This window comes from Chaetodon trifascialis, chromosome 11, assembly GCF_039877785.1.
Source record: "Chaetodon trifascialis isolate fChaTrf1 chromosome 11, fChaTrf1.hap1, whole genome shotgun sequence".
In the NCBI taxonomy this organism is placed as follows: Eukaryota; Metazoa; Chordata; class Actinopteri; order Chaetodontiformes; family Chaetodontidae; genus Chaetodon; species Chaetodon trifascialis.
Window position 1 is genome coordinate 26,663,433 of NC_092066.1, and position 144,179 is coordinate 26,807,611.

Consider the following 144,179-nt stretch of genomic DNA (forward strand, 5'->3'; position numbering starts at 1 on the left):
GCCTGGTCCCTAGCCATTTCCTCCCAACAACAAGAACTTATTCAGGACTATCACAAGTTCACTGAGGAAATGAGACAGGTTTTCGATCATCCTGTTAGGGGTAGACAGGCCGTGAGCCGCCTGCTCGACTTGCAGCAGGGTCGCCTCTCCGTGTCGCAATATGCGGTGAACTTCCGCATTCTGGCGGCTGAGAGTGGGTGGGACGATTTGGCTCTCCATGCCATTTTTCTTAAGGGGTTGGCAGGGGATGTTAAAGACGAGTTGTCGGTTCGGGAGGAGTGTAACTCACTAAACTCCGTGATTGATCTAGCCATTCGCCTTGACAATAGATTGAGAGAGAGATCTAGGGAACGACAGGAGGCGAAAAGAAGAAAACCTCTACCCAACATCCAACCCAGTTCTCGAGAATCCACCCCGGCGCTTCCTGACACCTCTGACTACGCTCACGAGTCTCGACCTCCACCTGCCGACGAACCCATGCAGCTGGGACGGGCCCGCCTCACCCCAGTGGAAAGACAGCGGCGCATGCGAGGCAAGTTGTGCCTCTACTGTGGCCAGGGGGGGCACTTTCTCTCCAGCTGTCCCGAGACGCCAAAAAGACCGGGCTCGCCAATAGGAGGGAGGACTTTGGTGAGCCGTATCTCCTCCGCCTCCGCCTCGAGAATACAGATTCCAGGTATGATTCATAGACTCGAACACTCGATTCCCGTCCAGGTCTTGGTGGACTCCGGGGCAGACGACAATTTCATTGACAATGATTTTGTGAAAAAACATAACATACCCATGTATGAATTGTCTTCACCAAAGGAAGTACTCGCCGTAGATGGGAAACTACTGGAACTGGTAACTCATAAGACTGAACCACAGAAACTAGTTCTTTCTAGCAACCATCACGAGTATCTTGAACTTTTTGTCATCTCTTCACCTCTTCATTCTGTCATTCTGGGAATCCCTTGGCTCAAGCTCCACAACCCCCACATCGATTGGTCTACAGCCACCATACGCAACTGCAGTCTCCACTGTCACGCCCACTGTCTCCACTCCACCCTGCCAGCCAGACCAGCTGACCAATCCCAAGAACCAGAGGTAATTGGTCTGTCCAATGTACCCACTGACTACCATGACCTGCAACAAGTTTTCAGCAAAACCTCCGCCTCTTCACTGCCCCCCCATAGACCTTATGATTGTGCCATAGATCTGCTACCCGGTGCCCCTCTCCCCACTAAAAGACTGTTCAATCTATCCAAACCGGAGCGAGAGGCCATGGAAAAGTACATTACAGAGTCGGTTGCTGCCGGCCTCATCCGCCCCTCCTCCTCTCCGGTGGGGGCTGGTTTCTTTTTCGTGGAAAAGAAAGACAAATCACTACGCCCCTGCATAGATTACACTGGACTAAATGAAATCACTGTAAAAAACAAGTATCCACTTCCCCTGATCAACTCTGCCTTCAGTCCCCTGCACACCGCCTGCATCTTCTCCAAACTCGATCTCAGAAATGCCTACCACCTCGTTAGGATTAGAGAAGGGGATGAATGGAAAACAGCATTTAACACCCATTTAGGTCATTTTGAATATCAGGTCATGCCTTTCGGACTCACGAACGCTCCGGCTGTTTTCCAGTGCCTAGTCAATGATGTATTACGGGATCTGCTCAACAAAACTGTGTTCGTTTACCTAGATGATATTTTGATCTTTTCTAGCTCTATGGAAGAACATGTGTCACATGTACATGATGTCCTGAAAAGATTATTAGAAAACAAGTTATTTGTCAAAGTGGAAAAATGTGAATTCCATGTATCATCTGTGAGTTTCCTGGGCTTTGTGATAGAGCGAGGGTAACTGCGGGCTGATCCTTCCAAGGTGGAGGCCATGAAGGACTGGCCGGCTCGCAAGCAACTGCAGCGCTTCTTGGGGTTTGCAAATTTTTATCGTAGATTTGTAAGGAATTACAGCCGCTTGGCAGCTCCCCTCACTTGCCTCACATCCACTAAGCTCAGTTTTGTCTGGTCTCCTGTAAAGCAGTCTGCGTTTGACAAGCCTAAAAACATGTTTGTTAACGCTCCTGTCCTTGTGCACCCAGATCCTGAGCAGCAGTTCGTGGTCGAGGTTGACGCCTCGGACTCCGGGCTCGGGGCCGTGCTCTCCCAGCGGCAGTCCTCAGATAACAAACTCCACCCCTGCGCTTTCTACTCACGTCGCCTCACCCCCGCTGAACCCAACTACGATGTGGGGAACTAGGAACTTCTGGCGGTGGTTCAGGCCCTGCAAGAGTGGAGACACTGCCTGGAGGGGGCGGCTCAACCATTCATCGTTTGGACGGACCACAAAAAATTGGCCTACCTCCGCTCCGCCCGCTGCATGAACTCACGGCAGGCCCGCTGGGCGCTGTTCTTGGGCCGATTCCAGTTCACCATCACTTACCGCCCCAGGTCTCTCAACATCAAGCCGGACGCGCTCTCCCGTCGCCTTGGAGGGGGGAGAGTCCTCTAATGGTACCATCTTGGACCCTGAGTGTGTCCTGGGAGCAGTCCACTGGCGAGTGGAGCGGGAGGTAGAGGAGGCTCTTCAAGGGGAAACCATTCCGGACGGATGTCCACCAGGCCGCTTGTTTGTTCCACAGTCCGCCAGATCATCAGTGTTGTCTTGGGGCCATGCGTCCAGAATAGCCTGCCATCCGGGGGTTCACCGCACTCTAGATCTCATCCGGCAGCGCTTCTGGTGGCCATCCATGTCTTCGGACGTCCGGACTTTCGTTGCAGCATGCACGGTGTGCGCACGCAGCAAATCCTCACACCGACCCCCGGCCGGTCTCCTACAGCCTTTGCCCATCCCGTCACACCCATGGTCACACATAGCGGTGGATTTTGTTACTGGTCTGCCCCCCTCTGAAGGTAATGATACCATACTGACTGTGGTTGATCACTTTTCCAACTGGAAACTGCTAACCTGTTAGTCACCCATGTTTTCAGGCTGCACGGAATTCCTCAAGACATTGTCTCAGATTGCGGACCCCAATTCACTTCACAAGTATGGAAGGCTTTCTGCCGAGCCCTCGGAACCTCCTCCAGCCTCTCGTCCGGATACCACCCACAGTCCAACGGGCAGACCGAGCGAGCCAAACAGAGCCTGGAGTCTTCCCTGCGCTGCGTGGCATCCCGCCTCCCGTGATCCTGGGCCACACACCTACCTTGGGTGGAATACGCCCACAACACGCTCATCAGCTCAGCCACTGGTTTGTCACCATTCATGATTAACAACGGTTTCCAGCCCCTTGTTCCCCAGTCAGGAGTCTGACGCTGCAGTTCCTTCCGTCCAAGCTCAGTTTCGCCGGGTCCAACAGGTGTGGCGGGAGACCAGAGCGGCGCTAGGGAGGACTGCGGAGCGGAACCGATGGCTTGCGGACCGACACTGGGTTCCCGCACCCAGTTACCGAGTGGGACAGCAGGTGTGGCTTTCCTCCCGGGACCTCCCCCTCCAGACGGAATCCCGAAAACTCTCCCTGAGGTACATTGGACCCTATCCAGTGGAAGAAATCATTAACCCCAGTGCGGTTCGCCTCCGTCTCTCAGCCTCCCTCAATGTCCACCCTGTTTTCCACGTCTCCCTCCTCAAGCCAGTCACAGAGAGCCCCCTCCAGTCTCCCGTACCACCTCCACCGCCCCCGCGTCTCATCAACGGCCACCCGGCTTACACGGTGAACCGGATTCTGGACATGCGCAGACGGGGTAGGGGTTACCAATATCTGGTCGACTGGGAGGGCTACGGTCCCGAGGAGCGCTCCTGGGTAGGACGTTCCCTCATCCTCGACCCGCAACTGCTGCGGGACTTTTATCACAGGTTCCCGGGTAAACCAGGTAGGACGCCAGGTGGCGTCCCTTGAGGGGGGGGTACTGTTGTGGTCCTGATTTTGTGTTTTCTGTTTTTGCTTCCTCTGACCTTCTCTCTCCCTCTCTGGTAGCGCGAGTGACGAGGGGCGGAGCGATCTCCTGGAGCGCTGCTCTCCCGGCACACCTGCAGCTCGTTCTGCCTAATTCACCTGGCTTCTTAAGCCGCCCTCTGGTAATCTCCAGTGCCGGAGAATTCTCTCAGATCCCCGCACGCGGAGCGTCTCCCGAGTTCTTCTGCCTCTCGTCACGAGTTGATCGCTTTCCAGTTCTCGAGTTCAAGTTTGATTAAGTATTATTTTTGTTGTACTTTGTATCTCGGCTTTTTCCCATTATTGGTGATTTTGTGTTGGAGTTTTAGTTGTTACTTTTCTAGTGAAAATCTTAGTTGTTACTTTGTTTTTGCAAATCGTTCTGCTGAACTGATTTTTTGTTGTTACTTTGTGAATAAACCGTTTCTTTTTTGACACTGCTCCTGGGTCCTGCTTCTCCATTGTCTGGCCGTAACAATTTTTTAATAAAAAAAGGGCAAAAACCTGCACAAAAACCAGACAGACAGACTGACAGTATTGTAACAAATAGTGAGGAAAAAGAGTCTGAGGAAGCAAATGACAATCAACATGAAGACACCGGAGAGGGGACGAGCTGGCAAACGTCGGGTGTACCCAGTAAAAAACGAAAGGTACGAAGCATACCAGATGAGCACAGGAAATTTCAAGAAAAGTGGACAGACAAATTCTTATTTATTCTTAATAGCATGAATCCTCTGTGCTTAATATGCAAACAAACCCGTGCCTGTTTCAAACGAAGCAACTTGGAGTGCCATTTCAAAACTGCGCATCCAAATTTCAATGAAAATTATCCGCCTGGCTAAGAACTAAGAACCTCCACTGTAGAGTGTTTAACAGAGGCATCTTTTGAGATAGCGTGGATTTTGGTGCGGGCCAAAAAAATGTTCTCAGACTCAGAGATAGTAAAAGACTGCTTTTTGGCTTCAGCAGAAATATTGTTCACAGACTTTGACAACAAGGACGCAATCCTTAAACAAATAAAAGGATTACAGTTGTCTGATTCAACAATCATGAGGCGGATGGAAGACATCGGAAAGGACATTCATGACCAGGTGTTGGCTGATCTTCACGCGGCACCTTGTTTCAGCATTGCAGTGGACGAAAACACAGACGTCACCGATGTTGCTCAGGTGTGCATTTGGCTGAGGTTTCCAAAAGAGGAACAGGAAATGTTGTGCTTACTACCACTTCATGGCCAAACAAGAGGTGAAGATATGCTGAATGCACTTTTGGTATTTTTTGAAGAAAATCATCTCAGCTGGTCCAAACGTGTAAGTGTGTGTATGAGGCAAAGAGAAGGGTCTTGTTGGCCTCATGAAAAAAAAAAAAGAAAAAAAAAAGATGAAATGCCCAATTGCAATGCATCATCCATCAGGAGGCACTGGTATCAGTGCTCAGAAACAATGAATTCCAAAATGTGATGCAAAGAGTTGTGCATGCGGTCAATTACATTGTTTCAAGAGCGTTAAACCACAGACAGTTCAGACAGTTAATTGGAGACTGTGACACAGACTACAGCGATTTAGTGTTACACGGTGAAGTGAGATGGTTGTCCCGTGGAAAGGTGCTGGAGCGGTTCCTGAGCCTCCTTCCTGAAATCAACATTTTCTTGGACAACAAGGGGAAACACCAGCCAGAGTTGAAAGATTCACACTGGATCATACAGCTGGCCCTCCTTACTGACGTTACCTGTCACCTGAATGCTTTCAACTTGCAACTCTAAGGGAGAGACAAGCTTCCAAATGACATGCTGAAGGCAGTCAGAGCATTCCAAAACAAAATAACTGCTCTGTGGATACCTGACAGAGAACTCATCCACTTCCCAAAACTCAGAGCAACAACCACAAGTGACCCATCTCTACAGCAGCACTTCAGCTACAGAGGATTTGTTTTGGAGGAGCTGAAGGGTGAGTTTGAATCCAGATTCAGTGATGTGACTGAACATAAGGAGATTTTCAATTTTACTGAAAACCCCTTCCATGTGGATGTATTCTCTCTCACTCCAACCATCACACAGCTCTGCCCAGGTAATCGTGCCACTCTGGAGAGTGAAATAATAGAGCGGCAAACAAATACCATTCTCCAAGTTGAACTCAGAGCAGGGGCCCGTTTCACAAAGCAGGTTTTGTGAAAACTCTGAGTTTGTTAAGCCTGAAATGAAGGAAACTCTGAGTTTTCCGTTTCACAAAGGGAGGTAACTCAAACCAGGGAAAGAGGGATAACTCTAGCCTGTTTCACAGAGAGAGGTAACTTAAACTCTCGGTCATTTACCATGGTAACAGACTCTATGAACCTAACCTGGTCGGGACCAGGTTTTTCTCAATGAACCTCGAGTTTCTCTCTGTCTCCGCCCTCTGTCAGCCACACACGTTTTTTGATTTCCTCATTCATTCAGGCAGCAGGCGAGTTTTGGTATAACATAGTTCTGCCGTCTGTTATTTAAAAAAAAAAATCAGCCAGTCGGTCTATATGAGAAGTCCACTTTTCCACTATGGCATGTCCTTTTGACAACGATCCCGTGGATGAAGGTGCAGCATTACTGCGCAGGGAATTAAATATTCGTTGGGAGATGGTTATCAGACCACGCATAGATGTTCTGGCATTTCCAGACAGTTATCTTTTTGAACGGTACCGTTTCACGTTGCAGTCCATCACCTACATCCACAACCTAATCCGTCCTTATATCTGCAACATTACCAGCCGTAGTCATGCTCTCACATCCCAGCAGATATTGTGTGTTGCGCTGCGTTTCTTCGCAAATGGGAGTTTTTTGTATAACATCGGAGATGCAGAGCACTTAAGCAAGGCAACTGTATGCAGGGCGGTCAGAAAAGTTTGCCTCGCCTTGAAACGGCTACTACCCGTCTTTGTGGTTTTCCCTGGACATAAACCTCAAGTCATCAAGGAGGAGTTCCACAGGATTGCAGGTGAATGATGTAGAGATCCAAATGAATTTTAAATTATATCCCATTAATGACATTGTGCTGCAACCTCAGACTGGGATTAGTAATTTTAATTTCTTTTAGGATTTCCCTGTGTGATTGGCTGCATAGATGGCACACACATCCCCATCACAGCTCCCTCGTATAATGAAGCAGATTATGTGAATAGGAAGTCCATTCACAGCATAAATGTGCAGGTACATGTAGATTGACTACTGTTTCAAAATGTTAAAGACTGCATCATAATTCAACATCTGTCATTCTCTGCACTGTCAAGATCGTATGTGATGCTGCATACTTAATTTCCAATGTGGAGTCCAAGTGGCCTGGGTCTGTTCATGACTCAAGGATTTATCGTGAGTCTAACCTGAGCAACAGACTCCAGTGTGGTAAGCAGCCTAAAGATTTGCACAATATAATTCACCTGTCTCCCTCCTTTAATATACTCTGATGTGTCCCCTACACATTACAGGAGAGTTTGATGGCCTTCTGCTGGGTGACAGAGGTTACCCATGCCAACCCAGGCTGTTGACTCCTTACCCTGACCCTGAACCAGGCCCCCAACAGAACTTCAACCGGGCTCACTGCAGGACAAGAGCCCGGGTGGAGATGACCATAGGCCTGCTGAAAGCTCGTTTCGAGTGCCTACGTCACCTCAGGGTGACCCCTGAGAGGGCCTGTGATATCATTGTGGCATGTGTTGTTCTTCATAATATTGCCACTATTAGAGGAGAGCGACACCCTGCCCTACAAACTGAAGACCCTGATGAAAACCCCATCCACCTGCCAGCTATGCAGGACGGCAGAGCAGTCAGAGACACCATATGCCATAGTCACTTCAGAGATTGAGTCACCACCACCACAACAGTCAAATAAAGACACAATACACACTTCATTTGGTCTTCTTTACTTCCTACAAATAAAAGAGCTAGATTAGTTAATGTTCCAATAGTTAACATAATTCACCTGTGACCATGCACTCACCTCTAATTTGTGCTCCAGTATTTCAATTTCTAGATCTGCCCTCCTAATCTGGCGCTCCAAGTATTGCATTTCTTTGTTGGTTTTTTGGATTTTTTTCAGCAGGTGAATTTTATAAATCTCTTTTACTGGTAACTGGGAATACATAAGGAGGACATTAAATTATACAGTTGCACATGAATTCCACAGAATGAACCTCTGGTGTTTACTGAACATCTTACTGTGTCAATCTGTGCTGTGGAAGTTGAGGGACTCTGCTGCTGCTGCCCAGCCATGCCCTGTTAAAGAGGATGAGAATGTGTTAATACTTCAGTGTAGGATAAATGTCACACTCTATATTCCACTAGAATGTTAAGAAATGTAAATGGGAAGAGAAGTAACATATCAAGATGTTACCTCTATAGGCCTTTCTGGATCCCCCTCTGTAAAGGCAGCAGACACAGTTTCTTTATGCTCTTCATCCTAGATGAGTGATATATTTCAGTATACTTAAATGACCATTTGGCAAAATCTTTGGGGGAATTGCCTACTTACAGTCACAAAGTCTGCTGTGGCATGAGAGGGCTCCACCAGGCAGATAGCACCATCAGAATCTGTTGGGACAAAAAAAGAAAAAAAAAAGAAAAAGGGAAATAAATATTTTTATGAATAGGCTTAAAAGAGATATATAGGGCCTAGGCATATTACATTTTATAAAGGCACTTGTGTCTTGGGGGGTGAGCTCTGAAGATGAGCTCCCTCCAGGAATTCCCTCAGCCACTGGCTTTCCTAAATTCTGGCTTAGGGCCGGGCTGCACGGTGGCGCAGCAGGTAGTGCGCGTGCCTCACAGCAAGAAGGTTGCCGGTTCGATCCCCGGGTCAGGCGGGGCCTTTCTGTGTGAAGTTTGCATGTTCTTCCCGTGCATGCGTGGGTTCTCTCCGGGTACTCCGGCTTCCTCCCACAGACCAAAAACATGCTCATTAGGTTAATTGATGACTCTAAAAAATTGTCCGTAGGTGTGAGTGTGAGTGTGAATGTTTGTCTGTCTTTGCATGTGGCCCTGCAATCGGCTGGCGACCGGTTCAGGGTGTACCCCGCCTCTCGCCCATTGTAGCTGGGATAGGCTCCAGCCCCCTGCAACCCCGAAAGGGATAGATAATGGATGGATGGATGGCTTAGGGCCAGCTCCTCTGCCTCTGTTAGAGGTGGCGGTGCTGGGCCGCCACCCGTTTTGCGGGCATCTGCCTTCTTTCTGTTGGCTGAGCAGAAGTCTGTGTTAGTTTAAATAGGCTTAATTATTTAACAGAATATGATATAGATGAGAAGACATTTATGTGTGTGAAAACAGCATTATGTTGGGGATAAAACAACAGACACTTAATATTTACTTTACAATGTAAAACATGATCAAAATGAGGTACCCCTATTTAATTATGCCGGGGTCTTATCTGTTTGAACGATGTTTTTATATTTCATCTTAAGCTGCTGCAAAGTGCGCTTCTCCCCCGCGGGATTGCACCTCCATGAAATGAATTAATGAGCTACCATTCAAGCAGTTTTCCCCTGTAATATTATTGCAGTTGCAAAGGACTACATTTAAACTTACGCATTGACCCGAGCAGCAATGTTCTCCCACACCGTCTCTCTCTCTTTTGCAGCGGTGTTGCACTTTTTTCTAAAAACGTGTTGAAACTCGCTGTATGAGCGCATTAAGATTTCTAGCTCCAGAGCGGTAAAAAACGCAGCCCTCCTCTTCCCCGTTGCCATGGTGACTCGTTGAATCGGGGCTCCATTGATGTTGGCTTTTTGTAGTCATGGTGCACGCGCGCAACTCTGAGTTGACTTACTCTGAGTTGATTGAACTAACCCAAATCACCTGTTCTGAAACGGGAAACTCTGAGTTTCCTATCTCAGGCTAGATCAACTCGAGGTTCAGGATTAGACTCGGAGTTTGTTGAACCTCCTTCGTGAAACGGGCCCCAGGTGTTGGCCACTTCTGGAGGTAAGGGCTATGTGTGACAACAAACAAACTACAGTCACAGAAGCAACCAGTGTGCGGCTAAAGTGGACCTTGGCCTGCTTTCCTCCCCCTGACTCAGCAAGTCAAGGATAGACATTCCCCCTCAAGACCATCAATCTGTTTTTTTAACTTAGGTGTAAATAAATTGTGCTTTTTAATCCATTTACTGTCGTGATTGCCTTTTTCTCTCCACAATTCTGGTGGTCAAGGTGCTAACCTGCAGACCCACTGCAAGTATTGCAGTGGGTTGTTATACGGTATTAAGGTAAATATGGTCTTTATTGAAAATGTATTGGCTGTGTTGTTTCTTTTTTTGTGGGATGTCCAATTTATATGGAGAAATGCACATCTGCAAAGGTGACTTGGTATGTTGTCGTAAAAGTGGCTCTCCCCTTGATTTTGCTCTGCTAACGTGGCTCCTGTGAAAAAAATAGTGAGTAGTTGGTGATCGAGTCCTAGTATGTAATGTGCATATCAAAGGTAAACACAAGCTCTCTGATAAATGGGAACAAGACATCTTTGTCAGTGGTGGCTGGTGAATTTTTGTCTTGGGGGGGCGCACTTAATTTACGAAACCAAAAAGCAGAGTCGGCAACGCCGGACCACAGGAATTAATGTATATTATGTTAACAATCATGCCCTGCAATCGGCTGGCGACCGGTTCAGGGTGTACCCCGCCTCTCGCCCATTGTAGCTGGGATAGGCTCCAGCCCCCCGCAACCCCGAAAGGGATAGGCGGTATAGATAATGGATGGATGGATGGATGTTAACAACCATTTGATGCGCTATTACTATGTATCACTACTAGGGTACACGTAAGCACTACTGCTCAGTCAAATAGACAGTTAAATGCAGGTGAATGTTACCAGTTAGTGAATTTGAATTTATCTCAGTGTTTGATATGTTTTGCTCCAGATAAGATATAATTGGTACACACAAACCCTTAAAATCTCATTTTCCATCATTAAACAAACCAAGAATGTATAAATATGTTTTTTTACATATTTATATTTCCATACTGAAATTAAAAAAAGAAAAAAAAAACAGCAAATACATACACATGAAACCAACAAACACTGGACATTTTGTTGAAAAAAAAACAACAACAATCAAACCATCAGGCTTAAAGGTCAAAGTGCTTCTGTTAGCAAACATTTATATTAACAACCTTAAATGACAATGAAAACACAGCAAATCCTCATATTTAAGACTATAAAAGCAACAAAAAATTGTCACTTTGTCTAAAGAAAATAACTGAAACCATTAGGCTTTAAGCCAAAAGTGCTTCTGTAAGCAAACATTAAATATTTTGATCATTTCCCTTGGTTTGGAAAAGCAGGCAAGGGAAGCAAAATAAAGCACCTGCCTCACTGCATCCAGTTAGCCAAGACGTTTTCTCATACCTGGGGGGTATTCCAGGTAGGAGGTTCAACAAACTCTGAGTTTATCTCTGAACTCTGAGTTGACTTACTCTGAGATGGGAAACTCTGAGTATCCGGTTCCAGAACGATCTGAGTTGCGCGCGTGCACAACTACTATAAAAAGCCATCATCAATAGAGCCCCGATACCACGAGTCACCATGACAACTGAAAAAAAGGAAAAGAAAAAAAGAAAAAAAAAAAGAAAAAGAAAAGAAAGATCAAGTTATTTTTACCCCGATGGAGTTGGAGGTCTTATTGCAGGCCTATGTGGAGTATGAGCACATACAGTATTTCGGCGTAAATATATCACCGCTGCAGCAGCGAAGGAGAGAGAAATGGCATTGGAGAAAACTGCTACCCGAGACAACGCGTAAGTTACTATTCCATTGACTTAACATCTAACCGTAGTTAAGATCGTAGCATACAGTTATGAATGTAAATAGGAATAAAATCTGATTTTCATTTAGGTGCAATCCAACAGCGGAGAAAGAAGCAGCGAAAAATGAAAAATAAAAACATCATTCAAAAAGGTAAGGCATATTTTGCTAGGCTATGATTGTACCTCACTTTGATTTTAATTTTATTTTTTAATTGACTTAGGCTATTAAACAAAGTGAATATTAACTCAGTGGCGACTTCAAGTAGTAATTTAAACCCCTAACAACATGTTGTTTTAACATGTCACTTAATACCCCACTTAGTAGATTAACGCTTGATACAATGTTTACACATTTTTATTTTATACGTATTGAGGTCATTTAAAATGTGACGATGTGTCCACGAACACTCAATAAAATACGAATTTAAAAAAGATTAACATTTGAGTTCTGCTCAGCCAACAGAGAGAAGGCAGAGGCCCGAAAAATGGGTGGAGGGCCACATCCACCACCAAGGTATTCTGAAACAGTATCTTTTCCTTCATCACAGGAGGATGATGATGATGATGGTGATGATGATGATGATGATGATGAAACACTGTCTGCTGCCACAGGGAGTGATCCAGAGAGGCCTACTGAAGTGTGTCTTAATATTATGTAGAGCTACTGGCAGTGCTCTGCTCATTCACATTCCTTTACATTCTGGAGTGGAATTTGGAGTTTGACATGTACACTGAAGTGATGAGCATAGATAATGGACAAACAACCAGCACATTCTTGTCCTTCAACAGAACGACTGGGCATCAGCAGGAGGAAGGTCAACTTCCACAGCGCAGCTTGACACAGTCAGATTTTTGGTCAATACCATGTTAAATCTGTATGTAGAACTGTAGGATTTAAATGTCGTCCATAAGTTTCCCAGTTACCAGTGAAGGAGTTTTATAGAGTCCACCTCATGAAGAGTATAGAGTGAAAAGGAAATGGTCTATCTGGATCGCCAGTTTAGAAAAACAGACTTTGAAATTCTATTACTGGGATGCCAGTTGAGGTGTTTGCACTTCACAGGTGAAATATGTTAATGGATGGAACTATATTACAAATCCTAACTGCTGCTTTTGTACTTTTAGGGAATAAAGACCAAAGCACATTTGAATTTGTCATTATTTGACTGTTTTAATCAGGTCCCTTACAGCCCTTCCATCCTGCCTGTCTGCAGGGTGGATGGGATGGTCATCCTCAGGGTCATTCATTTGTACAGCAGGGTGTTGCTCTCCTCTAATAGTTGCAATATTATGTAGAACAACCAGAGGTGGAAAGAGTACTGAAAATTTGTACTCAAGTACAAGTACTGTTACATTGCTTAAATTGTACTCAATTACAAGTAAAAGTACTGGTGTTAAAAAAAATACTTAAGTAAAAGTACAAAGTACTCTTCTCAAAAACTACTCAGAGTATTAATTACTTTTTAACCAATGAATGTTTTATTGCGTCGTCAATAGCAGGCATTCAATTCGATTCACCTGTATAAAATATCAGTGTTCAAAGCACATTTCTCAGACGAGCAATGTATAGAAAAATTAAACTAAAGCAATTTGTTTTGTAAACAAATGTAGATATAAAGCAGGCATTTTGTTTGTTAAAAGAAGGACAAAAATGTTTTTGAACCTGCATAGAACAGTTTAAACTTTTCCCAATACACTGTGAACAACAGGCAGGCAAGTGTCTTAAACTTAGACATACTAGCATTTCTGTCACATTTCACTTTCTGAATCTTTTGTTCAGTTTCAGCAGGAGCTGGTTTTCTAAGTTAACGGAGTCTATCCGGCTTCGTTTGGCTGTGAAGAGTAGACCAGCACAGCTAAAAAGTCGGTCACATGCAGCAGAGGCAGGCAGAGCTGTATTCAGCTTGAGAGAGAGCTTCTTAATGGCTGAGAAGGAGTGCAGCAGCTCCATGGTGTCTGTGGCACAAGCAAGATAACCTTCAAGCTCAACTGGACTTTGCAGCCTTCTGGAGATTGGTCTGGAGAAGAAATCATCTTCATCAGATGACTCTTTTTGCTGATGCTCACTCTCATGCTCCCTCGTTTCAAGATGTTGTTTGATGTATGTCAAGGCTGTCAGCCCAAAAAATCCAGTATCAATGTGGTCCTAAAAAAACAAATAGAGCAAAATATATGTATATATCAAAACTAAATTAAGGAAAGGGATCAAATATGCAAAAAATGCTACCCATAGAGCTAACATATAAACACAATCCAAATTATGTTCTGTTAATAGGCCAATAGATATACGAATATGTCAACTGGGAACCTGAAGATTAATTTGAGATGCAGCTCAGCACTGTGTGCCAGTTTTTTCATCAAAAACAGCTCTCCTTATACAGTGAAATTACTGCAATGAAATGAGTATTCTGAGTGTAAACACATGGCACACATGAATACATTTGGGCTCACTGACTCCACAAGAGTTGCAGCTTTCCAGTCAGCCCTAATTTATCCAACTGTAATACTGTTTAAGGACCCCAATATGCAGGAATAACAAAATAGAATAAGCGAGATTACATAAATACCGCACGCAAAATAACCGGGTGGGTTTTGCACAAAACGGATTAGAGTGAAGTGGGGGTGTGTGTAAAGGGGTAACACTTATAAGGTATCTTGAAGTAAGAAGACAAGGGAACCCTTGCTCGTGCCCTGTTTTCCATGCTAAAAGTTGGCCTAAATTTGGAGCACCCCCTTACTGACAAGCTAACATGACATGGTTAATTTTCAATGGATGCAATTTGTGCTCTAGTTTCATATAACACAGTGTCACTCTAGCACAAAATATAGGCCTGTTGAACGTAGGCCTGTAAGTATTAAATTACTACAGATTTAATTTATTGTAATGTTATTGTTGTCCAAATATCAAGCTAAGAATTGTACTGTAGCTCAATTTTGCATGCACGTACGCGCACACGTTAGCTAGCTCCGTCTTATTATAATATCAGGCTAACCCACGGCAGTGACAACATCTTTACAGACTTATCTTAGCCAAACTAATAACCTTAACACATGAAAAATAAGAAAGCAGTATTATACAAGAATAGTTGTAAATCCTCTTACCGCAATGTGTTTTTTGAGATTAGACGCTGAAGTCTTGTAAACTGATATCACCTGTTTCCTTTTCTCCCTCTGTACATGAACAATTCCTCCAGGTACGGCCACGGGCACTCGTCCTCCGTCTTGTCTTCATCATTTTCACTGTTGACAGTGTTGTCTTCTGTCTCCATTTTAGTTTCGTTGTCTCCAAATCCATAAATTAGTCTCCACTCCGCTGCGTAGGTACCTCCGGACACCTGTGCCTGCTGCAGCTGGGTTGTCCTCTCCTTACGTCATAGGTTAATTGGTGCGGTCGCGATCGGACAGCCTTATTGGCTGCAAAGATGAAAGGTTTGAATATTGTGGGCATATTCTGGGCGTACTCAGTAGCGACTCAGTCATGGTGACTCGTGGTATCGGGGCTCTATTGATGATGGCTATAGTGGTTGTGCACGCGCGCAACTCAAGGTTAACATACTCAGAGTTGATTGAACTAACTCAGATCAGCTGTTCTGGAACCGGATACTCAGAGTTTCCCATCTCAGAGTAAGTCAACTCGGAGTTCAGAGATAAACTCAGAGTTTGTTGAACCTACCTGGAATACCCCCCAGGTATATCTCCTCCCTCTGTCTTCGGACTGCTGTCTAATAAAGACGTCTGGCCGGTCAGGTCCAAGCTCCTTCACTCTCAGTTTCTCCTGCAGTGTTCTCCTCTTGAACGGTGTTGTTTTCAGTAACTTCACTGAATTTTCTCTCTCTATTTTCTCCTTTTTCGGCTCTCTCTGTGACTAGATAATGATCTTGTTTACTAACTACTCCGACACTCTGCGCTCAACGTCATTCGCTTGGCGGTTTTAATTACAGGCTTGCGGAGAGTGTGATCTGTTTGCTTTAAAAGAGAAGAATAATGACCAACTTGAAATCTGTGGGATTCCTATTAAAGATGTGGTTTCATATCTGGGTATCAAAATATGTAAAAATCAAAAGGAATGGGCTAATATGAACCTGGATCCTCTGGTAAAAAAAAGTGGAAAAGAAATTTGATTTTTGGTTGTTAGAGTGAAGGTCTTTCAGGACTAGTTTACCCAGCATTGGTCATGGATGTTCCGCAAGAATTTATTGGACAGATTGACAGAAAAATGTTTGACTTTACATGGAAAAACAAACCACATTATTTAAAAAAGAATGTACTATGTAATTCATACTCTGAAGGAGGTTTAAATGTGTTGGACTTTGGCACATCTAACACAGTCTTTAAGATCAATTGGTTTAAATGATATATAAAAGAAAAAGACAAATTATGGTTTATTATCCCAGAACTGTTACTTAGGAAGGTAGGTGGTATTGGGTTTTTGCTGCATTGTAATTTTGATGTGAATAAGATTCCTGTCAATCTGTCTAATTTCCATAAACAATCCTTAATGTCATGGTTAATGATATACAAGCACAGTTTCTCTCCACACAGATCTTTAATCTGGAACAATAAAGACATCAAATATAAAAATAAAACATTGTTTGGTTGGGTGGGAAACGTTATATTTGTCACACAATTATTAAATAGAAACAGACACCTGTACAGCTATACAGAATTCCTAACGAAATACAAAATCCCTGTCACTCCTAAAGAATATGCAATAGTATTTGACGCAATTCCTGCTGGACTGCTGACACTTCTGCAAGGGGGAGGGGAGGAGAACACACAATATTCATCAAAACTCTTTGTTGGTGGAGTCAATTAATAAGTAATAAATGTACCAATAAACATATTAGAAAATTGTACCACCAAACCTCAACCCCATCTGGAATTCAAAATTTGAAAATATTGAATGGAAATCTGTATGGACGTTCAATCAGAATTTTTTTTTAACAAATAAAATCAAGGAAGTAGCCTTTAAAATATTACATTTAATTTACCCAACGAATCATGTTGTTGTAAGATTTGGAGTCGGGGAGAGAAACTGTGTGTTTTGTAACTATGAGACAGAAACTATCTGCCATTTATTTTTTGAATGTGTTTGTTGTCAAATATTTTGGTCAAAAGTAGAACAGTTCTGCAATGTACAGACTGGTTCCAATATTCGACTGAGAGAAAAGGATGTTTTATTTTTTTATGAAAATAGTTCTAGCGAACATCAAAAGAGTTACATCTTGAATTTACTTTTATATTGTATGGCAAGTATTATATTCACAAGTGCAAGTGGAGTCAAAAACCACCAACAATACAGCAGTTTATAAAGGAAGTATAGTTTTATATGACCTCCTTACACAGTGTAAAAGACAAAAGAGCAATGAAGACTCTGGACATTTGCGAATCCTTCAACATGTTTAATTAATTTTGCAGGTACCCTAAATGTTTATGTATATATGTACATTTGTATATATTGTATATTTGTATATACACTGGTGTTTGTATACATTGTAATGTATATATTGTGTGGTGGACACTATCAATTAAAAAAAAAAGAAAAAAAAAGGCTTGCTCGCTCTCTGCTGCCACCCCATGGCCAGTGGTGTGTATAGCGATCAGAGGTCAGGCTGCGCCCCGCTGTCTCCTATCACTTGTATTGAAGAGGAACGAACTGCGCATGTCAAAGTTATAACAGTGGGGAAAGATGAGTGCGCCCGTGGCTGGATATATGTCAGCTATTACTAACTGTAGACAACGTAGGACATTTCTAATCTGACTATTTAGTGCAGATTTTATATTTTAGTAACTCACTTCAGACTGTATTATTCATTTTGCCTTTTTAAAACATAGAATATACATGTAAAAGTCATTTTAAAAAATGTTTTATTAATGGAAGGGCTGTGTGATTCTACATGATGTAAGACAGAGGGGGCGGTGCCCTAGCGGCCTCTATCTGTCAGCCGCCCCTGATCTTTGTTGTGATGAAGCAATCTGGAGACCTTCCAGTTTATGCTGTAAAGCCTGAGAACAAAGATGGCCCAATCCGCACTCTGCATAGGGATCTTCTCCTCCCATGTGGTTTTCTTCCTGTGGCAGAACCATCAGTTGAGGCCGTTCCTATGCCTGAACCATGGTTAATTCGTCAGCAATGTCAGACACAGCATGAATCAGCTCAGTGGCGCCACCAGGATTCAATTTCATGGTACGCACCCCCCCCACACACACACCAGATGGGCGGCCCGCCAGTACCAGCGCAATTCGCAAATAAGCAACAAGAACGCAGAGGCCGCGGCTCCACTCCAAGTAGTACTGTAACTGTCACCTGGTTCAGCACCCTGGAAAGCTGCCAGAGCATAACTGGATGTGGGAATTTGATGCATTTGAACCCGCGACATGTAGGTCAGGAAATTTTGTTTTTGATTAGCCTACCTGTTAATTTAAATTTAAAATTAAAATTAAACACATAGCGGCAGTGCGCACTGCAGACCAGCATTTGTTTTCATGCAAACTTTGCAAATGTGTTCGGGATTTGTAGAAGAGATATGTATGCTGCTCACTATAAAATGATGTTACTATAAATAAATAATAATAAAGTGATCCTTAAGTCTGCACTCCCCCCTACGCTAAGCAGAGGGAGAGAGAAATTACATGCCTACGCGAACCCTAATCACCACATAGGTGGTAGGCTACATAGTGTAGAAGAAGAATATAGCTAGCGCCAGAATTTAAAATCACTTTCAGTCAAATGACAATCATTGGCCTTTATGCTAGGCTTCAATTAATTGGCTTAAAAAAATAAGTGGACTCAGCATGTATAGCCTATTGCAAACCAGCATCTTTATTATCCCCTCCCCAAAAACAATAAAAAAAAACCCCTTTAAAATACTTATTTTTTTCACACCTTGAAAAAAAAATTGTATGCACAGTGTGTACAGGATTCCGGCTGGTGGTGCCACCGAGTCAGCTGATGAAACTGCTGGGGAAGAGCTGATGGTAAACCCTTCTGTTAACCACGTTCTGGATCCAGTGAAATTTAGGTTGGAGAAAATTCCAGCTCCAAGAGTGTTGAAAAAATCTTGAATGTATACCTGACTTACCTGATACAGAACCCGCTGTAAGACGTTCAACTCATCATACATCACCTCCCAAAAGATTGAAATACACTTCTTTGGCAAACCATTAATATCTGTTGTTCAGACCTTATTACTTGTCTGACGCTTTAGGTGTATCAACTGACTGGAATACCTCTGCTGTCCATGTTGTTTAATGCCAGCTTACAGCAGGACTTGCAAGGGTTAAAGGGGGGAGGATGTAACCAGGGTTAAAATTCTCAAATTCGGCCTAGTAGTGGTTTTTCCTACCCTTGTTGGTGCATACAGGTTTGACTTTTGATGTCAGGCTGTGCTAATATGTTAATGATTAGCATGCTAATGCTAACATGATAACATATGGTAAAATGATTCTTAAATGCATTATAATGGTGTTTGAGATCTTTTTAATGTGGTATTTGACATGCTAATGTTAACTTAGCATTAGCGTCTTCCCTTACATGGAGTGGATTGTTTGGTCCATGCAGGCCAGGTGCCCTGCTGTCAGATCAAATCCCTGATGGCAAGCTACAAAACAAGGCCAGGAGCCTGAGGACGACCTTCTCACAGCCAACTTTACCTGCAGATGGTCTAGGAGACTCTGCAGCCTATCTGTCTACTCTCCCACCTCCTTGAACTGAGCATTGCCACCACATCACATCCAAACCTCTTGACTGTGTGCGCTTCCCAACCATTACCCCTCAAACCCATAACTTATTGACTCCAAGCTCATTTATTCGATCATTCCTTCAACCGGGGGACTGGAGAGCCGGACCATTGTATTTGTTGGTGGAAGTTTGCCCAACTGACTTGTTGTCATGTCTCATTTATCTGAATTATTGCTGAATCTTAGCTGTGCACGTTGAATGATGTCAAACCGGTCATAACTGTAGTGCTGTAAATATTTTGGCCTTATTTTCTTATTTTACTGCACCTGCCCTCCAGTAGCTGCACCTAGTTTCTCATGATATTTACTTACTAGCCATTTCAACCCTCCTCCATAATAACACTGTAACTACCTTGTATTTACTCAGTACATGCTACAGACGCATACTCAGCTGTCAGCAATTCCTGTGATTGCTGGTGTATAAAAAGCGGTGTGATTTGACAGAATGACCAAAACAATGAACACAATGGATAAAAAGAGAACAAGAAGGCCAAACTAGACACAAGAGCAGTGCCTGCTGTTGGCACAGCTCATGGATGAAAATGAAACAGTATTAAGAGGGAAATTGGGTCCCAGGATCACAGCCCAAGGGAGGAGGCAGACTTGGGAGCACATTACCCAGCAGATCAATGTGTCGTTTCCTCTACTTTTACTCACTTTTTTAAGCGACGAATGTGAGAAGCGCTGGTATGTGCTGCAATCCCTGTCTGTTTAAGACACTCTTATGCTTCTTAAAAGTCCTCCTCCCTCCTCCTAACAGTTTTTCACCTTAGGAGCTCTCTTAAGGCCTGAGATGCTTTGTGAATAACTTTTATCTTGTACAACTGTCCCACCCTAAATGACTTTTTCCTAACATTTATTTTTAATGATTAAAATCAGCTTTCTAATAAAACCCTTAAAACTCAATTCAATTCAATTCAATTCAATTCAATTCAATTCAATTCAATTCAATTTTATTTGTATAGCGCCAAATCACAACAGAAGTTGTCTCAGGACACTTTCCATATAGAGCTGGTACAGACCAAGCTCTTTTATCTACAAAGAAACCAACAATTCCCCCATGAGCAAGCACTTGGCGACAGTGGCGAGGAAAAACTTCCTTTTAACAGGCAGAAACCTCGGGCAGAACCAGACTCTGGGTGGGCGGCCATCTGCCTCGACCGGTTGGGTGAGAGAGGGAGAGCAAGAGAGGGAGAGTGAGACAGACAGACAGACAGACAGACAGACAGACAGACAGACAGACAGACAGAAATGCAGTCAGAGAGAGAGAGAGAGAGAGACAGAGAGACAGAGAGACAGACATGCAATCACAGTAACAGTGACAGTGGATGTAATAATAGCAGTAGCAGTTGCAGTGGATGTCAGGCAGGGCCAAGGCAGGAGACGCAGCTGCAATCCACAATCCAGATTCAGCCACTGTGGAACCTGCAAGACGACAAAGCACAGAGACTCCGGGGAAGGAGTTAAGTTAGTAACACGCTGTGGTAGGACATGAAAGCGTGCAGACGGAGAGGGACAGAAGGACAGAGGAGCTCGGTTTATCTTTGGAGGTCCCCCGACAGTCTAATCCTATAGCAGCATAACTAGGGGCTGGTCCAGGACAAGCCTGAGCCAGCCCTAACTATAAGCTTTATCAAAAAGGAAAGTTTTAAGCCTACTCTTAAATGTAGAGACAGTGTCTGCCTCCTGGACGAAGATGGTTCCACAGGAGAGGAGCTTGATAGCTAAATGCTCTGACTCCTGTTCTGCTTTTTGAGACTTTAGGAACCATAAGTAGACCTGCATTCTGGGAACGCAGTGTTCGAGTGGGGCAATAAGGTACTATGAGCTCTTTAAGATAAGAAGGTGCCTGGCCATTTATGGCTTTGTAAGTAAGGAGGAGAATTTTAAACTCTATTCTAAACTTTACACGGAGCCAGTGCAGAGTGGCTAGTATTGGAGAAATATGATCTCTCTTCCTGGTTTTTGTCAGAACACGTGCTGCAGCGTTCTGGAGCAACTGAAGAATATTCAGCAACGAATTTGGGCAGCCTGATAGTAAAGAACTGCAATAATCCAGCCTGGAAGTTACGAATGCATGGACTAGTTTTTCTGCATCATTTTGAGACAAAATATGCCTGATTTTTGCGATATTACGTAGGTGAAAAAAGGCTGTCCTTGAAATTTGTTTTACATGGGAGTGAAAGGACATGTCTTGGTCAAAGATAACTCCCAAATTCTTTACAGTTCTTTACAGTGGTGCTGGAGGCCAGCGCAATGCCATCCATAACTGCTGTGTCATCAGAAAGTGACTTTCTAAGATGTTTAGGGCCTACTACTATAACTTCAGTTTTGACTGAGTTTAGCATCAGAAAATTGCAGGTCATCCAGGTCTTTATGTCATGAAGACATGCTTGTAGTCTAGTTAACTGACTGGTTTCTTCCGGCTTCATTGATAAATATAGCTGGGTATCATCTGCATAGCAATGAAAATTTATTGAGTGCTTCCTGATAATCTTACCTAAAGGAAGCATATATAAGGTGAATAGAATTGGTCCAAGCACAGAACCTTGCGGAACTCCATAGCTGACTTTAGTGAGCACAGAGGAGTCGTCATTAACGCGTACAAACTGAGAGCGATCTGACAAGTAGGATTTAAACCAGCTTAGCGCAGTTCCCTTAATGCCAATGAAGTGTTCCAGTGTCTGCAATAGGATGCCATGGTCAGTGGTGTCAAATGCAGCACTAAGATCCAATAAGACTAGTACAGAGACAAATCCTTTATCAGATGCAATTAGAAGGTCATTTGTAACTTAAACCAGTGCTGTCTCTGCGCTATGATGTACTCTAAATCCTGACTGGAAATCCTCAAATAAACTATTATTGTTTAGAAAGTCGCACAGCTAATTGGCAACTGCTTTCTCAAGAGTTTTTGATAGAAAGGGAAGGTTGGATATCAGTCTATAGTTGGCTAAAACCCCTGGATCAAGAGTAGGCTTTTTCAGTAGTGGTTTTATCACAGCTACTTTAAAGGACTGTGGTACGTAGCCTGTTGATAAAGACAGATTGATCATGTCTAATACTGAAGAGTCAATTAGAGGTAATACTTCTTTAAACAGCTTAGTCGGGATTGGATCTAAAATATAGGTTGATGATTTTGATGATGAAATTATTGAAATTAGTTGGTGAAGGTCGACAGGAGTAAAACGGTCTAAAACTGCGACAGACTGAGTAACAGTTTCTACGGTTTCTGTGTTTGAAGACAAAACAGTACCTGTTAACGGCAGGAGCCGATGAATTCTGTCTCTAATAGTTAGAATTTTATCATTAAAGAAGCTCATGAAGTCATTACTGTTCAGAGCTAAAGGAATACATGGTTCAACAGAATTATGGCCAGGCAAACCGAAATTCTTCCAAATTGGTAGAACGCCATTTCCTTTCTATTTTCCGTGAAGTTTGCTTTAATTTGCAGGTTTGAGGAGTATACCATGGAGCTAACCTCCTCTGTTTAATTATCTTCTTTTTTAGGGGAGCAACAGAGTCAAGTGTCATACGCAATGAACCTGTAGCACGATCAATCAGGTAGTCAATCTGGGAGGGACTAACGTTAGCATAGGAATCCTTTGTTGTATTTAAACATAGCATTGGATTAAATACTGATGGGATCACATCCTTAAATTTAGCTACAGCGCTATCAGACAGGAGTCTGGTATAAGAATTTTTGCCTACTGGATGGTAGTCTGGTAATATGAATTCAAAAGTTATTAAATGATGGTCCGATAAAAGAGGATTCTGTGAGGAGACTATTAAGTCTTTGATTTCAATGCCATATGTCAGGACAAGGTCGAGGGTGTGGTTAAAACAGTGAGTCGGTTCATGTACATTCTGATGGAAGCCGACTGAGTCTAATACTGAAATAAACGCAGTGCTAAGGCTGTCATTATCAACGTCGACATGTACATTAAAGTCACCGACAATAATTACTTTATCTGCTTTAATGACTAAGCCTGATAGAAACTCCGAGAACTCAGCTATAAATTTGGAGTAAGGACCAGGAGAGCAGTATACTATAACAAATAAAACTGGCTGCACTGTTTTCCATTTTTCATGAGAAAGAGTGAGAACAAGGCTTTCAAATGAGTTATAGTCGAGTTTAGGTTTAGGGTTGATCAAAAGGCTTGAGTCAAAAATGGCTGCAACTCCACCTCCTCTGCCACTGCCTCGAGGAATGTGAGTATTAATATGGCTCGGAGGAGTAGCTTCATTCAGGCTCACATACTCTTCAGGACACAGCCAGGTTTCAGTCAGACAAAATAAATCAATATTATGGTCTGATATTAACTCATTTACTAGAACAGCTTTAGAGGACAGAGATCTGATGTTAAGGAGTCCACATTTAATTCTCCTATCTTGTTGTACTATTGCAGAGGTTGTTTTAATTTTAATTAGATTCTTATGTTTAACTCCTCTTCTCAGTACTTTTGGTTTACTTAGTTTACGTGGTCGGGGGGCAGACACAGTCTCTATGGAGTATTGGGTGGGTAACTGCTCTAATAGAGGCGCAGAGAAGCTTGTAGGACTGCAGCTCTGCCTCTTGGTCTCAACTCGGAGTTGTCAGGGGTTAGGTTCATAAATAAAATCGGTCAGATTTCTAGAGATGAGAGCTGCTCCCTCCAAAGTGGGATGGATGCCGTCTCTCCTAATCAGACCAGGTCTTCCCCAGAAAGTCTGCCAATTATCAATGAAGCCCACACCGTTTGCTGGACACCACCTCGACAGCCAGCGATTGAATGATGACATGCGGCTAAACATATCATCACTGGTCAGATTTGGCAGGGGTCCAGAGAAAACTACGGAGTCCGACATCGTTTTAGCATATGTACACACCGATTCCACATTAATTTTAGTGACCTCCGATTGGCGTAACCGGGTTCGTTGCCTGCCAAGATACAAGAAGACGACAACGGCAGTCAGGTTCAATGGAGGAAGGAGCGGCTAAATCATCTTGAAGGTAAGTCATTCAGGGTTTTTCTTGTATATGTAACAGATCGCGGTAATTTGAATACTGTACCAGTAGTCCGATTCAGCGCATTTAGCGTTTATTAGCGGTCCAGCGCCAGTTGCGCGACGTGTCTATACGCCGGTGTTTGTGTGTGCGGGAGAGAGATAACAGGAGGAGGGGCTGCTAACCAGCTAACGTCTTTTTATATATCTGTTTTATATCTTTAGATATGAAGCCTCATTGTTCTCTATTCTGATTCCGTCAACACTGTTTAAATTTTGATTCTGTATCATTACAGCTGTCTCTCAATGACGTGTCCTCTCAGCAACTACAGTAAGCTGTGTCACAACCGAAGCCAACTGGCTATTCAGGTAAAAAAAACGTTGTGTAGTGCTTTGCACTTCATAAGTTGTAAGTGGTTTACCATCATCACAGAATATATATTTAGAATTTTGAAGTTATACGTTGCGCTGCATAAAATGTGATATATACAAAAGCTGAAAGGACAATCTGATGTTATATCTATTCTAGTGATAGGAACATAGCCCAAGAAATGCTGCTTCTCCATTATCCCTGGCATTTAAGTAACTTTGAGTATGATGCATTATTGATTGGATTTCTTTGTATTTTACAGCCTCCACCGGGAAAGTTCTCCTGCTCTTCAGGCTACCTATGCAAACAGTTCCTGAACTTATCCTTGTGCCTTTAACAAGCTACCCCAGACCCATTTTAGCCACCCTAAGGTGAAATTTCTGTCATCATCTACTTGTCGCAATACTGCTAGAAGGACTGAAGTTTTGTCAACATTCATGCTCTTCTGGGAGTTTGCCGTTTCTCACAGAACTGCAGTGAACGGCAACTGGGTTTCAAACGTCCAAAAAACACGTCATGAATCAAAAAAATGTCTCCATACTGCTCATCTGAAGTAATCCAGTGTCCTGCAGTTTACACATCCCTAGATGCTTTGATAAAAACATCTCAAAATTGTATTTCCTCTCTCACCCAACCGGTCGAGGCAGATGGCCGCCCACCCAGAGTCTGGTTCTGCTCGAGGTTTCTGCCTGTCAAAAGGAAGTTTTTCCTCGCCACTGTCGCCAAGTGCTTGCTCATGGGGGAATTGTTGGTTTCTTTGTAGATAAAAGAGCTTGGTCTGTACCAGCTCTATATGGAAAGTGTCCTGAGACAACTTCTGTTGTGATTTGGCGCTATACAAATAAAATTGAATTGAATTGAATTATTTTGGCTTTGTTTGCTGTATTTGATGTGAAGCTTGATTTGAAGCTAAGATACCGCTCACTGCAGGTGACTGGAAAAAACGTCTCTCAAACTCACAGAAGAACACGGATGTTAACAAAACTTCACCAATCCTATCGACAAAGGCGTGAGTAAATAATAACAAAAATTTCATCTATAGGGTGAACTATACCTTATTGTTGTTTTGTCATGCAAACTTGTTGGAAAATGTTTATTAACTCACTTAAGAAAAATAAAGGTGTTGTTAAATTAAACATTTGCCAAGTCATTCTTTCAATAAACAAAAACATTAAGAAGAAATTTAGGGAATCTAAACTGCAGAAAAATTATGTAAAATGTTGCTTAAATATAGTCCATAAATAAAAGTTAGAAAAAGTATTTAAAAATTATATTGAAAAGGCATTGATTTTAGGTGAGATTTCTAAGTAAAACTTACAAAGAAGGAGAGAGTAAAATTCAATGACCATATTAATAATCATCAGGAAATTATCTGAGGTTTGCTAGTAAAAGAAACTTATATCATCAAGTAAAATTTACTTGATGATTGCCCTTGTTGAATTTACTTACAATTTCTAAGTGCAAAAACTTTCCTAGGTTTTCTCAAGTAAATTTCACTCCAAATTTTTTTCAGTGTACTTTTAGCCTTAGGATGCTTTGTGAATACAGTTCCTGGACTTCCCTATCCTCTTTGCTTAATTTGGTGGCAAGTCTGAAACATGAAAATATGTGCTATCACTCTGACCATCTTCTGTAGGGTTAAACTTTAACATGTCATTGTGTTCTGGTTACTTGCGCCACTTCTGACACTGTGAAATGTCTGCTTGACATTTAACTAAGAAGGACACTCAGAAAACTTGGGATTATTAGCGTCGTTTAATACACTGAACTGCCATTGGCAACACAGGGAGACATACACAGTCCTTCCTGGTCTTTCCCACAGTAACTTCCTGTGCCAAAAAGTTTCTTGACATGTGTGCTGATGCCTTCAAGGTATCATTACAGTCAGAAACCATTCATCACAACGTTCACCTAAAAAAGAGGGTAAAATAAACTTATTTCATTTTACTTCATATTCATCCAGTTTTTAAAATGTCTAATATACAAATGTGTGTCTTAGAGCATCTGGGAAAAATATACTTTCATCTTTCAGATGGTGGTCTAAACAAAAATAAACAGGGAAAGGGAAAGTACAAAAACAACATATGCTTTCTAAACAAGAAAATCTAAATAACATCCCTCATTTATTTATTAACTTTAATCCATTTTCTGTTTTTAAGGGAGAAATATATTTTTTAAGAGCTTGAATTACAGCTTGAGTAATAAACTTATAAGCACAATAAGTAAGTTACAATAAGTAACTCAGTGAGAGAAATTTTTACAGTCAAAATAAGAGTAATACTATGAGAGAAGATAAAAATGAACATTTGCTTTCTCTTGATAAAGTATTACAAGAACCTTAAGTTGTCCTTCATATTCATCCTGTTTTTAATATTTCTAATGTACAAAGCATCTGGGAAGAAAAGACAAGTTAAACTAATACACTCAGTCCCAAGAGTAACTCAAAATGAATATGCTAACTTTAGATAAAGTTTGAGGGGATCCTCATTTTTATCCAGTTTTCAAAGTTTCTAATATATAAATATGTTTTTAAAAGCAGCTGGGAAGAAAGTATGCTTGCACCTAAAAAAGTGGCAAAAATAAGCGTATCTCAGGAAAAGGAGTGTAAAAAGAGTACATGCTGTCATTTACAAAATATTAATATAAAACTCAAATGAAACCATGTCGTACTTCATATTCATGAAGTTTTTAATGTTTCTAAGGTAAAAATATATGTTTCTGTATTCAAATGACAGTATAGTAGTCTGTTCATCTAGATTTTAATGTTTCTAATGTAGAAATATGTTCCTAAGAACATCTGGGACAGAACAAATTTGTCTAAGAAAAGTGAAGAAAACTATTTTAATGACATTTCTTTAAGTTGAAGAACATACAGTCAAATAAATACATAAATAATTCAAATAAAATTAGTGCTGTCAAAAATATCGCGTTAAGGCGTTAACACAATTCAATTTTAACGGTGTCATTTTTTTTATCGCGAGATTAACGCTCTTTGTGACCTAGTGAACTTGTAGTTTTTTTTATAAGCTGTGGCCACTGCTAGTAACGTAAGAAAAACCACAGGATGCGGTTGTAAACTGGAAACAAAACCATAGGCACGCCCCACGCACATGTTTGGTCAAGAGTAGGCTACCGGTTTGTGTGGATTTCAAGCGTGAAATGCTGAATTGGATATGAACAAGATTCTGGATGGAAAGTTTAGTTTAAAAAAGTTGCCGGATGGGTCGACTGACAAGACCAAAGTTATCTGTGTATATTGTTGGTGTGAACTGAATTATCACCGTAGCACATCCAGTCTGAAATACCACTTGATGGCCAAACACACGGCTAATGCAAATTCTCCGCCACCTCCTTGTCAAAACCAGGTGACAATGGATTGCTTTCGACAGAGGCATATGGATGCTATTATGTTCAAAGGAAACTTAAGAAAGGAAAGTTTAAGCCATGGTTTAACTGCACTCCAGCCTGAGTCCTAGTTTACAATGATGTGCACTTTGTAACTTTATTTTGTATCACCCTGTTTTGATCCCTTAGAAAGGGTTGTTGAAAGGGCTTTTTTGTAACCAAGTATTTATTTTTTTGGTCATCTGTTTATTGACAGTGTTTAATTGTGTGAGATTTGATTCAATCAAATGTGAATGACTGCTCAAATTGAGAATGTTAGTGTGAAATATAACACTACACATTGTTTTCAATTAAAAAACATTTGCACAAAGCAAGCCTATCCACTTTTCCATGTTGATAAGAGAATTAAAATAATAATTCAAGGGACATTTAGAATAGATAAAAATGTGCGATTAATTTGCGAGTTAACTACGACACTCATGAGATTAATTGCGATTAAATATTTTAATTGATGGACAGCACTAAATGAAATATTTAAATAAAGACATAAATAGTAATATAAAGTAGAATAATATGTTAGATACATGTTAATACTTTTCATGTTGGATTTTTCCATGTGGGAAGGGACAAAATTTTCTATGACAGAAAGAAAAACTAAAATAAATGATATTTAACTAATAATCAAACACACAATAAAATACATAAATACAATATCAATAGCTATTGATAACTTTGTCACAGGGGCTATCTCTGTTCTATCTCTGTTTCTAACTGTTCCTATCTCTGTTTCCGTCTCTAGCTCTGTTTCTATCTGTCTCTATCTGTTTTTATCTCTCGCTCTTTCTTTGTTTCTATCCATTTCTGTCTCTATCTCTGTTCCTATGTCTCTCTATCTGTTCCTATCTCTGTTTCTATCTGTCTCTATCTCTGTTCCTATCTGTCTATCTCTGTCTCTATCTCTGTTTCTATCTGTCTCTATCTCTGTTCCTATCTGTCTATCTCTGTCTCTATCTCTGTTTCTATCTGTCTCTATCTCTGTTCCTATCTGTCTATCTCTGTCTCTATCTCAGTTTCTATCTGTCTCTATCTCTGTTCCTATCTGTCTATCTCTGTCTCTATCTCTGTTCCTATCTGTCTATCTCTGTCTCTATCTCTGTTTCTATCTGTCTCTATCTCTGTTCCTATCTGTCTATCTCTGTCTCTATCTCTGTTTCTATCTGTCTCTATCTCTGTTCCTATCTGTCTATCTCTGTCTCTATCTCTGTTTCTATCTGTCTCTATCTCTGTTCCTATCTGTCTATCTCTGTCTCTATCTCTGTTCCTATCTGTCTATCTCTGTCTCTATCTCTGTTTCTATCTGTCTCTATCTCTGTTCCTATCTGTCTATCTCTGTCTCTATCTCTGTTTCTATCTGTCTCTATCTCTGTTCCTATCTGTCTATCTCTGTCTCTATCTCTGTTCCTATCTGTCTATCTCTACTCTATCTCTGTTTCTATCTCTGTTTCTATCTGTCTCTATCTCTGTTCCTATCTGTCTATCTCTACTCTATCTCTGTTTCTATCTCTGTTTCTATCTGTCTCTATCTCTGTTCCTATCTGTCTATCTCTGTCTCTATCTCTGTTTCTATCTGTCTCTATCTCTGTTCCTATCTGTCTATCTCTGTCTCTATCTCTGTTTCTATCTCTGTCTCTATCTCTGTCTCTATCTGTCTCTACCTCTGTTTGTATCTCTGTTCCTATCTGTTTCTATCTCTGTTCCTATCTCTGCTCTCTCTTTGTTTATTTCACCACATGGATAATACATGGTAATAAAATTACTTTTTATGATGTCATGATGATGTTGTTTAGCATTGGCTGCAGTTTTCACTGAACACTAACACTTAAGAGGAAAAGTTTCTCATTGTGGATGTTGCTCTGGACAAGACTAAATAGTAAATAGTATTTACAAGCCAACAGTGATATGGACAGGACACAGGTTATTTTACATGCTGCACAACATAATTGTAATGGTGAGTATGGTAAAATGTTTGCTGGAACAAAAGTCCAAACTGAAACTTCCAGCTTGCTGTGTGGTAAACCAGTGTTCAGTTATGAACAAAGGAAGTCACACTCCTTCATACGAGTATCCTTCAATGCTCAACAATGGTTTGTTTATAGTTCTGTATGCACATGTTGGAAGGAAAAACTGAGTGTTACAAGCACATTTAATCAATCATTAACTGCTGGATCCTAACTATTGTCTTCACGTAAAAGTACAAGAATACTTTAATCACCATAAGTTGGTGGTAAATGCTTTAAGAGCTTTAACTGATGACCTTAATACTTTAAAAAACCCTAATGCATTATGAATCTTTAATAAGAACAACTGATCTATAATAATAAAAAAAAAACTACTTATTTCTATTATTAAAGCCATTAGTTGCAACTTGTAAATCCTCTAGAAAGACAGCCTTTAAAAAATGGTAAGGGCAGCTGAACATCTTTTCTTATACTGGATTGAACAATGTGACTGATAAGGTAACTTTAACAGCAAGAAAGATTTCTACTTTATAAGTCAAACTACTGATATGAACACTTCTGTACAGTGGTGTCAAGGGTCAGGTTATAGCATTGCTCTGGGGCTGTAGAGTGTAGACTTACTGAATATGTACCAATAATCCAGTGCTTCATTAGCCTTACAGAATTGTGGGTACTAATATCACCACCACTGAGCAATGCCTTTAACCCCCAGGTGCTACAGTGGAGCTGCTCAGACAGGGGCTCTGCTGGGCAGCCCCTGCTGTGAAGGCGTCACTGTGTCTGTGAACATGAACCTCTTGAAAAAGATTGCTCTCAAAGAAACACTCCTGGTTAAATTAAGGTTAAAAATAGGAGCCTGGTATGAAGAATAATGTCACCCAGAGAAAATGTAAAGAGAAAATGGGAAATGCATTTTTTTCCCCCACTGCTACTGTCATAAAACTGCTAAATTTACAAAACAAACCATAAAGAAAGTTCAGCCAGGTTCTGAGGAACATTTTATCTTCTTGTCTTTTAGCTACTTAGTGCATTTGTATTAGCTGTTAGGCCTTTTTTTTTATCGGGAGTTGATGGATACCAAATAATGCTATAATGCTGCATAAACAAAAACCTAAAGAACTGGCAGTGTTTTTAAAATGTCTGTTTTATCCATGAACCTGTGTTTTTGTTTTATTGTGACCTGTATGTCATTATGTCAACAGGTGACAGTAAAGTCACTTCATCCTACAGAAGTATGTTTGCAAAATTCAGAGTTGACTCTGACTCTTTGCACAGTGTGGTGGCCTACCAATCCTCTTCACCATAGCTAACATCCTGGGTTTGGATCGTAGCGCTTACTCAGCTAGCTGCTGTTCATTAATGATGCTGGATCACCCGGCATCAGCAGACACAGCTGGCTCCCGTGCTGTTCTGATTGCCTAGATGCTGATTCTGTGTTGGATTTAGCAGGTGAAAGATTCATCAGGCCATCTTCGGATTGACTGATTCCACTCTGGAGGTGAAACTGACAGGGTCTGTCTTGTGGAGGCATTGGCTGAAGCAGGTCTCGGCTGTCAATGGAAGGACTGAGTTTGGAGGACTGGTCCTCCCTATCTGTGACCAGATTCTGCAAATGAGAGACATAAAGTATGGTAATAACAAAAACAATCAAAAAAACAAAACAAAACAAAAAAACCTGAGGAGTCTAAAGGAGTCTGTGTCTCTGTAGATGTAGTTTTGATTAAAAATATGGAACAACAGATTTTTTTTCCCAATCAAGAAATTTATAGAGAAATGAGACATCCCTCCTTCTGAACCATCATCTGAATCAAGTTTCTGTTTGCGCATATGCACTGTCCAACAATTGCCTCTGCTAGTACAAGAATGTCTCATTTTTTTGTTTCTCTTATACACATTACTGTGTCTCTTTGTTACTAAACAAGTCTGAAACTTAAGTAGTCTCTGGCACACGACTGCTCTGTGTACTGTGTGTGGTCCATACATCTGTGCATCCAAAACAAGAATACATAAAATACAGAGACTTCAGTGGTTCATCACTTTCTTGTCTACTGATCATTCAAAGCACTTTACAACATGTCAACAATCACTCATTCAAACACACATTCATAAACTGATAAAAGCCAAGATCCAGGAAGACTGGCCTAATATTAAATGGTGTAGACAACCAAAAACCAAGCACTTTTGGTTTTGGGGTGAAATTATATAAATTTATTCCCTGAGCATATAACAGACACATAATCAGTCTGAATTATATACCAGCCATGGGGGGCATTCTACAAAACACATATATCAAATCCTGAAAATACCATGGTCAAATTATATGAAGCCAGCTTAACCTCAGATCAAACAAACTGAATTAATTTCAATTAAGTAATCAGTACACAGTATATTAGAAATGCAGGCAAAAGGTTATGTGCATTATGTACATAAAGACTTGCAGTTGAAGCAACTAGTTACAGTGCCTTTGCAGCAAAAACGGAAATTCTGTGTACTTCCTGTCTTTGGGTAATAAATAAATGTATCAGCAATAATTTCTAAACGTTAAATGAGGACAAAATCCAACTAGTCACACCACTAGATCACTCATTCGCCATTGTCTGTCGATTAAAGTGGAGGGTGTGTGTTTGAGTTCATTAAAGTTTGGAGAAAAAAAAAAAACACCTTACAGTAATTTGAATCACCTTACTGGTTCACTTATTTGGAATTCTCAAACTAAGCTGAACATATTTTTCACTATCTCATTCTCCTTTTGAAACTTAAGAGACTAGCTTTCATTTGATATGCCATTCAAAGGTTTACAGTACCTGTGAGACACAGCCTAAGCTCCGTGTCCTGGCAGTAAGGGCTGGCTGTTTAAGCTTCTCTCGAAGCAGTGGAGTTAGGGGTAAGGGTAGGGACAATGAATGTAAGGGAGACACACACTGATTTCTTGTCTGAAGGACAGAGGAGGAGTACTGGGTGGAGGTTTGAAGCATGGGTGGAGAGGTGGAGGTGTTCTGGGGCAAGTTAGAAGAAAACAGTGACTTATATGAAGAAGTTTGAAGGGGTGAGGCATGGATGAGAGGGGGTGAGGTGGTAAAATGGAGGATAGATGAACCATAATCACAGGTGTTAGATTCTGGAAGTTGTTGAAGGACTTCATCTTGTATTTTGTTATACTCTTGCTTCTGGGGGTTGGTGGTTGGTAACTTGTCTGTTGGGGAAGCAGCAGTGGGGCACATGATGGGGGAGGAGGGGGTGTTAGATGTCGATGTCAAGTTACTGTAGGAAGGTGGGATCATTGGTATCTGCCTATGCAGCAACTGCATAATGACCCCAATGTCTGCTGACATGCGAGACTCCAACCTGGAAAACACCCACATTCAAATAAATAGCTTCATCAGTTTCTAGAAAGGTTTACACAGTTTATACAGTGTTAGAGATATGCCAGACTGAAGACTACCACAGTACAGTGACTGAGTGGGAAGAACAATTAGGTGTTAAGTCTGTTCTATAGCCAAGCTGCATTACTTGTCTGCTACAGTGAAAGTTTTCATTGATACACAAACAGAAGAGTTTAAGAAGTTCTTTACCCAAGAAAATGTTCTGTGTACAAACATGCATACTGTAATGATGAACTTTTACTTTCTTCTCTTTCTCTGCTGTATCATATGGTAACTGTGAATTAAAGGTTTAAGAAAATTAAGAAAGCAAACATCTTTTTGGTATGTCAGTGGTTCATTTTGGCTTTTGTGAAAAAGATGTTTCAGTTTACTACAATTCTCAGTCTTCTCAAATGTTTTCAGCAAGGTGACGTAATTAAGAGCAGTCATTTAAGGCATTTTAATGACCGTGTATAAAATCGGGACACTGCTTATTAAACTTCCACACATCTATAATTGCGTGTACTCTCAAAACCCTTAAATACATTGGCTGAAGGTCTGAGAAGCAAATCTTGTCATGAACCCATGAAAGATGACAAGAAACTTGAGTCACTTAAGAAAGCAACTTCTGTACTGAAGGAGCAGCAATCCTTCATTGTGGCAGAGTTTGCTAAGTGTGAAGACCAACTAGACACCATAAAAATAGAAGTAACAAAGAACTCAAATGGGATTTAAAAAAAGCTGTCAACAGATCACAAAGGGCTCTTGACCCACTTGACTATTATGGAAGAATCTTTCCAAAAGACATATTCCAAAAGCAAAGCAAGCATGGAGGGACCAGAGGACAGGTCCAACAGACACAATATTTGCATTATTAACCTACCAGAAAAAATAGTAGTAGGAGTAGTGATGCATCAGATTTTGTTTTGACCTCACTCCCTAAATGGTTCCAGAGTCTTGCCGATGCATGAATCTCAGATATGTGTCTCTTGATTAACTTAGCCAGAGTTAGGCCTATAAATTAATAAAATATATAATACTTATCTAGCTACAAGGTGGGCATGGTTGCTTATAAATGGTTAAACTTATTTATTTGGGCAAAGCACAAGTTGTAAAAAGTAGGGCAATCTACAAGAGGAAGTAGAATAAAATCATTATGACTGCCTTTAGCTGGGGCAGAACAATGTACACTGTATTTCAATGAAAATGAGAATAAGGATGTAAAAATTATTATTCCCTCTAATATTGCAATTTATATCATAATTGCAATACAAGTCAAAGTAATCACAGTTAGATTTTATTCAAAATCATTCAGGCATACTTGGTCTAAATGCAACAGATATTTTGCATGTGGAATGGGGATTTACCTGTTTATATTTATCCATGGATAAACTATGAAACAGAGACCAACCATAAGTAATTGACATTCTACCTTAATATAGTGTCAACTTGGCCGGCCCCATAGAAGCCAAACTCTTACAGGTACCACGATATACTATTATGAAAAGTAGGTCTTCAGAAGTCCTTGGTAAGCCAAAAGAATACAGTATGTAGTTTTGAATGACATCAGTATGTGGACTGACCTTCTCTGACACAGTCATAGTCTGATTGTGTTCTGTGCATTCTAAAAGTTTAAAAATGGATTTCTCAACTTGCACATAAAGCCTCGACCTTGTGCATGTAAGTGGTCTAATTCACTTTGCTATCTATGTTATTGGCTATGTCTATTCCAAGTGTTGTTTGAGTCTCAAACTGAGTATTTTTGTTCACTGGGATCCTGAAGAGGAATTTTTTTTGTTGAGATAAGGAACTCATTCATTGATTGCTGATCTGAGGGGTTTGTGTGGAGCACCCAGGTCTTTTCTAGTTCAGTACCTTGTTATCATCATCATTCCATGTATTTTAGGAGACTGTTCACACTGATATAGATTCCTAAAAATAAAAAGTGAAATTTGAAATAATAATTAGGCCTAAATATAACTTTTTTTTAAAGTCCAGCCCCCACAGACAAATTTGGGCTCTTATAAACAGGCTGCAATTGGTTATGAAGTATAACATTTTCTGCTTTGATACATATTTTCTATTGAAGAATAAATTGTTAGTGATGGTGAATATTCAGTGTAGCCTCAGCTCAATCACCCTGTCCCCAGAAGAATGTGCTTTTAATCCAGTTTATTTTCCTGTGTTGGCATTGCTGTCATGGTGATATTAACTGCTCTAGAGAGTGTTGTGTGTCTGAATATGTTAGAATCATGTCAGAAAAAAAGATGGATTAGCTCAGTCTGAGGTTTGTCTGCCATGTTTCTCTCTCTCTCTCTCTCTCTCTCTCTCTCTCTCTCTCTCTCTGCCAGATGTATTCCTTTGTAATAGACAGTCATGGCTTCTTTGTATATATTTGAGTGAACTGGGAGCCCAGTTTTCCTCCATTTTTTTCAGCTGCTCACAGATTCTCCTTAAAACTGCAGTTATTGTGTCTCATTTTCCATTAATTTCCTATCCCGGTTTTTATGTTCACTCTATGGCATTTTTATGCGAAGCACTTGGCGCATGGGATTTTTTGTTGTAAAGCACTTTAAGCTGCATTTAGGTGCTATACAATTGAAGTTTACTATTATTACTATTATTATCAATAATAATCAACAATAATAATGATAATAATAATAAACTTTATCCTGTGGATGAGACACACAGATGTCAGCCACGAATCCAAGCAAGGAGTCAGCTGAAACATTCCATTCCATTCCCCAAAGTTGGAATGGGACCTGATATGAATAAAACTTATTTCAAAATGTTGTATTTACTTGATTTTACACATTCTGACCTATGATGCCTTTATTTTCAGCCTTAATTTATTTTGTTTTTTATTAATCCACCTTTATCAAGTGGGTTTTCGTTTTTTTACATTAATTTTCTATTGCTGTTTATATGTTCATTCAGTCCTTCTATGATGTTTTTTCTTTTCTTTTCATGTGAAGCACTTGATGCATGTGATTTTTTGGTTGCAAAGAATTTTGAGCTGCAATTCTTGTTGGCAAGCTAATTGACCATCACTTTCATGACAGACTGTTTGGATGTAACTATAGATGTGAATGACCAAAGTTGCATCCACCTTTTGCTCATATTGTGCTGTTGATTTTTTGACCTTTGACGTGTGACGTCATCACCATTACTAACAAAGATTCTGATAAAGCCCTGAGACACACCTGTGTATTTGTTGCTGCAGTGCCTCCAGCCTGTTCTCTAATGTCACCTTCTGCCTCCAAGAGATTACAGGTGGAGGAGGAGGACAGACATGAGAAAGGCTGGAGGGAAGTTGGGAGGAGGAAGGCAGGTCAAGGAGCTGCTGGGAAGGAGGCTGAGGAAGAAGCAAGGGGAAGCTGTGGGAGCAGGGCACCTCCTGGTATCTCTGCTCTTCTCGACTCTCTGAGCCCAACAATGCAAAGATGTTGGACACTCCTGTGAATATGCATATGATCAACATTCAGATACACAGTGAAACACATACAGATCGGGTGAAGATGTCACTACCATACAAGTTATCACACTATTGTTTTTTTTGTTTTTTTGCTATTTCATTAATTTCATATGCCTTTAATACACCTTAACACTTGCCTGTGAAAAGGTTACATGTCGTCTCTCTCATGTCTGTCTCAGGACAGCTTGTAGTGTCCGTGGCAGCTGCATGGATGCTGGAGGTGTGAGCAGGGCCGGTCACTCCTGCATGCTCCTCTTCATTCTCACTGGATAACACAGGGCCATATCTATCAAAGCACTTAGTACATATAGACCAAGAATTGCTTAATGTATAATTTGTAGGAGAGGAGTAAAGCTCCGAGTCTTACAATGTATGCTTGTGGCTGTCTTTCTTGTGGTCGTCATGGTGCTCACGGTTACTGTGTCTCCTCACAGAGATGTCACCTAATAGATATAAACAATTACTAAACTGAAGAAATTAACAAAGTTCACACAATGAGTGCTTGGTGAAAATGGATGAAAACAGCAATGAACAATAAGCACAAAATAGACATTTAATGTCAAAGGTGAGTCAAAGAAATCTCTCAACTCCAGAGTGAGACGTAACGACTAGAAAAAAATGAATGAAATTTCTTCGTTAACAAGCATATTTGAAAAGTATTAACTGAACAGTTTGTACGGTGTATTATTGTTCTCTAAAAATACTTCATATGTATGTAAAATGTCAGACCACATGTGCCTATACTACGTGAAGCCATCACAGCTGAAATGTGTTTCACGTGTAATATTAGAAGTCAAATTGTTGTTTGAATATCTGGTGTCATACATGTGAAATATCTGGCAATCACACATGCCTATATGCTGCTCCATGTAGCAAATGTATGTCAAATGAAAACCTTGCATTTTTGTAAGATATTCTGCTTTGGAACAAGAAGAATTTCTTAAAAATTTGAATGCCAAATCATGTCTGTGATCTGATCCAGCCTGACTGCAGTGAATCTCTGCAGGTGCTATCTATCCTTACAAGATTTTTGTATTTGTGAAGTGCTACCTGTGTGTGTAGCAGAGACTTTGTGTTTCATCTGTGGTCCACTGCATCCCTCACAGTCAGAGTATTGTCCACTTAGAAAACCTACTGCTTCATTATTCACCTGCTGACAGAGGTAGAACAAGAAAAGAACAAGAATCATGCACCGTTACTATAGTTATACAGTTGCTTTTCATTCAATGCTTTGTTTGTGAAAGACAATGGCACACTATGGCTTTAAAGTGTGAAAGAAAATTTTTGATATTTCCATGCAAAATGTTCATAAAATCAAGCTTAAGGTGCCAATATACTCCATCAAAACTGCCTGGACGGTCTAAAAGCTAGACACCCTCTAAACCCCACACCTTTCTGACATCTGTGTGTGTGTGTGTGTGTGTGTGTGTGTGTGTGTGTGTGCGCGCGCGCACGTGTGCGTGTGTCATGCGGTCACTGATCTGGGGCCCGTTGCACAAAAGTAGGATTAAGACATCCAGGATAAGTGACTGAGCTGAGTTTTACCAATCCAAAACATGAGCGTCCAGGCTTAATTGGTTGCACAAAGACCAAGCCAGGCTGAGCAGACACGGATTCAACAAGCCAGGTGAAACCTATCCTGGATAAGTATGTGCACGCGGCTTCCTCAAATAGACCCCGCCATCGATCACAGATTCACCGATTCACCATGGCAGCTAGAGCGGCATACTTTCCCCTGTCGGAGGCAGAAGTCCTCATGGAGACTTATGAGGAGGTGAAGAACCAAATTAAAAAGAAAGGCAACACCGCCACAGTTATAAAACAATGAGAGAAAGTGTTGCAAAGTATTGCAGACTGCCTGAATGCGTAAGTAGCATACAAATACCCACTCACTGCTCCGCTGAAACATCACAATTACAATCCAAATAGTTGATTAACATCTCCGAAAACGTAGTTTTACTCTGATTATGAATCAGTTGAAATTGTAAGTGAAATTGTGTAAATGTAACTGCATCAGACTGTATAACTCCTTGTTATACTATGGTCTGGGTGAATACTCGATTCTGATTGGCTGCAGGGTGTCCGTTAAAAAGTGTTATAGGACACCTATAAAAAAGTTCTGGTCAAATATCCTGATTGTTCTAAATCATTGCGCTGGCTCAAACGCTAGTTGGTAATACAGAGTGAATGGTGGATAATATTTATAAAAATGATTTAGGATAGACTTACTTGCTTGACACACATTTAATGATCAGAGTCAATGGTGGATAATATTTCTTGCAATAAAAACGATTTAGGAAACTATCTGTGGACTTTGATTCTTTGAAGCAAAATTTCGCATCATCCTCTGGACACACACAAGCGGTAAGAGGTGCACTTGCCCTCTGAAATGATACTTCGTATCACGTAACATAATGTTAAGCAATCCTCTCACTTCCCTCCACTGATTAGGCCTAATATAACAGCTGCGGCTGACCGAGCTGCACGTTCTGTGGCCAGAGCCGGTTACCTCCCTTATCCTAGTTTTGTGCAACGGGCCCCAGGTGTCTGTAAGTGACAAAGCAAGGAGGAAATGAACTTCTTTGCTTTTTCATTCTTCAATTAATCACTCTTCATGTGACCAGCAAATGCAACAGTATGAATGTCTTCCAGGGGTGACCATATAAAAACATGAGGCCTTATCACCTTATTTAAACAAAATCATGTCCCCACCCTCTCTATGATAGTCCACTTTTCACTTTGCTTTCCACTGTGGCCATTTGGGTCAGCTATAAATATTTAAATACTCAGTGGCGTTGCTTAGGGTCTCTTGGGGCTCCAAGCAAGAAATCCCAGGGGCCCCCACCCCACCCATGCACGCCTCAAAAATTGGATTTTGCACACATAAATGCACAATTTCTGACATTTGAGGTGAATATTGAAAAATAGATTAGTGGTTCTCAAAGTGAGGTCCAGGGACCAACAGAGGTCCCTGAAAGCCCAGGCCTATCAATAATCGTTGTTGTAAATAAGTGGCCGGGCCCCCCCTCATGGCCGATGGCTCCAAGCAACTGTCTGGCTTGCCTGTCTGCAAGCCCTGCCCCTGTAAATAGAGTCAGCGACAGCATTCGCCCCAAGAATCAGCTCTTTTCTAGTGTACCCCAGCTCTTAATTTCTTGTCACATGAACAGTGGGTTCACATTAATTTGATCTGTTAGCTTCACACATTTACACTACAGACATCCACAAATAATGTATTTAAAAATATTTGTCTGTAATGATATGTAAATAGGAAATGTTTTATGTATGTGTATTTGTATGTTTTAATATGAGGTATCTTTAATTACATCCCACCAGTAAGATTGAAGTTACTTTTGTCTTTACATTGTATTGAGCCTGCAGTTAAAAATGTATCTCCCTTTAAAAGGTGACTAGTCAAAGTGAAATTCAAGACACATCCTTTGTTAATTTTTTTCATACTTTCTGCCTTGTTGCAGTAACTTGAGGAGCTGTAACATGAGTAACATACATCTCTGAGGTTGAAGGTGATCTCCAAGTTGGACCAGAAATATTCACAAAATTCAGGATACATGTCCAGAACCTGTGAACGCAAATAACAGGAAATAATTGAATTTGTCTTCAACAGGTGGATATAAACTGGACAACAAAGCATGTGATACCTCCAGCATATCCTCCCTGTATATCTTGTGCAGATCACAGTAGGTCAGGGCTCTGACATCAGCACTGGATTTTCCTGGCAGAACATATGAATCTATAGGTTCCCCAAAGATATCATTCTTCCCTGGAGAACAGGAAAATGTAGTCATGATATGAACATGGGAATCTTGAGGTGTTCATTTATTCATATATGATGTAAACAGCCTAGAAAATTGTTACAATTTTATTTGAGTCTTACTTGGGCTACATACATGGCGCATATGGCTAATACAAGCACCTACCTAGTATAGCTACCACCACGTCTCCTTTGAGGATCTCAATGGATCCTCTGGAGATGAAGTACAGAGCTGATATCAGGTCTCCAGCATGGACTAGGGTGTCACCTGGTGGTGCATGGGTCGTCTTAAACCTCATGGCTAGGGCCCTCAGACAGCCCTTAGTGGATCCTAGACAACATAATAGACACAATGTGTCAGTCATATGCTACAAAAGACATGTTTATATGTGTATGTGTGTGTGTCTGTGTTTATGTCCATGTATTACTCACGTTGTGGGGACATAAATCTGTCTACGCAGTCAGATTGTGGGGACTCAGCATAAGGTTAGGGTTACTTAAGTAGTGGTTATGGTTATGGATAGGGTATTTCTCCAGGAAATGAATTTAAGTCTATGTAATGTCCCCAAAAGTTGTGAAAACCAAAAATGTGCGTGTGTGTGTGTGTGTGTGTGTGTGTGTGTGTGTGTGTGTGTGTGTGTGTGTGTGTGTGTGTACTGCACCGTAAAATACCCTTCATGGGCACTGTCCATACACTTAAAAATGACATATACATGTCATTACTTTTTCATAAAATGGAATTACTTAGGATGTATATTAAGACTGTATTTAGTACAGTACTTGGGTAAATGTATTGACTTTGCACCACTATAAATGCATGATATCTGTGTTCATAACACATCCACTTGTGGGATGTAAAATAGTGTTACCTTTGAAAGCCTTACAGTCCTGCAACAGAGTCCTGTTGAGGTGGAGACAAATATCTGCCTGGAGACACTCTGGAAAACCTTTTAAAACCTGAAGGGGAAGTAGGGATGGAGGACACACAGGGAGGACACAATTAATATCTCAGCTACACAAGCACACAGACATCAATTGGTGTGAATCCCTTTTGACTGAAGACCAGTGTAAACTGTAACCAGCAGTTTGAAAGTGGCTAATAGGACTTTGGGGTTCTGCAATTGAATTGTTCAATGCATTTCTCTTTCCGAGAATCTTGAAATTCTATCTTCTGAAAGACTTTTTTCTCAAATTCCCCCTTAGTATGTTAAAGCTGGACAAAACACTCTGCCACACTAAATGAACAGTCTGCAGTATGTGCTTGCACTCCACTGGAATGATATTTCACTTTTACTGAGGATATATATGTGTGTGTGTGTGTGTGTGTGTGTGTGTGTGTGTGTGTGTGTGTGTGTGTGTGTGTGTGTGTGTTTGTTATAGTTTCTTATTGAGAGTGGAGTCCAGTATGCATAAGAATCTTTACCACCCAACTTCGACCAAACCCAAGGGATTCTACGGAAACTTGACGGAAGAGAGACAGAGCAAGCTGAACTTCCAGGCGTCCATCTTTTTTTCACCAAGTTTTGGCGTCTTAATTTAAAATGGGAGGAGAGAGGACTGACGAGGAAGGAGAAGGAGCAAATTCATGTAAGTCACCGGCACAAAAAAAACGATATACTCGTTACAATCCTCACTGGGTGACACTTTCAGAGTTTGAGTGGGTACGGCCGACCCAGGAAGACCATTTTTCCGCCACTTGTGTTTTGTGTCCGGCAAAAATCTCTGTAAAATATGAAGGAAAAAACGCTATGGAAATCCACGCGAAAACAAAAAAGCATCAAGTTGTGGTATCAAACAAACAAAAACAGGCAGCCATTGCAACTTTTACAACCAAAAAAGGTTCACCAGAAGAAGACAAGATTGCAGTGGCAGAGCTTACCAGTGTGTACCATGGAGTGAAACACGGCTGTGATGTCTCTCTCTGTGTTCTAGTGTGTTGGTAGGCCTACATCTACCCTGGTTTGCCTAGCAGTCAGTATCATGTGTGTGAGATTTTGAACCTTGAACGATTAAATGTATCAACATGGCTTTGTTGCTGTCTCCTATGTCTGAATTTCATGTTAATTTGGTTAGTATGAACTGGTAATAATGCCCGAGCCCTCCGCCCCAAACATTTGGTCAAGTGTCCCTTTTTTCACAAATCCAAGGTGGCAACCCTAGACATCAAGGAACTAAATCTAAGACAGCAGATTACTTTTGGCAATGTAGCTGGGTTAAACAATTTGCTTCTGTGTTTCTTAGGTATGTTGCAGATCCATAATAGACTTAATAACCTAAATCTCAGAAGTAGCCCATTCAAAAGCACAAGTGTAGTAGGTCCAAAAACTCAATACTCATACTCGCTTCCTCTTAATTTGTACATACGGTCATGTTGTAGTGTTATGGGTCACATAGTCCATGGCCTCCTTAGCAAAACTCTCATCTTTGATGGGTAGTGTCACTCTCAGGTGCACTGGGTGTATGAATCTGTATTTGACAAATGTTATCCCACACAGCGTACGTCTCATATTAGTGAATGATGCCAGCTTCTTGGAGGGGGGGGTGCAGTCAGGGAGAATATGTACATACCTTGGTATGTGATTGTATACTATCTATACTCAATACTTGGTTCCAGCCTGTCATGAATGTTGGAGAATTTCCTTGTACTCATGATAACAATGACAGATGACCAGTGATGCTCTTGGAGGTTTGTCTGACTCCAAAAAGTGACAATGCCAAGTCTGTCTTTCAGGAGATCTCCAAAAACATTTTTGATAGTTGAACCCTCTTTCTCCTCTGGTATGCCAATAATCCACTTTTATTTCTGTGTGAGTGTATGCACAATTTACTCTTCCTTTGTCAGAATAGTGTCAGAAATTACATTGTATTCATTTAGCAATAACATTGTATTCATTTGGGATGAGTGGATATTAAAGTAAATGGTTATTGGTGTGAAACAGAAGGAAAAAAGCATTGGCACTTTGGGAAAATGACCTACTCCTTGAGCGCTCCACAGCACCCACAATGGACTGTTCTTGGTGACAGTTATGCTGATATATAGTACATGGCCCTAATGTGCAGAAATATGATTAAATACAAATAAATGTAGGAAAGTGTGCTGCCGGATAAAATAATTTGTATCATAAAACTTTATATCAACACATGGTGTTAATAATAATGAATGAATAGTAAATGAATGAATAATAATAAATTCTGTTGAGATGACTGAGTCCAAGATGTGAGGACCTCTAATATCATGACATTGTTCGATCGCCTGGTAATCTCTCATACTCACAGCATTCATATCTATCCCATTAGTGTATGACCATGCATGTTCGAAGTACTCCTCTAGCCGTTGTCTTAGGGGGTTAGGGATCTGGTGGAAGCGGATGAACTCTCGAACTCTCATCATCTGCGCATGGTAGCGTGCTGTACCAGAGTACAGCCGCTGAATAATGGCTGATACGTTACCAAAGATACTGGCATACATCAGAGCTGAGGGAGAGAGAGAAACAGAAACAGAGAGCTTGTGTCATTTACCTTTTATTCAAACAAGAAGTTTAACAGTTAATTGTCAAGTGGTCCATTAGAGCCCCAAGAACAAGAAAGACAGAAATGAGCAAAAAAACTAAACAAAAAATCAACAAACAAAAACACAAAATGACAATGCTGCAGCCACAATCTGGACTATGTTGAGGTATGCCCTCTAGGTGCATTCTGCTCGGCAAGTTGCTGCTGTGGAATCGCATGTTATCATGAATGGGCATAGCACAGCACAGCTAAAGCAGACTGACCTTGACTCAGGGAAAAATCCCTATATGTTAATGCTGGAGCACATCTAATGCAATATATCATTGAATTCCAGCAACTGGGACCATAAAACCAAAATCTACTTTATCAACATTTTATTTAATCCGTAGAACAACTAGAAAATGTTAAGTTAGGTCAGTTGCTGTTTATGAAATAGAGGCGAATGAGCACTTGAGAAGGAGTAAGGAGTAGAAGGAGTAACATTTTCTGATCAGTTCGGAAACTAACCTGGATTCCATGTATATGTTTTTAAACCACTGAGGGGTGCACTGCAATGGCCCAACTGACAATAAATAAACCCTATATATACATCTCTGGAAAAGAAGAAGCCTTTTACACTGGATATATTCTTCAAATACTAAAAACAAAAAGCAGTTTTGGAAGCTATGGAATGTGAAGCCCAAAAACAGGTGTGACACCCAGATTTCTGACTTGTATAGTACTTTTCAGGGATGAAGCTTTAAACATGCAACATCAATATTCTTAGAGATGAATTTCCCAAAAATCTGGTTCATTTGTAAAAAGTTCCGGACCAAATGAACCAAACAACATGTGTGAAAGGGCCTTTATGTTGTGGCCGTGGTTGGTGATCTGCTCTGATTTTGTTCTGTGTGTTTTTTCAGGGCTGGAACAAGGCAGGGGCAGGGCTGATCTTTGCAGGGGTTGAGCAGCTCCTGACACACCTGTCACCTATCTCCCCTAATCAGGACTCTCCTTCTTAAGCATGCTTCTCCCACACTCTGATGCCAGATGGTCACATTGCTCATGCTTGTGTTTCTCGCCTCAGCATTGATCTCCAGGTTCCTGCCTTGTGTTCTCCAGCCATCTTGCCTTCGCGCACGCTGTGATTTTGTGAGTTTTGTTTTCCTGCCTGTGTGCTAACCCGTTACGGAGTTTTTTGTTCTAAGTGTCTGTCGAGTGGTTCTCCAGCACTTGTGCTTCTTTTGTTTTGCCTGTGTGCTTTTTCCCTCAGCGGAGCTTTTGTTTCTCACCAGTGACTGTCGAGTTCTCTCCAGCACCTGAGTTTCATCCTACCTGCGAGTTTTTCCCCGAGTGGAAATTTCTGTTTTTTGTGTGGTGGCTGTCGAGTTTTCTCCAGCGTTTATTTTTGGACTTTTGCCTGTGCGCTTTCCCTTAACGGAGTTTTGTGTTTTTCATTAAAAGCTGTCGAGTGTCCTCCAGCAGAGACTGACTTCTCCGTTCCCGTTATATCGGCTTCCTCAGTTGTTACTTCTTTTGTTGTTACTTTTTCGAAATAAACTGTGATTACCGTCTCTGCATCTGAGTCCTACTTCCAGAGTCCGTAACACTTTAGAAATATACAAAGACAAAATGAATGAAAGAGTTCGGCTTGCACCAGCTGATCAACTGTTTCAATCATGCATCACATTCACTGTCTCCTTCACAGATGTGAGATTAGCTGCAGTGGCATTGCTCAGGTCTCTTGGGGCTCCAAGGAAGAAATCCCTGGGGCCCCCACCCCACCCGTGCACGCCACAATAATTTGTTTCTTGCACACATAAATGCACAATTTCTGGGACATTTGAGATGAATACTGAAAAAATACATTGGTGGTTATCAAACTTAGGTCCAGGGACCACCAGAGGTTCCTGAAAGCCCAGACCTATCAATAATCGGAAATAAGTGGGCGGGGCCCCCCTAGTGGCTGGGGGCTCCAAGCAACTGCCTGGCTTGCCTGTCCGCAAGCCGCGCCCCTCATTAGCTGACAAGTGCAGTAATATTCATGCAGGCATTGAGCTTGGCCATTGTAACTAGACACTTGTCACCATTACTATGCTGATATGCTGATGTTAACACTGTTTCTTTCTGCATTTTTGTCCACCTCCCAACTACCTATTTACATGCTATTTTTTGGTATTTGGTGTTACTTCTCCCAGCAGAAGCCTTGTTGCTTACTTGGATTCTTTGAAAGCTTTTTCATCTAGACTGGTCATTTCTTTGATGCAAGTGTTTTTGACTAAAGTATGCTAAGATTTGAAGTTTGAACAAGTGTTTTATAGAACTCACCACCAATAAGCATGACACAGATGGAGAAGATCTTCTCAGAGTTGGTATTTGGGGAGACGTTCCCGAAGCCTACACTGGTTAGACTACTGAAGGTGAAGTACAGAGCTGTGACATATTTATCTCTAATGGAAGGACCCGACCCAATGATGGTGTCATTATATGGCTTCCCCAGTTGGTCGCCCAGAGTGTCCAACCAGCCAATCCCAGCTGAGGTTGACCGCTCCACATTACCTATGGCATACCTGGGGCAAGAAGACAAACACTTAAAATGATCTTTCTATACACACTACATAGAGACTGAGCATTCCAAACACTGGCTCCTATGCTTGACAAAAGCTAAAAATTATTTTTGACATTGAATACAGAAAAATATCTACTATTGTCTAATGATGTCATTTATAAAATGAAAAGAGTCGTATTTAAGAAAAGAGTATTTGAAAGCTCCAGACAATATTTTTGGCGATGCTACAGCATAAAGCATTTAGCTATCAAGCTCCTCTCTTCTGGAACCATCTTCCAGTCTTTGTCCGGGAGGCATACACTGTCTCTACACTTAAGAGTAGGCTTAACCTGTTGCCAAGTGCTTGCTCATAAAGGAAATGTTGGGTCTCTGTAGATAAAAGAGCTCGGCCTGTACCAGCCCTATATGGAAAGTGTCCTGTGACAACTTTTGTTGTGATTTGGTGCTATACAAATAAAACTGAATTGAATTGAATTGAATAGTGGGGACAGACATAAAATGGCAAAAGGCTGTTTATGATGTACTGAGTGAGTAATGAAGTTACATCATTTCAAGAGCTTCCCCACTGACTGTTACTCTTTCAAAATGAACAGGAACGAACAGTCCTGAATTACATACTAAAGAGGCTTTTACAGTAAGATGCATTTACTGAGTGTCATTTGGGTCTGTGTACCATCCATCCATTGAATTATTTCACGGCAACCAGAAAAGGAAATTTTTAAGGAAAATTATTGTAAATCCTACAGTCTTTAATATTTCCTGCCTTAGACCCAGTGTTGGGAAGTTACTTTCAAAATGTGACATATTACAAGTTACTGTAATTTCAAGTAATAAGTTAGATATAGTTATTCCTGTCATTGTTGCATTGCATTAATGCATACTGCATTACTGATTATGCTGCTTTTGTTTAAAACTATTGTTATATTTGGCTATATATGATATGCTATGTTTGATATATATAGATATTTTGTCAAAAGAGGTTGAGATCCCTATTCCCCGAACACACAAGAACTGTGAGAAAAAGGGCTTTTATCACACAGTCTTAGTATGGTAATGTAATACACATTAGCTTCTGTCATATTAAGTTGTAACAATGGTTGTATTTAAGCTGCATTGATTGTAACCAACTAATGGAATGAAATCATAGGAAAATGAGTGATAAAATTGATGACAAGGTTTAGTAAGCTGAGCTGAGTTAATTTAAAAAAAGAAAGAAAGATCTTGGCTGTGGAATCAAGAGTGTCTTTTAATTTTCCACAAAGTAACACCCAAATGAAGAAGTCATGTAACCCCCTAAATGAGGGAGTCACACAGACTAAACTGATATCAAACTATGACAAAAGCCAAAAGCTTAGTGGAAAATCATCAAAAAAGGACACACACACACACACACACACACACACACACACACACACACACACACACACACACACACACACACAGTTGCACACTCACTGGTCTAACAGTTGGTGTGCAAAGTTGAAATTAAAAGGTAAGTGTTGAACAATCCTTTCTAGTTCTCTGATGGTAGTAAAATGTAGTTGGTTGTGTGACTAACATCTTAAAGGTTTTTATAGATTACCCTGTAGGGGCTTATCCCTAGCCACTAAGAGCCCACTAAATCTCCTCAGGAATCATTAAAATATCTGATTGTATTTCATTTTTAGCACATGGTGAAAATATCCTTGTCATTAATCCACAAATCTGAAAAAATATCAAAAACAGAAATTAGTCTTGCTTTTGATTTTGTTGTTTATTTGATTACCTACTTGAATAATAATTCAATGCACAGTGTCTGTAATCTGTATTACTTATTCTTTTCATACTCTGAAACGAAAATATTATCTTCTCTGAAACGAAAATTGTTGTTATACGTTAGTATAGTATATAAATTGGAATATGATAAACATTGCTTCTTAAAAAACAATTGTTTGTCAATTAATTAAAAACAAATAAGTGTTGGCTAAAATTCAAAGTAGGATGGCTGTATCAGCTGAGAACTTAATGATATAGTTGTCAGGGTGGATTCTTCTGCACTCACCTGTGTGCAGTATGAACAGGAGCTGACACAACCCTGAATGAATGAACATTTGATATCCAGGAATACGCATTATAGACATTAACAGTGAGTATTGAGTTTGGCCACAAATTAGCACATTTACCATACATGGTCCAGCCATATTTTGGTTTCAGCCTACAATTTATATCATTATGAAACTATGATGATGTAGCATTTCATCATTAGCTGCAGCAGTAAAATTGTGTTTTGTCCACGATTTTTCCCCATAAAATGATATGCAATAATGAATGCATAAACAGAAGGGATCAATCATAGATATAGGAATATCATTTTCTTTGCAGACTCATAAAATGAGTTTCTGGGAGTCCTTAGATCTAAACCCTTTCACAATACATATACAGATGCAGCAGCCTCGAAATTCCCCTCCCAGCCAGAGGCCATCCAGCTCCCAGCCGGCTGCCAGCCAGCTACCAGTCCCCCCCTCCTCTTGGAGGTGTGCCCAGAATCCACTATAAACACGCCTCTTCATTCAATTGCAGGGTGTCACCAGGAGATGGCGTGTCCCTCACAGGAACACATCTCAAGGGCAAAGATTTTTACTCCACTACATTCATCTGCTTTAGTAGGCTTATTTGTAGTTAGGCAGTCACAGTTACTCAACTATTTTACGTTGATTATTTAAATCAACTTAGAAAAATATTTCTCGCACAAAGTCTTAAAAAAGTCTTAAATGTGTGTTTCCATCAGCCTGTTTTAATGCATATTTTCGATTTGCAAACAGAAAATTCCTAAGTTTTTCTCTTACAATATACTGTATGAATTTTTTTGTGATTGTTGCGATCAAAAAAAACAAACTCATGTAAAAAAGTTGTATATAATCACTTCCTATATGATAATAAGCATACTTCACATTACAGAACCAGTCGAAAAGATTCAATCTCAAAGTTACAAAATCATGCGGTGGAGATTTGGCGCAGTTGGTAGGGCGTCCGCCCCATGTATGAAGCTCTCTGCAGCGGCTACGGGTTCGATTCCCGCTTTCAGCCCTTTGCTGCATGTCATCTTCCCTCTCCTGAACCACTTTTATGGGTGCTCCTCAGCTGTCCTATACACTAAAGGCCAAAAAGCCCAAAACATAACTTCGAAAAAAAAAAAAAAGTTACAAAATCAATCCTGAGTCATAAAAGTGATGTAGCTTTACAAAACAACCTGTGACTCCAAGAATAAACAGGCTCCATCTGTTTACATAGAGTTTGCTTTTGATAATTATCAACAAAAATGATGACCTAATTTTACTTTACATGCGCTGGAACAGAGACAGAGCTGCAGGAGCAGAGCGCGTCATCTGGAGATTCCAGGGCTGGCCTATGTTTTCCGCAACAGGCGTGCGGCTCTCGGCAAAAATAGACCAGGAAGCGGCCAGTAGACAGTCATATTAGTATTGGTTGAATATGCGCTAATTTTTGCGATCGCAAGATTTCCTGGTCGGACTGATAATATTACATTTTGATGCATGAGGGAGGTGGGAAAGTTGGCTTATCCATAAATGTAATTAAGTGTAATGGAAACATTTAGTGAAGTCTATAAAGTAGCCAGCGACACAATATTAATATCTGTGGCACAAATTGATTTTTAATTACTGGGGGTACGCGCTCCCCTCAGCCCTCCACCTATTTTGCTGGCCATAGCTAGTCTGTGGGACAGTGGGGGCTGGGAGCCTGTTTGGCTGGCGACCATCTATTGAGTTAGAACAAAGGATACACTGTAATGCAAATAATGACTTTTCAGCCAACAGCGCGGCCGGCTCGACACAGACATGCCTGACAGAGTGACAGAGAGGAGAACATCATGACGCCCGTGGTGATGATGCGTGATGTGTCAGTGAAACTACAGGTTTACTCAGCTCTGAAATGTGCCGGGAGTTAATCGCTTCAAATGCACAAATGCAGTGAAGTTCACAAACCACCAACAGTTTATAGAATAGGATGGACTGTCTATCAGTGGCCATTAGAGCAGCTCTCTAATAATTAAAATAGATGTCACACTGTGCGGAAGAGCTTAATAAGTTAACAAGAGATTTGGCCACGACAGCTGAAATGTAAACTTCTGTGATGCCAAACTGTGTTTGCTTCTGATGTCTAAATGTGAAGCGTTTTAAATCATGTGCATCTTCTTTGTACTCAGAAGCACATCAAGAATGCATTTTTTACTCCGGAAATTATGAAAAATCAACAAAATATCACAGCCTAGAGAAGGATCACAAACTTTTCAATGTCTAATGTCAATTTAGTCGCCTTTATATTTATTTATTTACGTGCATAACGTGCTGTCTGCCACCAGCTTTGTGTGGAAATACTTCAAAATATGAAACAGTGAAACAATTGGATTTATACTTTATCTAAAATCGGGGTGAAATATTGCATGCCACGGATTAGATAGATACAGAAATCATCATCTGAGAAATACTCATGATACTGATTTCACTGTTTATTGGCCGTTTTCATGTGTGTGTGTTAACTGATTGGCCAATAAAAACAAGTAGATTGGCCCATCTACATCGGCCCATTGGCCCTGTATGCCCCACAACATTGTTTTTTTTTCATTGGTCTGATTGGCCCATTAGGATTATTCATGATTGAATGTAGGTGTCCGTGCGGGGGATGAGGCTCGCTGGCTGCGGAGGGAGAGTTGATGTTGTAGTAAGAACCTGTCTGCCTGGTCAAACATGATGAAGTCATGTTGAACATTTCCGTTTCCCAAAAAAAACATTTATTTGAGGTGCAGCGGCATATATTATAATCAAATAATATCATATCATATAATTAATATCAAACACGGGTGCACAACGCCTCCTCCTTGAACTGCCACCTTATCGCGGTGGAGGAGTTTGAGTACCCGAATGATCCTAGAGGCTATGTTGTCCGGGGCTTAATGCCCCTGGTAGGGTCTCCCAAGGCAAACAGGTTCTAGGTGACGGGTCAGACTAAGAGCAGTTCAAGAAGCCCCTATGAAAGAAATTAAAGCAAGGAAGCGTACGTCGCCCGGATTGGCGTCACCGGGGCCCCGCCCTGGAGCCAGGCCTGGGGTTGGGGCTCGCAGGCGAGCGCCTGGTGGCCGGGTCTTTGCCCACGGGACCCGGCCGGGCACAGCCCGAAGGAGCGACGTGGGCCCGCCTTCCCGTAGGCCCACCACCCGCAGGAAGGATCAGAAGGGGCCGGTGCTATGTGGAATGGGTAGCAGTCGTGGGCGGGGGCCCCGACGACCCAAACCCTAGACAACGACTCTGGCTATGGGGACATGGAATGTCACCTCACTGTGGGGGAAAGAGCCTGAGCTAGTGCGGGAGGTTGAGCGGTACCGGCTAGAGATAGTCGGGCTCACCTCCACGCACAGTCTGGGCTCTGGAACCCAACTCCTTGAGAGAGGCTGGACTCTCTTCTACTCTGGAGTTGCCCGCGGTGAGAGGCGGCGAGCTGGTGTGGGCTTGCTTATAGCCCCCCAGCTCAGCCGCCATGTGTTGGAGTTCTCCCCGCTGAGCGAGAGGGTCGCTTCCCTGCGCCTTCGGGTTGGGGATAGGTCTCTCACTATTGTTTCGGCCTACGGGCCGAACAGTAGCGTAGAGTACCCGGCCTTCTTGGAGTCCCTGGGAGGGGTACTGGAAAGTGCTCCAACCGGGGACTCCATTGTTCTGCTGGGAGACTTCAATGCTCACGTGGGCAGCGACAGTGACACCTGGAGGGGAGTGATTGGGAGGAACGGCCTCCCCGATCTGAACCCGAGTGGTGTTCTGTTATTGGATTTCTGTGCTAGTCACAGTTTGTCCATAACGAACACCATGTTCAAGCATAAGGGTGTCCATCAGTGCACGTGGCACCAGGACACCCTAGGCCGGAGGTCAATGATCGACTTTGTAGTCGTATCATCTGACCTTCGGCGGTATGTCTTGGACACTCGGGTAAAGAGAGGGGCTAAGCTGTCAACTGATCACCACCTGGTGGTGAGTTGGATTCACTGGCAGGGGAAGAAGCGGGACAGACTTGGCAGACCCAAACGTACGGTGAGGGTCTGTTGGGAACGTCTGGCGGAACCCGCTGTCAGGGAAGTTTTCAACTCCCACCTCCGGGAGAGCTTCAACCAGATCCCGAGGGAGGTTAGAGACATTGAGTCCGAATGGACCATGTTCTCCACTTCCATTGTTGATGCAGCTGTCCATAGCTGTGGCTGTAAAGTCGGCGGTGCCTGTCGTGGCGGCAACCCCCAAACCCGGTGGTGGACACCGGAAGTAAGGGATGCCGTCAAGCTGAAGAAGGAGTCCTATCGGGCCTGGTTGGCTCATAGGACTCCTGAGGCAGCTGATGGGTACCGGCGGACCAAGCGTGCGGCAGCTCGGGCGGTTGTAGAAGCAAAAACTCGGGTCTGGGAGGAGTTCGGGGAGGCCATGGAGGAGGACTACCGGTCGGCCTCGAGGAAATTCTGGCAAACCGTTCGGCGCCTCAGGAAGGGGAAGCAGCTTTCTGTCAACACTGTTTACAGTGGAGGTGGGGAGCTGTTGACCTCGACTGGGGATATTGTCGGGCGGTGGAAGGAATACTTCGAGGATCTCCTCAATCCCTCTGTCATGTCTTCCGTAGAGGAAGCAGAGACTGGGGACTTGGAGGTCGATTCATTCATCACCGGGGCTGAAGTCACTGAGGCAGTTCGCAAGCTCCTCGGTGGCAAAGCGCCGGGGGTGGATGAGATCCGCCCTGAGTACCTCAAGTCTCTGGATGTTGTAGGACTGTCTTGGTTGACACGCCTCTGCAGCATCGCGTGGCAGACGGGGACAGTGCCTCTGGACTGGCAGACTGGGGTGGTGGTCCCTCTTTTTAAAAAGGGGGACCGGAGGCTGTGTTCCAACTATCGGGGGATCACACTCCTCAGCCTCCCTGGTAAAGTCTATTCCAGGGTACTGGAGAGGAGAATCCGGCCGATAGTCGAACCCCGGATTCAAGAGGAACAATGCGGTTTTTGTCCTGGCCGTGGAACACTGGACCAGCTCTATACCAGTCCACATGTGCTTCGTGGACTTGGAGAAGGCATTCGACCGTGTCCCTCGCGTCATTCTGTGGGAGGTGCTCCAGGAGTATGGGGTTGGAGGCCCTCTGTTGAGGGCTGTACAGTCCCTGTACAACCGGAGCAGGAGCTTGGTCCGCATTGCCGGCAGTAAGTCGGACCTGTTCCCGGTGCATGTTGGACTCCGGCAGGGCTGCCCTTTGTCACCGGTTCTGTTCATCATTTTTATGGACAGGATTTCTAGGCGCAGCCAGGGGCCGGAGGGGGTTCGGTTCGGGGGCCGGCAGATTTCGTCTCTGCTTTTCGCGGATGATGTTGTCTTGTTGGCTTCCTCGAGCCAGGACCTTCAGCATGCGCTGGGGCGGTTCGCAGCCGAGTGTGAAGCAGCTGGGATGAGAGTTAGCACCTCCAAGTCCGAGGCCATGGTTCTCGACCGGAAAAAGGTGGCTTGCTCCCTTCAGGTTGGGGGAGAGTTCCTGCCTCAAGTGGAGGAGTTTAAGTATCTTGGGATCCTGTTCACGAGTGAGGGAAGGATGGAACGTGAGATTGACAGGCGGATCGGTGCAGCGGCTGCAGTAATGCGGTCGCTGTATCGGTCTGTCGTGGTAAAGAAGGAGCTGAGCCGAAAGGCGAAGCTCTCGATTTACCAGTCAATCTACATTCCTACCCTCACCTATGGTCATGAACTTTGGGTCATGACCGAAAGAACGAGGTCCCGGATACAAGCGGCTGAAATGAGTTTCCTCCGCAGGGTGGCGGGGCGCTCCCTTAGAGGTAGGGTGAGGAGCTCTGTCACCCGGGAGGAGCTCAGAGTAGAGTCGCTGCTCCTCCGCATTGAGAGGAGTCAGCTGAGGTGGCTCGGGCATGTCTATCGGATGCCCCCTGGACGCCTCCCTAGGGAGGTGTTCCAGGCATGTCCCACCGGGAGGAGGCCCCGGGGAAGACCCAGGACACGCTGGGGTGACTACGTCACTCGGCTGGCCTGGGAACGCCTCGGGATCCCCCCGGAAGAGTTGGAGGAAGTGTCCGGGGAGAGGGAAGTCTGGGCGTCCCTGCTCAGACTGCTCCCCCCGCAACCCGGCCCCGGATAAGCGGAAGATAATGGATGGATGGATGGATGGATGGGTGCACAACGCCTTAATGTAAAATCTTCCTTACTGGCATTTTATTTATTCACTTATTTTTATGTATTTAAACCAGATAATAGAAATTGCACTGATAAATTCATCATAAAAATATCGAGAAAGTATTATCATCCTGTCTGCTAAAACATGTATTTAAAATTTGGTAGCTATGTGTTCTTTAACATACTGTAAAAAATAAACACACACACACAGTGAAGATTCTTTTGTGCATTTTATTCAGGTGCAACATGGAACCATATCACATTTAAACGGCACACAATTAAATGCCTTTATCTTTTTTTTTTCTTTTTCATTTTCCACTATGTCCTCCTTGGTTCTTCACCACCAGTCTCACTACCTTGTTGAGGCCTGTAATGAGTCTGTTGCAGGTATCCTGGGCCAACCTTGTTTTCCGAAATACATGGATGGCTTGGACGAGCTCCTGCTTTGTGCCGGGCTTTGCCTCCTTGCAAATATAGTCTTTCAGCATGTGCCAGACGAGCCCAATAGGATTCAAATCTGGCGACTCTCACCCAGTTGATTCCCATTGACTCAATGAATGCTGAACAGGCGGTGTGCTTCGGGTCATTATCCTGGAGGAAGCGGTGATTGGCGCCAAAGTGTCCCCTGATGTATGGAGCAGCAAATTCTGTGATGATATTGTTCTGAAAATAGTGTCTGTCCATGATTCCATCAAAAATGACTAACGGACCTACACCATGTCTTGAAATCATCCCCCAGACGTGAACCTTCAAAGGATGTTTGGGCGTAGGCTTTGCAACAAAGTGGCCCTTTCTGTTAAAACTGCGCCTGGCATAGTGTTCCAGAGCAACAGTTGTTTCGTCCGTGAACAGCACATCATGCCATGTCTCACCAGACTCCAGCCACTGCAGTGCCTGCCTCAGTCGTGCCTCTTTGTTGCGGTCCTTTATCATTGGAGAGAAGCGGGTTTTTCCATATTTCCACTCAAATTGTCTGCGGGCGCAGCGTATCGTAGTCAGGCTCAGTTGCACATCAAAATCTGCCTCAATTTTCCTCTTTAAATCTCGGGAGGTCATCTCATCGTTCGCCTTTGTCGCCTCATCAATGGCAGTGATGATATCACTGTGGAGGACAAAGATAAAACCATAAGATACTGTAAGCAAACAATCAAAAACTGAACTGCATTTCACATTGTTGATTCTTGATTTTCTAATATAGACAACAACAGTTCAAAACATGGCTAAGAAAATGCTTACGGGTGCAGTTTCCTCGGGCGTGGGCGACCAGGCTGCTTCTCCTTGAAGTGATAGCGCACGGTTCTCAGCGTAACATCGATGCCCAGACTTGCCAGATGTTGTTTAATCGTCTGTGTTGAGTTTCCCTTTTCTCGCAATAGTCGGATCTGCTCCGACATCTCTTTATTGATACGCGTCATCTCTGCTGTACTGAACTTGTACTGAACGTGTTCTACAGTTGATTTGTAATAGATGATGAGTGTGTCCCAACTGTATAAAGGCTGTGTCCCAACAAACCTCTGTGATTGGTTAATGTACCGTAAGCTCCGACTCAAGCAGTCAATAGGATTCTATAGACTGAGAAGCCCCCGCAAGCTGGACCCGGAGACCCCACGTCTTGGCTTTTGCCGACGTTAATCTTGTATAATTATTGTGTAAATATTATATAATAAATGTCTGCATGGTGACTTTTGTTGTGTCTTTCTTCAGGAATCAGGCAGAGTATTAAACATTTAACTGTTTAGCAGTTCAAAATGCTAGAAAAACGCGACGCACAACTTCTGTTATTCATGATTAATTTTCTGGGCACAAATCACTCGGCATGTGGAGATGCGCTGGGAGCCTCTCCAAAGGTGGAGAGAGATGTGGAGGAAAAGGCAGGATGGGCAGATGAGTAGATCCAAGAAGTTTGTGAATGAGCACTACAATAATGTGGATGATTAAGCATAATTATATTTAAAAAACTGCACAGGGTGCTCTACTAGACAAGCAGTTTTTCTTACAGCAGTGGAGGCTATGTGCAGATCTAACGAACAACAAAGAAGACTCAGCAAAGCTGACATGGTAACCAATTATAATGACTGCTCCTCCTGGTGGACTGATCGAGCGAGTGCAGGTAGTTTCCGCAAATGGAGCTTAGGGGCGTTACGAGTTGGCCCCGCGCCGATGACGTCATCGCGGGGATCTCATTACAGTCACAAACTCGCCTACTGCAGAGCAGGGAGCGGTCACGGACCCGCCAGGGCCCCAGCACGAAATTAGGGGAAATTCAAGGCCGCTACATCTGTAAAGAATGTAAAAACGAAATATGATTCCTTGCCACTCCGAGCAATTAATCTAAAATCTGTCAGAGTTGCTAAAGCCCTACTTTGTGAAACAAGCAGATATTAGCCACACATTTTTACGGTAAAAAGAAAATTACTCCTCTGCAAGAAATTTTGTGTGAAACTCTTTTGGCAGAAATACTTGTCTGATATTCAGTGGTTTTATTTATTTAGCTTCTTAACTTGGTATTACTATTATTATTTAGGCTATTATCATTGTTGCCATTATCTTATCTTTTCTCTATTTGTTTATTTTATCCCATTTTTTCCTTGATACTTTATGTCTACATTGGTAAAGTAAATCAAAAAATAAAATAATGTACCAGATGCAGGCCAGCCAGTGGGCAATCAGGGCAAAAGTGCACATGAGCAGGAAGAGGACAGCTGCACCATACTCTGAGTAACGATCCAACTTCCTGGCTACACGAACCAATCGCAATAATCGAGCTGTCTTCAGTAAGCCAATGAGTGTGGTGGTCTGTAGGAGACAGAGAGCAGTGATATGACTATGTGACTTGATTCAATGAATGAACAAATGATATAGGTGTATAAAGGTATATATGTGTGTGTGTGTGTGTGTGTGTGTGTGTGTGTGTGTGTGTGTGGATATCTTGCTCTTTCTCTGCGTCCTCCCTACCTCTCCCTCTCCACTTCCCCTAACCACCTCCTCTCCTGAGCGGTAGATGAGGAGGTCAAAGGGAATGGCTGCCACCATGTCGATGAGGAACCACCCTTTGAAGTAGTGGACTGCAATCCGAGAAGACTGGCTCACCACCTAAAGAGACAAAACACAAACAGAAGCCATTTATATTCACATTTTTGAATTACAAGAGATCCCAGAGGGACTGATTCCTTGGCAGGCTGAAGATCTTCAGCTGGTATAACCTCTTTTGTGCCTTTTGGTGAATGAGCTGATGTTCACCTTCCACTTGAAGTCCTGGGGGATGATGGTACCCAGGAAGCAGAAGGACTCGACAGTGTCAGTGTGATGACGGCAGGTGGAGCTGGGTTCTTTCAGGTTACCAGATGGTCAGTCACTAACCTTTAGGCGGATTCATTCCATTTGTACATGGCAATCTGTCTGAGTCTCTGCCAGATGGAACCGAGTTGGAACGGAGTTGTTGGCTGAGAACTAGTGTTCGACTTTTTCAGAGTCATTTAGCTTCTCTCAGCTCCTCTCACCGCCTTAATATGAACAAGTTAGAGTCTTTTTTCCCCTTAGCTATTTAATATTTTATGGAATTTTGTGTGTGTATTTCATTAGCACTAAGGCTTTAGGGACATGTATAGTATTAGTCTAATATTTGCCCAAACCATATCGATTGGTATCATTAATCATTACAAAATATAGAAAACAAAGCAACTTCAGAAAACATCTATGCAGTGCCCTTGGAAAGGACATTTTAGAGACATTTTTTTCTATTGTTCTACAAAGGTCCTTTCAAGAAAGAACCAACCACTGAACAATGATGTAGTTGAGCCATTTAAGCCAGCACTTTTCCCTGTGTATTTGCCAGCTCGTAATCATTCCTCCCATGTCAAAAGTTCCAACCTTTGCTGTGAGTTTTATCGTCTTTTTCAGTGTTTTCGATTTTTGTTGGTTGTTTCTCTGGACCTTGCTTGCTTTTGTTGGATTTATGGAATTTGTTCCCTGTTCCCTGTGTTGGATTTCATTTATCAGTTGGACTGATCCATGTGTTCTTTAGCTTTCATTTACCTTTGTAATTTTTTTTACTATGGTTTTAACTCTTCACCCTCCTGTAAGTCTGTTTTTCACTTTTATTGAATACATTTTTTGAACTGCACCTTGTTGGGTTTGCATTTGGATTCCATCCCATGTTCCTCCTTGACACATATGACAGTTACACAAGATTTTCATCAAAACAGTTTAGTATAGAAGAGAATGCAATACATATCGAGGACCTTCATTTAATAATGAAGTAAGTCAAAGTATCCTCAGTTAGAAGGGTGAAAGTCAGGACAAACGTACTGTAGGACCTAATGTTTAGTTTTGACTATCCAATAGAGTACCACAAATGTAGAAAATAGGTATAGAACATCTATAATAGGGAATAATTCCATGAGTAGAAGGGACAATCGTATTAATATGTCCCATTAGAAAGGACATCTTCAGGATTTGGTGTGGCACTACCTTGTTTCACTTGTGGACATTGTATTGCTCATCAACTTCTCCTTGATGCATCAAGCCCGCAATAAATATTTCTGTTTAAGACATCTGAAGTCTCCTGATGAACTCCATCCTTCAGCTCACAAGAATTTCCACCACACCTTGTCTGCATCCACAGTTGACAGCACTGATAAGCAGATTATTTGGCTTGCTTGAATGATCCAACGAGTCAGTGGATCAATGACTTGGTCAATTAGTCACTCTTGGAGTCATTCACACAGAGTAGGTAAGTTAATACACCAGTTAATCAAACAATTAGATCACTTTACCTCATCATTGGAGTTAACATATGTGGTTCTGAAGTTGATGATGATGTCAACAATGAACATGATGTCCACTATAAGATCCACCACATTGAGGGGGGAACAGGAGTAACCACAGGTCTGCATGGCTGCTTCCTCTTGGTCACTAAAGGAAAATCCATCAATAAATGAATAAAGAAAAAAATAAATAAAATCTTCCAAAGAGATTCAAAAACTTAGCCTCTGAAAATAAACAACAAAGCCATTCACACATGGCTCAAGGAGCCTCCCAATGACAAGAATGGGACACTAACGAGGCAGACGACTGTCGTTGACACCCAAGGGTCGCACCCTACCCCGCGTTAATGGGGGATCGTTTGCCTCACAATAGAGTGATACCATCCTTGGTTTTGGGGGTTGGTCTCACTTAGAGGATAAATACTTGAACCTAACACCATTTCATTGGACTAGAGCTCTCCTATCTAGTCTGGTGCGCATGAACTGATGAAGCCTGCTCGGATGAGAGGCGAAACGTCTTCCAAGACAATCTGACAAAGTCCAGTTGCGATCGATTGAATGCCCTGAAGCTTACAATGACCTGGATGAATGAGAATATTCACAGGCAGTGCTCCCGTTCTTCTCGTGAGTTTTTGTTTCTGCCTGTGAGCATTTTCCTTGTTGGAGTTTTTGGTTAATTACGTGTGTGTCTGTTGAGTTTCTCCAGCACTTGTCGTTTTGGTTTGCCTGAGAGCTTTTTCCCTGAAGAGGAGTTTTGTGTTCATCCTGCGCTGACTGGCTCACTCCTGCTTCAGCACCTCTCAAGGAGACAAGTGACTCTTCCCGGTGTCTGTTGAGTTTCCCTCCAGCACCTGTTGTTCTCTGTGAGTGCTCTCCCATTTAACTGTGCTTTTTTTTTTTTTCCTTACCAGAAGCTGTCGAGGGATCTCCAGCTGAGACTGCCACCTTTGTTTGGACTTTCGCCATTGGGCTGATTATCATTTATATATTCATCTAAAAGTCTAACATTTTAGGAGTGCAATGGTCATATCACTCTTGTCTCTGCTGAGATGTTGAGATATACTTCAACAATGCCCCTCCAAACAAAGGGTATAGACATAGCACCATGCTATCTGGTTGAAAATATCTATCTTCATCAGTCCTCTTAGTCATAGCAGTAGTTTAGAGGACAGCACTGGAAACCTTACATTTTCATCATTAACTCATGTAGGTTAGGTGAGCATCAGTGCTGTGCGAAACTCCACCAACCTTAGTAGAAATGTAGCAGAATAAGGAGTAAATATGGCTGTATAAATGACCAAAAGCAGAATGACCCAGTCCCACACAGCTTTGAATGGACTGTAGTGAAGGATGGTCCACTTCTGGATCCTTGGAGTCTGCAGTTTATACTCTGGTAACACATCAGCACCCAGTGATAGCACCTGGAGAAGAAAGAGAGCAAAAATGTTGTATGTTTGCAAGGTGCCGTTCCACCTAGAGCCTCCAGGACAGCTTCAATGCTCCTTGTCATCGATTCTCCAAGTCTCCAACTCTACTGGAGAGATTAACAATATTCTTCCAAAATATATTCCTTCCCTTGGAGTTTTGATCATTGATTGATGGTGGTGGTGTTGCTTCTGCAGGCTGTGTTAACATAAAGCCATATGTAAAGTCACGCATTACTTTGCTGACAGAGGGCCACACAGAGTCAAGCAGATCTGCTACACAAAAAACATACAATACTGACTTCTTCAGCATTTTATACCTCTACGACTTTTAAAGTATACTTTTATACTTCTTTCAAAACAGCTTGGTATGGCAGCTCAGGAACATGCCAAACCATGAGCAACCCACTCTATCCATTTAATCAACTGGCATCAAATTAAGAATAAGATTTTAGACTTTACACAAACTTTATTGTCATTCAGTAAACAGTAGGTGTACACTGAACGAAATTTCAATTGCAGCATGCTCAGCACAGGGTAGAAAATAGTTAAAAAGTTAAAAAATCTATCTATCTATCTATCTATCTATCTATCTATCTATCTATCTATCTATCTATCTATCTATCTATCTATCTATCTATCTATCTATCTACACACATAGATAGATGTGTGTAGATAGATAGATGTGTGTGTGTGTGTGTGTGTGTGTGTGTGTGTGTGTGTACAGTATATGTATATGTATAAATGAAGAGTATGTGGAGAAAATATATTCAATTAACATAAAGAATGTAAAATAAACAGCAGAATAATTTGTATATACAGTGTATAAATAAACAGTATGTAAAATAATAATAATAACAATGATCATAATCATCATCATAAAACATTACATATAACATGAAAAATGAAATATTGTCTCTCTACTGTTTTCATTTCAGTACACGCCAAAAGTCATTAGCAAATAATCACTTTCTCTCACATTATTTATGTTTTTCACAGTGGCACCATGGAAGGTTTGGTGTAACGTTAACCAAAATGAAATGCTTTGGCACTAAAAATTGTGCTCCCGTGTGGTTTATATTTCTGGAACTTTTTTGGTTCTATGAAGGGTGTCCACAAATCTGGCTGTCTTTATTGCACCACCTACCTACCCTCCACCTGAGTTGAACTCTGTGCTAATGAATGTGTACCTTGCAACTCTTTTCTACATGCAAGATTCAAAAACATATGTTTTTTTCAGGAAAATTCCAGAAACAAAAGCAAAAGCAAGCTTCCATTTATTGAAAACAAGTCATAGAAAATAATCTTGCTTTAAATGGCATGCTTGGTCAAGTGAGGCATGTAGCAGCACAGTTCAACTACCACAGCTGAGTTGACCACCAAACAGAGACTGTTAAAACTGCCAAAATATAAACTGATCATGGATGTGGTCACCGGATCAAACAGCTCTTTTAATTATTTTATGAAAGGACTGCTACTGACTGTTGCATTGTTTTGTTTTGACATTTTGCATGGCTCACTCATTCATTGCCAACAATAATTCATGGCAATATTTTTGCATATGCTCAGGTCAAGGCTAGCTATACTTTCATTTTATTTTCTGAAACAAGGAAAGCAGAAGCACCTTAAATTAAAAACAAAATATGTTTTTCATATAATTAAAATTTTTGTCCGAATGGACAGCTAGCCAGTGTAGTTGGGAACAGAAACATTGAAATGCAAAGTGATTCCAAGTATATGGAAAGGGTCCTTAGACAACGGCTGTTGAATTTGGCACTATATAACTAAGATTGAATTGGATTGAACTGATCTCTACTAACCTGGGTGACTTTCTCAGTTACATGGTGTGTTCTGTCGATCAGTTTGCACGGAGGTCTGATTTCCCCAGGAGGTAATGCCACAAAGGCTTCTGTCTTTGTGTCCAGTAGGCTCTGGGTCATCTGTTGCATGTGCAAAAACAAGACACACACACACACCCACACACCCACACACACACACACACACACACACACACACACACACACACACACACACACACACACACATTCAAAGAAAGTTTAGGATGATTTTGGTTGTTGATGCAACACTAAATTGTGTTAACAATATTTACAGACAATGTAATGTCAATGAGCATAGGGGTCTCCTGCGTGAGAAACAATATTTCAGTTATTAATGTTGTTATAATTTTCTGCTCTAGTCGTTTAGCAAATGATAACATGTTTTCATAGCTAGTTCTCCTTACATGGCGGATTTCCTCTCAAACTGCAGTGCTAAATGTGTGCGTTTCAATGTTTTGAATATGTCTGCATGTGTTACCTGGCTGTTGGTCCGGCAACGCAAATCAGTGTCTGATGTCCCCACTGGTACACTGCTCTTTCTAATGGTTACCATACCAGCTGAATCAGAGAAGAAGGGAGAATTTCTGTTGCATCTTAAATGAAATTACAGTTCACCAAAGCCAATCAAAATGGAAATTTGAATAAAAAATACTGATTGTCACAAGTAATTGTTATCAAAATACAAGTCAAGATTTCAGGATAAATTCTTATTCTTGCATGGTATCTTAAAGAGCAGTTTTGAGAGTGATCAACAACAGAATGTTGAGAGTGATTAATGCTTTGAGCCTCTACAGCCTCCGGTTTTGAGCATACAGCACGGTTCCATTTGCTCATTGTCTTCAATAGCTTTCCCTTCTACTTTTTGGTACCTTCTACTTCCTCTGACATGAAGCAGGTTTTTAGTAGGTTGTGTTATTTCTCTTCTGTTGAAGTAAAACATTTCAGCAGTACTTTTTTTCAGCAGTCGGTATGTTTGAATGTTACTGTCTGTTGCAGCTCATCTTTGTCTGGGACTGTTGAGGTAATAATGAACATTGTGTGCTGCATACAGGAGGGGGTTTGAGGAGGATGAACACAGCGTCATTCTCACCAGTACAGCTATGTCTCAGTTGCAGCCTCTTTTCCGAGTAACTCTGCCCACTTTTGATGTCATCCACTGAAGAAGAATGTTTTAAACTCCCACAGCTGCCATGGAATCTGCTGGAAGGATGGTTGGTGTGGAAAGGACAGTCATCTTTATCTCTGCCTCTTCCTCTCTCCTCTTTCCTACAGTACATAAAATGTGCATTTGTAAACCGGGCATCAGACCTCAGTACTTTTTGATGCCAAAAGGAGGTCCAACCCACGAAGTAGAACCAGTAGTGTCTGTTGGTCTGTTGCTGTTGCCCCCCCCCCCTTCCCTTATCCATGCAACCATCCATGCATCTATCTATCTATCTATCTATCTATCTATCTATCTATCTATCTATCTATCTATCTATCTATCTATCTATCTATCTATCTATCTATCTAGACAATAAACAATAAAAAAGAGAGAAATCAGTACTATAACAGTCCTGTATCATCAGGATTTAAGTTACCTTGTCAATAAACTGACTGTTGTATTTGAATACTAACTCTATTATATAGCATGAGACATCCATGTCTTGAAAAAAAAAACAAAGAGGTTAAAGCCAGAGGATACAATGTCGATATGGAAAAAGTTAACAAGACTCACAGTAAATATAATGACGAAACATTTTAATTATTTATGAACACGTGCATCGGAGCAAATGTGCAGAGCTTTACTCTCACAACAAGTTAATAAAAATGTGACTCAATTTCAAGACTAAATAAATTATTATTTAAAATCAAAACAATATAACGGAATTATTATTGGCGTGTATGTTAAACATCCTTAAAGATTCAACATGTTTGGAGATATGAAAATGCTCTTAATGAATAATGATTATGTCTGATATTATTTGTAAATACAATTTAAATAAATACAATACAAATTACAATTACAATAATAAACAATACATTTTATTTGTATAGCACCTTTCACATAGGAATTGCTGCCCAAGAGAAAGATACCATATGCACCAAGTGAGTGCTTCTCATCAAAAAGACAGAATGGAAATAAAAACAGGCTGGACCAGCATGGCACTCGGACGTGCTGACGTGCTGAGGTAAGCGTATCGTCTCACTTCCTGTTTCTGGTTGCTGCCTTACGAGTAGTGTGCGTTGGTCGCTCCTGTTCCTCTGAGTGTAATTTGCTCTGTGTTTTGTTACAGCGGCCTTTTATCCGCACTCTAGAGTAACATTAGTTCTGCTCAGGCACCCATAAGTCTGTTTATTTAGCGACCGTCAATTTTATTTGTCTACGCGCTTGTCTGCTCTGCTAGCTATACCAACTTAGCCTAGCAGCTAGCGATGGCTTCTCTCTGTCCCTCTCCAGCTCTCTCCTGCTTGGTGTGTCACATGTTTAGCTACTCCTCTGCCTCCTTTAGTGATACTGGTACGTGTAATAAATGTAGTTTATTTGGTGAGTTGGAGGCGAGGCTTAGTGAATTGGAAGCTCGGCTCCGCACCATGGAAACAAAACCATTAGCTATAGTTAGCCAGGCCCCCGTAGTCGGTGTGGACCGACCAAGTGCAGCTCCGGCTAGCTGTCCCTCGACAGCTCCCGAGCAGCCGGGAAACCAGGGAGGCTGGGTGACTATTCGAAGGAAGCATAGTCCCAAGCTGAAGCCCACGGGTCACTACCAACCGCTTCATGTTTCTAACAGGTTCTCCCCACTCGGCGACACACCCGCTGAGAAACCAACTCTGATTATTGGCAGCTCCATTTTGAGAAATGTGAAGTTAGCGACACCAGCGACCATAGTCAAATGCCTGCCGGGGGCCAGAGCGGGCGACGTCGAATCAAATTTGAAACTGCTGGCTAAGGATAAGCGTAAATACCGTAAGATTGTTATTCACGTCGGCGGTAATGACACCCGGTTACGCCAATCGGAGGTCACTAAAATTAATGTGGAATCGGTGTGTACATATGCTAAAACGATGTCGGACTCCGTAGTTTTCTCTGGACCCCTGCCAAATCTGACCAGTGATGATATGTTTAGCCGCATGTCATCGTTCAATCGCTGGCTGTCGAGGTGGTGTCCAGCAAACGGTGTGGGCTTCATTGATAATTGGCAGACTTTCTGGGGAAGACCTGGTCTGATTAGGAGAGACGGCATCCATCCCACTTTGGAGGGAGCAGCTCTCATCTCTAGAAATCTGACCGATTTTATTTATGAACCTAACCCCTGACAACTCAGAGTTGAGACCAGGAGGCAGAGCTGCAGTCCTACACGCTTCTCTGCGCCTCCATTAGAGCAGTTACCCACCCAACACTCCATAGAGACTGTGTCTGCCCCCCGACCACGTAAACTAAGTAAACCAAAAGTACAGAGAAGAGGAGTTAAACATAAGAATCTAATTAAAATTAGAACAACCTCTGCAATAGTACAACAAGATAGGAGAATTAAATGTGGACTCCTTAACATCAGATCTTTGTCCTCTAAAGCTGTTCTAGTAAATGAGTTAATATCAGACCATAATGTTGATTTATTTTGTCTGACTGAAACCTGGCTGTGTCCTGAAGAGTATGTGAGCCTAAATGAAGCTACTCCTCCGAGCCATATTAATACTCACATTCCTCGAGGCAGCGGCAGAGGAGGTGGAGTTGCAGCCATTTTTGACTCAAGCCTTTTGATCAACCCTAAACCTAAACTCGACTACAACTCATTTGAAAGCCTTGTTCTCACTCTTTCTCATGAGAAATGGAAAACAGTGCAGCCACTTTTATTTGTTGTAGTATACCGCTCTCCTGGTCCTTACTCCGAATTTATAGCTAAGTTCTCGGAGTTTCTATCAAGCTTAGTTCTTGAAGCAGATAAAGTAATTATTGTAGGTGACTTTAATGTACATGTCGACGTTGATAATGACAGCCTTAGCACTGCGTTTATCTCAGTATTAGACTCAGTTGGCTTCCGCCAGAATGTACATGAACCGACTCACTGTTTTAACCACACCCTCGACCTTGTTCTGACATATGGCATTGAAATCGAAGACTTAATAGTCTCCTCACAGAATCCTCTTTTATCAGACCATCATTTAATAACTTTCGAATTCATATTACCAGACTACCAGCCAGTAGGCAAAAATTCTTATACCAGACTCCTGTCTGATAGTGCTGTAGCTAAATTTAAGGATATGATCCCATCAGTATTTAATTCAATGCCATGTCTCAATACAACAGAGGAGTCTTATGCTAACGTTAGTCCCTCCCAGATTGACTTCCTAGTTGATAGTGCTACAGGATCGTTGCGTATGACACTTGACTCTGTTGCTCCCCTAAAAAAGAAGAAAATTAAACATAGGAGGTTAGCTCCATGGTATACTCCTCAAACCCGCAAATTAAAGCAAACTTCACGGAAAATAGAAAGGAAATGGTGTTCTACCAATTTGGAAGAATTTCGGTCCGCCTGGCAAGACAGTCTTAAAATATACAGGAAAGCCCTCCGCAGTGCCAGGGCAGCCTATTACTCTGCACTAATAGAGGAAAATAAGAACAATCCCAGGTTTCTCTTCAGCACTGTAGCCAGGCTGACAGAGAGCCATAATTCTGTTGAACCATGTATTCCTTTAGCTCTGAACAGTAATGACTTCATGAGCTTCTTTAATGATAAAATTCTAACTATTAGAGACAGAATTCATCGACTCCTGCCGTTAACAGGTACTGTTTTGTCTTCAAACGCAGAAATCGTAGAAACTGTTACTCAGTCTGTCGCAGTTTTAGACTGTTTTACTCCTGTTGACCTTCACCAACTAATTTCAATAATTTCATCATCAAAATCATCTACCTGTATTTTAGATCCTATCCCGACTAAGCTGTTTAAAGAAGTATTACCTCTAATTGACTCTTCAGTTTTAGACATGATCAATCTCTCTTTATCAACAGGCTACGTACCACAGTCCTTTAAAGTAGCTGTGATAAAACCGCTACTGAAAAAGCCTACTCTTGATCCAGGGGTTTTAGCCAACTATAGACCGATATCCAACCTTCCCTTTCTCTCAAAAACTCTTGAGAAAGCAGTTGCCAATCAGCTGTGCGACTTTCTAAACAATAATAGTTTATTCAAGGATTTCCAGTCAGGATTTAGAGTGCATCATAGCACAGAGACAGCACTGGTTAAAGTTACAAATGACCTTCTAATTGCATCTGATAAAGGATTTGTCTCTGTACTAGTCTTACTGGATCTTAGTGCTGCATTTGACACCATTGACCATGGCATCCTATTGCAGACACTGGAACATTTCATTGGCATTAAGGGAACTGCGCTAAGCTGGTTTAAATCCTACTTGTCAGATCGCTCTCAGTTTGTACGCCTTAATGACGACTCCTCTGTGCTCACTAAAGTCAGCTATGGAGTTCCGCAGGGTTCTGTGCTTGGACCAATTCTATTCACCTTATATATGCTTCCTTTAGGTAAGATTATCAGGAAGCACTCAATAAATTTTCATTGCTATGCAGATGATACCCAGCTATATTTATCAATGAAACCGGAAGAAACCAGTCAGTTAACTAGACTACAAGCATGTCTTCATGACATAAAGACCTGGATGACCTGCAATTTTCTGATGCTAAACTCGGACAAAACTGAAGTTATAGTAGTAGGCCCTAAACATCTTAGAAGGTCACTTTCTGATGACATAGCAATTATGGATGGCATTGCGCTGGCCTCCAGCACCACTGTAAAGAATCTGGGAGTTATCTTTGACCAAGACATGTCCTTTCACTCCCATGTAAAACAAATTTCAAGGACTGCCTTTTTTCACCTACGTAGTATCGCAAAAATCAGGCATATTCTGTCTCAAAATGATGCAGAAAAACTAGTCCATGCATTTGTAACTTCCAGGCTGGATTATTGCAATTCTTTACTGCCCAAATTCGCTGCTGAATATTCTCCAGTTGCTCCAGAACGCTGCAGCACGTGTTCTGACAAAAACCAGGAAGCGAGATCATATTTCTCCAATACTCGCCACTTTGCACTGGCTCCCTGTAAAGTTTAGAATAGAGTTTAAAATTCTCCTCCTTACTTACAAAGCCATAAATGGCCAGGCACCTCCTTATCTTAAAGAGCTCATAGTACCTTATTGCCCTACTCGAACACTGCGTTCCCAGAATGCAGGTCTACTTATGGTTCCTAAAGTCTCAAAAAGCAGAACAGGAGTCAGAGCATTTAGCTATCAAGCTCCTCTCCTGTGGAACCATCTTCCAGTCTTTGTCCGGGAGGCAGACACTGTCTCTACATTTAAGAGTAGGCTTAAAACTTTCCTTTTTGATAAAGCTTATAGTTAGGGCTGGCTCAGGCTTGTCCTGGACCAGCCCCTAGTTATGCTGCTATAGGATTAGACTGTCGGGGGACATCCAAAGATACACCGAGCTCCTCCGTCCTTCTGTCCCTCTCCATCCGCACGCTCTCATGTCCTACCACGGCGTGTTACTAACTTAGCTCCTTCCCCGGAGTCTCTGTGCTTTGTCGTCTTGCAGGTTCCCATGGACAGTGGCTGAATCTGGATTGTGGATTTCAGCTGCGTCTCCTGCCTTGGCCCTGCCTGACATCCACTGCAACTGCTACTGCTGTTATTACATCCACTGTCACTGTTACTGTGACTGCATGTCTGTCTCTCTGTCTCTGTCTCTCTCTCTGTCTCTCTCTCTCTCTCTCTCTCTCTCTGACTGCTTTTCTTTCTGTCTGTCTGTCTGTCTGTCTGTCTGTCTGTCTGTCTGTCTGTCTGTCTGTCTGTCTGTCTCACTCTCTCTCTCTTGCTCTTCCTCTCTCACCCAACCGGTCGAGGCAGATGGCCGCCCACCCAGAGTCTGGTTCTGCTCGAGGTTTCTGCCTGTTAAAAGGAAGTTTTTCCTCGCCACTGTCGCCAAGTGCTTGCTCATGGGGGAATTGTTGGTTTCTTTGTAGATAAAAGAGCTTGGTCTGTACCAGCTCTATATGGAAAGTGTCCTGAGACAACTTCTGTTGTGATTTGGCGCTATACAAATAAATTGAATTGAATTGAATTGAATAGATAAAAAATGATTGTAAAATAAGATGGAGAATAACACCCACTTGATACAATGCCGTCCGCTCCATCATTGAAAAATCACAGAATTGTAGAAATGCCTGCCTCACTGTAAAGTCAAGTTTCCACATCACACTTGCATAGTGGATCAGAATTCACATTCAGGTGTTAAAGTGAGATTTAAAGATGAGCACAGAGAAACGTTCCCCTTTCAGCAAATGCATGCAAAAAAACAGCCTTCAGATGGTGGTGATGATAGTAATAAGGTTAGTGGAGCTGATGCTCATAATTATGTTATGATGATGGTTATAACAGCATTACTGCTCCTCTCCTCTGTATCTCCACTACTGTTACTGCTTTTATTTTTACCTTATTGCTTGACACACAAACATTTCTTTTCTATCTTTTGATTTTAATCTTAGTTAAGTGGTGACTTGAATTTTACTATTCAAAATCTTAACTTTCTGCTTCATTTCATTTTTTCATGGCCAGATATTTGTAAGAAAAAATTTATATTTTTTCCCATTTGGTTTGTTTGTCTTGGCCCGGTCTCTGGCGGCATTTTGGTGGCCCTGCTATAGTGAGCTTGCATGGAGGCAACATGAGACTAATACTTCAGCTATTAGCTCACTCACCATAAATTTTCATGCATAACGCTGTCTCTGTCAGACTGTGGTCTCGTGAAAGCGGATCGTTGGGCACCCAAACTCCACCGATGAGCATTAACTTTATCCAAGTTCATTTGTCATTGTAGCTTATCCAGTTTAACATATTTTGAGCTGTAATAACTGGTAACATCAGATAACACTACAATCATAGTAAAAAAAAAAAAAAAAAAAACTTCCACACCACCTCTTTAAAGTTTACATACTGCTCATAAAAAGCTCACAGGGGTTAAAGTAATAAACATACTGAATTACCTTGGTGGAGCATGTGAGGAGGCCAGTTTCAAGGCCAACGCTGGGGGTGCTGAGGCTGGAGCCAGGGGCAGACCTGTCTGGAGCTCACTCCCTCTGCTCCCTCCTCCACCTGCACTGGTATCTACCAGCAGCTCATAAGCATCACCTCCTTCTCTTCTCTTTGTGTCTCCCTCACTCCTACGCCTGGGTGCCACCAAGGTGTCCGTCTCTCCTCTTCTTCCCCCTCCTTTCCTTTGTTCTTCCTCCTCCTCCCATTCTTTGTCCCACAGCAGCAGTTCAGCTCCTGCCTCCTCCAGCTGCTGTCTCTCAGGGAGGGACAGGAGTTTGTCCAGGGCTACAGACTCATGTCCAAGGGGCGGGAGGTCGGCACAAGGAGCATTCAGCTCTGTGTCCTGTGACGGGACACCCATAGTGGGGCTGAGGGAGTGGAGGAGGAGGCGCAGACGCTGCCGCCTAGCTGGATGCAGCAAAAGAGGAAGGCAGTAAAGGTTCACTCTTAGTATGTTCACTCTCACTCTTTGATCTAATTACCAAAGAAAGGGTGGAATACAGTTCTACTTTATTTTGCTGTGATAACTGAGTAATAAAGCCTTTGGATCCCTAGACACTCAGGGGCCCCAAAGTCCCCATCTTTACTAGCAATGGTTGATGGTTGATTGATCTAACCACGGACCACTAAAGCAAAATATTGTTACATCTCCTGTATTTTTGCCTTATATTTACTGTCTTATAAAGGGTTTAACAAAATCTAGTTTTTAATTACTGTATTTAATATGTTAGATATTTTAAATTAATTTAAATTTTAAATTGCACATCTCATATCTATCAAATCATCATTTCTACAGTAGGTATCAAAATGACATAATTCAGATAAGTGGTACATGTATATGAGCTGAGTTTTTCTCATCAGGGGGAAGAGGGGATGGTGGTGGTGTGGCAGCCAGATCTTTTTCCTAGCTCTAACCAAGTAATTTTTGTGCTTGAACCTAACCAGACTGTAACCACAGTGTTGTCACAACATCCATCCATTATCTATACCGCCTATCCCTTTCGGGGTTGCGGGGGGCTGGAGCCTATCCCAGCTACAATGGGCGAGAGGCGGGGTACACCCTGAACCGGTCGCCAGCCGATTGCAGGGCCACATGCAAAGACAGACAAACATTCACACTCACACTCACACCTATGGACAATTTAGAGTCATCAATTAACCTAATGAGCATGTTTTTGGTCTGTGGGAGGAAGCCGGAGTACCCGGAGAGAACCCACGCATGCACGGGAAGAACATGCAAACAGAAAGGCCCCGTCTGACCCGGGGATTGAACCGGCAACCTTCTTGCTGTGAGGCACGCGCACTACCTGCTGCGCCACCGTGCAGCCCGTTGTCACAACATGAAATTGAAAATTAAAAGGTAAATTTTGAATGTTAAGAAACATAAAGTTTCCACATATCTGTAGTTTCCAGAATTTCAGTAGCTATTAGCCTAGATGTACAGACAGCTATCAACTGGATAACTGTACTGTTGAATCTGAGGTCTACATTTGGTGATTATGAGGCAGATTGGAAGCAATATGCATGATTTTTTAAAGTTCAAACAGATTTATGGAAGTTTAATATCTGAATGTTTGTATGACACCAGATGTATGTACCACAGAACGTGCTAATTGACAGTAGTGTAAATTTAACATACCCAGGGTCAGCCAGGGGATATGCAGTACACTGTTGAGCTCTCTGGCTGGAGAGCTGTTAGCTGGTCTGGGGTCAGTGGGAAGCTCAAAGTTGAGAATGAACATGATGACCAGGCTGTCCTCATTCTTCACTGGAACCACATCTATTATGCAGTTGAAACACACTCCTACAGTGACATTGACATACAAGGGAAGAATGGAAGGAAGAATTTCATTCCCTTTTGACATGACAGGTGACAAACTCCTGTCCGAGACAGGACCAAATACTGTGTTTATTCATGTCATTCTGAATACTTCCTCTAGATGGTAAGACCAGACATGGAACAATTACTGTTCTGCTCACTGCATCATGTGAGTATAAACAAATAAATAGAAGATAAAAACAATTTCATCATATTAGCCTCAGCCATACTTACTGCAGCTTCCTGAGCAGCTTCCTTCCTTTCAGTTTTTCTCAGCTCTACCAGCCCCACCATCCCCCATCTTAAGTCTGACTGTTGTAGCAAAATGGCATTGTAACACAATGTACACTGAAATCAAAAATAGCAACTATTGTCTCATAGGAACGAAAATCCAGACTGTAGAAGTAATGGATGTGTTCAGTACACCCTGACATTACTGTTACTCAATCATAAAATTCTTACACATAGGAAACATATTTGAATCATATGGGAATTTATACATACAAACTGTTGACAACATAAGGAATAGATGACCTTATGCCATCATTTTTACTTTATCTTTAATTTAGTTCAAAACAGAAAATGTTATGCATACAGACTGTTCTCTGTCATCTATTCATGCAAGATTTAATGGATGGATTAGACAGAATGAAATGCCGTAGCCTTTGTGTGTATGTGGAGTATGTGAAGGACAGGAAGGGGGTGTTAGCGTTTGGACTAAACTGCTAGGATGGATTAACATAGCTACATGCTAACTTATTCTACCTTAGTAATCAGAATGACATGACTGGAAGACCATCTGCTACAGTGTCACACACACACACACACACACGCACGCGCACACACACACACACACACACACACACACACACACACACACACACACACACACACACACACACACACACACACACACACACACTTTATAGACTGACATGTTTCCAACTTGATAAACCTCAAGCTATGAACTGATATTGAGACTAAGCCATGAGTTGTACAGACATTTTTGAAAAATTAAGTGACAGGAGTGACTAGTTTACGACTTGCTACAAAACTTGCTTAATAAATTAAACTGATCTAATCCAGACAAACTTTGATAATGAACTCAATGATCAAACTGCTTTCTTATGTCACTGTCTGGATATAATGCAGAATAAATAATCATGTTAGTGGCACAGACAGCAAGGTATGGGAACAACCGAAGAGGCATACGAGTATATACGGGTTAGTCATAAGATCCAGGAGGCTCACTCAGTGGATGATCAAACTGGCAATCCAGACAAAATAGAGACAACATTAATAAACCAAAGAGTCCAGTTACTTACAAATTATTTGGGTTAGGTGATCCATCTTAGCGAGCACCAGGGTCCTGTATCAGGAAGTTCAAATTAGCCTGGCTCTTTTTAGGGTTTTCATTGGTGATCTTGAATACTGATATCTTGACATTGGTTATAAACTGTTTTTGTTAACTCTGGGTTAGCTATGTTTCTCAACGTGTTCAGTAGTACAGAGTGAGTATTTTTCTTTTTCAAACAAACTGTTATGAACTGTTATATGATACAGAAAAATTATTTTAAAGACAGAGGGATTGCTTTTTCATTCAAAGTTATTATCACAAAGTCATCTTGTGTTCGCATGAGCTGCAATGATCTACATTGTCAGGAATTATGTGGGGTGTGAAAGAAACTTTATCATTTAAATGCAGCTATAATGAAAATTAATTGTATATTTAATGGTAAACTCACCATTTCCCCATTGTTAGAAACTGTTTTAAAACCAGAGTGGAAATGAAAAGCCTAGTACAACAAAGTGATTTTATAACAAAAATTAGTCAATTACAAACACATATGAATTCACAAAACAATGGCACAGCACCAGGGACAGTTTTTGGGGTTCAGTACCTTGCCCAAGGATACTTTAGCACGTGGGCTGCCGAGGCCAGGGATCGAACCACTGACCTCCTGATTGGTGGACGACTGCTCTACCTACTGAGCCACAGCTGCTCAGGATAAATAAGAATGATGAATGATGAATGAGTTGGGTCAGCTGTTGACAGCCTCAACCTACTCTGCAGTAGTGCAGGATAGGTTACCATGGTGATCTATCCAGGTTAATAGTAAACCAGCTTTATAATGCATTTCACTGCTTCAGCACAGCGAAGGAGTGTGCGTTCCAGGGCAACAACATTGACATATACAAGGACACAGTTGTTGGCTACATCGGTAAATTCAACAACAATGTTGGACTAAAGATTACTGTATGGGCACTCCCAAATCAGAAGCCCTAAGGCTCAAGAGGAAGTCTGTACAAAGCATAGAACACATACAGGAAATCCATATATTCGCTGTCGGGAGCTATTAGCAATGCTGAAAGACAATACAGGAACAGTATTGTGGATTCTAGTGGATTCTAACTACCAGGGTTCCAACCCCAGAAACATGTAGCCTTGACTAAGAACCATCACAGACTATAATCAGAAAACCCAGCAGTGTTGAGATTATGTCTTTCTATGCATGCTATGAGAATGACATCCCAGCTGAGGAGGTACAAAACACTCAGGACTCCTGCCCACTAGTAATATCATTCCGTCATTCCTTCCTACTATAATAATGCTGTACAATGACTCCTCTGTGCAAGGAGAGGAGAGGAGACTTATTTTTTGAGTAACTGTATCTAGTACAGTAGTTTCTATGCACATGTGTATATATTTAAAAAATAATCTTTTTCTCACCTACCTCAGGTCAGCTGAGTGAAAGTTATGTGTGTTGTGTGTTGCTGCTGCAAAACTGCAATTTGCCTAAGGGGATCAGTAAAGTACTCTATATATCTATCTATGTGTGCAGATCCTTCAAAAGCATTAATCCACACAATCCTGTCACAATCCTGACCCATCCACCTCATACTATGTGGCTCTACAGTCATGGAGTGTGACTCCATCCTTTGTTCTTGACAGACAAGTCATAATTACTATGGCCACTAGAGGGCTTCATTACTTAGACATAATGGGCTCTATTTTCGACTCCGCTGCCGGCGCGGCGCAGGCGCAGCGCAAAGTCAGGTCCGCTGCGCCGATGGGGCGTGGCGGCGCAGACTTTGGTATTTTCGTGAGCTGCGCCGCTGGCGCATCTCCTCCTCCTTCTCATTTCAGTCCCACCCAGCGGCGCAACTCAGAAAGAGGGAGGGGAGAAGGCGTGGAGTGGGTTTGGCAGAGCCGAGTCAAATCTTCACCAATCACAGCAGCTCCTCGCCTCACCTTTAAGAACGCCGCTGGCGAGGCGCATGGCAAGTTTCCAGGGGACTGACGTCACTCATGTCTCCTGACATCCCTTTGCATTACTTTGCACACCCGTTTGTATATACTGTTTAATTTTTCTCAGTATATATATATATATTGTTTTATATTGTGTTCTATATTTTGTTGATATATATTCTCAATATAAATATTTTGTTTTTATATTTGCTTTTTATATATATAGTTCTCTCTCTTTTCTTTCTTCTCTAATTTTATTCTAATTCTATTCTTGTAAGGAGCACTGCAACAGAACAATTTCCCATCAGAGATAAATAAAGAATTTCTGATTCTGATTCTGATGTCTAAATATGAGGTCCTTGGATGGTAAATCTTCCTCCTCCTCCTCATCCTCCTCAAAGCAATGATGTACTCCATCTTTGTAGATAACGTTAAGCATTACTGTTGTAGCCAATTTGAGTTTGTGTGGGTGACTGAATGTGGGTGTGTCTTTGGTGAGGCACTATGGTTGCTAGGGGTTACCTGCACACCTGTGGGCATGGGTGGTTGATTAGGCACACTAAGGTGAGAGGAGGGACACACAATCAGCAGAGGGAATCAGGATCAGGAAGCCACACAGTTTTTCAACCGTGTCTGTGTGTGTGAGGGCTGAATGGGTTTTGTATCACATTTTAGTGTTTTTGTTTTTTGTAGGAGCTCAGTTTTAAATCTTTAGCATCTGGCTTTTTTGTAGGAGTCTTGTTTGTTGGTTTTAAAGAATTGAAAGTGAATAAAGTATAAAACTCATATCCAGGAGGACCTCATTTTTGCACACCACCATGAGTTGAAAATAACTTCAGATTCCCTCAAGTGGCCTTTTTTTTGTAGCTAGATTGCCACTACATTTTGTTTAAAAACTACGCTTCTTGCTGCACCCCAGCCTACTCCATGCCAGCTGGGTCCAATCAAGCAGATGCAGACAAAGAAAGCCTGGACAAAGCAACGCTGAAGAATCACGGTAGGACTGATTGAGAATTGTTAAGCCGTGTGGAAGAGATTGTCTTTCTCACAATAGGGATACAGGTAAATCCCGCTACAATTCAAATAAAGCTCTGGCCTTTAAATCAGTCAAAATGGATGACATGGCTGTAGCCGTCAATCAAGGTGAAAAGGAAAGTGAATGTGATAAAAGACCAATCAAACTCACTTTTAAGGCATTGGAAGCAAAAATTATATCACAGCAAAGGGAAAGGACTCTCAGAATAAAGAAACTCCATAAATTAACAAAGGAAGTTCAGCAACTAATGACTTCAAAGGAAAATGTGTCTGAAGTGCAAACAATGCATGAAGTGTTCTTAAAGTTGTGTGTGGAAACCAAAGAGTTGCATCAATCATTGAAATCACTATTGCCTGAGGATGAAATGTTAAAACAAGATGAATGGTATGAAACCCGAATGCAATATAATAATGAAATAATACAAAAGGTTGAAGAGTGGTTGCTTGATAAAAAGGACCAAGTTGATGATGATGACGTTGAAGGTGACAATGATGTTGCTGCTGCTGCTGCTGCTGCTGCTGCTGCTGCTGCTACAAATACAAATGTGTCTAACAATGATGCTGCTGCAAATACAAACATGCTTGACAATGCTGCTGTTTCTGTAGTCAATGATGATATTGCTCCTGGTGATAGCATTTCTAATGTTGGTCGTAAAACATGTTCATCAGCTGGCCGCTCCAGCCACAGGTCTTCAAGGTCTTCAGCCTCCTCTGCATGTTTAAAAGCAGAGGCTGAAAGGGCTGCTCTCCTCATAATGGCAGCTGGCCTCAAAGAAAGACATGATCTTGAAGCTCAGGAGGAGCAAATCAGAAAGAAAAGGGAGCTTCTTGAATTGCAAAATAAAATTGCTGCTCACACTGCAAAGGTTACTTCGCTGAAGTGCAGAGAATCTGATGGGCAGAGCTCAAGAGCCCATTCAAATGGGATGAATTTGTATCTGGAAAAGACAAAACGCAAATCATCTCTCAGGCCCTCTGCAATGGAATTTGTTCCGCAAAAGTCAGACCATCAGTTCCATCATCCATCTATAGGCAGCAGTAAAGCTGGATTGCCAATGGAGGCTCAGTTCAACCAGTCAGACCATCAGCTCCATCATCCATCTACAGGCAGCAGTAAAGCTGCATTACCAATGGAGGCTCAGTTCAATCAGTCAAACCACCAGTTCCATCATCCATCTACAGGCAGCAGTAAAGCTGCATTGCCAATGGAGGCTCAGTTCAACCAGTCAAACCTTCAGTTCCATCATCCACCTACAGGCAGCAGTAAAGCTGCAGTGCCAATGGAGGCTCAGTTCAATCAGTCAAACCACCAGTTCCATCATTCATCACTAGGAGGGAGCAAAGTTGGCTCAATGGGTGCACGACCCAAGGAAAACTTTGCACATGGTGGACCAAGGCCTTGTGCTCTGAATCCAAAGCCAAACATGCTTCAAGGACCTAAGGAAGCTTTTCATGTACATCACATGCAGGAACCCACCCTGAAATATATGCAGGAACCCATTCAATACGCTGACCTAATGCAAACTGATGTGGATCAATGCAATCTGTTAACCATCATGCAACGGCAAAATGACATTACAGCTCTTCTGATACAGCAACAGTCCTCATTGTCACTCCCTTCAAGAGATATACCAACCTTTGATGGAGACCCACTTGAGTATAGTGCATTTATAAGAGCATTTCAGCACGGGGTGAAAGGAAAGGCAGCTAGCAGTTTGGACTGCCTGTATTTCCTAGAACAGTATACAAAAGGACAACCAAGAGAACTGGTTAAGAGTTGTCAACACATGCCACCCGACAGGGGATATCAAAGAGCAAAAGAACTCTTACAGGAACGATTTGGAAATGAGCAAAAAATAGCTAGTGCATATATGGAGAAAGCTCTGAAATGGCCACCAGTGAAATCAGAGGACATCAAGGCTTTGCAAGCCTTTTCACTGTTTCTCCATGTCTGTTGTAATGCTATGGAAGATGTCAGTTATATGTCAGAAATGAACATGCCATTTAATATGCGTGCTAATATCCTGAAACTATCTTATAAATTTAGGGAAAAATGGAGGAACGCTGCTTATGAGCTGCAAGAGAGGCATCAACGTCAAGCAGGCTTCAGTGACATTGTCAAATTCATTGAGAGACAAGTATCTATTGTTTCTAATCCACTTTTTGGAAACATTCAGGACACAGCCATTTCATCACCAAGTCACAAAAATGGAAACAAAGTCTCACAGGCTCGAATCAATGGAAAGGGAAGTAGTTTTGCAACTTCTGTGATGGCTGTCAATTCTAAAACTGTGACTGAAATGCAAAAGAAAAAAAACTTACCTGATGAATCAATAAAAGTGTCTTGTCTGCTGTGTGAAGAGGGTCACAAATTGGAGTTGTGTCCCATAATGGAGAAGAAGCCACACCGAGAGAAAATTAACCTCTTAAGACAGAAAGGTGTTTGTTTTGGGTGTTTAACTGTTGGACACATGAGCAAAGACTGTCATAGGCGTCTGTCTTGCAAATTGTGTAGCCTGAAGCATCCTACCATCCTCCACATTCATTCAAAGAAAGAGATCAAATCAGAGGACGCACAGCAGCAAACAATAGAGAACAGTCATGTAGTTTCTCCTAAGACATGTGGCCATATAGGGGCCGGAGCAGAGGATTGTGTCTTGGCAATTGTACCTGTACAGATCAAGGCCAACAGCAAGATACTGACCACGTATGCATTTTTAGATCCCGGCAGCACAGCCACTTTCTGCTCCGAGCGACTAATGAGGGAGCTAAAGGTTAGAGGAAGAAGTGCCAAATTTCTATTGAAAACAATGAACCAAAAAAGGTTTGTCAATAGTCACATCATCTCAGGACTGGAGATAGCTGCACTCAACAGTAACACCTACTTTGAATTACCTGATGTGTACACACAGTGCAAGATGCCTGTGACCCGCGATAACATTCCACGGCAGGAAGAACTGAGTGTCTGGTCTCACCTAGACTCTGTCAAAATTCCAACCATTGATGCTGATGTGGAACTGTTAATCGGAACCAATGTTCCAAAGGTAATGGAGCCATGGGAGGTGATAAATAGTAATGGTGAAGGACCATATGTCATCAGAACCCTATTGGGCTGGGTTATCAATGGACCACTGAGAGGAGGCGGTGAAACTGACAGCAGCTGTCACACCATTACTGCCAACCGAATATCCATTGCTCACATAGAGGAACTGTTGGTGAAGCAACACAACCATGATTTCAATGAAAAATCAACAGATGAAAAGCCAGAAATGTCCAGAGAAGATCTAAAATTCATGGACATTATGAACAGCTCGGCCGAACTTAACAATGGGCATTATTGCTTGAGATTACCCTTCAGAAATGATGATGTTGTTATGCCCAATAACCGTCACGTCGCTGAGCAGAGGGTTCGCTGTCTGAAAAAGAAATTGGAGAAAGATGTCACATTTAAAGAAGAATACACTCAGTTTCTCAGTGATGTCATAAATAAAGGTTACGCAGAGAGGGTGCCAGAACACCAGCTGGAAGGGAAAGCAGGCAAGGTTTGGTACATCCCACACCATGGTGTGCACCATCCAAAAAAGGGAACCCTGAGAGTGGTGTTCGATTGTGGTGCAAGTTTTAAAGGCACCTCACTCAACAGTCAGTTACTGCAAGGACCAGACTTGACAAATTCTCTGCTTGGAGTGCTCACAAGGTTTCGTCAAGAACCTATTGCAGTGATGGCAGATATACAGGCAATGTATCACCAAGTCAACGTTGCAAAACAGGACAAAGATTTCCTCCGCTTCCTCTGGTGGCCGAATGGCGATCTGACACAACATCTCACTGAGTACAGAATGACAGTTCATCTGTTTGGCGCAATATCATCACCCAGCTGTGCTAGTTTTGCTTTAAGAAAGGCCGCTGAGGACAACAAGGCAGCATTTCCAGCACATGTCATTGATACCATCAAGCACAATTTTTATGTGGATGACTGCTTGAAGTCTTTACCTTCAGAAGCTGAAGCCACAACATTGGTGAGAGACCTGACAGCTGTATGTTGTTTGGGAGGCTTTCAGCTGGTTAAATGGACCAGCAATAATAGGTCAGTGCTGGAATCCATTAAAGTGGAAAAGTGGGCCAAGGAACTAAAAGAACTGGACTTTGACAGAGACAATCTTCCTGTTGAGAGAACACTGGTGTTGCAGTGGTGCGCAGAAACCGACACCTTCAGGTTCAAGATGGCAGCACAAGGAAGACCATGCACGAGACGAGGTATTTTGTCTATTGTAAGTTCAGTGTATGATCCCATTGGATTTTTGGCCCCCTTTACTTTAACTGCCAGATTGATGCTGCAAAACCTTTGCAGGCTGAGCTACAGTTGGGACGAGCACATCCCTCAAAGCTACCAGCAGCAGTGGGTCAGGTGGCTAGAAGATCTACAAAGGCTCAGCACATTCAACGTGCCAAGATGCATCAAGCCCAAAGATTTCGGACAGCTCGTAAGTGCCCAATTACACCATTTCTCTGATGCCAGCGAGGACGGGTATGGCACAGTCTCTTACGTTCGTCTGCTGAATGAAGAGAACCAGGTTCACCTGGCTTTCATACTGGGAAAGGCACGAGTCGCTCCAGTAAAAAAGATGACAATTCCTAGGATGGAATTAACAGCTGCTGTGCTTGCAGTGAGGGTCGACAGGATGCTGAAAGCGGAGCTGCAGTTAAGCCTGGAAAGTTCTATCTTCTGGACAGACAGTACAACTGTGTTAAAGTACATTGGGAGTGAAACAAAGCGTTTTCACACCTTCGTGGCAAATAGGGTTTCTGCCATAAGAGAAGCTACTGTCATCTCACAGTGGAGGTATGTGGACACCAAGCAGAATCCAGCTGACGAGGCTTCTCGTAGGGTCAAGGTTGAATATCTTCTTATATCCAGCAGGTGGATCTATGGCCCAGAGTTTCTCTTCAAGAATGAAAGCCAATGGCCCACTAACATTGTAAAGTGCACCTCTATCAGCAGTGATGACCCAGAGGTCAAAGGTGAAGCCATAGTAAACACTGTCATTATTAAAGATGCACCAAATGCAACAACTCAGCTAATAAACTACTTCTCTTCATGGAGAAGGTTAAAGACTTCAGTAGCGTGGTTTCTCCAGCTGAGAAAGGTGTTGCAGTTGTTGAATCAGAAGAGGAAGGAAATAGAAGCTTCAGTGTCAAGCAATGGGCTTGACATTATTCAACAAAAGAACAAAGTTGAAAAGGAGATGAGAGCATTCAAAGCCACACTGGGTGGTCAAACTTTGTCTTTTGAAGATACTTCTACAGCTGCGAGTGCTATCATTCAGTATTGCCAACTGGAAAGGTTCAGTGATGAAATAGCTGCACTGAAAGGTGGAACATCTGGAGTAAGGAAAAGCAGTCACATTTACAAACTTGACCCAGTGCTTGAAAGTGGGCTTTTGAGAGTGGGAGGGCGGCTCAGCAAAGCAGCTATGCCAGATGACATGAAACATCCAGTCATTCTAGCTAAAGATCAGCACATCTCCACTCTCATCTTATGCCACATTCATGAGCAGTTGGGACATTGCGGAAGAAATCACCTGCTTTCCAGACTCCGCCAACGTTACTGGATCATTAATGCAAATGCTGCTGCCAGAAGGCTTCTCTCTTCTTGTGTTATTTGCAGACGCTATAGGGGAAAGTTGGGCGAACAGAAAATGGCAGATTTGCCAAAAGAGAGACTTCAACCTGACCTCCCACCGTTCACCAATGTGGGTGTTGATTATTTTGGCCCTTTTGAGGTGAAGGCAGGCCGCAGCCTCGTTAAACGCTATGGAGTCATATTCACTTGTATGGCCAGTAGGGCTGTGCATTTGGAGATGGCATATTCTTTGGATACCAGTTCTTGCATCAATGCACTGCGCAGATTCATTTCCAGAAGAGGCCAAGTATCACATTTCAGGTCAGATAATGGAACCAACTTTGTTGGGGCAGAACGTGAGTTGAAAGAAGCTCTGTCCGCACTGAACCACAATAAAATTCAAAGTGCATTACTTCAGTCTGGAGTGAAATGGAGCTTCAATACTCCTGGTGCGTCCCATCATGGGGGAGCATGGGAAAGAATTATCCGTATGGTCCGAAAGGTATTGAACTCTGTACTTCAGCAACAACACACGGACGATGAGGGATTGCAAACTCTTCTGTGCGAGGTGGAAGCCATATTAAATGACCGTCCCCTTACAAAGGTCTCGGATGATCCTAATGATTTGGAACCCTTGACTCCAAACCATATCCTCTTATTGAAAGGCAAACCCGCTCTACCACCTGGCCTTTTTGAGAAAAGTGATCTTTACACCAGACGACGATGGAAGCAAATTCAATTCCTTGCAGATCTCTTCTGGCACAGGTGGATTCGGGAGTACCTACCTCTACTACAGGAGCGACAACAGTGGATAAAGGACAAGAGAAGCTTTGTTGCAGGAGATATTGTTCTCGTGGTGGATTCTACTGCTCCTTGTGGATCCTGGCTGTTAGGGAGGGTACTGCAGACCTTTCCTGACTCACGAGGACTCGTGCGGTCTGTCAAAGTTCAAACCAAATACAACGTATTAGAGCGACCGATTACGAAGATCTGTCTGCTGCTGGAAGCTGACTGAAAACTCTTGTAAAGACTCTTATTGGCATCAAGTTGGACTGTGGACATGTGAACATTATTGATTGATTGGGCATTGTAATTGGCTCCAGCAATTCTATTGTGTTGAATTGTTATGTTATTATACAGTAACAATTAGGGGCCGGTGTGTTGTAGCCAATTTGAGTTTGTGTGGGTGACTGAATGTGGGTGTGTCTTTGGTGAGGCACTATGGTTGCTAGGGGTTACCTGCATACCTGTGGGCATGGGTGGTTGATTAGGCGCACTAAGGTGAGAGGAGAGACACACAATCAGCAGAGGGAATCAGGATCAGGAAGCCACACAGTTTTTCAACCGTGTCTGTGTGTGTGAGGGCTGAATGGGTTTTGTATCACATTTTAGTGTTTTTGTTTTTTGTAGGAGCTCAGTTTTAAATCTTTAGCATCTGGCTTTTTTGTAGGAGTCTTGTTTGTTGGTTTTAAAGAATTGAAAGTGAATAAAGTATAAAACTCATATCCAGGAGAACCTTATTTTTGCACACCACCATGAGTTGAAAATAACTTCAGATTCCCTCAAGTGGCCTTTTTTTTGTAGCTAGATTGCCACTACAATTACAATGATTACATTTGTATTTGGAATGAAATGACGTGGGTAATAGCGGACAACGATCATCACTTACGTTTTTTCATGTGTCTGTCTCTCTCTGTCTCTTGAGTGCTCTGAGATAGATGCAGTATATATGCTCTGTAGGATGTCACGGCTGTTTCTGTTGGCACAGCGGCGTTAACCGATTAGTTCGCATCCCTGTTTCACCTGTGTACATTCGGTCAGGGTGAGTGACCATTACGCGTGCCGAACGCGCTTGTATGTGCTGACTCAGACAGTTACATTGAATCGTCGCTGTTGCTAATTATTGATCGCAGTGTGCGTTCGATGACTGACCGAGCACTGCTGAAAACACCGTTAAATCACGCTGCCGTCTTGTTGACGGTGTGATATATGGCGTCATCACGTTTTCAGTGGATAGCCGTTATTACCTAGCAGCCACCCATCCAGAGGGGTGTCCCCCTGAAAGACTGTAGGGATGCTAGAATTCGTCGGATGAACGAGTCATGTGCCGACCCGGGGAAAGTGGCATACACATTCGTCACCAGGCAATTTGAGTCACAGATCACCAGACATCCCTGTTTCACCTGTGTACATTCAGTCAGGTTGAGTGACCATTATGGCCAGATGAGATACGGATCAAAATATATAAATTTAGGTCTGACTGTATGTGCTGACTCAGATAGTTGCATTGAATCACGGCTGTTGCTAATAATTGATCGCAGTGAAATGCCAGACACTGTGGAAACCTGACTGTGAGGTATTGGTAACGTGAGCGCACGACTCCGCCGGTTTACAAAAATCCACTTGCGCCGCCGGCGCACAGAATTCACCAGGTCTGAGGTGGCGAGCTTTCAGCGCACTTTTACGCCGCCGGCGCAGACCGAAATAGTCGAAAATTCCAATGCGCCGGCTCATTATGCTGACACCTCCCCCCTACTGCGCCGCAACGCCCATCCTGGCGCACCTCTGTAAGCCTCGGTCTACCAAAATACCAAATGCGCCGTGCGCCTGCCTGCGCCGCTCGAAAATACCACTGCGCCGCAGGCGGAGTCGAAAATAGAGCCCATGGTCTGTACTCTGAAATATGGAGATCATGTCATGTCTATTTTCTATGGCATAATGAATTACTTGCTACTTTATAAGTTTTACCATGATGGCATTTTTCATTTTTTCATATCTAAATAAGTGTGAAAAAATGCATATTTGAAATCTGATACATGACATTTTCCCTATGAAAATGCAGAAATGCAGAGAGGGAAGAATGAAACTGGAGAGAATATGGTAGAACAATAAGAAGGAAGAGCGTAGTGTGAGAGATACTGACTGACTGTGCATGAAAATGTGAATGTGTGTGTGTGTGTGTGTGTGTGTGTGTGTGTGTGTGTGTGTGTGTGTGTGTGTGTGTGTGTGTGTGTGTGTGTGTGTGTGTGCACGCACGTGTGTATTTGTTTGTGAAAGCTGGATAATCTTTTGGCTCTCTCCATTAATCTCTAATCCATTATTTTATAATTTCTTTTGGCTGACATGGTACTTAAGCCCTAATGAAAACTATGATCCTATTTCTCACATTGTCCCTAAAGACTGCCAACGTCCTTCACAATGACTTCCACACACACACACACACACACACACACACACACACACACACACACACACACACACACACACACACACACACACACACACATTTTCACCTTGTTTGTTGTGCAACCTCAGGAACAGGCTTATTTGTACAATAACTGAATTAATGTGATGGAAGTGGATATGAATAAAACCACCATAAACCACCATCATCTCACTTGCATACCTGGACAATAACACCAAAATGTATGAAAAGAATGTTATCTTTTCTGTACAGTTTATGCTAAGAAATATGTCCGGGGATCCTGTAGAATTGAAATATAGAGTAGGAAAAAAGTGTAGTACGCTCTGGCTCCATATGCATTTCAGTTGGATGACATTTTGGATCAGGAGGTAGAGCGGTCGTCCACCAATCAGGAGGTTGGTGGTTCGATCCCTGGCCTTGGCAGTCCACATGCTGAAGTATCCTGTAGCCAGTATCCAGTATCAAGATACTGAACCCCAAAAAAACTGTCCCTGATGCTGTGCCATGCTGTGTGAACTCATATGTACGTCGCTTTGGATAAAAGCGTCTGCCAAATGACTAATTGTAATTGTAATGATTGCTGAGGGCCTGAAACATCATCCTAATGAATGGATAATATGGAGCAAGAGCATGCAACACTATTTTTCTTATCTAAAATCCAGTCATCAGCACCTTACTTAACACAAATATTGGTGTGTGGTACTTTTCAATTATATATGCCTTGAAATAGAGTCATGAAAATGCTAAATTTCCTTTTCACCAGCAAAACTATTTAAAGTTGATAAAGGCTGTTAAAGGCTGCTCCAACAAAAATTAAACTTTAAAAAAAGAGAGCAAATGTTGTTGCAGTGTTGTTATAGAGACACAAAACCTTGAAAGGAGGAGGTTGGGGTGGGTGGATCAGCATCAGTCATTTCAAGGAATGCCCCAAAACTGCATACTGTATCCAGGCAGGCATGGAAAAATTTAAAATCCTTCCATTGGTTACCTGTCTGTCACATAATTCATTTTCAAATCCTATCAATCAATCAATCAATCAATCAATCAATCAATCAATCAATCAATCAATCAATCAATCAATCAATCAATCAATCAATCCTTAACCTTGTCTGACTGACATGGTTAAGACATATGTGCCTCTTAGGCTGCTTAGATCCTCTGTCTCAAACCTGTTGACCTGTTGAGGCCAGAGCTAAAAGGAACAGAGAGGCAGACTTTCTTAATTACACCCCAAAACTCTGGAACAGCCTCCTTAAAAGGTCTTGGGGGTTCTGAATCAGTTGAAACCTATAAACAAAATCTTCAGACACATCTTTTTAGCATCGCTTTCTCCTCAAGTGTCTTGTCTTTTTTACCTAATGCTATTTTATTTTGTCTTATCCAGTTGTTTTAATTTTATACTTTATGTTATTTTATTTGTTTTTATTGTTGTATCACACATTATTTGTTTTTATGTTTAACAGTTTGTGTGGCATTTATGCATGAATTGTGCTCTCTATGGCTGTGTGGCTGACATCATGGGTCATGATTAGCAATAGTATTCTATTCCTGGCATAGGTTAAAGAAAAGGAAATACTTTTTGGATTTAAGGACCTGGTAGAGCGGTTCACAAAATGCCAAAATCTGGGTGTGTGCCATAATGCTGCTCAATAACTTGCAAATATGTATTTGATGTAAGCAGGGTAAGACTTTACAGTGGTACAAAAATGGCACCTGTGTCCCCTGTCTCCGTCTCCTGTGTTGAATTTTTTCAGTTTCATTAAACTCTTTGTGGAAGTTGTAATCCATTGTGTGCACACTTCTTTTTTCCTTCACTGAATCTGTAGTGCTGCAACTGGCCTAAGAAGGGCATGGGATGTGCACACAACTAGATCTCTGTTCACCTCTGGCCACAGCCAAAGGTGTGTTCAAATGTATGCCCAACAGTGATGCCACATTGTCCTGAAGAACACCTGTACAGCACTACAGCAAAGTGAGTGGGAAGTGGAAACACAAAACTGTTCAACAGTACTCTTTACCAATGTGCAGTTCTGCACAAAAGTTAATCTAACATCTTAAATGCACTGATGCAACAAAAACACTTCATACAGAAGAAGAAGAAAATAAGAAAAAAAAAAGCCTCCTTTGATTCAGAACAACTTAGTGGGGAAAGGTCAGAGAGCAGCTGCAGCACTGTGATTGCTACACAGGTTTAGAATGATGATTTAAGCATGCAACAGATTTCAGTCTTAGTTGCTCATCTTTAACCAGTTTGTGAGGAGATCCCTTCATCTGTCCATGGTGACCTCAGCAGTCTAATTAAGGGGAGGAAGCTGTGAAGATCCCCTTTAATCTCCCTATAATTCACTCTCTGTTGTATGCAATTTAGTGTCTTTTGAATGTGTGTGAGCCTGTATATCATAACATAAAGCCTGTTACCACTCCATTGACAAAGTCTGAAGCCCTTTAATATCTTCACACAGTCTTTATAACAGTTGTGTGTGTGTGTGTGTGTGTGTGTGTGTGTGTGTGTGTGTGTGAGTGAGTGTGAGTGAGAGAGAGAGCACAGGAAGGTGAACGAAGTAAACCAAGGAGACACAATAATGAACTATTAACATAATGACCCGGGAAGGTTTTGTCTGTATGTGTGTAGCAGAAAGAAAACTCATCGATCCCATTAGCCTAATCACATAGAACAGTATTTTGTGATATACAATTTGCCAGATATCAGCAAAAATTACTTTCTGATGACACACCTCTGTCTCATTTGGGCCTTTTTGCTTTTTATGTCATCTAAATTTTCACCCCACTAAGACAGCAATCGCCCCACTGAGAAATTACCACAAGTTTGACATAAAAAGAAAAACAAAAGTTACTGTAGGTAGGTAAGGTAGGTAGGTAGGTAAACTGCTTAGTCTTGATCTGAGGAGTTGACCTTCCTGTGATGAACCATGTGTATATAATGATTGTTTAGTTTTGTCTATAGGTAAGTCAATGCATTCTTCACTGCACTGGATTGCATATGTGACAAGGCTGGAGTTGGTGGGGATTTTATATGCATGTTTAATATTGTGCTGCATGTTTTTATTTAACTTACTGTGTTTTAATTTGCAGTGTTTGGAAAATGCATGTTTTTAGTGGGTCGTGTTTTTAATGTGTGCAGTGGCTACCCTCGCATGCAATGTTTCCTATTGCCCGTGAACGCAGCATACTGATCAAGCCCCGGGGCAGCAATCAGCAGATGAGCAACAGGTGCGGCGTATTAGACAGGACGAGAAGAAAAGTAGAAGCAGCCAGCAGAGGAGGAGCACAGCGCGGCGACACGCAGCCAGCTTGGAGGACAGGGTGGCCACACGCAGCCAGCTTGGAGGACAGCGAACCGGCAGAGCATATAGCCCAGACGACAGACACACCGGTGCCCGAAGCGCAGCAGCCTGTACCCGTCCGGTGAGAACACTCCAGCCTGGGCCAGTAGATTGACTACCGCCCGGGAAGATTGACGACCGGAGTAGCAGAGGCTCGGTCGGAGGCTGTTCCCGGAGCAGGAAGGAATCGGCCGCTGGAGACGCATGGTCGCTGGCGTGGCGCGTGGGAAGCGGCTCCGTCAGAGGACTCGGCGGTAAGAGGACGAGGGGTACTGTTGGGTTTAATGGACCTGTTTGGCATCATCTATTTTATGTACATTATTGTGACTTTTGTTTTAATAAATTAGATAACCATCCCTTCACTTGCTTTTAACTCTGCTCACCCCTGATTTTTAAAGAACCTGTGAACCTTTTAGAGTCCTAGAGCTCTGCTAACCTCTAGGTGGCGTTGTCGGGTTTTAATTGCTTTTAATTACTTTAAATCTCTTAATTGGGTTTGGTTTATATTTATATTAGTTTTTAAAGGGCAATTTGCCCAGACTGTTAAACATAAAAACAAATACTGCTACTGCTATTATTGCATCCACTGTCACTGTTACTGTGATTGCATGTCTGTCTCTCTGTCTCTCTCTCTCCCTCTCTCTCTCTGACTGCATTTCTGTCTGTCTGTCTGTCTTTCTCTCTGTCTGTCTCACTCTCCCTCTCTTGCTCTTCCTCTCTCACCCAACCGGTCGAGGCAGATGGCCGCCCACCCAGAGTCTGGTTCTGCTCGAGGTTTCTGCCTGTTAAAAGGAAGTTTTTCCTCGCCACTGTCGCCAAGTGCTTGCTCATGGGGGAATTGTTGGTTTCTTTGTAGATAAAAGAGCTTGGTCTGTACCATTAAATTTCAATTTGTCATTTGGCAGCGACGTACATATGAGATTTTCATACATCACAAGCAAGGTTCTAGACAGGAGAGAACAAGAGTAAGTGTCCTTACGGCTTCTGGTCCAACTGGATATAGGTGCTACAAGACAGTGCTACGAAGTAAAGCATAGAGTGAATAGAGAGGTTTTTTTGTTTGTTTGTTTTTTTTTAAGAAAGAAGGTGAAAGTAAAGAGCTTGGTCTTTAGTCTTTCTTCTAAAGATCGAGAAGGACTCTGCAGAACAAATGGAGTTTGCTAACTCGTTCCACCACTTGGGTAGCACCAAAGAAAGAGTCTGGATAGAGACTTAGGGCCTTTTTGAGCTGGCAACAGCAGGCGCTGTTCCTGGGCAGAGTGTAGTGAGAGGGAGGGAGCATAAACCTGAATGAGGGAGGTAGGTCAGAGCGGTTTTGGTGGCAATTTTGTAGGCAAGCAACGAGGGGTGATGCAGGTAGCAACCTTGCCAGTAAGGAACTACAATAGCTGAGGTGTGATAGTACCAGCACTTGTACTAAGAGTTGTGTTGCATGCTCAGACAGGTAGTGTCTGATCTTACTGATGTTGTACAGGGCAAATCGGCATGACTGAGCAACAGAGGCCACATGCTCTTAAAAGTTAGTTGGTAATCAATCATGACACCCAAGTTTCTGGCAGATTCAAGGAGTCAAGCTGGATACTGATCTGTTGCTGTGTAGAGGGACTGAGCTCAGTCTTTGACAGGTTAAACTGAAGGTGTCACTCCTTCATCCATGCTGAGATATTGGTGAGGCATGCTGATATCCATGCGAGCTGATGATTTTCTCCTTCTGCAGCTGTTGTACACATTATATGGCCTTTATGCTTGTATCCAATGGTTAGGGCTTGCCTCAATGTTTCATAAGTGTTCCCAGGAAAGGAAGGCTGTGGCATCACTGAGCATGGATCAAAACATTGCTATCCTACAGAGTGATAACGGATGTGCATGCCGGTTCTAAAGACGGTGGACTACCATGCCAGGATCACCACAGTACTCTGTGGCACTGTGCCATGGTCAGAAAACGAGTCAGTATCTGGTGTGACCACCATTTGCCTCATACAGTGCAACACATCTCCTTCGCATAGAGTTGATCAGGTTGTTGATTGTGGTCTGTGGAATGTTGGTCCACTCCTCTTCAATGGCTGTACGAAGTGCCTGGATATTGGCAGGAACTGGAACACGCTGTCGTATATGCTGATCCAGAGCATCCCAAACATGCTAAATGGGTGACATGTCCGGTGAGTATGCTGGCCATGCAAGAACTGGGATGTTTTCAGCTTCCAGGAATTGTGTACAGATCCTTGCAACATGGGCCTGTGCATTATCATGCTGCAACATGAGGTGGTGGTTGTGGATGAATGGCACAACAATGGGCCTCAGGATCTTGTCACGGTATCTCTGTGCTTTCAAAATGCCATCAATAAAATGCACCTGTGTTCGTTGTCCATAACATATGCCTGCCCATACCATAACCCCACCGCCACCATGGGCCACTTGATCTACAACGTTGACATCAGCAAACCGCTCACCCACACGACTGCCATCTGCCCTGAACAGTGAAAACTGGGATTCATCCGTGAAGAGAACACCTCTCCAACATGCCAGATGCCATCGAATGTGAGTATTTACCCACTCAAGTCGGATATGACGATGAACTGCAGTCAGATCAAGACCCTGATGACGACGACAAGCATGCAGATGAGCTTCCCTGAGACGGTTTCTGACAGTTCGTGCAGAAATTGTTTGGTTATGCAAACTGATTGTTGCAGCAGCTGTCTGGGTGGCTGGTTTCAGATAATCTTGGAGGTGATAATGCTGGATGTGGAGGTCCTGGGCTGGTGTGGTTCCACGTGGTCTGCGGTTGTGAGGCCGGTTGGATGTACTGCCAAATTGTCTGAAACGCCATTGGAGACGGCTAATGGTAGAGAAATGAACAATTCACAGGCAACAGCTCCGATGGACATTCCTGCAGTCAGCATGCCAATTGCATGCTCCATCAAAACTTGTGACATCTGTGGCATTGTGCTATGTGATAAAACTGAACATTTTAGAGTGGCCTTTTATTGTGGACCTGTGCAATAATCATGCTGTCTACTCAGCATCTTGATATGCCACACCTGTGAGGTGGGATGGATTATCTCGGCAAAGGAGAAGTGCTCACTCGCACAGATTTGGACAGATTTGTGAACAATATTTGAGAGAAATGGATCTTATGTGTATAGAAAATGTTTTAGATCTTTGAGTTCAGCTCATGAAAAATGGGAGCAAAAACAAAAGTGTTGCGTTTATAGTAGTGCTGTCAAAAAATATTGCGTTATTAAGGCGCAAATCAATTTTAACGGCGTCATTTTTTTTATCGTGCAATTAACGTTCTAGTGAACTTGTAGTTTTTTATAAGCTGTGGCCACTGCTAGTAACATTACAAAAACTACAGGATCTGATTGTAAACTGGAAACAAAACAATAGACTCGCCCCACGCATGTTTTGGTCTTGCCTGCTCGCTAGCTGTGAAGGTGTAGGCGGATGTCAAGCGCGAAATGCTGAAATGGATGCGAACAAGATTCTGAATAGAAAGTTTAGTTTCAAAAAGTTGCCAGATGGGTCGACTGACAAGACCAAAGTTTGGACAGAGGCATATGGATACCGCAACTAAGAACAAGCTTACAGCAGTCATAGCCAAGTAATGTTCATTGTTTCTGGAGAGAAATAAGAGGCTGTGTTGATAAGCCTCTGGTGAATAAATAGAAGAGCATCTTAGTCTAACTGCTTGTATGTTCAGAGGAAACTTAAGAAAGGAAAGTTTAAGCCATGGTTTAACTGCACTATAGGCTGAATCCTAGTTTACAATGATGTGCACTTTGTAACTTTATGTTGTATCACCCTGTTTTGATCCCTTAGAAAGGGTTGTTGAAGGGGCTTTTTTGTAAACAAGTACTTATTTTTTTGTCATCTTTTCATTGACAGTCTTAAAATGTGAGATTTGATTATTCAAATGTGAATGACTGCTCAAAATGAGGATGTTAGTGTGAAATATAACACTACACATTGTTTTCATTAAAAAACATTTGCACAAAGCAAGCCTATCCACTTTTCCATGTTGATAACAGTATTAAAATGATAATAATGGGACATTTAGAATAGATAAAAATGTGCAATTAATTTGCGATTAATCGCGAGTTAACTATGACATTTATGTGATTAATCGCAATTAAATATTTTAATCGATTGACAGCGCTAGTTTATAGTTTTGTCCAGTGTAATATTAGGTTTGGTTGGTAATCTGAGATAACAAAATGTAGAATAGAGCCTGACCAATACATCTGCCAGGCTGATAACATCAACCAATTGTATCTGATCACATACTGGATTTATAGTATGGGTCAAGAAACTGGAGTGAACTAAAGTTAACAGTTGAAGATCTTATTCTCATATTCTTATTTTTCAAGCATAAACTTTCTCATTCTTCAGATTTCAAAAGCTAATTTTTTTTTTTTTTTTTTTAACCACTTGTGTCTGATAACCACAAAAAAACAGAAACAAAAAACTTTAAAGGGTATATATCTCCTCAATGTTTTCATTTTCCTCTACCAGGTAATATGAATGCATATGAAAATTTTGTTATTCAGCAAAATCCACATTGCTCTATGACCACAATTTCACAATGCAGTAAACATTATGAAAATACAGTATAGTTTGAGATTCTGAAGAATGAGTTTTGCTGACCTAATGATGGTCAGCAAAAATCCTGACTTACAGTGAAACTAGAAGTGCTGTGTCAGCTGCCTCCATCACTTCTGAATCAGTAATCATTCTGCACTGCTATATTGTCAGTCTGTTGAAGCCATTTAACCCTCTGGCCTCCTTGTCTTCAGGCAAAATATATCTGTGAATTGTTGATTCAGATAAAATAAAAAAAAAAGCACTCTAAAGGTGAGGAGCTGCTAAAATGGCAGATTAAATGATAATAGGGAGTCCACAATATTCTGCTGCACCAGAGAAAGTTAAACGGCAGAAGTTATACAGTCCTGCAGAACTTTGCTATCTGCAAATTTACTTTTTGCCTCAGGTCGTTGTCTATTAATTTACTGTGCACACTGAAAATAAACAGTCACCAATCCATTTTGAACTAACAACAAAATAATGTGTCATCAAAGTATTGTCTTTAACAGGAATTAGTTTGGACTCCAAAACATTACTGCCTCCTTTCATGTCAAGCTGAACACAACCATACTGCTGGACTTGGTACACAGTCACAGAGCCTACTTATGACTATTTAGTGTTGTTTGTGTTTGATTTCCCTTTGAACCTTTTAGTGTTGCTGGTGTTAGTGTTGTAGTGTTGTTAGCTGTATGTTTGAATAGTGAATTCATATTTGTTTTAATCCCAACCATACAAATAATTTTATTAATATTATTAATATTACTTATTACACAAGAAATTACTTTACTCAAAGGCAGTAGGATTACTATGGGCTCATAAAAGCTTCAAATAAAAAATCTTATGTGCCTCAACAAGGGACAAACTATGACAACTATGTAAATCATAGTCACACACTCATTACTGATCCCTGTGGTGCCAGTAAGAAGTCACAATCTTGCTGGCTGTAATGTGTCGGGACAGGTCAAGAAGTTATGAGGCATTTAGTGTCTCCAGAGGGAGCTGTGTGAAGTGAAGCATCTGATTAATGTCCTTAAGAGATGTTACTCTCACAGCTGAAGCCCACAAGTTTGAAAATTATATATACTATTATATACAATAGCCAGAATAACACACCCAAATCTATCAATGAACTGTTGCCAGTCAAGTTGTATTTAGTTGCTTCCACAGGATTTTCCCCATGGACCTGGACCCTTTGGACCAGGGTCTGAAACAAATTTCAGGGACATTATATTTCCAGTTCTGCTGATTGTAATTTTTTTAACTGGTGAGGCTGACAATATTATGAGAGTACTCTTTTAAGGGAAATTCAGAGTCCAGATGGATAAAGAACATGACCACATGAGAAATAAACAATTCCACTTAACATTATTTACACTACTTGACTGGTCTGCTGCTGTTAATATTCTACTTGAGTTGATACATCGCCAAACCTCACAAATGAAGCTGTCAAGTAAAATCTTGCCATAACTGATACAAATGATGACTGAATCTATGAAAATTAGAGTTGACAGACTCATACCATCTTTCGTGTAGAGGGAAATCTCCACCTTCCTCTCTTCCGCTCCTAGCAGAGCTTTAGCCATCTGGGCCACTGCTGGTCTCTTGGTGTGAGGTCCATACAGGAAGCTACAGGTACAGGGCCTCTGCATTACCTCAGCCCGAGTGTAACCACACATTTCACAGAAGGCATCATTACAGAAGATTATAGCGCAGTTTTCCACCTGTGCATTGGCGATGATAAACTTCCGATCTTTGGAGAAGGAGAAAACAGAAGAAAGGAGGTGTTAGGAAGACTAAAAAACAAACAGCATTACAGTAGCATTACAGTACTTGAGTACAGTGCTTAAACTCCCCAAATCACAGAACCCTAAGCTTAAACTCACAGCATACACATACATACACTCACTCACACACATACTCATACTTAAGAATGAAATTATTGGACCTTGAAAAAGAACACCCCAAATCATCTCAGCATATGAAACTGCAGTACACGCATACAAATACAAAGTGGCTACGCTTTACCACATCCACAATCGGGTCTCTGAACAGGGCATTATTTCTCAGGCTGTATGAAATAATCTTGTCTTCACAATAATCATGCAACACTGTGGTACTATGGTGTATTGAGTTATATTATTCTAGGGGTTTTATTTGGAGAAATGAAAAGCAATCCCAGTGAAAAAAAATTGTGCACACACAGTATGTGTTTTATCTATTTCTGAGTCAAACCAACACTGTGCCACTCTTGGTATCCTACTAGCACCCAACAGCACCAAAGTGAGGAATTTTCCTACAAACAGTTTTAAGAAATAAAGATATATTACAAAACAATAATCTTAACAGTATTTTTTCATAATCCTATGTATATCAAGGTTTTCTCCGGTATGGCAATGCTTATAACATGGATTTTTTAGTCTATACGACGAACATTTTGAAACATTTTGATCAAAGCCTGCATAATCATTAAAGTCATGCAAGTTGAAATTTGTTGTGGATTATAATGCTCAAAACAAGATGTTTTTGCTGACCTCTGATGTATCCCTTTAGCACCACCAGCAGACTGTAATTTCCACCTATACATCAGAAATGTTAAAATATAATAGCAAGACCCAAGTAGCATAGACATCTTAGGTGCTACTTCCCATCTTGAGTGGAGAGAGGAAAACCTGGACAATATTACTGTTAATAGTACATACTGCTGTTCTTTCAGGACAACTACAATGACACATGCAAGGACCCTACTACTAACTACATTAGGAAATGAATCGATAATGTTGTACTGCGGACTGCTGTGCAAATATTACTAAATCAGAAGCCCTGGGTTAATGGAGAAGTCTTACTTACATACTTAAAGAACAGACTGATATGTACAACTCAAATTTGGACAACTATAGGAACTCCAGATATTCTCTCTGCAGAACAATCACAGACTACCAAATAAGTCTTAATTTGTATAAAGAGATGAACACTATTCCTAAAATGAATGAATCAACATCAGTTGCAGTGTGCAACAAAAAGACATGATTATGATTTTTTTTTTTAATGAGTCACAGTATCTTCTGGAAACACTCCACCACCAATGTCTACATCTCGCCTGGATGAACTGAAAGTGCGTACTTTAAGAGCAATTTAACAGCCGAGGAGGTACAAGGCAAATATTCAGAGCAGATGTGTGCATGTTCTTCAAAGGCATAATTCACAGAAGGCACCTCAACCTGATGGCACATCTACCTGAGCTCTCAAGATATACTGTACATCGATCAACTTGTGGGTGTCATCACAGGCATTGTCAACCTGTCACTGCCCCAGGTGGTGGTCTATACTAGCTCTATATGGAAAGTATCCTGAGACGACTTCTGTTGTGATTTGCCACTATATAAATAAGGGTTAGGGTTAGGGTTAGGGTAGGGTTAATTAAATTTAAAGGCAAAGGCAAAGGCAAATTTATTTGTATAGCACAATTCATACACCATGCAATTCAAAGTGCTTTTACAGAAGCATAAAAATATATCCATCCATCCATCCATTATCTATACCGCCTATCCCTTTCGGGGTTGCGGGGGGCTGGAGCCTATCCCAGCTACAATGGGCGAGAGGCGGGGTACACCCTGAACCGGTCGCCAGCCGATTGCAGGGCCACATACAAGGACAAACAAACATTCACACTCACACCTACGGACAATTTAGAGTCATCAATTAACCTAATGAGCATGTTTTTGGTCTGTGGGAGGAAGCCGGAGTACCCGGAGAGAACCCATGCATGCATGGGAAGAACATGCAAACTTCACACAGAAAGGCCCCGCCTGACCCGGGGATCGAACCGGCAACCTTCTTGCTGTGAGGCACGCGCACTACCTGCTGTTCCACCATGCAGCCCGCATAAAAATATATTAAAATCATAATTAGAAAATACATTTCAAAGAAAGAAAGAAAGAAATTAGAAGAGAATAGAAAAATGAAAAAAATGAAATACATTTAAAGGAAAATTAAAAATGGAATTTAGCATTTAATGTTTTCAACCCTGATTTAAATGAACTGACAGTTGGTGCAGATCTCAGGTGTGCAGGGAGAATGTTCCACAGGTGAGGAGCGTAAGCTGAAACTGAAAGCTGCTTCACTTTGTTTGGCAAGGTGCGCCGCAGGCGCAGTGGTATTTTCGAGCGGCGCAGGCAGGCGCACGGCACATTTGGTATTTTGGTAGACCGAGGCGTACAGAGGTGCGCCAGGATGGGCGTTGCGGCGCAGTAGGGGGGAGGTGTCGGCATAAAAGTGCGCTGAAAGCTCACCACCTCAGACCTGGTCAACTCTGTGCGCTGGCGGCGCAAGTGGATTTTTGTAACCCGGTGGAGTCGTGCGCTCACGTCACCAACACCTCACAGGCAGGTTTTCACAGTGTCTGGAATTTCACTGCGATCAATTATTAGCAACAGCCGCAATTCAATGCAACTATCTGAGTCAGCACATACAGTCAGACCTAAATTTATATATTTTGATCAGTATCTCATCTGACCACATCGAAAGCGCGTTCAGCACACGTAATGGTCACTCAACCTGACCGAATGTACACAGGTGAAACAGGGATGTCTGGTGATCTGTGACTCAAATTGCCTGGTGACAAACGTGTATGCCACTTGGGTCGGCACGTGACTCGTTCATCCGGTGAATTCTAGCATCCCTACAGTCTTTCAGGGGGACACCTCTCTGGATGTGTGGCTGCTAGGTGATAACGGCTATCCACTGAAAACGTGATGACGCCATATATCACACCGTCAATAAGACGGCAGCGTGATTTAACGGTGTTTTCAGCAGTGCTCGGTCAGTCATCGAACGCACACTGCGATCAATATTTAGCAACAGCGACGATTCAATGCAACTATCTGAGTCAGCACATACAGTCAGAACTAAATTTATATATTTTGATCCGTATCTCTGACCACATCGAAAGCGCGTTCGGCACGCGTAATGGTCACTCAGGGGAAACAGGGATGTCTGATGATCTGTGACTCAAATTGCCTGGTGACAAACGTATATGCCATTTTCTCAGGGTCGGCACATGACTCGTTCATCCGGCGAATTCCAGCATCCCTACAGTCTTTCAGGGGGACACCCTTCTGGATGTGTGGCTGCTAGGTAATAACGGCTATCCACTGAAAACGTGATGACGCCATATATCACACCGTCAACAAGACGGCAGCGTGGTTTTAACGGTGTTTTCAGCAGTGGCGCAGTAGGGGGGAGGTGTCGGCATAATGAGGCGGCGCATTGGAATTTTCGACCATTTCGGTTTCTCCCCTCCCTCTTTCAGAGTTGCGCTGCTGGGTGGGACTGAGATGAGAAGGAGGTGGAGATGCGCCGGCGGCGCAGCTCACGAAAATACCAAAGTCTGCGCCGCCACGCCCCATCGGCGCAGCGGACCTGACTTTGCGCCGCGCCGGCGGCGGAGACGAAAATAGAGCCCAAAGTAGTCTCTATCTTGTAAATAGGATTTCAACCACTGTAGTACAGTGCCAGTAAGTCCCACCTACTTTTCCAGTCTGTCAAGAAGTATATGATCAACTGTATTAAAGACAGCACTGAGATCTAATAATACTAAGACTGAGGTTTTGGAAGCATCATCATTCAGATGTATGTCATTTAAAACTTTGATAAGTACAGTCTCAGTGCTGTGGTGTCGAAATCAAGACTGAAATGCATTAAAAAGATTGTTCTGCATCATGAAAGCATGCGTTGAAAAACAACCCTTTCAATAATTTTTCCTAGGAAGGGAAGATTTGATATTGACCTGTAGTTACTTATTACTGAAGCATCTAGATTAGTCAGTTTAGGAGAGAGAGAGACATCTCGAGCTATGCAGTTAAAAACATTTTTAAAAAAGTTTGTTGGCAGAGTATTTAATTGAATTGAATTGAAATCATCAAACTCAGAGGTCTCGGATTCAACATGGATACAGGACTTCCTGATGGGCAGCTGTGTGGATCGACACCACCACATCCTCAACCATGACTCTCAACACTGGCGCCCTTCAAGGCTTTGTGCTCAGCACTCTCCTCTATCCCTTTAACATGCACAAGGTGTAAGACCACCGACACAAATGTGGAGGCACAAATCTCTGCTTATTTGGTTGACATCACCAAGCTCAATTTCTCTTGACAAGACCAAGCTTCTCAAACCTACAAGCTCCATCCCTGCAAACTAAAAAAAATGTTTCAACTAACTATTCAAACACAACTGAACACAGCCTAATTGCAGCAGCATATCTCAACCTAACTGGTGTGCTTGGGGGGTTCCTGAATATTCTTTAAATTATTCAAAAAAATGATCAAATTACACATCTTGCAAATTATAACAATAGTCTAAATGTCACACTGTCACTGCAAATATGTTTTAGCTCACTAGAGTGAAAAGACCACTCTCTGCAAAATTTGTGCTCTTTGATATATTAGTGTGCTTGTGCCGGGATCAGATTACATGGATTTAGCCCGATTCTGAAATAATTTTATTGAGGCTGACAAATTACCAGCACCATGGCAGGTTATGAACGACAATCAGGCTTCTATACTTGTGTAGGTTTACATTATTTCCTGTTTTATGTTGAAAGAATTTCTTCTCATGTGTCATGTTTTACTTCCTGCCTTTGTCTCTTTCCCGCACATATGACTGTAGATTAGTTTCACCTGTCTCTTGTTGTCTTTCCTTCTCTTGTGTTTTTATTCAGTGGGTTTTCCCTCTTTCACTTGTTAGGTCATCTGTGTCTGTTCCCTTGTCCTCCATTAGTTTCCTGTCTGTGCCTTAGCTATTATTTTGGTAATGTTTGGTATTTATTTATTTATTTATTTATTTATTTATTTATTTATTTCCAGTGCTTTGTGCTCTCAGGGCCATCATATACTTGTTTGGTACTGAATTTGAACCATGCAGATCAGTTTCACCCATCACATAGAGGGAGTGTTTAAAAAAAAAAAAAAAAAAAACTATAAGACTAACAAAATTTGTTGTTTTCTCATTCCTAATTTCTCCTGCATTTGAGGGATATTTCAGGCCTTACTAAATCTGATACATGACAAAATATATAACCTACATATATATTGTACTTGTCCACGTATGTCTTGTGATGTGTGATGTCACCATATACACAAGTATATGTCAGATTTATTATGAAATCTAGCAAAAACTGCCACTTTCATACGTCTCATGTATTTTACACATGTATAATAAATATATGACTATTGCCTAAATGTTAATCTTTGGTTTAGTTATACACTGGCACTCATATTGGGGATCCAAATAAATCAAAATATGTAATGTTTATGTAGCATCAAAACAGATGTACAGAAATCTAAAATCTTTGATATTCTTAAGAAAAGAGACAAATGACTTTAACATTTTTTATTCAGAAGTACATATTGAAAAGTATAACTTATAAACTTTAATAACACACTGTTGTTCATTTCTGAAGGGGTTGTATTAAGTACAGTGTAATAGCATGTCAGCTCGGCCCATTTGTACTGGCTAGCTAAAACAAATGAAATTGGCAAACTGGCGACCATTTACTCTCCAGTGTCATATCTAGCTAAATCAGTCTGATGAGACTTGATTTTAGCTTATTTATTAAAAAACCAAAAACCAAAAACCAAAAAAACCCAAAAAACAATACACCAATATTATCAGATTAGGGCTTTTATCTTAAAGAACTTTACATGACCGATAATGAAACAGGCAGATATTCTCACCACAGCAGCAGCTCAGAGTTTGCTATTATTGAAGAAAAACAAGAAAATCCCACCAAGTGTGACCACTAGATGTTGTACTACTGAGAGATGAAGGATGTTTTTCCCTGAGCCACTTGTCATAGCATGTTACCTTGTTAAATAACATTACCACTGCATTTGTCAAAGCATAGAATATGCCAGGGTCACTGCAGATAGTTAGATGTTATTACGACAGAATAAATTACTGAATTTATATTATGTGGACTGATTAATAAAATTTGAAGATGATTAATAATTTTATTTCCCAAAGGAATTTAATATATTTACACACACACACACACACACACACACACACACACACACACACACACACACACACACACACACACACACACACACACAAATGTATACATTTGTTCTTTCTGTTTTTTCCTGGAAGAAAGAACAAATTATGACTTCACTCAGTTATAGGTTGTTTGGGGGGAAAACCTTATTAGTATTAACTCTATCTCTAATATATTTTTAAGGTCTCATGTAAGTAAAATTCTCTTTAATTTTTTATGACATATTTTATAACTTATATAACCTGTATTCATTATGTACTTTTATAGTAAATCCATCCATCCATCCATCCATCCATCCATCCATCCATCCATCCATCCATTGTCTATACCCGATTATCCCTTTTTGGGACACACACACACACACACACACACACACACACACACACACACACACACACACACACACACACACACACACACACACGACATTTTAGAGTCTAAGGAACATTCTAGAGTCACCAATTACCCTAATGAGCATGTTTTTGGTCTGTGGGAGGAAGCCGGAGTGCCCGGAGAGAACCCACGCATGCACAGGAAGAACATGCAAACTTCACACAAAAAACGACCTTCTTGCTGTGTGGCATGCGCACAACCTGCTGCGCCACTGTGCTGCCCCTAATAAATACATGCATACATAAATATATAATAAACAAATGCTATTTTCATTTTCATTTTCATTTTCATTTTCATTTTCATTTTCATTTTCATTTTCATTTTCATAGACCTATAAGTTTAGGGGCCCTTTAATGACAAATTTAGACTGGTTTGGCATACTGCAGAGTTTACCAACACTGTTTGCATAAAAAATGCGATGCATCAAGATTAATATGTTAATATGAAACAGTTAAAGAACTGGTTATATGTTGCACAGATTATTTTAAACATAGATCTGAAATGCATGTATGTTTACATACATTATATTATATATGTGCAAAACAAGTTATATATATATATATATACATACATACACACACACACACACACACACATATATATATACACACACACACACACACACACACACACACACACACACACACACACACATATATATATATACATATATGGGAAATCTAATAATATCGTTAAATATAGGCTATACATTTTTTTTCTTTTTTAAATTTCTTTTTTAATGAACCATTTTTCATTTCTCCTGCTGTTACAACTTATAAATATTATGTATACTTACTCTGTCCTTCAAATTTGCGGATGATTGTATCCAGAAAAGTGTTCTGGGGAGCCACATGTCCCCGTCTCACTGGCATAGCTCGGACCCAGTGCTGGAGCCTCCTTATGCTGAGATTGGTTGACACCCGAGCTGTTCTGGTCAAACCCGCTGCCGTCTCCCACAGCACTTGGATCCGGGATGTTTTTGTTCTGTCTAAAATAAAAGCAAAGCTGTTGGAGTTTGGCTTGTTTGGGTTTGTCTGTCCTGAGCCTCTGCTTTGACTGACATCTGCTCTTCCCTTCTTCCTCCCTCTCTGTTTCTCTCATGCATCCCCCATCTCTCCATCCTCAACATACAGGTCCACCCATAATATGAATCCTGGCCTCTGATTGGCCCAGGAATTAGGTTGGCTAGATCCATGTATCTATCAACTATTACTAAAGACCAGTACAGCTCTTGTTATTGCTTCTGGCACTGCTGCATATGATACCTCAACTACTACCATTAGTAGGCTACTTGTTGGGGTCAGTAACAAAGACGTGCTTTCACACCAGTAACTTTTTATTTCAAAGTTTTGTTAGATTTTATTTGATTACATTAGAGCACGCAATGCACAGAAGAATTTTTCCCAGATTAACAATGAATTGTGTAGAAAAATATTAGTAGCTGTTCGTAATTAATATTAGTACTAAAGATAAGCAGAATACCATTATCATTAAACATTTCTTGACTACAATTGGAAAAACAGAATCTGTTAACATTAACATAAACAGAAAATGATATGAATAGTGAGCACAGTGGCTTTCCATAGTTATGCCATTTCTCCTCTAGTCCTCCTGCTGTAAACTGAATCACTCAGGGCTCAACCATTAGACTCTCATTGTATTTTTCTGACTCAAAGCTCTGAGAATGCCATTCACACAGGGGAAAACAACAAACTCACCAATTGTTGTAACTCCAGACAAGAATGTCACCAACCGCTGCATTTCTGAGCAACACAGCATTGTTTGTGTTGTGTGTGCACTACATGTTGTAGAAAAACGACACACTCTTTTGCCCGAATGTATCTGTTTTTGTGGGCTGAAGCTGCCATCAAGTTTACGTTGTCAGTACAACTCTGTGTTGTCAGCCTTAATGATGCTTCACTCTCCTCTTAAACTGGTGGGTTATTTGATTTATATAGCTTAATAATGCTTGTTGGTCCCACTGTGAAAATCCATTATTCTTTATATTTTGTCCGCAATTTTTGTGTAATTGTTTGAGTTTTGTCTACGCTTCAGCCTCATTCTAGCAAGGCATATTTATTTAAAAGCACAGAGTCTGCAAATGGCTGTTGATAGACAAGTAATTTACTTCTGGCTTGGTCATCAGGACTCGGTGCAGTTCACACCCCGGGACAGCATGATGCTGTTCCACTAATGACTAATCAGAAATATTAAAAAAACCCTACATATAAATGTACATTATATACAAAAAATGGGCTGCACGGTGGCGCAGCAGGTAGTGCGCGTGCCTCACAGCAAGAAGGTTTCTGTGTGAAGTTTGCATGTTCTTCCCGTGCATGCGTGGGTTCTCTCCAGGTACTCCGGCTTCCCCCCACAGACCAAAAACATGCTCATTAGGTTGATTGGTGACTCTAAATTGCCCCTAGGTGTGAGTGTGAGTGTGAATGGTTGTGTGTATGTGCCCTGCGATCGGCTGGCGACCAGTCCAGGGTGTACCCCGCATCCCGCCCATCGACAGCCAAGATAGGCTCCACCCCCCCCCGCGACCCTGAAAAGCATAGAAAATGGATGGAGGGATATACAAAAAGTGTTCAAAAAATAAAATTGCCTTTTGAACTTTATGTATAATAGTCCTCCCTCAAAATGTAACACAATAACATTTGAGTAAAACATTCTTGCAGTCTTTCCACCCAAGTATCTGCAATCCTATTTTTGAAAATCTGATCCAACTACACAGTGGAATACAACAAATTTCATAAAACTCTTAGAAATATTTTCATAGTATCACTGTAAACCTACATTTACAGTATGTTCAGATATGGTTCTAGTACAATACCTACAGAAGCTTATAAACATTCATAACACAGTAAGAGAAGTTCTTTAGTCCTTTGTCCTTTGTAAATGGGAAAATGTGTGTGGTGGCTCTGGTTCTAGTTTAACAGATGTACTATAGATGTTGTGTTTTACTTCTCTGAATTTGTGAGCTATCATTGAATTTAATAACCTCAGAACAGTGAATATATCCAGAATTTGACAAGTGCATTTTTCATAAAGAGTCCACTCGTGCTCTTATACATTGTCTCTGATGTCATTTGGGTGTCAAAGGTGATAGATGTGGCAAAGAAAGCCGTGACATTATCAGACAAATCTCTGCAGTTTCAACACTGGATTAACAAAAAATAACAGTATTGTAGGAGTGGTAGTCATCACATTAACACAATAGCAGAGAAAGCTTAAGATGCAGGTCTTTCAGCAGTGTTAAAAGTTCCAGATTGGTGATCATACAGCACTGTAATGATTTGGAACCAGCTACTGTAATTGAATGGTGACATTATGGCAGCACCTTTTTAGTTCAGCCACAAAGTGACACCTGCTGGATGATTTTTGAAATGACAGTCTGTGTGTAAAGTCAAAGTCAAAGTCAGTCTGCTTTATTAATTTCTTCACATGTACCAGACATACAAAGGAATCAAAATTATGTTTCCCACTATCCCACGGTGTGACAATTTCAAGTAAAACAGTAAAGTGCACAGGCACAAAGAATAAAGACAGACGTGTCCTAACAACTATGGTAAACAGTAAACTGAAAATAAATACTAAAAATAGACAACAGAGAATAAGAGTTCAATAAAATACAGTGTAAATGTACAAGTAACAGCAAAAAGTTTAAGTTTGAGGATAGTAATAGTGCAAAGACTGTCAGTAATAGCAGCAGAAGTTTTCTGTTTGTGTGTAAGTGTGCAAGTGGTATAGTAATGCAGTGCAGCCTGTTGGATGGAGCTGAGGATAGGGAGGGGAGAGAGTTCAACAGCCTGATGGATAAAGCTGTTGGTGAGTCTGGTGGTGCGGGAACTGACACTCCTATACCTCCTCCCAGAGGGCAGGAGGCTGAACAGATTGTGTGCGGGTGGCTTGCATTGCTCACAAAGTAAGTCGTTAATTTAGTTGGGGTTAAGAAAAAACAGTTAAGGAAAGAGAAAGCCCATAGAGAAAAAAAGACAAAACTCTTCAAATGTGTAAATGAAGAAGTTTGGAAACTCATTTTCATATTGTATGATTGTATATGACTTCCAGACCAAGACTGCATTTTTAGGCTCTTTCCAAGGCTCTTTATCAGTTCCATTCCAATAGGAATTCTGTAAATCCAAACTGCACGCACCTTGAATATTATTATAACTATAAGACCCCTTAGGGATGCTTGTATGATGATGCTTTTCATGGGCATTGAAAAGGCTTATTTCCCTCCTAGACGAGGCAACCATGACCTACTTATTACAGAAATAGAAGAAAAACCTTCTGCCTAACTGATGATTTGATTGAACATTGATTTCATCAGACACATTTCTCATCCAGAAAGCAATTTCTTATCTGATTACTTGTCATAAGGCAATGACAAACAACCTGTTTTGTTGATTGGGGAGTTTGTTTGAGAAATGCACAGCTGCATTGGCTTCAGTGTGCAAACATTTAGCTTCATAATTGATTTATTTTAAAATATAGGTTCATAATTTTTTATGTTTGTCTACAACCACACTCACATGACCATTTAAACAGGCTTTGCTCACTATAATCATTCCTGTTGATACTGGCTGTGAAGTGATCCTCTGACATCCTCTGAGTCCCTCTAGCTTTGTCTCACTGAATTCCTATTGTGAAACAACAATCAGAAAATGTAAAACTGCCCTTTTTAAAATAGTTGCTGAGCTCAAATGTTCTGGTTTTTAACCTTTAGCTCTGGCCTGGATGGAGAGTTACCTCTCGAACACAGTTAGTGTTTCACAATGGTAAAAAAATTATCCTCCCCTGTCCCACAAAGGAGTTGCTTGATACCACTTTTATTTTCAATCTTTATAAATGATTTACCATATGTCATTAAGAAAGCAATTGTTAATGCATTCAACTCAGGGAAAACAAATGAAATTGTTAAATTACTTACTGTCTTTCAGGCCAAGTTCATTCCATTTTCTCTGAGACAGGAAAGGGCATATTACTTTTAGGTAATGTTCTGCATACGTTCCATCCTCTGTTGAGGCTGCATTGTTAGGTCACTTGTTCTGTCACACCTGACACAGTATTGTAAGGTCCAACCAGTCATTTGGTCAGGTGCTGAAAAACAAGACAAAAAACAAACAAACAAAAAAAACTTCACATTATACAGAACAGAACTGCCAGATCAGTTCTTTGTTCTTTATGCACTGTTGTGTGTGAGCTGTATAAACAACACTCCTGGCTAACCCTGGAGGCTAGATTTAAATCAAGCTTTCTTTTATTCATGCAAACTGTCATATAGAATAATACACCACTAGTCATGTGTGAAAAACTAGTATATTCAGCTTTTTGTAATGAGCACAAAAGAAGACACGTGAGGACTGATCACCTGGTCGTACCTAGCTCTCACAGAGATGACATGATGATAAATGTACTATATTGGGGTTCTTCAGCCTTGAGTATGCTTCCTAACAACACCAAAGAGGCCAAAGAAAAAAAAACAACAACAAAAGATTTGGGGTTGAAGTCACTTAAATATAAATAAGTATCGTAGCTGTTTTGGTTTGTTTGTTTCTTTTTTTGGGGGGGGGGGGGGGGGTGCTGTGCAGTTTTGACAATTTTGTTTTTATTTCCATTGTGGGTTATTGTTTTTGGTTGTTTTATGTGTAGAATTGTTTACTATAACTACCTTATAAAGCATTGTTTCTTAGTGATACAGTGTCATTTTAATTTGTATTTGTATAATCTGAAAGACAAGTAATAAGTGATGAGTGATAGTGGTGTGTAGTTGGTTTGAAATTCCACAGGAGAGTCTTCTTCCACTGATAGAAGCGTGGAATAGGTCTGGCACTGATTATTTGGCTGAAAATATGACTAGTGAAACAAGCTACTAATAATTATCCTCTCAGATGAAAACATTTCCAGTCACGAGAATTAAAAACATTATGGACGAGCCTACATATGAACGGAACAAAGGCTATAGTTTTGAAATGTTAACTGAAAATAAAGAAAAGTCCTCATGTGAAGACAAGAAGTTCATAGAAGAAGCCATGTGTTGTTTATTTTACTTTCATTTTAACACCAAGACAAGAGTTGTTGCCCCCTTATGCCACAAGAGGGAGTATGCCCTCAAATGATTGCCTCTGTCAGGAGTAAACAAAGACAAAGCTCATACACTGTACTCTAGTGCTAAAAGAAAAGTTGGACAGAGACATGTAACAATGTACTACAATATCTGTGTATTATTATTGCTATTATTATTCACGCTGAGTCTTTATTCAAGTGTCCAACACTCACTTGGCCACAAATTCTATTGCCAGCCTATAGTTGCCTGTAATAGCCTAATCGAGCACATATCCAACACACAATAAAAATCTCAATCCTCGACCACAGAATAAGTAAATTGGCTTCAATTTGTCCTAGTTTTTCAGCACTACTGGACTAAATGATTAATAGGCTCAGCAATTTACAGCCATGTTGACAACAGCTACAGGCAAACAGAGCAGAGAAAAATGCTTGTCTGTCAAACTGAGCCACTAAGCGCTGTCGGTCACTGGTGAGTCTGTTGTGGCCTGAGGTTGCTTTTAGTCATTGACAGTGGAAAATAAATGCTCATACATAGCAATGAAAGCCTCGAATCTCATTGCAGAGATATTAAGCGTAACCTTCAGCGCCTTTAATCAGAATCAGAATCAGAATCAGAAAGCCTTTATTAGTCCGGAGGGGAAATTTCATTTCAGTTACATCCCGTCCAAGAAACATGAAAGGAACAATGACACATAACATGGGGAGTACAGGAACAGGAGAACTGTGGGTCTGCAGCGATCAGTGCCCTGTTTACTTAGATGAGAAAAAAGGAGAACAAGAGGGAGGAAGAGGCAAGGGGGGGGGGGGGGGGGGGGGGATTAGATAAAAAAACACCTCAAGACTTTCACATGTGGGAGCGGGTGAGGGTGTTGGGGGGGGGTCACAGCACAGACACTGAGGCGGCATGCACGCAGCCACATTACGGCGCCTCGCAGCAACCCTCCGTGCTGCATTGCGACAAGGAAAGGAGGGGGGAGGGAGCCACAAAGCCGTTGACTTTGAGGGGGGTGTGTGTGTTATATGTGTCTTTGTGTGTGTATGTGTCAACCCATGTACATCATCTCTGCTCAGTCCCAACCCATTGTCTCTTCTGTCTGATGACTGATGACGAAGACACAGCCGTAGCCATGGAGATGACCTCTGAGAGTTCTGATCCAGAAACAAAGTTCACGGGAGTCGAGGATGTTTGGAGGAGGAGAGAGGGCCAGAGCGTCCTGTCAACATAACATCCAGGAGAGTGGAGTGATATCGACCTTGGGAAGGTCGGTTATCTTGGGGAGCCAATGAAGATAACTATTTGTTTGGGTTAGGCCAACACTGCAATTTTCATCTGCCTTGAGTCTTTCTGAGTCTCCCGGTGGCTGTAATTCAAATATATCCAAAATGTACTGACAGAACCTCAGAGATCCTTTGCTTTGTGGCCTTGGCATCCATTTCAGTGACACAATGCGAACACACACACACACACACACACACACACACACACACACACACACACACACACACACACACACACACACACACACACACACACACACACACACACACACACGTTGTGTCTTTATCACTTGTGGGGTCATTACATAGATTTACATTCATTTTGATAAAGCTTATAGTTAGGGCTGGCTCAGGCTTGTCCTAGACCAGCCCCTAGTTATGCTGCTATAGGATTAGACTGTCGGGGGACCTCCAAAGATACACCGAGCTCCTCTGCCTTTCTCTCCCTCTCCATCTGCACGCTTTCATGTCCTACCAAGACGTGTTACTAACTTAGCTCCTTCCCCGGAGTCTCTGTGCTTTGTCGTCTTGCAGGTTCCCATGGACAGTGGCTGAATCTGGATTGTGGATTGCAGCTGCGTCTCCTGCCTTGGCCCTGCCTGACATCCACTGCAACTGCTACTGCTATTATTACATCCACTGTCACTGTTACTGTGACTCCATGTCTGTCTGTCTGTCTGTCTGTCTGTCTGTCTGTCTGTCTGTCTGTCTGTCTGTCTGTCTGTCTGTCTGTCTGCATTTCTGTCTGTCTCTCTCTTGCTTTCCCCCTCTAACCCAACCGGTCGATGGCCACCCACCCAGAGCCTGGTTCTGCCTGAGATTTCTGCCTGTTAAAAGGGGGGTTTTCCTCGCCACTGATGCCAAGTGCTTGCTCATGAGGGAATTGTTGGTTCTCTGTAGATAAAAGAGCTTCGTCTGTACCAGCTCCGTATGGAAAGTGTCCTGAGACAACTTTTGTTTACTGAATTGAATTGAATTTACTGGAGCCTTGCCCTAACCCTAACCCTAATCATAACCACTATTTGCCTATTCCTAACCCTGTACCTAATCTAACCTTACCTAACCTGTAACCCTGTCCTCAGCCTTTACCCTAAAATTTAATGATTTACATTAAGGGGACCTGCATTTTGTTTCCATAAGGGAGGTCAGTCCCCACAATGTGACTGTGTAAACAGATTTTTGTCCCCACAACGTGATAAATACCAGGTCTCTCTCGCTCTCTCTCTCTCTCTCTCTCTCTCTCTCTCTCACACACACACACACACACACACACACACACACACACACACATACACACACACACACAATGCTCTGTGCATCATCTTCCTCTTAACTTGCATCTTGTCTTGGAGTAACCGCTGAGGAGAGCGGATCCATTTTCTGGTATGCATATTTACTAGTGCTATCAATCGATTAAAATATTTAATCGCGATTAATCTCATAAATGTCATAGTTAACTCGCGATTAACCGCAAATTAATTGCACATTTTTATCTATTCTAAATGTCCAATTAATTATCATTTTAATACTGTTATCAACATGGAAAAGTGGATAGGCTTGCTTTGTGCAAATGTTTTTTTTTTAAAACAATGTGTAGTGTTATATTTCATACTAACATTCTCATTTTGAGCAGTCATTCACATTTGAATGAATCAAATCTCACACATTTTAACACTGTCAATAAACAGATGACAAAATCACGGCCATCTCTGAATTGCTGAGGTAAGCGTATCGTCTCACTTCTTGTTTCTGGTTGCTGCCTCACGAGTAGTGTGCGTTTGTCGCTCTTGTTCCTCTGAGTGTAATTTGCTCTGTGTTTTGTTACAGCGGCCTTTTATCCGCGCTCTAGAGTAACATTAGTTCTGCTCAAGCACCCATAAGTCTGTTTATTTAGCGACCGTCAATTTTATTTGTCTACGCGCTTGTCTGCTCTGCTAGCTATACCAACTTAGCCTAGCAGCTAGCGATGGCTTCTCTCTGTCCCTCTCCAGCTCTCTCCTGCTTGGTGTGTCACATGTTTAGCTACTCCTCTGCCTCCTTTAGTGATACTGGTACGTGTAATAAATGTAGTTTATTTGGTGAGTTGGAGGCGAGGCTTAGTGAATTGGAAGCTCGGCTCCGCACCATGGAAACAAAACCATTAGCTATAGTTAGCCAGGCCCCCGTAGTCGGTGCGGACCGACCAAGTGCAGCTCCGGCTAGCCGTCCCTCGACAGCTCCCGAGCAGCCGGGAAACCAGGGAGGCTGGGTGACTGTTCGAAGGAAGCATAGTCCCAAGCTGAAGCCCACAGGTCACCACCAACCGCTTCATGTTTCTAACAGGTTCTCCCCACTCGGCGACACACCCGCTGAGAAACCAACTCTGATTATTGGCAGCTCCATTTTGAGAAATGTGAAGTTAGCGACACCAGCGACCACAGTCAAATGCCTGCCGGGGGCCAGAGCGGGCGACGTCGAATCAAATTTGAAACTGCTGGCTAAGGATAAGCGTAAATACCGTAAGATTGTTATTCACATCGGTGGTAATGACACCCGGTTACACCAATCGGAGGTCACTAAAATTAATGTGGAATCGGTGTGTACATATGCTAAAACGATGTCGGACTCCGTAGTTTTCTCTGGACCCCTGCCAAATCTGACCAGTGATGATATGTTTAGCCGCATGTCATCGTTCAATCGCTGGCTGTCGAGGTGGTGTCCAGCAAACGGTGTGGGCTTCATTGATAATTGGCAGACTTTCTGGGGAAGACCTGGTCTGATTAGGAGAGACGGCATCCATCCCACTTTGGAGGGAGCAGCTCTCATCTCTAGAAATCTGACCGATTTTATTTATGAACCTAACCCCTGACAACTCAGAGTTGAGACCAGGAGGCAGAGCTGCAGTCCTACACGCTTCTCTGCGCCTCCATTAGAGCAGTTACCCACCCAACACTCCATAGAGACTGTGTCTACCCCCCGACCACGTAAATTAAGTAAACCAAAAATACAGAGAAGAGGAGTTAAACATAAGAATCTAATTAAAATTAGAACAACCTCTGCAATAGTACAACAAGATAGGAGAATTAAATGTGGACTCCTTAACATCAGATCTCTGTCCTCTAAAGCTGTTCTAGTAAATGAGTTAATATCAGACCATAATGTTGATTTATTTTGTCTGACTGAAACCTGGCTGTGTCCTGAAGAGTATGTGAGCCTAAATGAAGCTACTCCTCCGAGCCATATTAATACCCACATTCCTCGAGGCAGCGGCAGAGGAGGTGGAGTTGCAGCCATTTTTGACTCAAGCCTTTTGATCAACCCTAAACCTAAACTCGACTATAACTCATTTGAAAGCCTTGTTCTCACTCTTTCTCATGAGAAATGGAAAGCAGTGCAGCCACTTTTATTTGTTGTAGTATACCGCTCTCCTGGTCCTTACTCCGAATTTATAGCTGAGTTCTCGGAGTTTCTATCAAGTTTAGTCCTTGAAGCAGATAAAGTAATTATTGTAGGTGACTTTAATGTACATGTCGACATTGATAATGACAGCCTTAGCACTGCGTTTATCTCAGTATTAGACTCAGTTGGCTTCCGCCAGAATGTACATGAACCGACTCACTGTTTTAACCACACCCTCGACCTTGTTCTGACATATGGCATTGAAATCGAAGACTTAATAGTCTCCTCACAGAATCCTCTTTTATCAGACCATCATTTAATAACTTTCGAATTCATATTACCAGACTACCAGCCAGTAGGCAAAAATTCTTATACCAGACTCCTGTCTGATAGTGCTGTAGCTAAATTTAAGGATATGATCCCATCAGTATTTAATTCAATGCCATGTCTCAATACAACAGAGGAGTCTTATGCTAACGTTAGTCCCTCCCAGATTGACTTCCTAGTTGATAGTGCTACAGGATCGTTGCGTATGACACTTGACTCTGTTGCTCCCCTAAAAAAGAAGAAAATTAAACAGAGGAGGTTAGCTCCATGGTATACTCCTCAAACCCGCAAATTAAAGCAAACTTCACGGAAAATAGAAAGGAAATGGCGTTCTACCAATTTGGAAGAATTTCGGTCCGCCTGGCAAGACAGTCTTAAATTATACAGGAAAGCCCTCCGCAGTGCCAGGGCAGCCTATTACTCTGCACTAATAGAGGAAAATAAGAACAATCCCAGGTTTCTCTTCAGCACTGTAGCCAGGCTGACAGAGAGCCATAATTCTATTGAACCATGTATTCCTTTAGCTCTGAACAGTAATGACTTCATGAGCTTCTTTAATGATAAAATTCTAACTATTAGAGACAGAATTCATCGACTCCTGCCGTTAACAGGTACTGTTTTGTCTTCAAACGCAGAAATTGTAGAAACTGTTACTCAGTCTGTCGCAGTTTTAGACTGTTTTACTCCTGTTGACCTTCACCAACTAATTTCAGTAATTTCATCATCAAAATCATCTACCTGTATTTTAGATCCTATCCCGACTAAGCTGTTTAAAGAAGTATTACCTCTAATTGACTCTTCAGTTTTAGACATGATCAATCTCTCTTTATCAACAGGCTACGTACCACAGTCCTTTAAAGTAGCTGTGATAAAACCGCTACTGAAAAAGCCTACTCTTGATCCAGGGGTTTTAGCCAACTATAGACCGATATCCAACCTTCCCTTTCTCTCCAAAACTCTTGAGAAAGCAGTTGCCAATCAGCTGTGCGACTTTCTAAACAAGAATAGTTTATTCGAGGATTTCCAGTCAGGATTTAGAGTGCATCATAGCACAGAGACAGCACTGGTTAAAGTTACAAATGATCTTCTAATTGCATCTGATAAAGGATTTGTCTCTGTACTAGTCTTACTGGATCTTAGTGCTGCATTTGACACCATTGACCATGGCATCCTATTGCAGACACTGGAACATTTCATTGGCATTAAGGGAACTGCGCTAAGCTGGTTTAAATCCTACTTGTCAGATCGCTCTCAGTTTGTACGCGTTAATGACGACTCCTCTGTGCTCACTAAAGTCAGCTATGGAGTTCCGCAGGGTTCTGTGCTTGGACCAATTCTATTCACCTTATATATGCTTCCTTTAGGTAAGATTATCAGGAAGCACTCAATAAATTTTCATTGCTATGCAGATGATACCCAGCTATATTTATCAATGAAACCGGAAGAAACCAGTCAGTTAACGAGACTACAAGCATGTCTTCATGACATAAAGACCTGGATGACCTGCAATTTTCTGATGCTAAACTCGGACAAAACTGAAGTTATAGTAGTAGGCCCTAAACATCTTAGAAAGTCACTTTCTGATGACATAGCAGTTATGGATGGCATTGCGCTGGCCTCCAGCACCACTGTAAAGAATCTGGGAGTTATCTTTGACCAAGACATGTCCTTTCACTCCCATGTAAAACAAATTTCAAGGACTGCCTTTTTCCACCTACGTAATATCGCAAAAATCAGGCATATTTTGTCTCAAAATGATGCAGAAAAACTAGTCCATGCATTCGTAACTTCCAGGCTGGATTATTGCAATTCTTTACTATCAGGCTGCCCAAATTCGTTGCTGAATATTCTCCAGTTGCTCCAGAACGCTGCAGCACGTGTTCTAACAAAAACCAGGAAGCGAGATCATATTTCTCCAATACTTGCCACTTTGCACTGGCTCCCTGTAAAGTTTAGAATAGAGTTTAAAATTCTCCTCCTTACTTACAAAGCCATAAATGGCCAGGCACCTTCTTATCTTAAAGAGCTCATAGTACCTTATTGCCCTACTCGAACACTGCGTTCCCAGAATGCAGGTCTAGTTATGGTTCCTAAAGTCTCAAAAAGCAGAACAGGAGTCAGAGCATTTAGCTATCAAGCTCCTCTCCTGTGGAACCATCTTCTAGTCTTTGTCCGGGAGGCAGACACTGTCTCTACATTTAAGAGTAGGCTTAAAACTTTCCTTTTTGATAAAGCTTATAGTTAGGGCTGGCTCAGGCTTGTCCTGGACCAGCCCCTAGTTATGCTGCTATAGGATTAGACTGTCGGGGGACATCCAAAGATACACCGATCTTCTTTGTCCTTCTGTCCCTCTCCATCCGCACGCTCTCATGTCCTACCACGGCGTGTTACTAACTTAGCTTCTTCCCCGGAGTCTCTGTGCTTTGTCGTCTTGCAGGTTCCCATGGACAGTGGCTGAATCTGGATTGTGGATTTCAGCTGCATCTCCTGCCTTGGCCCTGCCTGACATCCACTGCAACTGCTACTGCTGTTATTACATCCACTGTCACTGTTACTGTGACTGCATGTCTGTCTCTCTGTCTCTGTCTCTGTCTCTGTCTCTCTCTCTCTCTCTCTCTCTCTGACTGCATTTCTGTCTGTCTGTCTGTCTGTCTGTCTGTCTGTCTGTCTGTCTGTCTGTCTGTCTCACTCTCCCTCTCTTGCTCTTCCTCTCTCACCCAACCGGTCGAGGCAGATGGCCGCCCACCCAGAGTCTGGTTCTGCTCGAGGTTTCTGCCTGTTAAAAGGAAGTTTTTCCTCGCCACTGTCGCCAAGTGCTTGCTCATGGGGGAATTGTTGGTTTCTTTGTAGATAAAAGAGCTTGGTCTGTACCAGCTCTATATGGAAAGTGTCCTGAGACAACTTCTGTTGTGATTTGGCGCTATACAAATAAAATTGAATTGAATTGAATTGAATTGAAAATAATAAATACTTGGTTACAAAAAAGCCCCTTCAACAACCCTTTCTAAGGGATCAAAACAGGGTGATACAAAATAAAGTTACAAACTGCACAGCATTGTAAACTAGGATTCAGCCTATAATGCAGTTAAACCATGGCTTAAACTTTCCTTTCTTAAGTTTCCTCTGAACATACAAGCAGTCAGACTATAATGCTCTTCTATTTATTCACCAGAGGCTTATCAACGCAGCCTCTTATTTCTCTCCAGAAAGAATGAACATTATTTGGCTATGACTACAGTAAGCTTGTTTTTAATTGCGGTATCCATATGCCTCTGTCCAAACTTTGGTCTTGTCAGTCGACCCATCTGGCAACTTTTTGAAACTAAACTTTCCATGCGGAATCTTGTTCGCATCCATTTCAGCGTTTCGCGCTTGACATCCGCCTACACTTTCACAGCTAGCGAGCAGGCAAGACAAAAACTGTTGGTTTCTTTGTAGATAAAAGAGCTTGGTCTGTACCAGCTCTATATGGAAAGTGTCCTGAGACAACTTCTGTTGTGATTTGGCGCTATACAAATAAAATTGAATTGAATTGAATTGAATTGAATTGAATTGAATTGAATTGAATTGAATTGAATTGAATTGAAAACATGCGTGGGGCGTGTCTATTGTTTTGTTTAGGGTTTACAATCAGATCCTGTAGTTTTTTGTAACGCTACTACTACTAACATTCTCTCTCTCCCTGTCAGTGTGTCTTTGTCTGTGTCTGAGCTGAGCTGGGTGTGGTTCATCTGCTCGCCTCTTGCTGCCAGCCCACCTGCACATATGCCAGAAGTAGTTTGGGTCATAGAATAACCTTAGGTCAAAGCTAGGTTATTTTAGCTCTTATTCCGGCTCACTTCCCTTTCTACCTGGAGCTCTCACTGCTTGTGGTGGTGTTTGCTCTGACTGGGTAGTCAGGAGATGTTATCATCTCAAGGTCTGCTGCACAAAATCCAATCCCTGCATTTCCTTTTCTGATGTTGATGAGTGTATTTCTGTCATAATATGTGCTTCAGTAATAAAGGTGCAAAGATAACAAATTATACCAAAGATGTAGCAAGCTACTGGCTGCCACATCTGCATGTGTTGTTGTCACATTCAGAACAAGTCTTTAAAGAGTAAAGGCAGCAGGAGCAGCTGACCATGATTGTATATGATAACTATACAGTGTTCAAATCAAGAAGAAGGATGCTTGACAGTGCTCTCATTAACTGCAATCAAACAAATTCACTTATCAGAGCAGTGTTGGAAGGCAAACACCGTAGACTAATGTGAGCTGGATAGTCTTGTGAAAGCAGAAAGTTTTTTTGACTCACCCGACAGTTAAAAAGATCAGTAATACAACCCTGATTCCAACAATGATTTTACAAAGTGTTCCTGTGTCCATGTAGTAATAAATACAAACTTTATTTGTATAGCACCTTTCATAGAAGAAATGAAGCAGAAAGTGCTTTACAACACAGAAGTTACCTATGCCAGTTGCTTTGCAGAAAAATAAGACAGAATGAACATAAAAACATGGATAGAAAGTTCATGTAAAACAAGATAGAGAATAAATGCAAATGTTTAAAAGTTGAACAGTGTTGTGAACTATGGTTTAAGATCGCTGTCAAAAAGACGTGTCCATAATTAAAGGTTCGTATTTGTAAAGTTAACAATTTGTGTGTCATAAAAGTTGTTTGACACAAAATTCTGCTGTCATATACGTGAGTCTGTGAAATTGGGTTCGGGTTACGATTGTTTTTATGTGATTATGAGCCTAAAAGCTGTGAGTGCAAAGTCTTGAGAATACAATTTATTTTTCTACGACTATGAAGTCTTCACTGTGAATACGAATTCAAGTTTACAGGTAGGACTTGAAAAGTGCTGAAATGACGTTACTGAGGTCACAGTCAAGTCGCAGGGGAAAGTAATCAATCGGCGATTCCTCCAACTGTGCATGCCCCAGACGCAAACATGCAGGGCAACACCACCAGCCCCGGAGAGACTTCAATGGCAAAGCTCTCAAGTCTCACGCATTGGGCGTGAGACCCATTCACATACTCACACGCCATATCTTGTATTTCTCACACAGAGAAGTTACCAGGATAACGCCCACCAAGTTGCGCCACTATTTTTTAAAACAGTGAAACAGGTAGAGGAATTGGTGATGTGTCGGTCGCAAATGAAACGGCTTGTAGAGCTGCTCTTTGAAGTGAACGATCAGAGCAGTCTCCTGCCTGAGAGCCGGAGCCGCTTTGTATTTTTTTATGCACTGAGCAGGATGACACACACACACACACACACACTTGCACTAAGAAATGCTGAATTGAATGAATATTTTTATTTGTACCAAATTACGTGTCATTTATCAGGTCAGATCCCGTCCCCACCCCAACCCTCACTGCCGCCGCCAAATCTCACTCTGAACTCAGTTCAAAACTAGGGCTGTCAGTTTAACGCGTTAATTAGATTAATTAATTACGCTGCAAATTAACGCGCTATAAAAATTAACGCAATTAATCATGAGTGGCAAGTCAATGCGCAAGCATTTTAAATTTGGCCCTTTGAGTGGCCCGTAGGCTGCACGGTGGCGCAGCAGGTAGTGCGCGTGCCTCACAGCAAGAAGGTTGCTGGTTCGATCCCCGGGCCAGGCGGGGCCTTTCTGTGTGAAGTTTGCATGTTCTTCCCGTGCATGCGTGGGTTCTCTCCGGGTACTCCGGCTTCCTCCCACAGACCAAAAACATGCTCATTAGGTTAACTGATGACTCTAAATTGTCCGTAGGTGTGAGTGTGAGTGTGAATGTTTGTTTGTCCTTGAATGTGGCCCTGCAATCGGCTGGCGACCGGTTCAGGGTGTACCCCGCCTCTCGCCCATTGTAGCTGGGATAGGCTCCAGCCCCCCACAACCCCGAAAGGGATAGGCGGTATAGATAATGGATGGATGGATGGAGTGGCCCGTAGGCTGCAGTCGCAGGTCGCATCCTACCTGTGCCACTAGTCAATAGCAGGGTGACAACAGACATGGATGCGACACCGGAGAGCGAGGCAAGCCTACTTGGACCTTTGAACAGCAAGTTTATTTATAAAAAGAACAAAGACGGGACTATTAACAAGAACGCAGTGATTTGTACCTTGTGTAAAAAAGAATTTTCCTATCACCGTAGCAGCTCCAGCCTGAATTATCATTTAAATGCTAAACATGTAGTTGCTGCTAGTGCCGCTAGTGCTACCGTGAGCTCACTCCGCCAACCCACACTTGCTGAGTTAGGAAAACGAATGAGCAAAGCCACGACAGAAAAACTGACAAACTCAATCGCAAAGTGGGTTGCTGCTGATTGTAGGCCGATTTCAATCGTGGAAGATGAGGGCCTACAGTAAAAGAGGCGTTTCAGATAGCGTCATCTGACTCTAATTTCCAGCTACCGTCGAGAACTACAGCGATGAAAAGAATTCACCAGTTGTAATGTGAATTTCAGTGAATTGTAATGTCCTAGAATTCAAATTCTTTATTTGGGGACCTTTAGCAGATATGAGATTAAAATGCGATTAATTAGATTAATTAATTACAAATCCTGTAATTAATTAGATTAATTTTTTTAATCGCCTGACAGCACTATTCAAAACTTGACAGCCCTGCACAGGTAGCGTCAATAATAACGTGCATAGCCATTATTTATTTCATAAAATCGCATACTTAAAGCAATAAGTATGCGAGTCTAAGAAATGTATATTGTATAAAATGGTTTGATTTTATGAAATCAATAATAGCTATGCACGTTATTATTGACATTACCAGTGAAGTCTCTCTGGGGCTGGTGGCGTTGCCCTGCATGTTTGCGTCTGGGGCATGTGCATGCGCAGTTGGAGGAATCGCTGATCGATTACTTTCCCCTGCGACTTGACTGTGACCTCAGTGACATCATTGCAGCACTTTTCAAGTCCTACCTGTAAACTTGAAGTCGTATTCATGGTGAAGACTTCATAGTCGTAGAAAAATAAATTGTAAGACTTTGCACTCACAGCTTTTAGGCTCATAATCACATATGGACGTCTTTTTGACAGCGATCTTACACCATAGTGAACTGTCACGTGTAAACAGGGAGAGCCTGGACACAGATGCAGAGTCGTAACAAAAAGAGTTTATTGTGAAAACACAAAATCACCTTGACAGGGATAAGTTCGAAAAAGAAAGAGAAAACTCAAAAACACCTCTGCAGGAAAAGTAGCAACTCAGGAAAAAACACAAAAACACCACAACGACAAAAAACTCACCCAGGAGATGGAAACTAAAGGTGTCTAGGAGCAAACTCACTAGAGAACAGTTCAGCAAAACTACAAACACTGGAGGCACAAGAGAGAGAGAGACAAGAGATCACAACAGGCGCAGAACTCGTATGGCAAGAGCATAGAGAATAGTCTGGCGCGGGAGTCAAACTGGAGCTGGCTTAAGAAGCCGGTTGATTAGCCGATGAGGCACAGGTGTGTCTAATGAACTCGCACCTGGGGAGATCAGACCCATCTCTCTCTCTCAAGCTCCGCCTGCAGACAGAGAGGGAGGAAAGAAAATCACTGTCAACCCTGGGAGAAAAGAAATACCGGAGCTGAATCATGACAGTGAACTGTACCACCAAAATGCCATTCGTGTGCATTTTATTGGGGTGTAGGCAGAAATCTCACAGAGAGATTCCTCAAAGCCTCATCAAATGAAACCAAGACTTCATGCATTGCTAGATACCACTACAGGGAAGTGAGAAAATGTTTTTGTTTGTTTGCTTGTTTTTAGACAAACCTGCCCTTTATCACTGTGATAGGAGCAAACCTCGTAGGTCCACATGGAGTCATGTTATATAACTAAAGCATTAAGCAGGTGTCCTTGCTTTATGCTCTCCAGTCAAACAGCAGCTCGCTGCAGACCACACCTCCCTTCACTTGAAGCTCTTTAAATGCAGCAGCCTGACACTGCACTGTCTGTGTGTCTCAGGTTGGATGAATTACTTTCACAGACCTCTAAGCAGCTACCAGGCTGACAGGTTTGTCCACAAAGAGTATTTCCAGCAAAAGATGATTCAATGAAATATCTTTTTGGTGGACTGAATTGCTCTAAAACATCTTTGAAAAACTGACATTGATTTGTATTGAAATGGATTTCTTACAACTGCCAGGTAAGTCATTGAGTAATTTGATGCCACTTTGTAATACTGTAGTGTAAATTTTTCTAACAGATATGTGATGATGTCATATATTCACTGGAGAAATAGAATGTAGTATTATAATCAATGGTAGCAAATGACTGAAGAAGATAGATTTGTTGAGCCTTATATTATAGTAGCTCTGATGAAGTGTGTTATTGTGATGTACTGCCCTCAGAATGACACCTGGCCACAGCCGATATACTGAGCACGAATCTGTGATACACTGAGACGGAAGGGGGAGTGATCATGGATATGACGGAATGCTCATGGTCTGAGATCTGAGGACAGTGTTCGTTGCCCAAGATTTTGAAACTCCCCTTCCTCGAAGCCCCCTCATCTTGAAACCCTTCTTCGTGACCTTGTAGGTGTTTGGGCAGCTACTGCTCCTGAGATTTTGAAACCCCCCTTCCTCGAAATCCCTCATCGTGAAACCCTCCTTTGTGGCCTTGTAGGTGTTTGGGCAGCTACTGCTCCTGAGATTTTGAAACCCCCCTTCGTGGGGTGTGCAGGTGTTCTGGCAGCTGCTACTGTGTGTGACCTAACATAACCTCACTGTCCTGAAGTAACCTTAAAGCATATATTCTTTATAATTATGTGTTTACTATAATCACTGATGGATCGAAAGTTGTCACGATCACTTTATGTGCACTTAATAACCAAAGTATTGTTTTTATGCTTTTTGTTATACACTGCCTGCAATGAAGTTGTAAACGTTTACCTTAAGTATTAAACAAAAAACAAAAGATAATGATGTAATTTGGGAGGAATAGAGAGAAAAATAAATTGACTGCCTCCTTGGGATGCACCTTTAATGTAACGATGCAAATCTGGGAAAGATAGGTGATATTAAGGTCAGGACAGTTGCCCTGAGATGACCTTACGGTGTAAGATGAGAAGCAACTCATAAAAAACAAAAGATGCCCACAGGGCGTGGTAAACACCTAGCTGAAGTGTATAAAAATAGAGCACTGACCATTGTACTTCGGAGCTCGTCAGGATTGCACTTTTTGTGTTTCTGAGCGTGTTCCCCTTTATTGTGCACAATAAAGTATTTTTGCTTATCGGACTTCTGACTCCTGCAGAGTTTATTCTCACCAGACTCTTATCGGACTTCTGACTCCCGTCTTATCGGACACCTTTTTCGACTCTTTTTCATTTTTATTGGACATCCTCTATTTTATTCGACACCCTTTAACTTTATTGGATTTTTACATTTTTTATCTTTATTGGGCATTTTGTTAAAAAAGAAGGATTTCTTTGAAAACAATTGGACGGCTATTTTTGAGTGTTTTGGGCCTGATTGTGGTTTGTGCATTTGGCCTTCACAATCCACTACAATACCTGAGTGAAGTCTGAATGTGAATGAGCTTGAAATGATCCATCCAGCTGTCCAGTGCAGCGAAGCATTGTTTACAGTTTTTCTCAGTCACTTTGGTACATTTCTTGAATCATCCTCGACATTTGTAAAACAGTAAGTAAGGTTGAAGCCAGCCTCATTCATGTAGATGAAGTTGTGGGGTCGTTCACTTGCTTCCAGTTCCATTATACGCTATAGCCAGAAGACACAAAATGAGTTTTATGAATTACATGCATTTTCATTTTGGACAAGATACAGTCACATCAAATGTATACAGCACATATTGCATCTTCTTTTCAACAGCCATAGCAAATGTGTAAAGTTCACACTTACTGTATATCACTATACGATGTTGTACTGTTTACTGTGAGGTACAGTTACTGCATGCTCATATATGTTTTACCTGTACATACTGGTAACGCAGCTCCTTCACTCTTTCACCGTTTCTTTCAAATGGAACAGTGTAGAGCTGCTTCATATTCATTTGGTGTCTTTTTAGCACCCTGTCAATGGTTGAGATGCTGACTGTTTGGGTGTTTTCAAAGATGTTCTTGTCCTCTATAATGGCACTCTTTATCCCCCTTAGTCTTATGGTATTGTTTTCTACAATCATGGTGCAAATAGCCTCCTCCTGTTCAGGAGTGAAAAGGGGCCCTGCAAAACACAAAACTGAGTAAGATAAAATGTTACTGTATAAAGTATACTTACTGTATATTGTAAAATGCAAGTGGAACACTGTAATATTGTATGAAGCATTACAGAAAGTACACAGTATTACAGTAAAGTGGCCATTGTTAGATTACATACCTGTTCTGTCGATGAAAAGTCTGAAAGATTGAGGAAACAGTTGTTCTCTCAACATTTGGCTGCACCCTTCGACCAGCCTCGGCCATTGTAAGCCCATGATTGAGAACATGGTCAACAAGTGTGACTCTTATTTTATCAGGAACGTGCATATGTCCTAAAACAAACAAACAAACAAACAAAACCTCTAATGGAAATGTATAGAAATATGCTTGACATATTATGACAACTTGTTCAACCATTTTGCATGTAAAGACTTACCCTGTGTTCCCACCAAACACGATGAAAATTATTTAATCGTGCCTCAAATGAAATCGCGTCGCGCCAGACGCTCCAGTTTTGATGCTGGTGCAAAAATCTCTTGACGCGGCATCGTGTCGCACGTCGAGCCCGTCCAACAGCAACATTTCTTTCTCTCGTCGACCGAATGCGAGAATGTGGATGTTAAAACTTAAAATCTGTGGTCGATTCATCACGATAGCGCGTAGTTTAAAATTTGCTCCAAAGTTTTCGGAGATGTGTCGTCCTGCTAACGGACGAGCTGAGATGGTGACGTCATCAAGTACGCTGCCGTCCCAATTGCATGCAATGACAGTCCTGCGCTCTCCCGTCCTGGAGAGACTGTACTCCCAAGTCGAACTTGCTCAGTCTGAACTGCAAAGTTTGTAAGTCCAAACTTGGCGTACTTGGTATTGAGAAACGGCTCATGGCTGAAATAACCACCATTGCTGCACTGTACCTGTACTGCACAAAGTAGTGCAGCTATTGTTGAATGAACCAGACAAGTATGCTAGTAAAGCAAGCTATGCTAACTGGGGCTATGCTACGCTGAACTGTCATAAAGCTCTGGGTGAGCGGTGATGGCAACGATGAGCATCTCCTCCATTGTTTCTGGCAGTTTAATTTTGCGAGGGAACACCAGGACATCCGTACGTCAGCACGTCGATGACGATCTCAACGCTGATGTCGCGGCGCGTCTTCACGTGAATCCGCCGCAAAAGTTTCAAAATTTCAACTCGAGCGATGAAGCAATGACGCGATGGGGCGACACGATGAGAGCGATTTTCGCGGCCAACGAGTCCATCGCGCCGCGTAATCGCGTCCATCGTGTCCCCCAGCAAAATGACGTTTCAAATCGCGTCTTTGCATTGACTTTGTATGTAATCTTGCAGTGCGATCTTGTTTCATCGCGTTTGGTGGGAACACAGCCAAAATGACGCTTCAAATCGTGTCTTTGCATTGACTTTGTATGTAATCTTGCGGCGCGATCTTGTTTCATCGCGTTTGGTGGGAACGTAGCCATAGACATAATATACATAGACGCCTCATTGACTGACGCTTCCTATTGGAGCTGACACTCAGCGCGGCCGCCATCTTGGATGGGTCTCCCATGCGTCCCCAGTGCATTTATTTCTATGGAGGAAGGTGTATGTCCAGCTACAATTATCATCATAACTCCTCTAATTTTTACCCGATTTTCACACGGTTTGGCTTGTTACAAACGTCGTAGCTACGTTCCCACCAAACGCGATGAAACAAGATCGCGTGGCTCCCATGTTGGCTGATGTCAACATGGGAGAGAGGGTCCCCGATCTGCGATTGCCAAGCAGATCTCTGTCACCCGCCGTTTGACGTCCTCTCCCTCCTGCTCCGGTAGCCCGTACAGCCTCAGGTTCCATCGTCTCTGGTACCACTCAGCTTCGTTTAGTTTTTCCTCCAGCTCCGAGATTTTCTTCTCATGTTCAGAGGAGGCCTTTTGGATCGTGGTAACATCTTTTTTCATATCGTGAACTTCATTGAACAGGAATTCGGCATTTTCTTTTAAGTCTTTGATACTTTCCGTGTTTTGTTTAATGAGCTGACCAAGCTCATCTGCCTTCTTCTCCAGGCCGTCGGCTCTTTCATTTATTTTGTCTGCCAGCATCCTCACAATATTTTCTTGTAGGTCGGCGAGCGTAAGCTGGACTCTGTCCTTCTTTGAGGCCGGAGTGCTTGACTCAGTTTTCCCTTTCTTGGGCGCCGGTGTTGAAGGTGCCGAGTCCGAGTCAGGTAATGGCACCCATTCGGGGCTATGAGTCTTTGCATAGCTATGCATGTTCATGGCACTTGCTTCCGGGTCCTCAGAAGTATCGTTATAGGAAGTAGAGAACAAATTTATGCTTACTTTGCCAGACCTGGGTCTTATTTTTCCGCGTCCTCATACTCTTCCTCTGCATCCGTCCGTAGAGGAACTGGCTCAATTTCAGCTCTGCATGTGAAAAGTTTGCTTAGCTGGTAAGCTTACTGCTAGCGTGAGCTAGTCAGGAGCCGTTTAAAGGCTTGTCGTTTGGCCGCAAATGGTTCAAAAAAGTTTTTATTTTAGTTTCCCCCGCTCTTTGCTTAATCAAAGTCCAATTTCCATCAAGGTATATTCTTTCTTTCCTTTAGGTGTGAACAGTCGAACGAGTTGTCTCACGCCATCATGCCCCCGTCGCTCGGGTGGAGCTCGTATGGCAGTCGGCTCCCTTCAACCACCTACGTATATTATGTCTATGGTCATAGTCATAGACATAATATACGTAGACGCCTCATTGACTGACGCTTCCTACTGGAGCTGACGCTCAGCGCGGCCGCCATCTTGGATGGGTCTCTTGTGCGTCCCCAGTGCATTTATTTCTACGGAGGAAGGCGTATGTCCAGCTACAATTATCATCATAACTCCTCTAATTTTTACCCGATTTTCACATGGTTTGGTTTGTTACAAACGTCAGAGATGTAGTTATGATACAGGATGGTGTCACACATTAAAAACAAATGCTTTCATGCCGAAATACTTTGTCTTTCTTAAAGAGCATAATACAGACATATGGTATGGCCCATTAATAAATGTATAAATGAATTAATTTTAGATTTTAATAAAGAAACAGTTTGATTGTTCATTTGATTTCTCTCTCTCTCTCTCTCTCACACACACACACACACACACACACACACACACACACAATCATGGCCCTTCTGTACACACCAATAACACAAGAATTTCTTCTTTTTTGCTTTTGTGCGCTGAGTTTATTTAATGTAAAGTTAAGCACAGGCACATGCACGCGTGGGCGCGCACTCAACACACGCACAAAAACCAGACATCTTGCATAACCTGTTGAGCTGACGCTCAGCGCGGCCGCCATCTTGGATGGGTCTCCTATGCGTCCCCAGTGCATTTATTTCTACGGAGGAAGGTGTATGCCCAGCTACTGTAATCATCATAACTCCTCTAATTTTTACCGGATTTACACACGGTTTGGTTTGTTACAAACGTCAGAGATGTAGTTATGATACAGGATGCTGTCACACATTAAAAACAAATGCTTTCATGCTGAAATACTTTGTTAAAGAGCATAATACAGACTATATGGTATGGCATATTAATAAATGTACAAATAAATTAATTTTAGATTAAAGAAACAGTTTGATCGTTCATTTGATTTCTCTCTCTCTCTCTCTCTCTCTCACACACACACACACACACACACACACACACACACACACAAAATCATGGCTCTTCTGTACACACCAATAACACAAGAATTTCTTCATTTTTGTTTTCGTGTGTGTGTGTGTGTGTGTGTCTGTGTGTGTGTGTGTACATGTGTGTGTTTGAAAGCAGCAGTGGGCCGACACACATGATGATCCTCGTTTCGACAGTTTGTTTTGGTGAAGTTTTATTCCAACACAAATGAGTATAAAAACTTACTCAAAGTTTAATGCGCATGTCAACAGGTTATGCGAGATGTCTGGTTTTTGTGCGTGTGTTGAGTGCGCGCGTACATGTGCATGTGCCTGTGCTTAACTTTACATTAAATAAACTCAGTGCACAAAGGCAAAAAAGAAGAAATTCTTGTGTTATTGGTGTGTACAGAAGGGCCATGATTGTGTGTGTGTGTGTGTGCGTGTGTGTGTGTGTGTGTGTGTGTGTGTGTGTGTTATTAATGGGCCATACCATATGTCTGTGTTATGCTCTTTAACAAAGACAAAGTATTTCGGCATGAAAGCATTTGTTTTTAATGTGTGAGACCATCCTGTATCATAACTACATCATAACTACATAGAAATTCTTGTGTTTGTAACAAGCCAAACCGTGTGAAAATCGGGTAAAAATTAGAGGAGTTATGATGATAATTGTAGCTGGACATACACCTTCCTCCATAGAAATAAATGCACTGGGGACGCATGGGAGACCCATCCAAGATGGCGGCCGCGCTGAGCGTCAGCTCCAATAGGAAGCGTCAGTCAATGAGGCGTCTACGTATATTATGTCTATGGCTACGTTCCCACCAAACGCGATTAAACAAGATCGCGCCGCAAGATTACATACAAAGTCAATGCAAAGATGCGATTTGAAGCGTCATTTTGCCGGGCGACGCAATGGACGCAATTGCGCGGCGCGATGGACGCGTTGGCCGCGAAAATCGCTCTCATCGCGTCGCCCCATCGCGTCATCGCTTCATCGCTCGAGTTGAAATTATTGAACTTTTGCGGCGGATTCGCGTGAAGACGCGCCGCGACAGCCTATCAGTGTTGAGATCGTCATCGACGTGCTGACGTACGGACGTGGTCGACGAGAGAATGAAATGGCGGAAGAAATGTTGTTGTTGGGCAGGGGCTTGTCTCGTGATGCGATGACATCGCAAGGGGTTTTTGTACCAGCGTCAAAACTAGATCGCCTGGCACGACGCGATTTCATTTGAGGCGCGATTTGAGGCGTTTGGTGGGAACGTAGCCTATGGGTTTTTGTACCAGCGTCAAAACTGGAGCGTCTGGCGCGACGCGATTTCATTTGAGGCGCGATTTGAGGCGTTTGGTGGGAACATAGCCTATGATTACATACAAAGTCAATGCAAAGACGCGATTTGAAGCGTCATTTTGCCGGGTGACGCAACGGACGCAATTGCGCGGCGCGATGGACGCGTTGGCCGCGAAAATCGCTCTCATCGCGTCGCCCCATCGCACCATCGCTTCATTGCTCGAGTTGAAATTATTGAACTTTTGCGGCGGATTCGCGTGAAGACGCACCACGACAGCCTATCAGTGTTGAGATCGTCATCGACGTACTGACGTACGGACGTGGTCGACGAGAGAATGAAATGGCGGAAGAAATGTTGTTGTTGGGCAGGCTTGTCGCGCAACGCGATGACGCCGCAAGGGGTTTTTGTACCAGCGTCAAAACTGGAGCGTCTGGCACGACGCAATTTCATTTGAGGCGCGATTTGAGGCGTTTGGTGGGAACGTAGCCTCATGCAATGAACAAATGCCTAAATGTTGTGGGGGGTGAGATTATTCAACAGAGAGCCATTATAATACATTCTAATCAACATGACATGATGTGATAATGTAGGAAACAGCAGAGAATTGTACATAATCATTTGCCTGGATGTACCAAAGCATTTAGAACTCTTTTTCGATGTGCACAAGTGACATAATGATGTGAAGATTGAACAAGTAGTTTTCAGAATTTCAATTCTGATCTGAGAAATGTTCCAAAGCGACTGAGAAAAACTGTAACTGTATAGTGCACAACAGCTCTGCTGTTTGAAAGCACACCCTTATATATATATATATATATATTTTTTTTTTTACTTTAATGTTGATACAGGTGTACTGCTGCCCTGGGCTATTCACTTTCATTGTGCGCCTATTTACCGTTGTAGACACACTTATCTCTGCATGCTATGTTGCTTGGGAGCTCTCCCAAGATAGTGAAGTTAGTGAGAGAGTATGGTCTCGGAAGATCTACGTTTCATATCGGATACTGCAGTTCGCTTCAGTTGGGGAAGCAAACGCAGAGGTAAGATGGGTTCTAAGGGGTAAGTTCAGTGCTGTCATCTTGGGTTTCGTGAATTATTTTAATTTGTTTTCTTATTTTTTGGTATTTCATTCAGTGGATAAGACAACATGCATTCATGTGATGGGCTTGCAGCTGAGGTCACTGGGTCATGACAGCTGTAAAACTATATGACTATGATTGACGTACCAAGTAGCAATGCAATAATAAGGGGTTCAGCAGTTCGTTTTACGAGTTGGAATGTAAAAGGCATGAGAGGGCCGGTGAAGAGAGCAAAAATTTTTGCTCACCTTAAAAAATTAAGAACAGAAATTGCATTTTTACAAGAGACACATTTGCTAACAGCAGACCATATAAAACTTAAAAATCCATGGGTGGGGCAACTTAACCATTCACAATTCAACACTAAAGCAATGGGAACAGCAATTTTAATACAGTTTTCTGGATATAAGTTGAACTTCTCAAAGAGTGAATGTTCCTATCAATGACTTAGCCCTCCAGATAGCAGAGACAAATTTACCCTTCCCTCTCTCTAGGTCAGGATTTAAATATTTGGGAATTAATATTACTCGTTCATTCTCTGGTCTATATGACAAAAACTTTACTCCCCTGATTAACAACCTTAAATGTGACCTTCAGAGATGGAGCGTTCTAAACCTGTCTCTAGCGGGAAAGATAGCATGTGTTAAAATGAACGTATTGCCGAGGTTTTTATATCTTTTTCAGAGTCTTCTTTCCAAAGTCATTTTTCAGACTTGTTGATAAACTGTTGTCTTCATTTTTGTGGGGTAATAAACATCCTAGAATCCGCAAGACATTCCTCCAGAGGCATAAGACAGAGGGGGGACTGGCCCTACCCAACCTGATGTATTATTATTGGGCAGCAAATGTACAGAGGATCGTTTATTGGATTCAAAGACCAGATACTGACTGGTGCCAAACGGAAATCAATGCCTGTACATCTCCATCACTCTCTGCATTAGTAACCTCTAAGCTCCCCCTCTCTCCTAAACAGTGCTCCTCATGCCCTATTGTAATTTCCACATTAAAAATTTGGTCACAATTTCAAAAAAAATTTTAACCTGACAGACCTCTCTCTTTATAGTCCCATCTGTAACAATCATGCCTTCCTTCCAGCCAAATCAGGCCCTGTTTTATCCAGTGGCAGAGGGCTGGTTTAAGTAAGTTCACTGATCTTTACATAGATGGAACCTTTGCCTCGTTCGATGCTCTCTCCACCAAGTTTAATCTACAGCGCTCTAGCCTCTTCTGTTGTCTTCAGATTCGTCATTTCGTTTGTACTATCAGCCCGTGCTTTCCTAACCTACCTCCAAAAAAAGGAATAGACATCATCCTTCAGCTTGCCACACATCGTAGGGGCCTCATATCAAAAATTTATAATCGTATTGCATCATTCCATCAAGTAACACTTGATAAGATTAGAGCAGATTGGGCAAAAGAACTTGGAATAAACATCTCAGACGATACCTGGGACGATGCACCATACAGAGTAAATGGGTCAACTTCATGCGCCCGCCTTGGCTTAATTGAGTTTAAGGTTCTCCATCAGATCCACTATAGTAGAGCCAAACTTTCCAAGATCTACCCTAATGTTAGTGAAACATGTGAACGTTGCCATATGGCCAAAGCTGATCTTGCCCACATGTTTTAGTCATGTAATAAATTGTATAATTTTTGGACTATGATATTTCAAACTCTGTCAGAAGCCTTTGGCGAAGATATCCAATCTAGCACTGTGCTGGCTATTTTTGGAGTTCTAGGAGAGGGTTCATCGATGACAAATAAAATCAAGAATGTGCTTGCTTTCTCAACTCTCCTTGCCTGAAGAAGAATCCTGTTAGAGTGGAAGTCAGCACAGGCACCCAAAGCCTCCTCTTGGATGAAAGACCTGACTGTTTTCATGAAACTAGAGAAGATAAAATATAGCTTTAGAGGGTCAACACAAAAATTCTTTGACACATGGGGGCCTTTATTATCTCATTTTGAAAGACTTGAAGTCCTCCCACACAGTGGCGGATGCAGAACGTGATAGATGGGCGGGCGTGGATTAAGTCTGGGCGGGCCTGATCACCACTTTGCCAAAATTGATAAGGTGTGTAAAGCCACCACACATCAAGTATTTGACCAATCACGTGCGGCTTGAACGAAAAAAAAGTCGAGAAAAATACGAAAACAAAACAAAAAAAAAAGCCCAAAGCAGCTCGCTCTCTGGCTCCAATCGTTTACTTCAAACCGACACACGACTGACACATCACTACTGTGTTACGCTAGAAAGTGTTCAGCACCTACCTAATAGGGGGTTTGGGGCTTAATCCCCGATTATTATTATTATCATTATTATTATTATTATTACACTGGGCTGTTAAACATGCAGTTTAAATGGAGTTTGAAGGAAGGAAGAGAAATTGTCTTGTCTGACACGAACGAAGTGGATGGCTGGAGTGGAGGAAACACAAGTGAACGCAGTTTATGCACCTTTACTATTAATGAAAAAAAAAAAAGAGTTCATGGCATGCACCTACATGCCTGGAAAAATGAATTCAATCCACGGTGCTCTTCTGTCGGCTGGGAGCCGATGGAGCGATTTGTGCTCCTCTTTACAGCCAATAACAGAACAACACCTGGACATGATTCATAGCACAGTGCTTCCGATAACCTAACAGCGGATCTGTGAGAAGGTGGCACTGGGTGGAGAGCTGTAGGCAGGGTGCTTACAGAGATCTGTATCTCACTCAAAAAAACGCGGACGGTTGTGTTTCACACTTTGTATGTGTGTGGCAGCACCAGAGACCCAAACAAGTGAGTTTTTAATAATATGGGACATAACTGTGAAAATCGTTTTATTTATTTTTTTTTTTATTTGAATTTCTGACTTTGCGGGCAAGCTGTCGATCTGGGCGGGCATACGCCCATGCCCACCCGTAGCTCCGTCCCTGCTCCCACAAGATTGAGAGTTTGTCTGTGAAAACGCTGTATACTTGTGCCTGTACCTCTTTGGGAACTCAGGGACCCAGGCAAACCTATGTGACGAGTTTCACTGTGCCACCTGCGTTGTCAGTTTAAGATTTGTATTGGGGCTTTCAAATTTCCATTTCCAGATTTCTGACAATAGTACATCATTTTTAACTGCAGCCGGCAGAGCTACAAAATGAAAATGCCAAAACTGATTGGTCCCATTGACCCAAAGTGAGGTTTTTTTGTTTTACTAATATCTTTGATTTTCAAATTGCTAGTCAAACAAGACATTTCAAGAGGTAACCTTACACTGTAGAAAACTGATTCCAAAAAGATGGGCTGCTGTGTAAAACATAAGTAAAAACAAACCAACTGTGTTTAACAACGTTTTCACTTTCGTCCTCTCCACAATGATGACGCTCACAGAATCCTTGTGAACAACTGAGACTTCCAGGATGCTCCTTTTTATATCAAATCATGATTCAAATATATATAACAGGGAAGGGGAACATGGGGAGCTGTGCTCCAAGTCCTGCCTCAGTGGTGGGTGGGAATGTAGGAACTGGTTCAGCCCCAACCTGGACAAGAATGTAGAGTCTCTCTGTAAAGACTGTGATGAGGTTCTTTATTGTAGGCAGTAAGTTTTTCTATAGATGTGTATTTGAAAGAAGGCTGGTTCAGTGGTTAATGTTTCCAATTTTAGAGAATTGTTTTCTTGGCAACACATAAATAAGCTGTTATTTATTTGATACAGTGGTTTCTGAAGTGTCTCCTAACAGGCCAAGCTTTGGGGTAGAGGGATTCTGCACTCCAAGATGGTGGAGAGTTTTTGTGCTTTGAGCTGGAGTCCCAAAAAGCGAAATTCAAATGAATGAAATAAAATAATTATCTGTTGTACCCATTGTGCTTTGGAAGCAAGTATTTGTGGTGTCTTCCTGTTAAATGCTTCCGTATAAGGTGTTTGAAGTCTATGAAGTGATTGTGGGATTGTGGGAAAGACTTTCCAGCAGGCTGTCAGGGCTGGAGAGAATTTGGACTTGATTTGGTGGAAACTCTAAATGTTGATTTCAGCAAGCTCCCTGCATCACAAGGGTTTGGGTGTTGTCCACATGAACATGTGTAGTATTATATCCATATATATCCACGTATATATGGACTAAATGAAGGTTTGGGCAGAATAAAGTGACCCTGCTATACTCTGTAACATGGTTGTCAAACAAAGTTTTTGTATTGGTTATTATAGTTTTTCTTGATGTGGTTAGGAAAGTAATACTGGAAATTAATGAGTTCTTGAGTTTTATCATTCATTCATTGATTATTGTCATATTATTTCATGTCCAACTATGATGGTTCAAATGCTTTATCCTGGGTGATACATTACATTAACCGGCATGTATTTACAAAAATCAATGAAGCTGATGAGGTAAAACCTTAACTACATGTACATAAGTAGATGTGTCACTGAGTGTGAGTGCAGACTGAGAAAGTTGATGTGCAAAGACCAAAGACCAAGAGGGAAGTCACTGGTTATACAAAGGTTTTAGTGAAGTATTCATTTCTTTACCAAAAATGATGGTGTCTATTCAGGAATACAAACATGTATTTCTACAAAACCCTGTTTTATTTTATGAAAGAAGACAAACTTTGAAACAGTAAAAGTACCAGACCTTAGCTTTAAATTGGCAAGAAGCATAAATCTTAAAAATAAGTGTACCATTGCATTGAATTTGTGTCTACCGTAAGGTGAGTTTAAGATTCGATTAGAAATAACCCATCATCACTCTCATATTCCTGTATGCTATTCCATTTATATACTATTCTAAAACATCAGGACAGAAGAGCTTCATGATTGGTGTTTATTGGGTAGCTAAAGTGATGGGAAAGACTACTGTACTGCACTGTCTTCTGAATGAGGAAGATCATTGCCTTTGATGCAGGCATATTACTCAATGCCAACAAAATTCTTCCATGAAAAGAACCTCCAGCAGATCTCTCATTCATCTTCATCTATTTTACTGTCTGCTGGCCAGCCTAACCCTTGTTGCAGCTGAATATAAATAAACAGAACCTACAGCCACTGCACCTGTGCAGACAGGTCACAGAGAGCTGGTAGCACACTGTGATGTCAGTCAGACAGGTATGGAACAGCAATCTTCTACCCATTCAAACTGAAGTAAAGATGACAAATGTGATGTATGTAATGTTGGTTTACCTCACCATCTACAGCAAAATGCTCACAGATTGAACAAGTTGAAGCCTTCCCTTGTATCAGCTATGAATTTTTCCAGATGTAGCTGAGACATTAACTGCTTCATAGTTAACAAACATGTACTGTATGTATGTTTTGTACTTCAAGACAGAATCATTGCGGCAGCAGGAGGAGGACTCAGTAGCAGTCAGAGACAGCAGAAAGACCTCTCCTGACTTCAGCAGCATCTACAGCAAAGGTGAGAGCTCAGGTCGTCCATCGTCACACCAGGTGCCGTCCTCCTGACAGTCTGAGGTGCAGTCAGGACCGGAGGCTTCTGTCACTGATGGACAGTATAGTCTTTAGATGTAGGAAGACTGTACAAATATCAACCACCAGAATCAAGTTGTAAACTGATCATATTAAGCATGTTAAAATTTCCAAAGAATTATTAAAAGTGGGTTTTAGATTAGATTAGATTAGATTAGATTAGATTAGATTAGATTAGATTAGATTAGATTAGATTAGATTCAACTTTATTGTCGCTCTGAATATGAATGGCGGTCTCTCTCTCTCTCTCTCTCTCTCTCTGTGTGTGTGTGTGTGTGTGTGTGTGTGCAGACTTGCTCCCAGCATCAGGCAGTGAGGAGATTCAATTTCAATTCAATTCAATTTTATTTGTATAGCGCCAAATCACAACAGAAGTTGTCTCAGGACCCTTTCCATATAGAGCTGGTACAGACCAAGCTCTTTTATCTACAAAGAAACCAACAATTCCCCCATGAGCAAGCACTTAGCGACAGTGGTGAGGAAAAACTTCCTTTTAACAGGCAGAAACCTCGAGCAGAACCAGACTCTGGGTGGGCGGCCATCTGCCTCGACCGGTTGGGTGAGAGAGGAAGAGCAAGAGAGGGAGAGTGAGACAGACAGACAGACAGACAGACAGACAGACAGACAGACAGACAGACAGACAGACAGACATGTCAGGCAGGGCCAAGGCAGGAGACGCAGCTGCAATCCACAATCCAGATTCAGCCACTGTCCATGGGAACCTGCAAGACGACAAAGCACAGAGACTCCGGGGAAGGAGCTAAGTTAGTAACACACCGTGGTAGGACATGAAAGCGTGCGGATGGAGAGGGACAGAAGGACAAAGAAGATCGGTGTATCTTTGGATGTCCCCCGACAGTCTAATCCTATAGCAGCATAACTAGGGGCTGGTCCAGGACAAGCCTGAGCCAGCCCTAACTATAAGCTTTATCAAAAAGGAAAGTTTTAAGCCTACTCTTAAATGTAGAGACAGTGTCTGCCTCCCGGACAAAGACTGGAAGATGGTTCCACAGGAGAGGAGCTTGATAGCTAAATGCTCTGACTCCTGTTCTGCTTTTTGAGACTTTAGGAACCATAAGTAGACCTGCATTCTGGGAACGCAGTGTTCGAGTGGGGCAATAAGGTACTATGAGCTCTTTAAGATAAGAAGGTTGCCTGGCCATTTATGGCTTTGTAAGTAAGGAGGAGAATTTTAAACTCTATTCTAAACTTTACAGGGAGCCAGTGCAAAGTCGCGAGTATTGGAAAAATATGATCTCGCTTCCTGGTTTTTGTCAGAACACGTGCTGCAGCGTTCTGGAGCAACTGGAGAATATTCAGCAACGAATTTGGGCAGCCTGATAGTAAGGAATTGCAATAATCCAGCCTGGAAGTTACGAATGCATGGACTAGTTTTTCTGCATCATTTTGAGACAAAATATGCCTGATTTTTGCGATATTACGTAGGTGAAAAAAGGCAGTCCTTGAAATTTGTTTTACATGGGAGTGAAAGGACATGTCTTGGTCAAAGATGACTCCCAGATTCTTTACAGTGGTGCTGGAGGCCAGCGCAATGCCATTCATAGCTGCTATGTCATCAGAAAGTGAATTTCTAAGATGTTTAGGGCCTACTACTATAACTTCAGTTTTGTCCGAGTTTAGCATCAGAAAATTGCAGGTCATCCAGGTCTTTCTGTCATGAAGACATGCTTGTAGTCTAGTTAACTGACTGGTTTCTTCTGGCTTCATTGATAAATATAGCTGGGTATCATCTGCATAGCAATGAAAATTTATTGAGTGCTTCCTGATAATCTTACCTAAAGGAAGCATATATAAGGTGAATAGAATTGGTCCAAGCACAGAATCCTGCAGAACTCCATAGCTGACTTTAGTGAGCACAGAGGAGTCATCATTAACGCGTACAAACTGAGAGCGATCTGACAAGTAGGATTTAAACCAGCTTAGCGCAGTTCCCTTAATGCCAATGAAATGTTCCAGTGTCTGCAATAGGATGCCATGGTCAATGGTGTCAAATGCAGCACTAAGATCCAATAAGACTAGTACAGAGACAAATCCTTTATCAGATGCAATTAGAAGGTCATTTGTAACTTTAACCAGTGCTGTCTCTGTGCTATGATGCACTCTAAATCATGACTGGAAATCCTTGAATAAACTATTATTGTTTAGAAAGTCGCACAGCTGATTGGCAACTGCTTTCTCAAGAGTTTTTGAGAGAAAGAGAAGGTTGGATATCGGTCTATAGTTGGCTAAAACCCCTGGATCAAGAGTAGGCTTTTTCAGTAGCGGTTTTATCACAGCTACTTTAAAGGACTGTGGTACGTAGCCTGTTGATAAAGAGAGATTGATCATGTCTAATACTGAAGAGTCAATTAGAGGTAATACTTCTTTAAACAGCTTAGTCGGGATAGGATCTAAAATACAGGTAGATGATTTTGATGATGAAATTATTGAAATTAGTTGGTGAAGGTCAACAGGAGTAAAACAGTCTAAAACTGCGACAGACTGAGCAACAGTTTCTACGGTTTCTGTGTTTGAAGACGAAACAGTACCTGTTGACGGCAGGAGCCGATGAATTCTGTCTCTAATAGTTAGAATTTTATCATTAAAGAAGCTCATGAAGTCATTACTGTTCAGAGCTAAAGGAATACATGGTTCAATAGAATTATGGCTCTCTGTCAGCCTGGCTACAGTGCTGAAGAGAAACCTGGGATTGTTCTTATTTTCCTCTATTAGTGCAGAGTAATAGGCTGCCCTGGCACTGCGGAGGGCTTTCCTGTATATTTTAAGACTGTCTTGCCAGGCGGACCGAAATTCTTCCAAATTGGTAGAACGCCATTTCCTTTCTATTTTCCGTGAAGTTTGCTTTAATTTGCGGGTTTGAGGAGTATACCATGGAGCTAACCTCCTCTGTTTAATTTTCTTCTTTTTTAGGGGAGCAACAGAGTCAAGTGTCATACGCAACGATCCTGTAGCATGATCAATCAGGTAGTCAATCTGGGAGGGACTAAGGTTAGCATAAGACTCCTCTGTTATATTGAGACATGGCATTGAATTAAATGCTGATGGGATCATATCCTTAAATTTAGCTACAGCACTATCAGACAGGAGTCTGGTATAAGAATTTTTGCCTACTGGCTGGTAGTCTGGTAATATGAATTCAAAAGTTATTAAATGATGGTCTGATAAAAGAGGATTCTGTGAGGAGACTATTAAGTCTTCGATTTCAAAGCCATATGTCAGAACAAGGTCGAGGGTGTGGTTAAAACAGTGAGTCGGTTCATGTACATTCTGGCGGAAGCCAACTGAGTCTAATACTGAGATAAACGCAGTGCTAAGGCTGTCATTATCAATGTCGACATGTACATTAAAGTCACCTACAATAATTACTTTATCTGCTTCAAGGACTAAACTTGATAGAAACTCCGAGAACTCAGCTATAAATTCGGAGTAAGGACCAGGAGAGCGGTATACTACAACAAATAAAAGTGGCTGCACTGTTTTCCATTTCTCATGAGAAAGAGTGAGAACAAGGCTTTCAAATGAGTTATAGTCGAGTTTAGGTTTAGGGTTGATCAAAAGGCTTGAGTCAAAAATGGCTGCAACTCCACCTCCTCTGCCGCTGCCTCGAGGAATGTAGGTATTAATATGGCTCGGTGGAGTAGCTTCATTTAGGCTCACATACTCTTCAGGACACATCCAGGTTTCAGTCAGACAAAATAAATCAACATTATGGTCTGATATTAACTCATTTACTAGAACAGCTTTAGAGGACAGAGATCTGATGTTAAGGAGTCCACATTTAATTCTCCTATCTTGTTGTACTATTGCAGAGGTTGTTCTAATTTTAATTAGATTCTTATGTTTAACTCCCCTTCTCTGTACTTTTGGTTTACTTAGTTTACGTGATCGGGGGGCAGACACAGTCTCTATGGAGTGTTGGGTGGGTAACTGCTCTAATGGAGGCGCAGAGAAGCGTGTAGGATTGCAGCTCTGCCTCCTGGTCTCAACTCTGAGTTGTCAGGGGTTAGGTTCATAAATAATATCGGTCAGATTTCTAGAGATGAGAGCTGCTCCCTCCAAAGTGGGATGGATGCCGTCTCTCCTAATCAGACCAGTTCTTCCCCAGAAAGTCTGCCAATTATCAATGAAGCCCACACCGTTTGCTGGACACCACCTCGACAGCCAGCGATTGAACGATGACATGCGGCTAAACATGTCATCACTGGTCAGATTTGGCAGGGGTCCAAAGAAAACTACGGAGTCCGACATCGTTTTAGCATATGTACACACCGATTCCACATTAATTTTAGTGACCTCCGATTGGCGTAACCGGGTGTCATTACGTGAATAACAATCTTACGGTATTTACGCTTATCCTTAGCCAGCAGTTTCAAATTTGATTCGACGTCACCCGCTCTGGCCCCCGGCAGGCATTTGACTATGGTCGCTGGTGTCGCTAACTTCACATTTCTCAAAATGGAGCTGCCAATAATCAGAGTTGGTTTCTCAGCGGGTGTGTCGCCGAGTGGGGAGAACCTGTTAGAAACATGAAGCGGTTGGTGGTGACCTGTGGGCTTCAGCTTGGGACTATGCTTCCTTCGAACAGTCACCCAGCCTCCCTGGTTTCCCGGCTGCTCGGGAGCTGTCGAGGGACGGCTAGCCGGAGCTGCACTTGGTCGGTCTGCACCGGCTACGGGGGTCTGGCTAACTATAGCTAATGGTTTTGTTTCCATGGTGCGGAGCCGAGCTTCCAATTCACTAAGCCTCACCTCCAACTCACCAAATAAACTACGTACCAGTATCACTAAAGGAGGCAGAGGAGTAGCTAAACATGTGACACACCAAGCAGGAGAGAGCTGGAGAGGGACAGAGAGAAGCCATCGCTAGCTGCTAGGCTAAGCTGGTATAGCTAGCAGAGCAGACAAGCGCATAGACAAATAAAATTGACGGTCGCTAAATAAACAGACTTATGGGTGCTTGAGCAGAACTAATGTTACTCTAGAGCGTGGATAAAAGGCAGCAGTAACAAAACACAGAGCAAATTACACTCAGAGGAACAAGAGCGACAAACGCACACTACTCGTAAGGCAGCAACCAGAAACAGGAAGTGAGACGATACGCTTACCTCAGCACGTAGCAGTGCACGTAGCATCCAGATGACCAGAGGGTTTCCGCAGGAGCTGGTTAACATCTTGTTGAGTTATATCTGCAAATCAAGTCAGAGGAGTTCCAAGGTACTTAACTGTTTCTATCAACATATCAACACTAAAAACATACTGCAGGACTAATATATTTGAATCATGTACAATCATGTAAAGTAATGACAGGCAGTCATAAGACAGGAAATAAGTCAATAGATGATGAGGCATAGATGTAAAGGGACATTTCATTAGGAGATGACATACTTCCATTGGTAGTTATTTTGGTTTTGAAAATAAGAGTGAAAGATTGAAAGACAAAAGCGAAAAGACCAAGATATAGCACACCTGATACTTCTGTGTAGGTATAATCCATCAGTACAATGTTGTTTTTTTCCCAAATCACCAAGAGTTTTTAAACCCTCCAGAGCAGATTTGGATCAGAGGATCCAAAGCATTGAACAGTACATCTCCTGTGGAGAGGACAGTCAGAGAATGCTGATAACTCATGAGATGAACTCGATCTGTGTATAATCTGCGTTTATTTATATATGCAGTGTAATATACTGCAAGCAGTTTGATAGAAATAGAAATGATGTGTCATTAGCCAATATGAAAAAAGTTGCCCAGTAGTTACAAACATTACTTTAATGACCAAAGTAATTTTATCATTAAAGCAGTAGTTATTATTTATTTATTTCTTTTAATTTGTCATTTTAAAACACACCGTCTCATGATAAATGTGTGGTGCATGCACTCCTCTGTGTGTGGCACAGGTTGGGATACTCTGTGATGCATGAGAGATTTGTTAGAGGGTTTTATTTTCAAATATATGTATTGAATGTTTATAAATATGTACATCATCAAATATGAGGCACAGAAAATGACGTATAGAAAAAAAAATACTGCTCCCTGTGTTTTAGGTCCTGGACTTCCACCATCCTCACCAGCTGAAGGATGGACTGGAGGGCTTCAGTTTGAACCTGCCGGAGCAACCAGAAACTCTGGAGCAATTACTAGTGGACTGTAGAGACACCCTCAAGTATGGTGTCAGTACAGGTGTGTGTGCGTGTGTGTGCGTGTGTGTGTGTGTGTGTGTGTGTGTGTGTGTGTGTGTGTGTGTGGATGAATCACAGAAACCCTCTGAATTTTGAATTCTTTGATTCTTTTCAAACATTATGTTAACACGATAAACATGATTACTGTTCGAAAGCCTTGCCTGTTCAGCATTTTGCAGCTCCAGCCAATGACACAAAAGAATAGGAGCCTCTGTCCTACTGTTGCAACTGTATAACAAAAGTGCCCACTGGGATGCTCTTATGGTAGATAACACATGATAAAGTGCCCTCCAAAGGGCGTTTTCAGTGGAGAAAATGCAATGTAGTGATATACATGCTGCCCTATATGCTACAAATGGTTTGAGACTGTTTCACCATAAATGCATCACAACCTCTGCATGCTGGTGCCCTTTTTATTCATTCATGTTTTTGCCTCTGCCTCTCACACAGAGTTTGCCACTGGTTCAATCTAATCTACTGTAATCCACAGACATTGGAAATAAATATTACACTCAATTGGCATGACATACCTGCTGCTGTAAGAGAGCCGAGACAATAATTACACACTGAAAAAATCCCAGAACACAAGGAGAGCAGGAACAGGAGGGCAAAATAACTCACTGATGAAATATGATGGTGTAAATCGAGGAGAATATGCCATTGTGCATGGGTGCACATATAATGGAACAGCTGTAGGGACATTCAATTATTAATAACCGTGGAGCACAATTTCATAGAAATGTATTCCATTTGCATTGCATTTGATTACTTAACATGGAGATCTCACTAAGATAAGATAAGATAAGATAAGATAAGATAAGATAAGATAAGATAAGATAAGATAAGATAAGATAAGATAAGATTTATTGACAATGAAAAGGCATACAAAATGAAATCAACTATATTAATGTTCATTATGTACAAAGAGTATAGGAATAACACTGTCTTGAGAAGGATGGCTCAGTTTCTCAATGGAAAAGTTTTAATTGCGCATGAGTAAAATACAGTATTTTTGTATGATTGCATGGTAGAAAATATATAACAGTAAAAAATATGTAAGTAAAGTATATTTAAGTACTAAAAATATATGTAATACTGCACAAGATAGTTGCAAAGATGCAATGGATATTATGTTGACAAAAATAGTAGTAGTAAATAGTAGTAGTATAAATAGTATCACCACAGTGCTACATTAAATGATGTTGGAGTTAAACAGCTGGCAGCTGTTCGAATGAAGGACGTGTGGTAGTGTTCCTTCTTACAAAGCTGTGGCTCAGGAGGTAGAGTGGTGGTTCGATCTGGCCTCAGCAATCTCTATGTCAAAGTGCTGTGCCATTGGTGTGTGTGTGATAACGCTCCTGATAAGCAGGTGGCTTAGCCGCCATAGGAATGTATGTGTGAATGGTTGATTGCAGACTTGTTGTAAAAGCACTTTGAGTTGTTGTCTGGATAGAAAAACGCGATATAAATACAGTACAAATAAATACATTTACCATTGACACAGAGGATGCAGCAGTCTGTTGCTGAAGGTGTTGCTTAAGCCCCCCACTGTCTCATGCAGGGGGTGAGAGGGGTTGTTAATGACTGATGTCAGCTTGGCTAACATCCTCCTCTCACCTAACTCCTCAATGGTGTTCAGAGGGCAGTCCAAGTCAGAGTCAGAGCCACTATATTGACTCGCTACAGCCAACCCCACAAAATGACAACTTGTAAACACATTAAGGTCTCATTTCATCACGTTCATGTAAAGCCAAGAAAATGGAAATGTTAGAAAAAGGATGTTTTCTGACTGTTATGTTGGTTCATTTTAATACAACAGTACTATGATAAATCCTTTTGCAGTCTTTGCAGATCGGTCTTCCATTTCACACAGTTTAGTCAGATTAAAAGTGAATCCAAACATGTTGTCAAACTCTCACATTTGCGTGAAATGGGTGCAGAGGGCAGTAAAAGCCTGAGCCAGCAAATTGTCCAGTATATACGAGGCACACATGCCTTGGACCTGGAACTTTAACCCAAAGACCAATCAATCTTTTAAATGATCTTGATTGTCAGCAGACACACAGGAGAGACAACAAACAAACAAAACAAACAAACAAACAAACAAACAAACAAACAAACAAACAAACAAACCCTGCATTGACTATCCCTCCATCTCTCTTAAATCATTGTGTGCATGAAGTTTAACTATGACCTTTATTTTTCCAGCTCATCCCCGTTTCTTCAACCAGCTGTCTGCAGGACTGGATGTGATTGGTCTAGCTGGCGAGTGGCTGACCTCTACAGCCAACACTAACATGTAAGATCTCCTCACCAGTAGTGCAAAGTAATGAAGCACAATTTCTCAAGTACATATACTTAACACACCAGTTCTGTTAGGAACAGTGACATTACAGTGACTGTGGCAGAGATGATGGCAAAAAAGAAGTGGGCATTGTACTGCACTGTGTGCTGTACATTGAAGTGATGACTTTTCATTATTTAGTCCAAATTTCTACCCACTCCTTACCTTCCAGAGGAAAAGGGAAATGTTCATTAATGTTCTTCCTGTTGTTGCACATGCTCTGTTTTCTCTGTCAGTGTGGTAGTGTAGTTTTTACCTGCCACTGAAAGCACCTCAGCTGGGGTGCACTCACTCTCCCTTATCATAGACTTAAGGATGCTCTTAAAATGTATTTGCAATAATCTTGTGTTGACTTATGTGACCCAACTCAGGCTGAGGAGGAAGAGATAGAAGCCTGCTATGTAACCAAAGTGGTCACTAGCAACCTCAACTACCTGAGCTTTGACACCATACAAAGATTCACAGAGCCTGAAGACGTGCATTCAGTTCAAACCAGATTTATTCATTAAAAGCTTGGGATAAAACACAAAGGATGTAGA

The 144,179-nt window shown here is 41.8% G+C and overlaps 4 protein-coding genes and 1 pseudogene across 4 annotated transcripts in view; 3 read left to right on the forward strand and 2 right to left on the reverse strand.

The window, feature by feature from the left end:
- Nucleotides 1–33,141: 33,141 nt before the first annotated feature.
- On the reverse strand, nucleotides 33,142–103,285 carry LOC139339450 (voltage-gated inwardly rectifying potassium channel KCNH6-like). Its single transcript, XM_070975073.1, has 21 exons — nucleotides 103,210–103,285; nucleotides 95,484–95,714; nucleotides 72,747–72,911; nucleotides 71,059–71,515; nucleotides 63,500–63,567; nucleotides 63,011–63,132; nucleotides 61,015–61,187; nucleotides 59,776–59,914; nucleotides 57,980–58,093; nucleotides 57,642–57,796; nucleotides 46,562–46,803; nucleotides 44,019–44,218; nucleotides 41,614–41,701; nucleotides 40,911–41,075; nucleotides 40,632–40,753; nucleotides 40,432–40,552; nucleotides 37,340–37,415; nucleotides 37,110–37,237; nucleotides 36,701–36,953; nucleotides 33,242–33,480; nucleotides 33,142–33,158 (listed from the first exon to the last, which is right to left on the reverse strand). Exons 1-21 carry the CDS (start codon nucleotides 103,283–103,285, stop codon nucleotides 33,142–33,144), a joined length of 3,351 nt encoding a protein of 1,116 aa, XP_070831174.1.
- Nucleotides 65,444–66,325, forward strand: LOC139338737 (uncharacterized). Its single transcript, XM_070973988.1, has one exon. It carries the CDS (start codon nucleotides 65,444–65,446, stop codon nucleotides 66,323–66,325), a length of 882 nt encoding a protein of 293 aa, XP_070830089.1.
- Nucleotides 103,286–111,732: 8,447 nt separating the features above from the next.
- On the forward strand, nucleotides 111,733–112,614 carry LOC139338475 (uncharacterized). The gene has a single exon (XM_070973509.1). The coding sequence runs from the start codon at nucleotides 111,733–111,735 to the stop codon at nucleotides 112,612–112,614; it is 882 nt and encodes a 293-aa protein (XP_070829610.1).
- Nucleotides 112,615–130,296: 17,682 nt separating this feature from the next.
- Nucleotides 130,297–144,179, forward strand: part of gad3 (glutamate decarboxylase 3) — an 18,404-nt gene continuing 4,521 nt past the window's right edge. Inside the window, exons 1-6 of the mRNA XM_070975074.1 lie at nucleotides 130,297–130,347; nucleotides 134,939–135,029; nucleotides 135,392–135,425; nucleotides 140,262–140,334; nucleotides 141,162–141,297; nucleotides 143,505–143,595. Coding sequence (XP_070831175.1) covers nucleotides 130,297–130,347; nucleotides 134,939–135,029; nucleotides 135,392–135,425; nucleotides 140,262–140,334; nucleotides 141,162–141,297; nucleotides 143,505–143,595 — 476 coding nt within the window. The remainder of the gene's footprint in view (nucleotides 130,348–134,938; nucleotides 135,030–135,391; nucleotides 135,426–140,261; nucleotides 140,335–141,161; nucleotides 141,298–143,504; nucleotides 143,596–144,179) is intronic.
- Nucleotides 139,154–139,933, reverse strand: LOC139338628 (uncharacterized; annotated as a pseudogene).

Coding starts and splice junctions, on each gene's coding strand:
- LOC139338475 (XM_070973509.1), top strand. CDS start 111,733: ATGGCTTCTCTCTGTCCCTCTCCAGCTCTCTCCTGCTTGGTGTGTCAC.
- LOC139339450 (XM_070975073.1), bottom strand. CDS start 103,285: ATGCCAGTGAGACGGGGACATGTGGCTCCCCAGAACACTTTTCTGGAT. Junction 58,094..59,775: donor ATGTTAACTCCAATGATGAG/GTAAAGTGATCT, acceptor TTGTCTCTTTAG/GTGGTGAGCCAGTCTTCTCG. Junction 57,797..57,979: donor ACCGCTCAGGAGAGGAGGTG/GTTAGGGGAAGT, acceptor TGTCTCCTACAG/ACCACCACACTCATTGGCTT.
- LOC139338737 (XM_070973988.1), top strand. CDS start 65,444: ATGGCTTCTCTCTGTCCCTCTCCAGCTCTCTCCTGCTTGGTGTGTCAC.